Source organism: Castanea sativa, chromosome 9, assembly GCF_040712315.1.
Source record: "Castanea sativa cultivar Marrone di Chiusa Pesio chromosome 9, ASM4071231v1".
NCBI lineage: Eukaryota > Viridiplantae > Streptophyta > Magnoliopsida > Fagales > Fagaceae > Castanea > Castanea sativa.
This window is the reverse complement of record NC_134021.1, coordinates 41069276-41213454: the sequence shown is the minus strand read 5'-3', so window position 1 is coordinate 41213454 and position 144179 is coordinate 41069276. Positions and strand designations below refer to the sequence as shown.

At 33.5% G+C, this 144179-nt stretch overlaps 7 protein-coding genes, 1 long non-coding RNA gene and 1 pseudogene across 10 annotated transcripts in view; 4 read left to right on the top strand and 5 right to left on the bottom strand.

The window, feature by feature from the left end:
- The window catches only part of LOC142609496 (uncharacterized), a 3556-nt gene extending 1825 nt beyond the window's left edge, over positions 1 to 1731 (bottom strand). Inside the window, exon 1 of the long non-coding RNA XR_012839618.1 lies at positions 1573 to 1731. This is a non-coding gene — a long non-coding RNA (uncharacterized LOC142609496). The remainder of the gene's footprint in view (positions 1 to 1572) is intronic.
- Positions 1732 to 15378: 13647 nt separating this feature from the next.
- Positions 15379 to 16596, top strand: LOC142609457 (protein RETICULATA-RELATED 3, chloroplastic-like). Its single transcript, XM_075781037.1, has one exon. It carries the CDS (start codon positions 15379 to 15381, stop codon positions 16483 to 16485), a length of 1107 nt encoding a protein of 368 aa, XP_075637152.1. The 3' UTR covers positions 16486 to 16596.
- A 40670-nt stretch (positions 16597 to 57266) lies between these two features.
- On the top strand, positions 57267 to 58675 carry LOC142609456 (protein RETICULATA-RELATED 3, chloroplastic-like). The gene has a single exon (XM_075781036.1). It carries the CDS (start codon positions 57334 to 57336, stop codon positions 58444 to 58446), a length of 1113 nt encoding a protein of 370 aa, XP_075637151.1. The 5' UTR covers positions 57267 to 57333; the 3' UTR covers positions 58447 to 58675.
- Positions 58676 to 73285: 14610 nt separating this feature from the next.
- LOC142609366 (GTP-binding protein BRASSINAZOLE INSENSITIVE PALE GREEN 2, chloroplastic) lies at positions 73286 to 80049 on the bottom strand. Of its 2 annotated transcripts, none has more exons than XM_075780936.1 (5): positions 79825 to 80049; positions 78360 to 78476; positions 76877 to 78261; positions 75844 to 76011; positions 73286 to 74114 (listed from the first exon to the last, which is right to left on the bottom strand). In XM_075780936.1, exons 2-5 carry the CDS (start codon positions 78472 to 78474, stop codon positions 73767 to 73769), a joined length of 2016 nt encoding a protein of 671 aa, XP_075637051.1. In that variant the 5' UTR covers positions 78475 to 78476; positions 79825 to 80049; the 3' UTR covers positions 73286 to 73766. The 2 variants fall into 2 exon arrangements, with proteins under 2 accessions (XP_075637051.1, XP_075637050.1); XM_075780935.1 differs by having other exon boundaries at positions 78360 to 78584; positions 79825 to 80011.
- Positions 78503 to 90536, bottom strand: LOC142609230 (uncharacterized; annotated as a pseudogene).
- A 5102-nt stretch (positions 90537 to 95638) lies between these two features.
- Positions 95639 to 96454, bottom strand: LOC142609229 (uncharacterized). The gene is made up of 2 exons (XM_075780826.1): positions 96182 to 96454; positions 95639 to 95971 (listed from the first exon to the last, which is right to left on the bottom strand). The coding sequence occupies exons 1-2, from the start codon at positions 96452 to 96454 to the stop codon at positions 95639 to 95641; spliced, it is 606 nt and encodes a 201-aa protein (XP_075636941.1).
- Positions 96455 to 107717: 11263 nt separating this feature from the next.
- LOC142609426 (putative F-box protein At5g04010) lies at positions 107718 to 108604 on the top strand. The gene has a single exon (XM_075781008.1). It carries the CDS (start codon positions 107775 to 107777, stop codon positions 108552 to 108554), a length of 780 nt encoding a protein of 259 aa, XP_075637123.1. The 5' UTR covers positions 107718 to 107774; the 3' UTR covers positions 108555 to 108604.
- Positions 108605 to 111090: 2486 nt separating this feature from the next.
- LOC142609226 (uncharacterized) lies at positions 111091 to 115873 on the top strand. The gene is made up of 8 exons (XM_075780825.1): positions 111091 to 111499; positions 111651 to 112304; positions 112463 to 112599; positions 113630 to 114469; positions 114552 to 114698; positions 114749 to 114931; positions 115027 to 115069; positions 115527 to 115873. The coding sequence occupies exons 1-8, from the start codon at positions 111091 to 111093 to the stop codon at positions 115871 to 115873; spliced, it is 2760 nt and encodes a 919-aa protein (XP_075636940.1).
- A 118-nt stretch (positions 115874 to 115991) lies between these two features.
- LOC142610765 (aminopeptidase M1-like) lies at positions 115992 to 126506 on the bottom strand. Of its 2 annotated transcripts, XM_075782692.1 has the most exons (20): positions 126327 to 126506; positions 125574 to 125834; positions 124481 to 124626; positions 123553 to 123655; positions 123216 to 123402; positions 123040 to 123133; positions 122714 to 122867; positions 122494 to 122598; positions 121069 to 121185; positions 120882 to 120995; positions 119907 to 120089; positions 119467 to 119749; positions 119257 to 119378; positions 119080 to 119177; positions 117877 to 118054; positions 117680 to 117794; positions 117529 to 117596; positions 117349 to 117423; positions 116478 to 116555; positions 115992 to 116301 (listed from the first exon to the last, which is right to left on the bottom strand). In XM_075782692.1, the coding sequence occupies exons 1-20, from the start codon at positions 126411 to 126413 to the stop codon at positions 116104 to 116106; spliced, it is 2766 nt and encodes a 921-aa protein (XP_075638807.1). In that variant the 5' UTR covers positions 126414 to 126506; the 3' UTR covers positions 115992 to 116103. The 2 variants fall into 2 exon arrangements, with proteins under 2 accessions (XP_075638807.1, XP_075638808.1); XM_075782693.1 differs by lacking the exons at positions 124481 to 124626; positions 126327 to 126506 and having other exon boundaries at positions 125574 to 125662.
- Between the last annotated feature and the right edge of the window lie 17673 nt (positions 126507 to 144179).

Here is a 144179-nt window from a genome sequence, read left to right as displayed (position 1 = left end):
TAAGTATCTTCCACTAATTAAAATCTGTGAGAAAAGATGGATAAATTTACACACAGACAAGGAAATATGAAGATAACAAAGATTTTTTTTTTGGATAAGTAAAGATAACAAAGAACTCTCTCTAATAATGACATTGAATAAAACTGTACAAAGATCTTTGAAGCATAATACTTAGCAAGTTTGTCTAGCTACAATTCAGTTTTAAAAGGGTTTTGAGATTGGGGAAATTAAAAGACAAGCCTAAGCCTAACAAGTCCAAAATAATATCATAATCACATCTAGTTAAAAGAGACGTAGCTCACATTAACATTTGGTACTTTATCATCAACATGCTAACCATTAACTACATCAGACCAAAACAATGACCCTAAACTGCTTCGATTATTTCAATGTAAAATGTAACACATTCCCTCTTTTAGTTCCTTAACCCGTGATTCAGTCAAATAAACAAGAAACTATAAAACCATAAAAAAAAAAATTTCTTTCAAATCCTACTTAACTCTTAACAGCTGTATTACATCCTTTTATCACCCTTGGAGTCATCTTTCCCATGAGCTGTCAACATACTAATAGATTTTATTGCAATGAAGCCACCTCAAGAACATTACATAGCAAAAGATAGCCTAAAGAGTATCTATAAAGAAAATTACATGCAAAAAGAAATAAAATTAGCAAATTCTATTGGGGTACCACTGTCATTGAGACCTATGACTGTGGACCATCCACAGAGTAATCTAAGAAAAGAAAGCTTTAGGGAGCCAAAGCCATGCATTTCCTGTAATAAGAATCATACATTCATATTGAAGAGGGTCTGATGTAATTTGAGCTGTGCTGTCAGCGCTGAGTTTGGGGCATATGTTATAGAAAATCAATCATACATTCATATTTCCTAACCCAGAGAATATGGCTTATTTTAGACCAATGTCCTTATGTAATGCTTTATATAAGGCAGTTGTGAAGGTATTGTCTAATAGATTGAAGAGGGTGTTACCTTGGATTATTTCGGACTCACAGAGTGCTTTCGTTCTAGGATGGCTTATAATGGATAATGTTTGCATTTGAGATGCTTCATTTGTTGAGTATGAGGAAAAAAGGACGAAATGGGCAAATGGCTTTAAAGCTTGATATGACAAAGTTGAATGACCTTAAACTTTCAGCTATATTGATTTTTATTTTTATTTCTTTCTGTCTCTGCTTATCTGGTTTGGAATCAATGAGATAGTATTGTCTTTGAAGGTACAATGATATTGTATCAAGTGGGTCATGGATTTTCAGTAGCAACAACAGCTTGGACATGTTCTTCTACTGCCAGATATTATAACCCAGCACACGTCAGTGTGTCAAGAGCCTCAAATTATGTTTTTTTTTATCAATCCTAGGATGTTGTTGTGTGTGTGTGTTCTATGAAATAAACTGTGGGGTTTTTGATAATTTTAATGTAATTCTCCTATTTCTATCCAAAAAATGGAAAATCATAAAGAAAGCTACTTTTATATCTTAAAATGTGTCCTGTCCATATTACAATCCACAATTTTATTGAGGAGGGGGTTTCAAAAGAATAACAAATTTTACCAGTGGTTTCTGGCGTCCGGCGAGCGGTGACAACTACCTATTGTGGAAAGCACAGATTGTTGCTTATCTCAAGGGGTAGCATCTCTATGGCTATCTCCAGCATATGCCGCTGTGTCAAGAGTCTCAAATTGTGTGCGTGTTGTGAATTCATCGGTTGAGTTTTTGATAATTTTAAAAAGGTCAGGCTTTAGCTCCTTTACTTGGACTTTAGGCTTTAATATAATTTTTAATGACAAATATAACAAGAAATCTGCTGTAGCACTTTGGGCCTTTGGCAAATCAATTCCATAACGGTTCTTGAAATCGATGGAACGACTGCGGGTTCGAATTCCGGCAGCGGAAAAATTATTTTTGCTTTTTTATTATTATATTTATTGGGTCTATTGGGACGCAATTCTTACCAAACCCAATATGAATGACCCACTTGATTTTTTTTTTTATTTAAAAAAATATATGTTCATAAATAAAATAATCTATGCCAATCAGAGTTATCAAACACACCCAATATGCTCACTCTCAGTGTTTGTTTGTTTGATTTTTTTAATTATTCATTTTGTATACTCGCTTTCAATTAAGAGAACATGTTAGCAGGGCCAACCCAACCTAATTGCCTAAGGCGAAAAATTTATGTGAGACCTTTTATATATAAATATTAATTAAATAAAATTGTTTAATATAAATCAAATTGAGGTTAATTTGATGTGTTAATTTAACATAATTTAATGAATAATGGCATGATACTAACTAAAGCTAAGGTTAATTTCATATAGAGAATTGAATATCATAGTTGAAAAATAAAATTAACAAGTAGAAAAATATATATTATTTTTTAAAAAGAAAATTAATTGATGTGTGGCTTTGTAGTAGATTAGTTTACAAATATTAAAGTTTCAAACTATTAGAGGAGATTAATCATCATTGATGATCTAACACATTTGCAATTTTTTTTTAAAGCCTTGTTAGAAATAAAAAAGGAAAATGCTAAAAGTACTATAAAATGTTCATAATATAATGTGACAATAACAGTGATTGGTGAGTTTCAATAATGTAATTAATAAATATTTAAAATACTTTTTTGTGATTGGTAACATGTCAATTTGTAAATTTATAGTAAAAATTGTGATATCCCTAATATCACTAATAATAAAAAGTGCACAACCATTTGAAAATTCATATTTTCTATAATTTTTTTTGGCTTTTTACAATGGGATGGGGGCCTTTTTTGTAAATGGTAAATATTTTTTGTGGTGGGGGCCTTAGGCCTAGGACTAAGTTGCCTAGGCCTTGGGTTGGCCCTGCATGTTAGTGCTAATAAGAAAGCAAACTTTCTACCTTAGAACTAACTAAAGAGAGGTTTCTAATTTGTAAAAAATGTGCTTAAGTGTTGTGTGTGCGTTTTAGAAAAGAAAATTAGGGTTTTAAAGAAGATGGGGACCAAAAAATAACTCTCCTAGTTAGCCTATTGATTAGATACATTAGATGAGTATTTGTAAGTTAAAATTAGGATTTTTGGGGCTTTTTAATGGTCTTTGGACGTTCCCAAGGATCTAGGTGCTAGCCCACATCAAAGAATGATGTTTTGGGACCTTAAAATGAATTTTAAAACCCAGAAAATTGGCACATGCCCTGATTCTTGATAGCTCTAATGGCCCGACTTCAAATGTTCATAACTAGGGGTGTCCATAGGTCGGTCCAGGTCAGGTTTATAACCAACCCGCAACCGACCCGCTTACATCGGGTGGAGGATTGAACGACCCGCAGCCCACTGCAGACGACCTCGGGTCGAGTTGGATCGATCTTCGGTGGACGATAATCGGGTCAGTCGGCCTTGGTACTGAGGTAAACCACTGAATTTTCGCTGAATTTAAGCTCAAACCCACCACACAAGCCCAAATTTCAGAGAAAATCATAAGATCTAAGCAAAAAGCACCATATCAAGCCTAGATTTGAGCAAAAGCACCACATCAAGCAAGAATCGAAGCAAAAATCAAGCCCAGATTAGAGAAAAATTGAAGCAAAAGCACCACATTAAGCCGGATCTAAGTAAAAATCAAGCAAAATCTTCATCTCACCGCTAGATCTAAGCAAGAAAACCAAGATCTTCACTGAATTTAACCCAAAACTTCAAACTTCTCACCGAAATATCGATGAATCTGAACAGATCTAGATAAAACCGGTGTTCTTTCTTCGTTTTGTCGGTCAGATCGGGTATATCGGGTTTTGAAGAAGAAAACCCACCGTCCGACCCACCTAAATTGGTTTTTGGTGGTGGAGACCCGTCTCTGACCGTCACCGGCGTCAAGTCGGCCCGGGCGGGTGGGTTGGTCTCTAAGTTCTGATGGACACCCCTAGTCATAACTCACTCAATATAAATCCAAATTAGGCAAAATTTTTGTTCCAATTGAAGTCTAGGATGTCTAATTTCCAATGAAACAAACATCACTCAAAATGTATTTGTGGATCAAAAGTTATGGTCAAAATAATGAGCAAATGTCATTTTTCAGAATTGTTTTCAACGAGATTTAAGCACTTTTGAGTTATGATTATTTCCAAACTATTGTGAACTCTTTAATTACCCTTGGTTGGCATATGTCAAGCTCATCATTGGGATCAGAGACTAAAATTTATTAATGAGGTACAAAATGAGGAGTCTCCAATAAAGAAGAAGAGATCTCTTCCATGTCTCCTACTGCTTTTGATTTGGTACCCCCATCATTCATAGCCAATTAACTGTCATAAACACAACATTTAATCTCAATTTAGTTGCCTGACATGATGAATATAAATTTGCAAAAAATAAAGAGAAAAGAAAATGGTATGCTGCTTTTGATGGAAACGAAAGGTCCTGTATAAAAAGAAAGTGGAAAGAAATGATGCATAATTTACAAAAACACATTTTATTTTTTGACTTTGTTGAAAACCACTATATTTCAAAAAACAGTCTGAATATGGTAAAAAAAAAAACAATTTTCTTAAAGAAGACAAAACTATTGTTAGAGCTAGCCACCTACCTCAAGAACATTACATAGCAGAAGATAGCCTAAAGAGTATCTATAAAAAAATTACACGCAAAAAAAATAAAATAAAATAAAAATTAGCAAATTCTGTTTAGGGTACCACTGTCACATTGAGACCTATAACTGTGGGCAATCCAAAGTGTAATCCAAGAAAAGAAAGCTTCAGTGATCCAAAACCATGTATTTCTTGTGATTAGAAACGCCCTATTTGAGATGTTTCCTATGAAAGTGATAGTATTTATTTAAAATAGAATAGTACTTCATGTTCACAGCGATGAACACAAAGTATCTAACAAGAGACAAAAAAAAAAAAAAAAAAAAACATAGATGAAGATTGAAGAGGGTCTGATGCCATTTGAGTATTGCTGTTAGTGCTAAGTTTGGGGCATATGTTATAGAAAATCATTCATATATTCATATTGTTCTCATTCCTAACTCAGAGAATATGACTGACTTCAGACCAATATCCTTATGTAATGTTTTATATTAAGGCAGTTGCTAAGGTATTGACTAATAGATTGAAGAGGGTGTTATACCTTGGATTATTTTGGACTCACAGACTACTTTTGTTTAGGGATGGCTTATAACTAATAATGTTCGTGTTTGAGATGCTTCATTTCATGAGTATGAGGAAAAAAAGGACAAAATGGGCAAATAGCTTTAAAGTTTGATATGAGCATGGTGTATGACAAAGTTGAATGGCCTTAAACTTTCAGCTATGTTGAATTTTTTTTTGTTTTGTTTTTTGTCACTGCTTATTTGGTTTGAAATCAATGAAATAGTATTTGCTTTGAAGCTACAATGATATTGTATCAAGTGGGTCATGGATTTTCAGTAGCAACGACAGCTGCAGGGACATGTTCTTCTACTGCCAGATATTATAACCGAGCATATGTCACTATGTCAAGAGCCTCAAATTATGTTTTTTTTATTATCAATCCTAGGATGTTGCTGTGTGTGTTCTGTGAAATAAACTGTGGGGTTTTTGATAATTTTAATGTAATTCTCCTATTTCTATCCAAAAAAAGAAGGAAAAAAACCATAAAAGCCCACTTTTATATCTTAAAACGTGTCTTGCCCATATGTCCCATATTACGATCCACAATTTTATGGAGGAGGTTTCAAAAGAATTCAAAGACAAAGATAAACAAAATTTTACCGGTGGTTTCCAATATGCAGTGACAGAAGCGTGCCATGTGTGGGTGGAGTGCGGTGGCCGGGCTCCTCTCTCTCTCTCTCTCTCTACTGAACTGTCCTTAGAATAATTTGGCTAGGGGGTTAATTGATATTTTAAGAAGTTCAGGGTTTAGCTCCTTTTCTTAGAATTTACGATTTAATAGAATTCTTAATGACAAAAGACACATGAAATCTGCTATAGCACATTGGCAATTTAGAATGGATATTGAATTCGGGTTCAAATCCCGGCAGCGAAAAATTCATTTTTGCTATCTTTTTATTGGGTCTGTGCATGAGAAAGATCTTCTCATTGGGCCCGTATTTATTAGAAAACCCAATATGAGTGGCCCCTAAAAAAAATCTGTTCATAATAAAATAACCTATACTAATCAAAGTTATCAAACACTCATTTTTGCTATCTTTTTATTGGGTATGTGCATGAGAAAGATCTTCTCATTGGGCCCGTATTTATTAGAAAACCCAATATGAGTGGCCCCTACAAAAAAAATCTATTCATAATAAAATAACCTATACTAATCAAAGTTATCAAACACGCCCAATATGGCAATATGATTACTTTTAGTGTTTGTTTGTTTGTTAATCATTACTTTCAATTTAGAAAAAATGTTAGTGCCACACACACACAATATATATAGCGATGTGCGGTGCATTTTCCAAAAATGTGCAAGAAATTATCCTATAACTTATTTGGTTCATCAATACTATTATTTTTAGTCATAACTAAGTTACAAAGATTGCTAGTAAAACTAAATTCAAACTAAACCCTAGCCCCTACCCATTTTTTCAATTTCAAAGTTGGGTATCCTTTGTCATGTAGTGTTTTGTCATGAATTGTAAGAAGAGAAATGAGACAAATTCATTTTATAGTGTTTAGAAATCTTAGACCTCAATATAAAAGAAAAAAAGTACTACCGTCCACACTAATGTTTAATATAAAAAAAGTACCCCCCACAAATCTTTCAAATTTTTCATCATATATGCATAGAACATATTATAAATTACATTGCAAACCGCCAAGTAGGGGTGTGCATGGGTCTAGTTGGGTCGGGTTGAGGGAATTTTTTGACCCAACCCACCATGGTGGGTCAAAAAAAATTTGACCTAACCCAACCCATCACATATGTCCAACCCAACCCAACCCACGTGGGTCGGGTTGGGTCGGGTTTAACCCATGGGTTAGACATTTCTTATTATTATTATTATTAAATTGAACCCATATATTTTTTTTAGTAATTATATAATATATTTAAACATATATTAAAGAAAGTAATAAGATTTTATATTATATATGTTTGTAGGAATTGATGAAGTGTTCTACAGCTAGGTTTTAACTTTAAAAAAAATTTATTAAATATATAATATATTTTAAATATATATTAAAATATGGGTGGGTCGGGTCGAGTTTGGCGGGTTTGTAATTTTATGACCCAAACCCAACCCGACCCGCTACCAAAAAAAAAAATTTATAACCCAACCCAACTCATCAAGCCCTAATTGACCCAACCCGGCGGGTTGGGTTGGGTTGGGTTGGGTCGGGTCGGGTTTGACGGGTTGGTGGGTTTTTTGCACACCCCTACCGCCAAGTATATGCCTTAGAGCTATACATTATTATAATAATAACTTAATAGAAAGCATATAAACAAAATATGTATTACTTCATCAATAATTATAAAATTAACACCACAGACAAAGAACTACATAAAAAATTATAGGTGATAGGAGGCTATGTAATCAATGATTTATTTTTCTCTTAGTGGGATAGATTACCAATAAGTTATTAAAAAAACAATCAACATTTAGAGAAGGAGACAACTGAAAGAAGAAGAAGATGAACCATGGGGTTGGGTAGGTGTAGTTGACAAATTGAAACTAAAGGACATCCTTCATGGTTTGGATAATTTCATGTGTATTGAGATGGAATGATATGAATGGCTATGATCATGTGTATACAAAGAATGAGAAGTGTGAGAGGATAAAACCCAAATAATCTTGTGAGAAAAGAGAGGAAAATTCTTAAAACAATGAAGCAAAGAAAACAAAGAGACGTTATCTTTTAATTGGTGTGTCTAGTTCATGGTTGTCAAAATCGCGATCTGGATTGTAGGATCGCATGATTTTACAATCTTATCTCACCAAAACGTTTAGAATCACACAAGGATTGTAAAAATTGTAGGATCGTATGAGATCCTATTGATCCAACCAAAACATAAAAATCAGTTTTTTTTTTTTTTTTTTTTAATAAGTTCATCTTTATAAGTTGTAATTTGTAATCTCAAAACTAAGACATTGTACTTCATAAATGTATCAACTAAGTGTTAGGACACATATGGAGATGACTTTCTTGAATTGAAAATTTTTGCTATAAGAATATTGAGCTTAACATATAGCTCATCAAGTTGTGAAAGTAAGAGTACATTTGGAATAGTAAGACCAAATGACTTTGGTATATTATGCCCCAGTTGAGAATTCTCTATTAAAATTGGTACAACTTTAAGGACACTCAAAAAGGAGAAAATTGTTTAAACCAAAAAAAAAAAAAGGAAAAAGAATGAGTTGGTATTTGTTATGTAAAACTTGAAGATAAAAGAGAAAATACCTAAACCATCAAGTGCAAAAGAAGAAATTGGTTTGAAGACCGTGTCCTCGGATGATGAGTGGTTAGCAAAGGGTGTCGACCAAAAGATAATGATACAGATTTTGATGAAGATAATCAAGTAACAATTCTAAAGTCTTCCTTTATAGATTTAAAAATAATAATAATAAAAGTTACATGTGTATAGTGTGAATGTGTGATCACTATTGTATCATTTGGTTATTAATGTTAGGTGATGATGAGGGTTTAAGAGTTGCTATTGAAGAAATAAGTGCACTAGTATTTTGGTACTTGGTGGTTTCTAATTAATAAATACATTGTATCAAAACTTAAATATATTTGTTTTGTTAGTATAGATGTAGTGATATAGGACATGCAAATTATATCATAGGATCAAAATCTTTATTTTTTTTATGGAAGAATTCATAATTTACGTGATTATACAATATATAAAGTCACTATTAATCTATTTTTTACTTTAAATCTGAAAATAGATAGGATCTTACGATCCTACGATCCACAATCCTACCTATCTCCTGCGATCGTACGTAGGATCCCGATTTTGACTACCTTAGTCTAATCTTGAAACAATGAATTAAAGGAAACAAAGAGTTATTATCTTTTAATTGGTGTCTATTTCTATCTATAAAAAAAGCATGAATGCGTAAAAGCTATAGTAATAGCTACAATATTTTTTTGGTTTGTTCAATATTTACTGTTCAGTGGCCTTCTTCTTCTATTTTTCCCCTTTTTTTCGGTAATATCGTTGGGTCAACTCTTTTTTTTTTTTTTCGTATGAGACCTTGTTTATAAAATAATAATATATTAACACAACAAATTGTCACAATATTTTCACAATTATTGAGGTTTTAATTCCTTATAGGTCAAAATAAAATATTATATTGAAACCAACCACAACTAAAAATAAAGATATTGTGAAAAAAGAAGTGCTAAATTCACAACATTTCTCATAGAAGGTAAATTGTTATTGGTTCTAATTTTAAACTTACCAATGAAATTACTTTTTTGCCTACCAATAACAACTCGTAACAACCTACTACTTATAATTTGTTATGAAAATGTTATAGACATAGCATTTCTCTTGTGAAAATGTTAAGATATCTTGTTGTTGTTATAATATATGCACAACTGCTGAAGTGTCAATTCTTTACAAGTCAAAATAAAATATAACAAAACTATTAAGGTATTATGAAAATGTTGTACCATTCTATTATGTTTCTAGAATTTTTTTTTTGGTTTGGTTAACTTTGTTGAGTCAAAATCTATTGTTTCACGTACAGTTTTCTTAGGTTGACTTTTTGTATTTTTATCTTTACGTACCATTTAAGTGAAAACACATACTTTTACACCAAAAAAAAAAAATCCTTAGGATAAAAACAGTTTTCATCCTTTATGTTTGAGGTAGTACGCAATTCCTTCTTAAACTTAAAATCAAGCAATTTTTTCATTAATATTTTGAAAAAAACAAATATGTCATATTATTATTCTCTCAGTTAAACCCTAATGAAAGCTTATGATTTTTAAAATATTTCATTGTGTAATGTCTAAAATACTCCCACTAAATTTTAACATTCCAAAAATTTTCTTCACGTATTTTGAGTTTTAGATGATAATAATGCTTAGGAAGTTGGAATTGTGATATAAGGTTTTTTATTTATTACATTGAGAACATTGATTTTCTAGATTTAAATCTTTGAAACTTATAATTTATCTAATGGAAAATTTGATAGCATGTGCCTTTTGTTATCTTTATTTTTTGTTTCTTTTCTTTCCTAAAATGGGTGTTCATTAAAAACTAAGTAAGCTAAACATTGCACTTAGACTCATGTAGAATGATAAAGAAGAAAGTATGGATAATAAAATTTTCATTGTGTATGGTTGAAGGTATTTGATGAAGAGCTTCCATTGTAGCATATTACATCATTTATTATGAAAATTTAAATATTGTGACAATGTCTTAGCAAAAATCATTTGCTTATTGTTGGAAAATGATGATATTTATTATCATTTTTAGAAGTTTTTAGTGAGTTGCCTTTAGTAAATAAGCACTAAGAAACTATTATAATAAAATAGATATTCATATGTTAAATAGCTACCATAACTTTGTTTGTGATTAATTATTAAAATTCTTGTATGAATAAGATTAACTTTGTATGACATACATTTTTTTTTTTTATGTATATAGTTTCATACTTCTTCGAATAGAAATTTTATTTTAATTTTCTTATTCAAGAGGTAGCACGTGCCACCCTAACTAGTAGTATAAAAAGAGTCAATATCTTTTAATTGGTGTCTATTGAATAAACAGATTCTCAAAAAAAAAAAAGTGTCTATTCAATAAAAAAAGAGTAACATTTTTAAAAGAAGAGTAATTATCTTTTAATGTGAGAGAATCTTCAAAAAAAAAAAATAGAATCCCATACTCTCCCACATGAGAGCTATGTTTATATATATATATATATATATATATATATATATATATATATATTTGATTGATTATTAATTACTTATTGATGATTTGAAGAGAAACAATCAACTTAGAATAATATTATAGGGAAATTACATTTTGCCCACCTGTAGTTTGCCCGAAAAACACTTTGCTTACTTGTGTTTTAAAAATTGCCACTTTTACCCACCTGAGGTTAACTCCGTTTGTCTTCCGTTACCCACCTTTATTAAAAACAAGTGTAAATTTGTTTTTGCATTACCCTTTTATATCTCTCTTATCTCAAAAAATAAAAAACTAAAAAAACTAAGGGAAAAGAAGATCTTAAAACTAGGTTTTGTAAAAATTAAAACGTAACTTTCATGTATCAGGTGAAGGGCAACAGTCATTGAAGCTGCTAATTTGTCCGAGGTTTGTTCTGAGAAACACTTTCGACAGGTTTAAGAGACCTCGAAAGTGCCTCTCAAAAGAAGAAAAGATTTTTGGAGTGTTTTTTAAGGCACCTCTCTTTTTGGGTAAGTGGTATGGAGTCGTCACTTATTTTTTTATACAAAAAATAAGAAAAACTAAATAAAAAATACATGACGGAATTGCTTCATTTCATTGATTGAGTAAAAAGAATACATACTTGGAAAATTGAAAATTACATAGCTTTGGGTCCTAGTTACAAACTACCAAAATAATTATATGGCTTTTTGTCCTAGTGACAGTCTACCCAAAACAAAAAATAAAGACAATGCATAGATCTACCTATCCAAAAGAACTAGGTTCAGAGACTAAGTTATGGAATGAGAAGGTGTTAGGCACCTATTCTGCCCAGACAGAGTCTGGTCTTCTAGACTCTTGTGACCAATGTACCCCTTTTATGCATGACATGAATGATATGTTGCACACACAAACACTTAACTAAATTAAGTCACATAAGTTTATTTATGAATGTGTCATCTTTTTTTTTTTTTTTTTTTAATTTAAAGGTCTATTGTTGTGATAAAAAAAAATGTTTTTGGTTTAGAAAAATCAGATCTGTTTTTGAGAACTTAAACAAAATGGTTTTTAATTTATAAAAAATCTAGGTCATTTTTGTATTGAGAAAATCTAGTTTTGTAGAGACGTAAAAAGAACCAGATCTATTTTTATATGTTCAAAAACATGAAAAAGATTTCTTAGGAAGAGAATTTCATTCATGAAACAAATTCATGCTACATGTATTAAATAAAACAAACACAACCATTCATGATCCTTTTTTTACTTCCTAAATCTGTCATGTTAAAAAAAAAAAATCAAATCTGTATCTAATGAAAATACAAATCAGTTTTTATTTTGAAAAAATTCAAATCTACATCTAATGAAGATGTAGACCCCTTTATATTTTGAAAAGAATTTAGATGTACATCTAATGAAGATGTAGATCCGTTTTTATTTTAAAACATCTAATGAAGATGTAGATTCATTTTTATTTTGAGAAAAAATTCAAATCTACATCTAATGAAGATGTAGATCCGTTTTTATTTTGAAAAAAATTCAGATCTACATTTAATGAAGATGTAGATCCGTTTTTATTTGGAGAAAAAGATATGGTAACATGCAGATTTTTGAAACTAAGAAAGGATCATACAATAATAAAAAAGAATTGAGAACATGTTTTAATGAAACAAATCAACAATTCATGGTATAAATATTTGCAACTAATAAACTAAAAATATATAAACATGCATCTTCACAAAAAGAGAAACATAAGAAGAAAGGGTTAATAGAAACAACCTCTTGCATGAAGCACTCTTCTTCTTGAGAGGATATTTTAGGCTTCAAAGAAATTTATGTAATTATTTTTGAAACCTAAAAACCCTAGCTTCAAGAGAGAGAATATCATAAAGGGGACTAAAAAATATGAGTAATTTGAGAGTGTAAAAACGTGTCTCCATTTAGAGCGTAAAAGAGTGTGTTGAATTTTGGGACCTAGTCCCTATTTATAGGGGCTGGAATGCTTAAAAATAAGTCACAATGCTTAAAATGCGAATTGGGACGCATCCTTCTGCGAAAATATTGAAAAGGATGTTCCTTATCGTCACCCGAAGAAAGTTTGGCCAAAGCCCAAAAGAGTACAATTTGGCACTTTTAAAGTGCCGTTTGACACTCCAAAAGTGCCGAATGACACTCTTGAATGCCGATCACACTTTCGTGTTTGGGTGCCTTTGGGACTCCTTTTTTAGCGTTTTCTTACATCGGGTCATGCACTTAGACGCGTTCTCAATCCGTATTCTAATTTTTGAACTCTTTTCTGGATAATTCAAGTCTTTTTAGCAACAATTATCTTGTAGATAAATACCCTAAAATAAATCTTGATAAAGTTCAGATTATCCACAATTTTATTATTATCTAATTATCCATTTATTCTCATGCAATCAATCCTATTTTAAACTAATTATCAACTAATCACAAAATGATTAAATTAATTTTAATTATTTAACCAATCAGAATTAATTTAAATTGATCGTACGTGGTCGACTCTACTTGGACACAATGCATGCTGACCATGCAAACTTGATCATGTGATATCTTTTGATCCGACGGTCCGATTTGGAAACTGGACATACCATCGTGACCCTTAGAATCTTAAGATCATTTTTATGATATGCAATGAATGAATAAATGTATGTAATGCAATCATGACTTTTGGGGTACATGGATGGTCATTCTAGTTATCTTCCTTGATTAAATCATGGGTGCAAAATCTAGTGTTTACAACAAGTTAATATCTAATATTATTGACCCAACTCCCTAGTTTTTAATTTTTATTTTGAGAGGAACTCCATAGTAATGATTCAATCAAAATTCATGTTCTTATGAACTTACAAAAGCCAATCAAAATAGGTGGTGGCAAAAATAATATTATAATTTATAAAGATTAACGTTAATTACTCTTTTATCCGATTTATCTTTATTTTTCTAACCAGCACACGTCCATGGATCCTGTAATCCATCTTCAACAACTGTAAAGGCTCTCATTACGATACTCAGTGTGCTCCAAATTAATTGACAACCTTAGGGTCCAATATCCTCTTCTTCCATCACAAGCAAAACAATTTAGCAACCGCTTCAGCAAATTTATAGCATCGTTATACCTGCAGAAGAAGAAAAATGTTCCTTCAAACCTCTAATAGAACAGCTAAATGCTAATTTGTTTATAGATATTTTGTAAAATCAATTGATCATTGAAAAGACGGTGCTACTGGGGCAATGCCCCCAAAGATCTAATGGATAGGAAAAAAAAAAAAAAACTATAACACAAATCATCATTAAAATTTATTGCTAAAACCTAATTTATTTGAGAAAATATTTATTATGATTAATGTATAGCCACAAACCTTATATTATTTCCTTGAATACTTTCTTTCTCTTTCCTAATTAATTTAAAGTTAGGGAAATGAAAGGCATAATAGTTGATACACGAAAAGAAGTGGTAAAAGTTAGGTTTTAATTTTTACAAAACCTAGTTTTTAGATCTTCTTTTCCCTTAATTTTTTAGTTTTTTATGTTTTAAGGAGAGAGATGTAAAAGGGTAACAAAAATACAAATTTACCCTTATTTTTAACAGATGTGAGTAACGAGAGACAAACAGAGCTAATCTCAGATGAGTAAAGTGTCAATTTATAAACCACAGGTAGACAGAGTATTTTTCGGACAAACCACATGTAAGTAAAGTGTAATTTCCTCTAATATTATTTTAGATCAATCATTAATATCACTTTTTTACTCATCATTTTTGTTATTTCTATCCATTTTAAAAATTGGCGGTTTATAACATGATTTGAAGTCCCGTTGTATATATAACATGATTTTTCATTTTAAAATGCCAAATTTTATTTAAAATTCACTTGTTTTTTTCATAATTATTTTTTAAATATATATTTTCTAAGCTAATGCCCTTAATATATCCATTAAGAAGCAACTATAACAAATTCCCCATTTTTAGGTGATTTTTTTCTTTTGGTTATTTATATTTACCCTTTACCCAATTTTAGCGGACTAATTATTTATTTCATTTAAATAAAGTTGATATCTCATGCACTAGTGTAGGGTCTACTTACGACAAGTCTCATGCACCTGACGTATGAAAGATTTCACTTGTTTTTTTCATGATTTTTTTTAAAATATATATTTTCTAAGCTAATGCCCTTAAGATATCCATTAAGAAGCAACTATAACAAATTCCCCATTTTTGGTGATTTTTTTTCTTTTGGTTATTTATATTTACCAGTTTACCCTATTTTAGTTGACTAATTATTTATTTCATTTAAATAAAGTTAGTATCTCATGCACTAGTGTTGAATCTACTTACGGCAAGTCTCATACACCTGCATGAAAGATTTTTTCCGTCTAAATAATATAGTAAATAAAAGAAAGTACTTTTTCCGACACTCAGGTGTTTTCCTGTAAAAGTGGTACTATGTTATTAACATTGTACATCGGACCCTTGATTCCTTAAAACCCCTTTGGTTTTAGTTTTACTAGTTTATAGAAATAAACAAAAGATGGCAAGCATGGCGGCCCAGCTTCAGATTCGTTACTCTAATAATCCCAGACAATATCGCTGCAACAACAACAACAACGTTAGCGATAAACAATTCAATGCTGCCCCAGCTGCTTCAATTTCGTTTCCACATTCTTCATCATCAGCATCTCTCAATTTTAATAATCAAAAGCGTTCTCTAAATCTAATACCCAACAAGTTATTGCCTTTTGCCGGCGGAGGCAGAGACGGCGGAACTGGAATCGGACGTGGCGGCGGTAATGGAGGAGGAGGAGGAGATGGGAACGGTTCTGGTGATGATTCTTCATCGTCTAAGTTTTCTGGGGGATTTGGGATATTGGGTTTGTTTTTGAATGGGTGGAGATCGAGAGTTGCTGCAGATCCACAGTTTCCTTTCAAGGTTCTAATGGAAGAGTTGGTGGGTGTCACTGCTTGTGTTCTTGGAGACATGGCTTCTCGACCCAACTTTGGTCTCAACGAGCTCGATTTCGTGTTCTCAACTCTAGTTGTTGGATCCATACTAAACTTCACTCTTAAGTATCTATTGGCACCAACTTCGTCTTCTTCATCGCCTTCTTTGCCTGCCATTTTTGCTAGCTGTCCCCCCAGCCATATGTTTGAGCCTGGTGCTTATTCACTTCTCAATCGATGTGGGACTTTTGTGTACAAAGGAGCTGTCTTTGCAGCTGTTGGGTTTGCTGCTGGGCTTGCAGGGACTGTACTTTCAAATGGGTTGATCAGTATAAGGAAGAAAATGGATCCCAATTTTGAGACCCCCAATAAGGCTCCTCCAACTCTGTTGAATTCACTCACTTGGGCTCTTCACATGGGGATTAGTAGTAATTTCAGGTACCAGACTTTGAATGGGATCGAGTTCTTGTTGGCAAAAGGGTTGCCTCCATTGGCGTTTAAGTCCTCAGTGGTGGTTCTGACATGCTTGAACAATGTTCTTGGTGGAGTGTCCTTTGTGATATTGGCTAGGTTGACAGGATCTCAGAGCGTTGAGGAAGCTAAACCCGTTGCAGTGGAGGTGGGTTTGGTTGCAGAGAAGGAGAAGTTGATTGATGGGGGTGAGGATTTGCAGAGCAATCAGTCGACTTACAAGTGAAAGTGTTAGTTTAGTTTGGAGTTTCCATCTTCCATGTTTTTAGCTCTTTTTGTTAGTGATGTTTTTGCAATTTTCTTATATGTTTGGATCATGATCACGGTCAAAGTTTAGCTCATATGAAAGTCATAGTACTACTTAATACTTGGTAGCCCCAACTCAATGTGTTTTGCCTGGCTCTAATCGAATCAAAATGTTTTCTGTTTGAGATTTCTTGTTAATATTGGGATTTTCTGTATGGTATCTTAAAAATGGTGAGTTATTTTTTTGAAGATGTATATATTTCTTGCCTTTTGATGTGGAGAAGTCTACCCAAATTTGTCAGGCCAAATATTTGCCGATTGATGATGATTAGAAAACAATATAGTGCATGAACTTGTAAATTATTAATATATACTAGCCTCATCACAGGCGCCCCGTGCGATGAGGCTTTATTTTTGTTAATGGTCCTATTTTGTAGAAAAAAAAAACTGTTTTTTTATTATTTTATATATATAATTTTCATTTTGAAAATCTAATTTATAAATGGAAAAAGCAATTTAAAACTTAACAGGAGAGTGGTCTTATATTTTAAGCAATATTTTAGTGGGAGTTAGAGTTATATTTTTACTAAATTGTCCTTTAGTTTTGTCTCTACTTAAACATAAGGGTGTATAGGCATTTTTGAACTAAAAAAAATGAGAAATCCAAATAAGGAAGCCCCTTAAATAGTAATTTAAAACTTAACAAGAGAGTAGTTCTATTTTTTAGACAATGTTTTAGTGGGAGTTAGAATTGTATTTTTACCGGATTGTTCTTTAGTTTTGTCTTTACTTAAACATAGGGGTGTAGGGGCATTTTTGAACTAAAAAATGAGAAATCCAAACTGGGGACACTCCTTAAATAGTAGTACTAGCCTACGCGTGCTCAGAGACTCTTCTATTTTTTAGGTAAGAGTTAATTTGAAGCATTTATTATATTTTAGATTATTACATTTTTCAATCACAAAAAAAAAAAAAACCTAGGGGCGTGATAAAAAATTATTTCACGGCACATAATACTCATCACACCCCTAGGGTTTTTATTTTTTTTGGTAATTAGAAAATGTAGTAATCTCAAATTATAATAAATGCTTTAAATTAGCCCTTACCCAAAAAATAGAACATCCTCTAAGCACGCGAGTGAGCGCGTGCTCAGAGGCTAGTTCTATTTTAATGGATATGTTCAATGTTCAAATCAATCTTTCTAATTATCAAATTATCATTAAAAAATAATCATTCAAATTCAAATTCCGCTTGCCAACATATTATATTATCCAAAAAAATATTCCTGATTTAGAAAAAATTGTTGATTGCTTTATTTATTTTTTTAATTCTCACAAAATAATTTCCCATTTTTTCATAACCACTACCACATGAAAAATGCAATCCCCATAATATGTAAATGCCTTCATCTGTACAGAATAAAAAAAATAAAAATAATAAAAAAAACTGAAAAAGAAATATAATAGAAAACCTAATTTTTAGGATATTTCTAATAAAAATACATATCTAACTCCCTACAAAATAGGACCACTTTTCTATTAGTTTTAAAAGCAAACTCACCTCACATTTTCTCACACTCTCTCTCTCTCTCTCTCTCTCTCTCTCTCTCTCTCTCTCTCTCTCTCTCTCTCTTTTCTTTTATCAAGATTTATCTGTTTTTTTTTTTTTTATCTCCTTTTTATTTTTAACTCCACTTTCCTTACTCATGTTTTCTTTTGTAAAAAAAAATCTCACGTTTTCCTCTTTTTTTTTTTTTTTCTTTTAAATCTCTTCTATATTTTGGAAAAAAAAAAGACTCCTACTATAAAACCACTACTATAACTTCTCCATCCATATCCTTATATTTAGGCACTAATATATCTGAATTTGAAAGAAAATAAAAGGCTAAATTTTAGGAAAATTTAAAAGATTAAGGTGGGGAATTGGTGTGACCCTATCCTTATTTAAAAGTTTATCAAAAAAAAAAAAAAAAAAACTACACTGTTTAAAAAAAAAATCCCATTGTGGAGTAGAGAAATTCAAGCAAGGTCATTGCGCCATGTGTCATACCCATGGCCGAGGAGGACAATTATACTGCCGAGGAGGCCACGACCTCGGACTGTAGGGTCACGTCAGCAACACGTCATTAGAGAATATCGTATCATACCGAAAGAGCTTTGGAGAAGGGGCTAGCACTGACGTGACTGAAAATTTGGTGGCTGCCACCACTTTTAATGCATCACACCAAACCTTCTGGCTGTATTTATGTGAAAAAGACCCTTGAACAGTGCTGCCTTGGCTGCCGCAACTCACTAGGGAATTGGGAAGGGACCTGATGGGACAGACACTCAAGTAGTGGCCTGAATGGTCAACAAATGGAAGGCCAAAATCATCTAAGGGGGCTATATAATGTAAGGAACCCTCCAGGGACAAGGGGATCGAAGAAAAAGGAGAGAAGAATACTGTAGTATCAAGAATAAGACTTGTAATACAAACTCAAAAGGAGCTTTTATATATATATATATATATATATATATATATATATATATATATATATATATATATATATATAAGATTTAGTCTCCTCAGATATTGCCAAGGACGATTTATTTTGTGCAAAAAATTTACTTTTCTTTATCTTTTTGTCTGGGCTCATTATTGTTATCTGATTCATTAGAACCTAGTTTTACAGCCCACTCTCTATAAATTTATTGTATTGGGCTCTTTGGGCTAGGATCCTATTTCCCTTTAGACCGGGGATCCAAATCCAATCCTTACACCCATGTTCTATCCATGTACTATTTAAAAAAAAAATCTCACCTTCTACCCCATGTTTAAAAATTACCTGACCACTTTTTTTTTTCTTCTTTTAAATTTCTTCCATATTTTGGAAAAAAAAAAAAAAAGACTCCTACTATAAAACCACTACTATAATTTCTCCATCCATATCCTTATATTTAGGCACTAACATATCTGATTTTGAAAGAAAATAAAATGCTAAATTTTAGGGAAATTTAAAAGATTAAGGTGGAAATTGGTGTGACACTATCCTTATTTAAAATTTTATCCAGAAGAAGAAAAAAAAAAAAAAAAAAACTGCACGTTTAAAACTTTTAAAAGGAATTGGGCAAATTATACTACACAATTGGGTTTTTTTTTTTGAAATAAAAAACATAGGGAGATAGCATGAGGTGAACTCTAATAATAGTACTTGGTAAATATTTCGTTTCTTTTCAAAACAATTACTTTTTATTTAAAAAATTGCTTCTAAGTCCAACTTTCGAAGCAAGCCACGGAAAAGATCCACTCCAAAACTTCTTTTCTTTTCTTTTTTTTTCAAATTCACGTTTTCCTCTTCTTCTTCTTTTTTTTATTTAAATCTCTTCCATATTTTGGAAAAAAAGACTCCTACTATAAAACCACTACTATAACTTCTCCATCCATATCCTTATATTTAGGCACTAACATATCTAATTTTGAAAGCAAATAAAATGCTAAATTTTAGGGAAATTTAAAAGATTAAGGTGGGGAATTGGTGTGATCCTATCCTTATTTAAAAATTTATCAAAAAAATAAAAACTACACATTTAAAAAAATCTCATGTTCTATCCATGTACTATTTTTTTTAAAAAAATCCCACTTTCTATCCCACGTTTAAAAACTACCCGACCACCATTTTTTTTTTCAAATTCAAAGTTTAAAAGCTACATGTACTGTTTTAATCCTAAAAGTTAGCCACTTACTACACATCCATAACAAAAGTGAAAAAGAGTTTAAATTTCAAATATATTTATTTTACGGTAAAAAAATCAATAATAGTTAGCCACTTACTACACATCCATGACAAAAGTTAAAAAGAGTTTAAATTTCAAAGATATCAATTACTCTTAAAACTGAAAAAATGTACGTAACATTTTTTATGGAGTAGTAAATTAATAATTATAAAAAAAATGTAAATAAAATTTCACATAGAATTATACAAATGATAAATATAATTTATGTTACAAAAGAAATTTTTCTATAACAATTTCTTAGATAACAACCACTTCATGTGAGGTTTAAATTGGGTAACTATTAACATGATACATCAAATATATAATAATACCCTCTAAAAAAAAGTGGCGTAAATTATTATTTTTTTTAAAAGCGTAAATTACATGGAAAACTTGTTTACATAATACTCCTTAAAAAAAAGTAGCGTAAATTACATTAAAAACAAAGTAGCGTAAATTACCACTTCAAGCAACTTAATTCCCTTAAAACCCAATACCAAATTGACTAATCATGCACACATTCGCTCCAACCTGCAATGCCTCCATGAATTCCTTGGTCCCAGACCTCGCAATTGTACCCAAATTGTTCACCAAATCTATAACCCAAAAACCAGAGAAAGTGTTAGCAATCTAAAATCACATTAAATATTAAGTTCTTGGACCAAAATAGAGAAGAATAATATATAAGTACCTGAATGCATAAAAAGAGAGAGTCTTGTTGAATGGAATCTTATCCAATACCTACACACATAAATGCAAAACCAATTAGTCTTAATTCTCATCCAAGTAGCTCAATTCCCCTAATAAAAAATACCGTAAATTCAACAAAAAAAAAAAACTCAAAAAAGGAGTTTACAAATAATCTTTTTCAAGCAGCCAGTTCAAGCACAAACCCTCCTGAAAAGCCACCATGAAAAGATAGAACCTAAAAAGCTGTTGGAGCCTCTGACAGTAAATGTCTTCAATCTGAAGAAAAATATAGGAGGATGTAAAGCTAAATTAAATGCCTCCAATCTGAAGAAGAATGAGAGATAAAAAGTGAGATAGAAACTGGCAGTATACGTGAGTTTGTGGGTCTTAAAGTGTAGGATTTTTAATTCACCTATTTATCTCCATTAGTTGAAAACTTGTAGATGGGTATGATGAGGGTATTTTGGGCAATGTATTAGTGAGAGTTTTTTTTTTTTTTTTGAGAAGATAGTGAGAGTTAGAGTTGCATTTTTACCAAATTGTCCTTTAGTTTTGTCTCTACTTAAACATAGGAGTGTAGGGGCATTTTTGAACTAAAAAATGAAAAATTCAAATAAGAGAAACCCTTAAATAGTAGTATAGATAAAAGTAATTTGAGTTCAAATAAAACATAGGCTTCCATAAAAAATAAAAAGAACGCAGGCTTAACAAAAGTAACTGTGAGGTGTTTTGTTCATATAAATTTTGCCAAAAGAAATTTTTTGAATTTTGAGCAAAATCAAAACTAACGTGTGGGGAGTTTTTTTGAAAGTAACGTGTAGGATTTTTTTTTTTATTTTTTTTTTTATAGTAACTTTGTATTTATCTACTATTTAGTGGGAGTTTTTATTCCGTAGGTTTATTGTTTTTGATTTTTGTCAATTTAAAATTAAAACCCTAAAAATTTACTAGAAGGCTGTATAAATGCTTGGTAGTGGGGCTGTACGTGGGATTTTTTTTAAAAAAAAATTGAATTTAGCTATTGAATTTACTTATATGCCCTTTTTTAAGTGTAATGATAATATGAAATATTAGGGGTATTTTAGTCAATAGATGTAGAAGTAACTAACTTTCTAAATCTTATTAATATATAGAGATAAATAACCAAAAAAAAAAAAAAAAATCACCTAAAAATGTGGAATTTGCTATAGTTGCTCCTTAAGGGTATTAACCCTTAGAAAATATTTATATTTTTTTTATAAAAAAATTGTGATGAAATAAATAAATAAATAACTGAATTTTAAATAAAATTTGGTATTTTAAAATGGAAAATCATGTTATATACCATGTGTAACTTGAAAACGTAACTTTAAATCATGTTATACACTGCTTGTTTTAAAAATGGAGAGATAATAAAAAAGAATGAGTAAAAAAGTGATGTCAATGATTGACCTAAATTAGTATTATTCTTCCTTACCTTTCTCTCAAAAAAATTAGTATTATTCTAAGTTGATTGCTTCTCTTCAAATCATCAATCAATCAATCAATAATCAATCAATAATAAATATATATAAAAACATACATCTCACGTGGGAGAGTACGGAGTTCTATCTTTTTTAGGATTCTCTCACATTAAAAGATAATGACTCTTTGTTTATTGAATAGACACCAATTAAAAGATATTGACTCTTTTTGTGCTAAATAGACACCAATTAAAAGATAATAACTCTTTGTTTCCTTTTATTCATTGTTTCAAGACTAAACACCAATTAAAAGATAACGTCTCATCTCTTTTCTTTCAAGATTATTTGGTTTTTATCCTCTTGCACTTCTCGTTCTTTATATACACATGATCATAGCCATTCATGCCATCTCATCTTAATACACATGAAATTATCCAAACCAAGAAGTACGTCCTTAAGTTTCAATCTGTGAAGTACAACTTCCCAACCCCATGGTTCATCTTCTTCTCCTTTCAGTTGTCTCCTTCTCTAAATGTTGATTGGTTTTTTTTTAATAACTTATTGGTAAGCTATCCCACTAAGCGGGAAAGAAATTATAGATTACATAGCCTCCTACCACATAATTTGATGCTTAAATATGATTCTTTATGTTTCTTTGTATTTGGCGTTAATTTTATAATTGTTGATGAAGTAGTACATATATTGTTTATGTGCTTTCTATTTAGCTATTTTTATAATAATGTATTGCTCTAAGGCATGTCCTTGAACATTGGCGTGGACGGTAGTACTTTTTTTCTTTTATATTGAGGTCTATGATTTCTAAACATTGTAAAATGTATTTGCTCATTTCTCTTCTTACAATTCATAACAAAACACTACATGACAAAGGATACCCAGCATTGAAATCCGAAAAATGGGTAGGGGCTAGGGTTTAGTATGAATTTAGTTTTACTAGCAATCTTTGTAAATTGGTTATGACTAACAATAATAATATTGATGAATCAAATGGGTTATAGGATAATTTCTTGCATATTTTTGGGAAATATACCAGGCGTCGCATGGGATATCGGCTAGGTTTTTTCTTAGATGCAAGGATTTAGATAAAGTGTGTGTGTGTGTGTGTACATATATCTACGTGTTTGTGTGTGCGTGGCACTAACATGTTCTCTAAATTGAAAGCAATAATGAAAAAACAAACAAACACTGAAAGTGAGCATATTGGCCATGTTTGATAACTTTGGTTAGCATAGGTTGTTTTATTTATAAACATATTTTTTGTAAAAAAAAATTTTGGCCACTCATATTGGGTTTTCTAATAAATGCGGGCCCAATGAGAAGATGTCAATTCTCATGCATTGACCCTAAAAAAAATAGCAAAAATGATTTTTCCACTACCGGGATTTCAAAACTGGATTCTATCAATAGAATCGATGGAATTACAAATGTGCTACAACGGATTTCGTGTCTTATTTATCATTAGCTATTCTATAAAACATTAACTTCCAAGTAAAGGAGTTAAGCCTCGAACTTTTTAAAATATCAATTTACCCCCAAATTATTCTAAGTTCTAACACCGTTTGTACTTAAGAATAAAAGGACGGTTCAGTTCATGCTTTTGCAATAGAGAGAGAGAGAGAGAGAGAGAGAGAGAGAGAGGAGCCCAACCACCGCTCGCCGCCCACATATGGCACGCCTTTTGCCACAGCATGTTGAAAACCACCGGTAAATTTTTTTCATCTTTGTCTTTCAATTCTTTTGAAACCTCCTCAATAAAATTGTGGATTGTCATATGGAGCATATGGCCAGTACACATTTTAAGATATAAAAGTGGGCTTTTATGGTTTTTTCCTTTTTATTTTTTATAGAAATAGTAGAATTGCATTAAAATTATAAGAAAAAAAAACCAACAGATGATTTTACAAAGCACACAAAACAACATCCTAGGATTGATAATAAAAAAACACAATTTAAGGCTCTTGACACAGTGACATATGCTGGGTTATAATATCTGGCAATAGAAAAACATGTCCCAGTTGTTGTTGCTGTTGAAAATCCATGACCCACTTCCCACTTGATAAAATATCATTGTACCTTCAAAGAAAATACTATTTCATTGATTCCGAAGCCAAAATGGCCAAATAACAATATATGGCGAAATCCACTTCATACAATATCACTGTACTGTCAAAGACAATACTATTTTATTGATTCCGAGGCCAAAATGGCCAAATACCATTGTTTCAAAAATATTTAGCAATCTACCACCTTTTCAAAACTCGAGTTTGACACGTAACTCAAGTTTATGAAAATAAAGTTCCATAAAAATCTGCCATAGTGGCATTTGCTGACCTGGAATTAAAAAATATAAAATGCCACATTTAACTCGAGTTTTATAAACTCGAGTACTCATCAGTTTCAAAATATGTAACTCACTGACATGAATGAGGAAAACTTGTGTCTCTACTTATTGAAGAAAGAAATGCATCTGTGCCTATTCAGTTTATGTACCATACATATGCCCATGTCATTTGTGTGTTATGTTGGAAATATATTAGTGAATAAACAAGTTTTAATACAACAAATAATATCTCAACTATTTTATCTAGAATGCAAATTAGAAAGAACAAGAATATATATATATATATATATGTGTGTGTGTGTGTGTGTGTGTGTGTGTAAATATAGGAGCAATCTCATAGTGCTATGGAATCACGCTGCGAAAGTGTTGTCTTTAAAGGTTGATTTGTGGCACTCAGAGTAAAACTCGGTGCGATTGGTTCTCTTGGCCAAAAAACCCACTAGGATTAGACTATAGCGTCAACCTTTAGGATGGACGCACTTCCACTCACGAAGGTTCAAGAACAACCCTCTATTACCTTTCCTTATAATAAATATAAATTGTAGAAAAATATGTGAGAGAGAAAGAGAATATAATTGTGTATATCTAAATATAGAGTAGTAAAATATATCTTGTAGGAAAGGGTGTGATGATAGGTAATATATAAGGTATTCATGACAATAATGATCTATAGTTATTGGTTACTAAAAACCCATAAAAGCCCAACGGCTATATTGTCCATTTCTGCCCAACGGCTGTTTTACTCATAAATTCCCAATGGCTAGAAAATAAATACTAATAATAAGGGTACGTTTGGTATGCTGTAATAGCCCCTGTAATGGAATAGTTATTCATGTATAATAGCAATTTGGTCATTTGGTTACATCTTTATTACATGGATTAGTTATTACATTGGAATAACTATTCTTTAAATTGAAGAATAGTCATTTCTCTTTAAAATGGATGTAATAACTATTCCTTAGTACATATAATAGGTTTTAGAATTAATATATTTTAAAAAATATAAAGTTCCTTATACATCATCATTTACAAGCTTTCCATATGTAACAACCAAACTTATGAATAGTAATGGTTATTCCATTACAATGATTTTTATTCCCAGTAATAAAGATTATTATTCCTAATGTAATCTACATTTAGTGTACCAAATGTATCCTAAGTATTTGGATCACACACCTACACCAACAATCCCCCACATGTTACAAACATGAAATAGGAAAGGCAGGCAAGTAAAGAAAGCATGCACCAATGTGGTACCAAAATGTTTTAACTCATATTGGGTTTTCTAATAAATGCGGGCCCAATGAGAAGATGTCAATTCTCATGCATTGAACCAATAAAAATAACAGCAAAAATGATTTTTCTGCTACCGGGGTTTGAACCCGGATTCAATCAATAGAATCAATGGAATTACCAATGCGCAACAGCAGATTTCTTGTCTTATTTATCATGAAATATTCTATTAAACCTCAACTTCCAAGTAAAGGAGCTAAGCCCTGAACTTTTAAAATATCAATTGACCACCAATCCTGCTGCGAAAGCATAGGAACAATCTTACAGTGCTATGGAATCATGCTGCGAAAGCATTGCCTTTAAAGGTTGATTCATGCCACCCGCAGTAAAACTCAGTGCGACTGGTTCTCTTGGCCAAACAACCCCCCAAAATTAGACTATAGTGTCAACCTTTGTGATGGACGCACTCACGAAGGTTCAAGAACAACCCTCTATTGCCTTTCTTTAGAACAAATATAAATTGTAGAAAAAGTATTTGGAACACACACCCACACCAACAATCCCCCACATGTTACAAACACGAAATAGGAAAGACAAGCAACAAAAGAAAACATGCATCAATATGGTACCGAAAGGTTTTAACTCATATTGGGTTTCCTAATAAATGCGGGCCCAATGAGAAGATGTCAATTCTCATGCATTGACCCAATAAAAAACATAGCAAAAATGATTTTTCGCTGCAAGATGTCAATTCTCATGCATTGACCCAACAAAAAAACACAGCAAAAATGATTTTTCGCTGCCGGGATTTGAACTTGGATTTAATCGATTGATTCGATGGAATTACCAATGTGCTACAACAGATTTCATGTCTTATTTATCATTGAATATTCTATTTATGTACCATACAAATACCAATGTCATTTGTGTGTTATGGTAGAAATATTTTAGTGAATAAACAAATTTTGATACAACAAATAATATCACACGTATTTTTTAGAGAATGCAAATCAGCAAGAAAAAAATAATAATATATATATATGAACAATCTCACAGTGTTATGGAATCACGCTGCGAAAGTATTGTCTTTAAAAGTTGATTCATGCCACCTAGAGTAAAACTTAGTGAGACTGGTTGTCTTGACCAAACAACCCTCCAGGATTAGACTATAGCGTCAATCTTTGTGATAGATGCACTTCCACTCATGGAGGTTCAAGAACAACTCTCTATTGCCTTTCCTTAGAACAAATATAAATTGTAAAAAAATATGTGGGAAAAAAAGAGAATAGAATTGTGTATATCCAAATATAGCGTAGTAAAATATATCTTATAGGAAAGGGTGTGGTGATGGGTATTATATAGGCTATTCATGACAATAATGATCTATAATTATTGGTAACTAATAACTCATAAAATCCCAACGGTTATATTGTCTGTTATTGCTCAACGGCTATTTTACTCATAAATGCCCAACGGCCAGAAGATAAATAATAATAAAAAGTGTTTGAAACACACACACACCCACACCAACAATCCCCCACATGTTCCAAACACGAAATAGGAAAGGCAAGTAACTAAAGAAAACATGCATCAATATGGTACCGAAAGGTTTTAACTCATATTGGGTTTTCTAATAAATGCGGGCCCAATGAGAAGATATCAATTCTCATGCATTGACCCAATAAACAAAAAACAGAAAAAATGATTTTGCCATTGCCGGGTTTTGAACTCGGATTCAATCAATAGATTCGATGGAATTACCAATGTGCTACGGAGGATTTCATGTCTTATATATCATTAAATATTCTATTATTCCTTAACTTCCAAGTTAAGGAGCTAAGGAACTTTTTAAAATATCAATTTACCTCCAAATTATTCAAAGTTCTAACACCGTTTGTACTTAACAATAAAAAGACAGATCAATTCATGCTATTACAGTAGAGAGAGAGAGAGAGAGAGAGAGAGAGAGAGAGAGAGAGAGAGAGAGAGAGAGAGAGAGAGAGAGAGAGAGGAGCCCGGCCACCACTTGTCTCCCACACGTGGCACGCCTTTCGCCATAGCACGCCGAAAACCGCCAATAAAATTTTAGCATCAAGTGTAGAACTTTGAATTAGTAAGGTTTTATACCGGAATGTTGAATTCTAGCATGAGGCTTTAAATTGGTTTTTAACAATTTATAATAAACATAACAAACAATTGCAAGAGGTTTAGTACCTTCATCCATATCATAACCAGAAGTTAGGATATTTAACGTTAAAGCTTTAGCACTATGACGATCATCTAAAGCAAGAGTTAAATTAGAAACAATCAAAATGAAAAGGGCTGTTAAACGAAGATGACTGAATCATACCAAGTATGCTAGTTTCGAATTTTCTAAATCTAGCTAGCATCACGTAAACATCACAAAACTGAATCATTAACACTATTACGAGTTAGTGGCTTAATAGCAACTTGAATAGATCCAATATGCAAGAATCTATATCCTTTAGTAAGAAATTCATGAATAGATTCTTGTTAAACAAACAACATTTCTCATCAACTCTAGATATGGCATAAGCCCGTTTAATGGTCTTAACTTTAAATTCAGTTTTAAAGCAGAATTGAGCCAGCTTGTTTTATAAATTGCATTAACATTAATTTTAGGAATAGCCCATTTATTAAAGTCTAAGCAGCTTTCTTCTTCAATAGAATAATTTTCTTCATTAATAATATCAGGGATATCGGGAGGTATACTTGATCGGGAGCTGACCAATGAGATGGATCTAAATATTCTATCCATTTTTAGGTTTACAAAAATCCCGAGTTTAACACTCACTTATCATGTTTTGTTTCTTATAACCATTTGCATTTTGTAGCACATACCCTAATTAGCCCTCTACCTTTACCTCTCACACCTAAATCCACTAATACAAGCCTTATTTTTCAGTTATGGGAATGAGGGGATTTAAACTTTATGTCTCCATTGAAAATATCAAAAGATTTTGGTTGAGTTATAAGGCTATTGGCACTAATATGTTCTCTTAATTGAAATTTGAAAGCTACTATATAAAATAAATAGTCAAAAACAAAACAAAATAATATAAAAATAAAACAAACAATGAGAGTGAGCATATTGGGTGTGTTTGATAACTCTGATTGGCATAGGTTCTTTTATTTATGAACATATTTTTTTTAAAAAAAATAAATTTAAAAAATCAAGTAGGCCATTCATATTGGGTTTTGTAAGAAGCATAGTCCCAAAGAGAAGATCTCAATTCTCATGCACAGACCTAATAAAAAAAAAACCGCAAAAAATAATTTTCCATTGTCGGGATTTGAACCCAAATTCAATATTCGTTATGAATTGCCAATGTGCTACAACGGATTTCATGTCATACTTATCATTATAAATTCTATTAAACCCAAAATTCCAAGTAAAGGAGCTAAACCCTGAACTTTCTGAAATAACAATTAGATCCCTAGGCCCTATAGCCAAATTATTCTAACACCGTTTGTACTAAATAATAAAAGGACAGTTCAGTTCACTTTATCGGAGGAGAGATTAAGGATCCCGGCCACCACACACCACCTCACATGGCATGCCTTCCGTCACCTCACGCCGGAAATCACTGGTAAATTTTGTTCATCTTTGTCTTTAAACCATCCTCCTCAATAAAAATTGTAGATTTTTTAATATGGGCATATGGCAAGACACATTTTAAGATATAAAAAAGTGGGCTTTTATTTTTTTTGGATAGAAATAGTAGAATTTCATTAAAATTATCAAAAACCCAACAAATGATTTCACAGAACACTCACACAACAACATCCTAGGATTGATAAAACACACACACACACACACACACACACACACACACACACACCATTTGAGGCTCTTGACACAGTGACATATGCTGGATTATATTATCTAGTAGTATAAGAAAATGGCCCAATTGTTGTTGCTGTTGAAAATCCATGACCTACTTCCCACTTGAGACGTTCAAAGACAAGACTATTTCTTATTCCAAACCAGATAAGCAGTGATTGAAAAAAAAAATCAACATAGCTAAAAGTTTTAGGCGATTCAACTTTGTCATAGGCTTTGTTCATATCAAGCTTTTAAAGTCATTTTCCCATTTCGTCGTTTTTTTCTTGTACTCATCAAATGAAGCATCTCAAACGTGAACTTGATCAGTTATAAGCCATCCTGGAACAAAAGCACTACATGAGTCCGAAATAATCCAAGGTAGCACCCTATTCAATCTATTAGTCAATATCTTTGCAACTACTTTAATTTAAAACATCACATAAGGAAATTGGTCTGAACTTGGTCATATTCTCTAGGTTACGAACTTTAGAAACAAGAACAATGTGAATATATGATTGATTTTCTATAACATATGCCCTAAACTCAACACTGATAGCATAGCTCAAATGACATCAAACCCTCTTCATTGCAAATTACAACCCTAAAGTTTGGGAGTGTTTAGATTTTACACCCTGACTTTTCAGAATTTGAATTTTACCTCCTAAATTTTAGAGGTTTCTAGATTTACTCTCTAAAGTTTGGGTGTGTTTGGATTTTACACCCTAAAGTTTCAAAATTTTGGGGTGTAAAATCCAAATACTTTCAAAATTTAGGGGGTAAAATCCAAATTCTGAAACGTTAAAGTGTAAAATCCAAACACCCCAAACTTCAGGGGTAAAAATCAAATTTTGAAATTTCAGGGTGTAAAATCCAAACATCCCAAAATTTTAAGGGTGTAATTTGCAATTTACCCTTAAAAAAACACACACTGAAAGTGAGCATATTTACTGCTTTTATTTATGAACCATTTTTTTTTTTAAAAAAAAAAAGGAAAGAAAGTGGGCCGCTCATATTGGGTTTTGTAAGAAGTGTAGGCCTAATGAGAAGTCGTCAATTCTCATGTACGGACCCAATAAAAAACAGTAAAAAAGATTTTCCGCTGCCAGGATTTGAACTCGGATTCAATATTCATTCTAAATTGCCAATGTGCTATAGCGGATTTTTTTTATTTTTATTTTATACAAGATAGAATTTATACTCTAGCCTAATCTAAGTGTATATGTGTGTGAAGCTCCCTCTTAGAGTCTTGAACCCCGGCCCTTACCCCCCACACCCCATAAGCACTTATACTTGTGAAGTGACCATCGCACTAAGGGTGTGTGGTGGTGCTACAGCGGATTTCATGTCTTATTCTTTATAAAATATTGTATTATACCATAAATGCAAGTAAACCCCTACCCAAATTATTCTAACACCATTTGTACTTAACAATCAAATGACAGTTCAATAGAGATAGAGAGAGAGGAGCCCCGCCACCGCTCGCCGCCCACACATCGCTACATGCTTGCCGCCTTCTGTCGCCGCACGCCGAAAAATACCGCTAAAATTTTTTATTCTTTTGAAACCTCCTCCTCAATAAAATTGTGGATTGTAATATGGGCATATGGGCAAGGCACATTTAAAGATATAAAGGTAGCTTTTTTATGATTTTCCATTTTTTGGATAGAAATGGTAGAATTTCATTAAAAATATCAAAAACCCAACAAATGATTTCACAGAACACACACAACATCCTAGGATTGATAATAAAAAAAACATAATTTGAGGCTCTTGACACTGACATATGCTGCGTTATAATATCTGGCAGTAGAAGAACATGTCATTGTTATTATTGCTACTGAAAATCCATGACCCACTTGATACAGTATCATTGTACCTTCAAAGATAATACTATTTCATTGATTCCAAACCAGATAAGCAAAGATAGAAAGGAAGAAAAAAAAAATCAATATAGCTGAAAGTTTAAGGCCATTCAACTTTATCATGCACCTCTCATATCAAGCTTTAAAGCCATTTGCCCATTTAATCCTTTTTTCCTCATACTCATCAAATGAAGCATCTCAAATGCAAACATCATCAGTTAAAAGCCATCCTGGAACAAAAGCACTCTTGTGAGTCCGAAATAATTTAAGGTAACACCCTCTTCAATCTATTTGAAGACAATACATTCGCAACCTTCCAATTCCAGTCTTAGCTAATATTCCACCTATTTGAGTAATCACTCAAGTATCTTCTAAAAAAAAAAAAAAAAAAACCCATAAAAACTAGAAATCTATTGCATTACAATAAAAAGAAAATTGTAATCCACAATTAGTACTCACACCATAAAGAAATTAATAATATCTTTTTTAAATCTAAAAGCAATGAAAGCGAGGGTGTGTTTGATTAGCATAGGTTCTTTTCTTTATGCAATATATTTTTATTTATTATTATGTTAAAAAAAATTAAGTGGGCCAATATTGAGTTCCTTAGTAGAGTGGGCCCAATGACAACATCTAATCTCGTCAGGCTCACTAAAAATACAACCAAAAAAAAAAAGAGCTTTTGGGTGTATCTGATTAGCATAGGTTCTTTTCTTTATGCAATATATTTTTATTTATTATTCTGTTTAAAAAATAAAAATTAAGTGGGCCATTACTGAGTTTCTAAGAAGAGTGGGCCCAACGATAAGATCTAATCTCGTCAGGCCCATTAAAAATACAACAACAAAAAGAGAGCTTTCGGCTGCCAGGATTTGAACCTGGATTCTATAATCATCATCAAGAATTGCCATTGTGCGACAAAGAGATTTCATATCATACTTATCCTCGTTTTTTATTTTATTTAGCTGTTTGGATACCAATGAAAAATGAAAATTATTTCACTATTCAGTTTATTTTTGCTACTATTCATGGGCCTCACTGTACTATTTCAGCTAATTTTTACATTTATTTACAGTACTTTTAGTAATAAGTTTTTAGTTTTAACAAAATAAGCAGCATCTAAACAGATCCTTAATGTTTTCCAACAAGCTGAAAAGCAATAAACTTTCACTTTGAACCCTATACTTTAAACGGATCTCAAATTAAACCCGGATTTTTATTTTATTTTTGGATCCTTCAAAGACAAGGCAATTTCGTTGCTTCCAAACTAGATAAGCAGTAACCGAAAAATCTTCTAATTCTCTTGCAATTAACATCATTCTTTTAACTGTTACCAAAATAAAATCTATTGCTTATCAAATAAATAAAGCATGGCATTGGTTCGGTAGCTCATAGGAAATATTACTCATGTAAAAAGAAAAAAAAAAATTAAAGGATGGTATCATAGTTTCTTATTTATGTGACTGAATCTCAGGTTGAGACACTAGATAAGGGAAGGACAAAATTTAGTTACAAAATTAATTGCAACCTTAAGCTACAAATTTAGTCAATATCTTTTTATTGGAGATGAAATTTGGAAAATCCACCATAGGATTACATTTTCTTCTTATATCTTCTATGTTTGCAAAATTTTAAGAAAATTAAAGATCAATAATTACGTCATCAATATTTTTTTTTTTTTTGAGAAGGACATCAATACATTTTTTAAATTGCAAGTTTTTGTAATTTAAAATTATGCACAAAATATAAACTCATAGATCATATAGTAAATAATATCCGATTGACACAAAATTTAACATGTGTATTAAAGAATATGCAACTCAATGGTTAGATTTTTAAAATATGTTGTAATATTTATTTTATTGGGTGAGGTTGTAACCTTAAGCTACAACCAATTTTATAGCTAAACTTTATCCAAAATGGAATATGTTAAATTTGATAATGAAATAATTGAAGTACCAGATGTTAATGTGAGCTTTAGTATTTTAACTTAACTAGTGTGTAGCACCGTGCATATGCACGTGTACAATTAAAAATAATCACAATTATATAGTTCAACTTATACATTTTCTTTTTTATAGAAGATGGTCAAATTATACATGATATTAGTGTACACTTTTTTAAAACCATACATTTCTAAACTATGTAATGATTTCTCATTATGTGTGTGTGTGTGTGTGTGTGTGTGTGTGTGTGTGTGTGTGATTTAGAATTTAATTAGTTTTAATTAGACTCTTCGATTTTTGTATCCAATAATTCACTTGCCATAAAAATTAAAAATTTAGATGGACACATGGCGAAAAATTGGACTTCAATTTATAATTTAATTGAATTTGGACTCTTCAATTTTTACGCTTAATAATTTAGTTGGCACAAAATCAAAAATTAAATAGGACACATGGCGCAAAATTGAAAATCCAATTAAAATCTAATTGAATTTTCTGTAAGTTTTGACTATATATATATGATTATAATTTTAATTTGGACTTGTTAGGCTTAGGCTTGTCTATTAATTTCCCAAACTAGTCAAAACCCCTTTTAAAATTGAATTGCAGCTAGACAGACTTGCTAAGTATTCAAGGCGTTAGCCAAAGGCCTTGTAGCTAAATTTGTATCTTTTTATGCACAAAGAATTCAAACTGCAGAGTTAACAGCACGTTATTATCTCAAAAAAGAAAAAAAATATATTCAAGGGGCGGTAAAAACTGATCCACAATTTATCATATTAAACATCATAGTAGTCATAGAAGTACTACAAGCCAGTACGGCCTCAAGAAAATAAAATCGTAGCACTACTAGAAGCTAGTACATGCACATGAAAATAAACTAATAAAATACAAGTCTCTAGTACTTCTTGAAGCTTCCAAATTAGTTGTCAACCGCTTGTTCTCCAAGCCTCAACTTTGTCTTCGTAGTTTGTATGATGAAATTATTATGTTACCTGTTTCTTGCCCACTATTGATGTGCTTTGCCCTCCTATATATCATTTCATTCATTTGTTTAAAGATGATTTGAAATTTCTTGATCTGAGCCTAAATTTTGGGGCTTAATCTTCCTTAAGGTTTGGAAATTATTTCTTCTAGTTCAGTTTTTCGACCATGAGCCCTCACCAAAAGTTCAGTTGGCTGCATGATAGTTTTGATTCACAGACAGATCATTTTGATATGACATTTTTTAAACTTTGCGGTGAACATAAGTCTGGATTCTTGTGGCTCAGGTGAAGTCACATTATTTTTTAATATTATATTGATACTGCCATATAAGAAGGATTGGTACCTCTCACGCACATAAGTGCTTGGGGTACAAGGAGGGGAGGGTAGGGTAATAGCATTAGGATTTCGAACCAATATAAAAAACAAATAAATAATTTTTTTTTTTCTGTTAAATGCCAAATAAGAAGGAAAACATCTCTTAAAGCGACTTTGGTTGCATTTCCTTTTTTTTTTTTTTTTGACTAATTTTAGTTTCTCTGCATTTCAGCTCAGAGGATGCTTTTGGCTTCTTTGTTTCCTTACTTTTTGGTCTTGGGCCATTTCTTGGTGGAATTGTTCTTGTTGCATTTGCCCTTGCTTTCCATCTTCAGCATGCTTTTCTAATGAGTGTAGCTTCTGGCATTGCCTTTGTCCCTAGTACTTGGTGACCATCACAGCAACTTTTCTCTTCAAAATGGGATTTATGCCTCTTGCAATACTGCTTGCAATGGGAGCTGCATTCGTCCAAGCTACAGGTTCTAGCGTATTGAAGCTTGCGGGTCGCAAAAGAGCTTCGGTGAATAACTTGCCTACGGTAACTACTTTCCCGGTGAATGGTCACACATTTCAGTCATTCATGTCATGTGCGGCAGATGCTTTTCATGCTTTGGCTGAGGGGCTTCCAAGTGGCTGCATCAAAAGCTCACATGGTCCTTCTTGTCTCTCTACATGGGTTCCCTTCTGTTGCAGCTGCATAATTGGGGCTACTTTCCACTGGGCACTGGCACAGGCCCATTGCAGCTGCTGCCCTAATTGGGTTAACAGGTCCTTTATCCACAATTGGATCCATACTCGCAGGAATTGAGTACACAGGTCTAGACCATGTGATGGTGTTTGCTAATGGGGAATTACTCCCAACCTTTGGAAGAATTATCAAGAGAGCAGTAAGGTTGGAGACACAAAAAGGAAGTTACGGGGTTGCAGTGGGAGTGGTGTTTGCTGCTGTGTTAACATTCACTAAATTGGATTGCTTGCAAACCTTACTACAACTCTTCACCAGAGGCTGACAGATGAGTTGATAATGTTGCAGCTCATGCTTATGTGTAATTATTAGGTGCAGTTGAATATGTTGATGTGGTTAGCACAATCATCTTCCACTATGTTTGTGGTTAGCATGGTCATCTTTCAACATTTGAGCTGAACACTTGTGCTAGGCAACCCGAAAAAATTGCAGAAGAGATTCAGTGCAAAGGGGCTGTTATAAAGGAAATGTTCCTCAAAAGTATGCCAGGAGATCAGAGGTTTCCTATAGTGCTCATAGATAATGTCATTATTTTCCCCCTCTTTTATAGAAAGAACAAATAAAATAAGATTTGAATTTTTCCTTTGATTGTCCATTTACTTAGCATCGTTATGATTCAAACATATTTCACATTTAGAGAGGAAAATTTTTTTTAAAATGGATTTAGATAAACAACTTTTTTCTCTTATTAGCTGCCAATCTTATTGAGCAGGTATGAAATCGAAATGTTTCTCCTGGAAAATTAAGTACCCCACTGATGTTACCATATGATGAATGTAAGGCTATGGACATTGTTGATTTGTTATACTTTAATTTCTCATAATGACTTTCTATGATTGTCAAACAACTTTCTATGGTGGTGATTGTGTCTGGTTCCATGCTAATCCTTAGCACAGTTTATTTATTTATTTACTTTTTAAAATTAAGATGAATTTCATTGAAGCACAATAGAACCACTATAAACCAAGTCTATGTTTGCCTGAGGCAGGGGGTAACACTATATCATATTAGCTATGACAAATTGATACAACCCCAAAAACACTACTCCCAGAGACTCAACACCAATTCTGCAGAAAAGAAAATCCGCCTAGCTTTTGACTCTATGAGAATTCCAATCGGTAGTTAACACAAAAGACTTTGTTGAGGAGGGATCCTTAAATTTTCTTGCTAATCTCCATTTTGCCTCTTAACGTCTCTGAGTATGTTTTTGTTTACTTCCTCATCTGTTTTGACAACACACCACCATAAATTCTATTCTCTATGATATATTTTTTACGGGAAGCATTTTGCATATTTCTGCTGTAGAATTGCTAACCCAATGACAACCCTTCGATATATTTCTTACAGGAAGTATCCTATTTATATTGATAACTAGTGGGATTAAATAATTCAATCAAGGAAATTGCTGAATTATACCACAGTTCTCGTAGCAACTAAAGCGGCAAACAGATTTTTTTTTTTTTTTAAAAAAAAACAGAAGCAATACTTCTGGAAATGATGGTTTTAATATATGTCATACTGGCTAATACACAATCATGAAATTAGTTGGCCCTGTTAGATTGCATTATGAAAGCCCATATCTTTAGCAGACAAAATCTCCAATTTATAAGCTTTTGCTTCGGCCTCCAAAGAACCCAGCTGCTGATTTAGGCTTCATTGACAAAGTTCCCATAAACAATACAGATGGTAGGAAATTATCTATACTACTATTTAATGTAGCGTTTGGTACAGGGTAATATTTTAAGATTCTTAGGAATGTTTAAAGATTCTCATGTTTTGTTACAAATCATGCTAGAGAATCAGATGCCAAGAGAATCTAGATTCCCCCTTAAACCTCTCTCAGTAGGAATGTGAATTCCCTTTAAAACAGGTGGGAATAGGGATGACAATTTTTTCTAGCCCTGCTTAACCCGCCCCTTCTCGCTTTGCCCTGTGCAGGTTTTCTCTGCCCCGCAAAGGTGGTGGGGCAGGGATGGAGCAAGATTTTAGCCCAGCACCATGGGGCGGGGCAGGGCGGGGATGGGTTTAGACTTTTTAGACCCACCCCGCCCCGCCCCCTCTCCATCCTCGCACCGCCCCGCTTTGTTAAGGGTTATAATTGTAAATTTTTCATACCTTAAAACCCTACTACTTAACAATGATATCAATATTAGTTTATTTAATTTTACCCAATGTGGTTCTTTGCCTTTATTTTGTTATGTGTTATAATATGAGATTTTTATTTTATTATTTTATTTTTTTATGATTGTCTTGTTAAACACTTGAATATATTATTCAATTTTTTCTAAAATTTGATTTGATTTGATGGGATAAATTTAGTTGTAATTTCAAGTATATTTTTATTAATGAAATAGGTTTCATTAAAAAATTGTACTAGTTGTAGAGTAAATTAACAAAAAGTAGAGTTTTACGGGGTAGGGTGGGGATGGGGTGAGAAGGTTTTTCCCGTCAAGCGGGGCGGGGCGGGGCGGGGATGGGGTAAGACAAAACCATACGGGGCAGGGACGAAAACACCATCCTTCGGCACCACCTCACCCCATTGTCATCCCTAGGTGGGAATCCAGATTCCCAAGCTTAATGTGGCGTTTGATATGAGAGAATTCACATTATTCTTGGTATCCAGATTCCTAGAAATGTAGTTATTTCTATGTTTGGTTTTATTGGAAATCTCTTCAGATTCGTAAGAATGTGAGATGATAATGTTTGGTTTATTCCCAGAAATCTTAAATAAATTATTTAATTTTTCCATTCTATCCTTAGATTTGAATGTGAACTATCAAGTCCTTTTAAAAAAATTTCCCCTAAATAAATAATGAAAAAACAAATATAAACTATTAATTATGACAAATTTATTAAAACTATAGTCTAACATTTCAAAATGACAGGTACAATACAAAAATAACTATTTAAATTCTCAAATACTTTTATTTTTAACAATAATTTTTAAAAGAGTTTAATCCATAATAATTTGTTTTATATTTTATCTTAATTGCTTAAATAATAAGGAAAAATGGTTAAAATTTTCAATTTATAAAAAATATAATTTCTTTTAAGCTTGGAAATGTGGATTCCCTTTAATGTGGATTCCCACCTGTTTTAAAGGGAATCCACATTCCTACTGAGAGGGTTTTAAGGGGGGAATCCAGATTCCCCTAGCATCTGATTCCCTAGCGTAATTTGCAACCAAACATGGGAATCTTTAAACATTCCTGGAAATCTTAAAACATTACCCCGTACCAAATGCCACATAAAAGAAATTGTATTTTTTATAAATTGACAATTTTAACATTTTTTCCTAATCATTTAAGCAATTACGATAAAATATAAAAACAAATCATCAATATCTTTTCCCTTATCTTTATCTTTTCTCGCCAAAATAATATAAATAGGATAGATAACTCTGTTGATATATTCCTTAACAAAGTTTTATTTAGGTTTCATATGTGAAAAAAAAAATTGTCAGGTTGTTTTGTTATGGATTAAACTCTTTTAATAATTATTATTAAGAATAAAAGCATTTGAGAATTTAAATAGTTATTTTTGTATCGTACTTATTATTTTAAAATGTTAGACTATAATTTTAATGAATTTATCATAATTAATAGTTTATATTTGATTTTTCATTATTTATTTAGAAGAAAATTTTTTTTAAAAGACTTGGTAGTTCACATTCAAATCCAAGGATATAATGGAAAAAATAAATAATTCATCTAAGATTTATGAGAATAAACCAAACATTATTATCTCATATTCCTAAGAATTTTAAGAGATTCCCAATGAAATCAAACATAGAAATAGCTACATTCTTAGGAATGTGATTCCTAGAAATCTGTAAGGTAGGAGTAATGTGGATTCCTCCATACCAAACGCCACATAAGGGGCTTCCCCTGTTTAGATTCCTCATTTTTTTAGTTCAAAAATGCATCTACACCCCTATGTTTAAGTAGAGATAAAACTAAAGGACAATTCGGTAAAAATGCAATTCTAACTTCTACTAAAACATTGCCTAAAAAATAGAACCTCTCTCAAGTTTTAAATCGTTTTATCCACTTATAAATTATATTTTCAAAATAAAAATTTATATCTATATTACTATTTAAGGGGCTTTCTTTGTTTGGATTCCTCAATTTTTTAGTTCAAAAATGCCCATATACTCCTATGTTTAAGTAGAGACAACACTAAAGGATAATTAGGTAAAAAAGCAACTTTAACTCCCACTAAAATATTGCCTAAAAAAAGGACCACTCTTCTGTTAATTTTCAAATTGTTTTATCCATTTATAAATTAAATTCTCAAAATAAAAATTATATATATATAATAAAAACACAGTTTTTTTTTTTTTTTGCTGAAAAAAAAGTCTCGTTGCACACACAAAGCACATGTGATGAGGCTAGTTACTATTTAAGGGGCTTCTCTGTTTGGATTCTTTATTTTTTTTTTTTTTTGTTCAAAAATGCCCATACACCCATATGTTTAAGTAGTGACAAAACGAAATGACAATCCGATAAAAATGCAACTCTAACTCCCACTAAAACATTGCCTAAAAAATAAGACCATTCTCCTGTTAAGTTTTAAATTGCATTATCCACATATAAATTAAATTTTCAAAATAAAAATTATATATATATATATATAAAATAAAAGAAACACGGTTTTTTTTCTATAAAATAGAAATCTCAGTAAAATAATTGATTATTCTTATCCAAATCAACTTTCAAACCCACTATCAAACTCAAACTTATCTATTAAAGCAACAGTTACAACAATGTATATAAAAAGAATTACACCAACGTGACTCCCTACTCATTTTCTTCAGGACTATTGATTTAAAAAAAAAAAAAAAAAAAAGCACACAGCTAAAAAAACAAAAGGTGCTACTATGCATAAAAAAATAGTGCTCTCACTAAAATGAAGATGTTTTTTAAAAAAAAAAAAAAAATTTATAACCCTTTTCTTTTCACTTCTTTAATTGTTTTATTAATTCCATGTATTAGTAATTTAGTATTCACCAAATTTGATGATTTTAGTTCTATTATTAGCGGACGATTTTGTTGAAAGATGGCTCTCTTAGCTTGCACCATCAACAAGAATGGAAAAGAAAGTGGAAAGATACTCAGCAATATCTAAAAATGAGGATTGAGAAATGTAGTAGCAACATGTAAATGAGAAACAAATTTTGGATCATGGCACATTGATAGTGTGAACTTTGTTTGTAAATGTAACTATAAGGGCAAGTTTTGTGTCCTAAGCCCAAGAAGTGACTGGATTATAACCCAAAGAGCCCAATACAATAAATTTGTAGAGAGTGGGCTTAAAAACTAGGCTTCAATGGGTTGAGCAACGCGCACAGTAGATTAAGGATAATAAGAAAGCAAAGAAAATCCAGTTGTGTGCAAAGAAAATCCCTCCTCGGCAAAGTCTGAGGAGAGTAGTCCTTAAATATATTTCTTTAGACTTAGTTACAACTTCAGTTCTTGGTTGCTACAGTGTCTTTTTCCACCATTTTTAGATTATGCCCTTCATTGGAGGATCTCTTACATTACATAGCATTTTTCAGCTGATCTTAGCCTTCCACTTGTTGATTGTGCAAAACACTATTCAAGTGCTTGTCCTATCAAACATCATTCCTAGATCTTTTGTGAGTTACAACAACCAAAACAGCACTGTTCAGGGGTCTTCTCCACATAAATGCGACCAAGGGGTTTGGTGGGGTGCATTAAATGTGGCGGCAACTACCATCTCTCCAGTCATGTCAGGGCTAACCCCCTTCTCTGAAGTTTTTCCTCTACAATAAGGCCTCCTCTAGTGATGTGCCATTGATGTGGCCATGGCTCGCCTCCATGGCCTTGCCATTCGAGGATATGGCCTTCTCAAAACTGCACCGGCCTTCTTGGCGTCAAGTATGACACGTGGCATCAAAGATTTCTAATCGTCTTGGGTGAATGACATGACAGTCTTCACTGCCCAACCCAGGAGTGAGCACTAGGTGGGGTACCCTAAGTTTAGGTCTTCTAACAAGGGAATTAGTTTTGTAGGTTTCTTCTTTCTTCATTCCTTTAGTGTCTTCTTTCCTTCTGACTGATGACTCGTTTTTTTAACTGTGGTTTTGTTTCTCGGCTTTTTTTTTGCAGATAAAAGATACTTGGCTCCCAATCACAACTTTGTTAACGTTCCCACTCTCAACAGAGTGTTGAGATCCAAGGTGTTTGTGAGCGAAAACGAACAACTGAGAGCTGTCCACCTCATCCTCGACTTCAAGCCCCTGTCTGATAAGTTTCAAGGTGTGGGAAATGCGATCAGAGCAGGTGATTCTCGGCTGGCTCGGATTGATGTCTCAATGCCCGGATTCCTAACCTGAAAAGGCACCGTGCAAGCCAAACTGCCTTTCTCTCGTTCTCCCCGTGAAGCAGCGGTTCCTAGAGTAGAGACAACTTCTTCGTGCTTGTCACTCGAAGCAGAGATAGACCAATTCCAGCTTGAGGAAGAGAGAGAGAGGAGCAGGGAGAGCCTGTGATTCAAGTCTCGGATTCGGAAGACGAGCTTAATAGATCTTCAAGCGTCTGTTCTTCCGGATTCGTCGTTGCCCGTGTAGTTTGTAGTTCGAAGGAAAAAGAAGAAGAAATGCTGCTGGAGAGGAAGAAGGGCCTCTGTGAACTCCTTGCGGGTAGGGCCAAGGGGTCGGCGCCCAAAGACACCTCGGGGTCTCAGCGCCCTCCTGCTCTACCTCCTCCTCCCCCTCTTTTAGTTAACCCCTTCGCGCCTGCCAACCTTAAGATAAGGAAGAAGGGGAGTTGGTCCCCCATAATGAGGGGGTTCCTCCCAAGCTGCCCAAGACAGCCATGGGCAAAGGAAAGGCCTCTTCAGTCGAGAGTAAAGAGACCGAGCCCATGGCTGAGGTACACCCCCAGAATTCTGCTTGGAACCCTCAACTAGAGTTGGATGGCGCGGTGATACCCTAAAACTCTTCCATCAGGGAGTTCCAGAGAGGGAATGCCCATTACATTGCCGACGCTCTGGATCAACCCCTATTGCTGTCGAAGGACATGGCTACTTTAAAGAACGTGAGGCAGCAGGATCTCTTCCTGTCCCTGAAGAGGGACTCGGCATTGGTAAGTTTCTTGACATGCCTTACTGATTTCATGCTAGGTTGTATTTTTCTTATTTGATAGAGCATCCCCTTGTCATTTTTGTGCTGGCCATCCAGGAGGTGTTTACGGCCGAGGAGTGGGTGAAAGATGCCCAAAACAAGGCTAGGCTCGCAGACAACCTCCTCGCGGAGACCAGCAAGTCCCTTGCCACCGCTGAAAGTAAGATTAAGGAGTTGGCTCTGAACCTGGCTGTTACAGATAGGGATTGGAAGAATGTCGAGGTTGGCCTTAAGACTGCTCAGGCGCAAGTGGAGGAGCAGCATCAAAAGCTCCACTACACGGAGATAGAGCTGGCCACAACCAAACAGCAGGTGGTAGACCTAAAGGCAGAGCTGATAAAGGCTAAGGAGGCTACCCAGGTGGCTCAAGCAGCCGTGGATGCTACAGGGCTGAAGTTCTACAACCTTGGAGTGTAGGAGACCGAGGCCCAGCTGACTAATGAGTTGGTTGGGGTCTGCAGTGATTACTGCCTTGAGGTGTGGATTGAGGCCCTGAACGTGGCTGGAGCCCCTGCTGACTCGGAGTGGAGGAAAGATAAGAACGTCTATTATCTAAAAGACCTCCGAGAAGCTCCTGAGGCAGCTTCGGGCCTTAGGATGGAGGCTGCCCTACTGTTACTACACCTGGGCAGCTTCCTACCACTCAGGCCTCTCTTCCTTCCCCCAAGGCCACTAAAGAGCCTGGCAAGGCTAGTGACCCAGGTCACAGGGTGGAAGTGGCTAAGGGCAAGGGTAGAGCTCAGCCAGAGGACAAGGGCAAAGACAAGGAAGCTGCTTCTAAGACAAAGGAGTCTGAGCCGGTCAAGTCTCAGGTCGTGGCACAGGAGAAGATGGCCACCTCAAGCAAGGCTGCTAATCCTCCCGTCTCCCAGCCAATCAATAAAGAAGACCTTCCTCCAGCCAAGGCTTAGCTTAGGATTTTTCTCTTCTTTTTTTTTTGTACTTTTCTTTTGTTGTGGCAGTCTGCCACTGTTTATGATGTACATTTTCTTTTGTTCAATGAAAAGACATTAACTTTTACTTTATGAACTTTTGTTTTTCTTGCAATATTTGTCTCTGATTGGCTGTAGTTACTGTTTTATCCTTTGTTGAAAGGTTAGATTGGTGATGCTTCTAAGGGTGAACACCCATACTTTAACAAAAGCTGATAGTAATGAATTGTTGTTAATCCAAATAAATTAAGCCCATGTAAACAGTGAGAAAAATAACTATGTGTTGGTACTAAAAACTGTATAATCAACAGGAATGTCTAAGTCCTTAGAGACAAGCAAAACACTTAATAGAAAAAAGGGGGTGTTTGAGGTCTCTCATTTTAAGAGCACCTTATGAATGTACCTTCAGAGTCTTTTGATCAAAACCCAGGGTGGGTCCTCATTTTTTCATGATGATGCATACGCCAAGGTCTCGTCCTTGGTGAAATTGCGAAGTGTTATTTTGCTCAAGGCATGTGGTCCGAGGGACCAGGCATGGCCGAGGTCTTGCTTGGTATTCTCATGATCAAAGGTATGTTAATTTACCCAAGGCATGTGGTCCAAGGAACCGAACATAGCCAAGGTTCTATTTAACACTTAAATAAATAACGAAGAGTATTAATTTACCCAAGGCATGTGGTCCGAGGGACCAAACATAACCAAGGTTTTGTTTAACACTTAAACAAATAACCAAGAATATTAATTTACCCAAGGTATGTGGTCCGAGGAGCCAGGCATGACCAAGATTTTGTTTAATATTCAAACAAGTAATGGAAAGTATTAATTTGCCCAAGGCATGTGGTCCGAGGAACCAAACATAACCAAAGTTTTGTTTAACACTTAAGCAAATAATGGAGAATATTAATTTATCCAAGGTATATGGTTCGAGGAGCCAAGCATGACCAAGATTCCGTTTAATATTCAAACGAATAACCAAGATGACACATAACTCCAACAAAAACATGGCAGAATTGCCTTTCATTAATAATAATATCTTCACAGGTTATTTACATTCCAAGGGTGTGGTACAACATTTTCATCCAAATTTTCTAGGAAGTATGCACCTATACCAGCTACCGAGGTGATACGGTATGACCCTTCTCAATTAGGCCCTAACTTTCTCCATGCTGGGTTTTTTGCAGTACCCACAACTTTTCTCAATACCAGGTCAGTAAGGGCTAATGGTCTTAACTTCACATTGGAGTCATACCCCTGTTTGAGCTTCTACTGATAGTATGCCAATTGAACCATGGCATTTTCTTTTCGTTCTTCAACTAAATCTAGGCTCTTTCCCAGTAGGTTGCCATTACTTTCTAGAGTGAATAAGCTTGTCCTTGGTGTTGGGAATCCAATCTCAAGAGGAATCATAGCCTTGGCCCCATAAGTTATTGAAAATGGTGTTTCTCCTGTGGACCTACGAGGGGTAGTCTAAAATGGCCAAAGAATATGTGGCAGCTCTTCTACCCATTCACCTTTTGCATCATCCAACCTCTTCTTGAGTCCATTCACTATGACTTTATTGGCAGCCTTGGCCTGTCCATTTCCTTGTGGATAAGCCGGGGTTGAGTACCTATTCTTGATTCCCAATTCACAACAGTGCCTTCTGAAAGTTTTGCTATCAAACTTAAGTCCATTGTCCAAGATGAGGGTGGGGGAATCCTAAATTGCGTAACAATATTCTTCCACACAAACCTCTTGGCATCCACGTCCCTAATATCCACTAGTGGCTCCGCTTCAACACATTTGGTAAAGTAGTTAGTGCCGACCAAAAGCTATCTCCTATTCCCTGCTGCTTTAGAGAAGGGCCCCACAATATCCAAGCCCCATTAAGTGAAAGGCCAGGGTCTAGACAGAGGGTTAAGCACACCCCTGGCTAATGAATGTTTGGAGCAAATCTCTGGCACTGGTCACACTTCTTCACATACTCTTGTGCTTCCCTCTGCATATTTGGCCACCAATATCCCTAAGTGATGGCCCTGTGAGACAGCAACCTGCCTCCCGTATGGCTCCCACAAATCCCCTCATGCAGCTCTTCTAGGAGTGGTTCCACTATGTCAGGGTGGATGCATAGCAAATATGGTCCAAAGAAAGAGCACTTCTACAACTTCCGATCCTCAGAAAACCAAAACCGAGGAGTTTTTCTTCGCACCTTATCGGCCTCCACCTTCTCCTTAGGCAAGACGTCGTCCTTGAGGAACAACATGATAGGATCCATCCAATTAGGCCCTGCCCTAACCTGATGAATCTGAGCCTTCTCCCTCTTCGAATCAAAAGGTTTACACAAATCCTCAACCAAGATAACCCGAGGTAAGCTCTGCGCCGAGAAGTTTGCAAGAGTGGCAAGAGAGTCTGCATGCATGTTTTTGCTTCTAGGGATCTGCTATAAGGCAAAAGACTTGAACCTTGATTGCAAGTGCCTGACTTGACTCAAATATCCTTGTATCCACAAATTCCTAGCTTCCAATTCTCCATTTACCTGGCCAACTACCAATCTTGAATCTAAAAACACCTATACTGTACTTCATCCCATTTTATGGACCATATCTATCCTAAGTAGTAGAGCCTCATACTCAGCCTCATTGTTTATGGCTGAGAAGCCTAACCTCAAGGATTTCTCAATAGTGATCTTCTTAGGAGATATCACAACTAGCCCCACCCCAAATCCCCTTTGATTAGTTACACTATCAACATATACCTTCCAGGTTAGAGGTTCTTGTAAGAACACCATCCCAACTGATTTTTCATCCATGTTCTGCTTTTCCCCTTCCTCTTTTAGTGGAGATTCAGCAAACTCAGCTACTAAATCTATGAGGACCTGGCCTTTGACAGAGGTACGAGGCATATACTTGATATCAAAGGCCCCTAGGATTGTCCCCCATGTGGCAATCCTTCTCAGGTAATCAGCTTTCTGAAGAAGGGATTAAAGATGAAGTTGGGTTAGAACCACAACTGCGTAAACTTGGAAGTAATGAGAGAGCTTGTGTGTAGCATGCACCACTACCAAAATGGCCTTCTCTAGCGGTAGGTAACAAACCTTTGCTTCATGCAATTACTTGCTCACATAATAAACTGGTCTCTGAACTCTGTTGTCAACTAGTATCAGCACTAAGCTCACTGTATGGGAAGTTACAACAATTTAAGCAAACAAAACCTCCTCTTCCTCGGGCCTGGACATAATACGTGGCCAAGAAATGTATTCCTTCAGCTGCTGGAAAGCCAGGGCACACTCCTAGGTCCATTCAAATCCCTTCCATTTACGCAACAGCCAATGCCGATAGGGTTGCAACAGCCATCCCTGTCAACTTCTGGACTTCTTTAGGATTCTGAGGGGGTTGCAAATTGTTAATTGCCTTAATTTGATTAGGGTTGACTTCAATTCCACGATGAGTGACTATTTAGCCCAGAAATTTACCCGAGCCAACGCCGAAAGAACACTTGGAAGCATTGAGGCACAATTTGTGCCTCCTCAATATTTCAAAAATATCTCCGAGGTCACCCATGTGCTCGGACACCACCTTACTTTTCACCACCACATCATCTATATAAACCTTCAAATTTTTACCTAGTTGTAGCTCGAACATCCTAGTCATCATCCTTTGATAGGTAGACCTTATATTGTTTAATCCAAAGGGCATCACCTTGTAGTGGTAATTCCCTGTAGGAATAACAAAAATTGTCTTCTCCTAATCATCCAAAGCTAATGGTATTTGGTGATACCCTTGAAAGGCATCTAAAAAGCTTATCCAAGGCATAGCCCACAGTCGCATCTACTAACTGGTCTATTCGAGGCATAGGGAAGGGGTTCTTTGGGCAGGCCTTATTCAAATCCGTGAAGTCCACACATACTCGCCACTTCCTACCCTTCTTCTTCACCACAAATGTATTGGCCAACCACTAAGGGTAATACACCTCTTTGATAGCCCCTGCCGCTTGAGCTTGGTCACTTCCTCTCTGACGACATCAGAATGCTCCTTAGATAAGTGCCGAGGAGATTGCTTTTTGGGGATGGCAAATGGATTGACGTTTAAGTGATGGCAAATGAAGTTTGGGTCCAGCCTAGGGGCTTCATAAGTGCCCCATGCAAACACATCGATGTTTTTCCTAAGAAATGCCACCAGCTCCTCCTTCTCTTGAAGGGGTAAGTGGACTCCAACCCGGAAGAACTTATCCTTATCATCACCGACAAAAAATTTTTCTAGCTCCTCACATCTTGCCTCTCTTACCACCGCGTCTGTGGTTCACACTGCCACCTTTGATTGATATAAACCCTGATCAGCAGTAGCCGAGGACTCACCACCGGCCTAATATCTGATTGCAACCACTAAACACTGCCAAGCCATAGACTGGATTCCAACCATCTCCTCGACCCTATCCCCTAACGGGTACTTCACCTTCAAGTGCAAGGTGGAAGGCACAGCCCCCATGGTGTGGAGCCAAGGTCTCACCACAATAACCGTATAAGGGGAGTACACGTCTACCACAATGAAGTTCACTTCCACGACCTCTTACCCTGTCTAAACAGGTAGCCTAATTTGGCCCTTCGGAAAGATGATCTTCCTATCAAACCCTATCAGAGGGGAGTTATAGCAGGTCAAGTCCTTGGGCCTCAACTTTAGCCCCTTATATAGGTCGGGGTACATGATCTCTACACCGCTACCCTGACCCACCAGCACCCTCTTCACGTCATACCCTCCAACCCTGAGAGTAACTACCAGGGCATCATCATGTGGCTGCAAGTTTCAAACTTTATCCTCATCGAAAAAGCTCAAACCTGGTCAGACCTCCAATCTACCCTTCTTCGAATCAGGGGGTGAGTCCTTTGTAGATGGTCGAGCTATAGACATCACCCCGGATGGCTGAGAGCTAGTCCTCCCTAAATCAGTAAGAATGACACTGATCATACCCAAAGGTGGTCTTACAGAAGCATCTCTCTGAGCTCCCAACCCTGCTTGACTACCCTGTTTGTTGGGTTGGTATAGGAATTGCTTTAGCTTTCCACTTCGGACCAGCTACTCCTGGTGGCTCCATAAAGTCCTGCAATCTTTGTGGTATGTCCTTGCTCCTGGTGGTATTGGCAATGAAGGCTTTGGTTGTGATTCATGAGGTCCCTCCCACCTTATTTGTCCATTTAAAGTATGTATCATTCTTAATTTTTTCTAGGATTTGATGAACTGGCTCTCGAAACACTGCGTTAACCACTTAAGCTGCAGTAGATCCAGATTGCCCAGCAAAATCTCTCTGAGGACGGTTATTGTTGTATGTGTCCGATCTAAAATCCCTCATATCTTGAGGGACCACCTTAGCCTTCCTTTTCCCTTACTGTTGATCCTCCTCGACCCACTTGTACTTGTCAATACAGTCCATGAGCTGATGCACACTCTTAACAGGTTTTCCAGTCAAATATTTCCTCAAACCACGCTCGGCAGGTAGGCTGACCTTGAATGTCCTTATAGCCACATCATCGAAATTCCCATCTATCTCATTGAACATCTCCTGGTATCTATCAGAATATGTCTTCAGGGTTTCCCCCTCCCGCATAGTCATAGACAACAGGGAGTCCAAAGGCCGAGGAACTCTACTGCAAGTTACAAACCGAGAACCAAAGGCTCTTGTGAGCTCCTTAAAGGATTTAATAGAACCCTCCCTCAAATCATTGAACCATCTCATCGCCATAGGCCCCAAACTGGATGGAAATACCTTGCACATCAAGGTCTCATTCTTCGAGTGAACAGTCATTATCTGGTTGAAGTGGCTAACATGTTCTACAGCGTCCATTCTGCCATTATACATGGTGAATGTTGGCTAAGTAAACTGCCGATGAAGCTTTCCTCCCTCAATCCGACGGGTGAAAGGTGACTTAGAAATCTGATTCAGAACCCTACTTATAGCATCGTTGCCCAAGCCTTGCGAGACAGACTCTTCCCTCTTCACCTACCATGGCGTTCCTCATCACATGAAAAAGACTCACTGGGAGGAGTCCTTGATCTAGGCCGGTAGCTATTATCACTATCATCACCAGAAGAATGGCTAGAACTCGAAGGATTTCCTCTACGTCACTCGCAGCGCAATCTCCTTCGCAAACGGTCTATCTCCAGATATAAGCTTCTAGTGTTTTTCTCATGAGAGATGTGACTCCCACCTCGAGACGAGCTCCTACTAGTTTGTGTCGTGTGTACACTAACCTCCTGGTCCCTTCTTCGTTCAAGATTGATAAAATGATCATGACGTTGGGAACCAACAGACTCTTTTCGGTTAGGCCCTGAACCTACCATAGCTGAAAGTTAATCCCACTAAAGCTTGAGCCTTTCCCACATACTGCGTCAATTGTAAGGGCAAGTTTTGTGTTCTAAGCCTAAGAAGTGACTGGATTAGGATCCAAAGAACCCAACACAATGAATTTGTAAAGAGTGGGCTTAAAAACTAGGTTTTAATGGATTGAGCAACACACACAATGGATTAAGAATTGTAAGAAAGCAAAGAAAATCAAGTTGTGTGCAAATAAAATCCCTCCTCGGCAAAGTCCGAGGAGAGTACTTCTTAAATATATTTCTTCAGACTTAGTTAAAACTTCAATTCATGGTTGCTACAGTGTCTTTTTTCACCATTTTCAGATGATGCCCTCCCCTAGAGGATCTCTTACATTATATAGCCTCTTTCAGTTGATCTTGGCCTTCCACTTGTTGATCATGCAGGATGCTATTCGAGTGCTTGTCCCATCAGACGCCTTTCTCAGATCTTTTGTGAGTTACGGCAACCAAGACTGCACTGTTCAGGGGTCTTTTCCACATAAATGCGGCTAGGAGGTTTGGTGGGGTGCATTAAATGTGGCGGCAGCTACCATCCCTCCAGTCATGTCAGGGCTAACCCCCATCTCTAAAGTTCTTCCTCTACAATGAGGCCTCCTCTGGTGATGTGCTATCGACGTGCCCATGGCTCGCCTCCCTAGCCTTGCTGTCCGAGGATATGGCCTTTTCGGAACTGCGTCGGACTTCTCGACATCAAGTATAACACATGGCACTATTACCATATTAAATTTTTGTATCCCACAGTTACTTTAGAAAACTTTACCGCTTTTGAGTTTGAGTTTTGGATCCTCAGTTATAGAAAGTTTGGCTTCAGGACATGCCTCCTATAGTAGGAGAATGTGAATACATATGTATTGAAATTTTAAAATGTTATGACAAAATTTATGATATTTTACTTTGAAAAAAAAATACACATTTATTGCTTTTAAATTTTCCTCACAATCTTTTACAATGTTATGCAATGGTTCCTTTGAAGGGTTTGAAGATATGGAAAGTAATGAGATGAATGGATTGATTGGCTACCTTAAATGTATGGTGCAATTTGAACCCAACCAACATATGTGATGCTTATGATTTTAATTTTTTGGTGGTGTTCACGATAATGTGCAAATCAGGAACAAGGTAAAAGGTTTGGATTAATCACAACTTAATTTTATTTTTAATTTTTTTAAGTTATTATAATATGTTCAATAATATCATTCATATTTATATATCATTATTTTATTTATTGAATTAAAAATGTGCAATATTTCTTAAAAATAAATTCATAATAATGCATTTCCGACATTTCATTGCACTTCAAATTTGGATGTAATATTGCATTTCCAACATTTCAGTGTGCTTCAAATTTTTAGTATCTTTAAGATAGAATGATTATGAGAAGTTTGAATCTGAACTCAAATGAGTTGGTGTATTTGGCTAAATCTATATCCTAATGTGATTATTTTTCTTTTCTTTTTTTAAAGAATATCCAAATGTGATTTAATTGAACCTTTTAAAAATAAGGAAATATGGGATGTCGATAGTAAAAGTGAAACACCAAACTGGTGAAGGTCTTTTTGTTTTCTTCTTTCTAAATACTCTTATAATATTACACAAAAAATTCACCATTGGCGTAAAATGGTGCTTATTTATATTCTAAGTTTTTTATTTCATTAATTTTGTTAAATTTTTTTTTTAAAGTTAGAACTATATCCTAAGTTTTGATTTCATTAATTTTGTTAAAGAATTTTTAAAAAGTTAGAAATAATCTCTAAATTAAAAGAGACTAGCCTCTGAGCATACGCGTGCTCAAAGGCTCTTCTATTTTTTGGGTAAAATTTAATAATTTGCATCCATTATAATTTAGGATTATTAAATTTTCTAATCACAAAAAAAAAAAAAAAAAACTAGGGATGCGATGAGTATTATGCGTTTGTGGGTGAAATAATTTTTTTCATCACACTCCTAGATTTTTGTGATTGAAAAATGTAATAATCCAAAATTATAATTGATACAAATTATTAAACTTTACCCAAAAAATAGAAAAGCGCATGCTCAGAAGCTACTATTTTATTTGTTAAATACTATGTTCACAACATTTTCACAACAAATCCTAAGTAGTGGGTTGTTATTGGTTGTTACGAGTGGGCAAAAAAGTAATTTAATTTTTAGATTCAAATTAGAACCAATAATAACTTACCATCTATAATTTATTGTGAAAATATTATAAAAATTTTGTGGATGTAACACTCTGTTGGATATATTTCAACAATTTACTTTTGTGATATAGCAAAAGGAACATACATATCTAAATATAAGCAATAACACAAATAGATGTGATAGACAAACACAATAAATAGATACTGTATATATAAGAAAAAATTTGCAAATAATTAAAAACTCACAGACCAAATGCGCGAATGATGAATGATTCAGATCAAGTCTTGTATTTGACACAATCTCCTTAAAGCAAATTTTGCTCACACAATCACTGTGGTGTTTTGAGACTCACGGACATCTGCCTCCAAGGATAAAATGATCTATAACACAAAAACGAAGCACACAAGGTCGTGCTCTGCAAACTACTCAATGTCTCTTTCCCTCTCTTTGACACAAAATTAAATGCACAAAAATATTCTCAATGGGAGAGTTTTCTGGAAAGTAGTTTTATGAATGAAGGACTATGAAAAATTATACGTTACTGAAGAGGCAGTCTATTTCAGTAATAACTGCTGTGCACAAACTAACTGACTCAAAAATTAAAATAATAAAATATTATTATTTGAACAAGTAGGCCCATTCCACATATGCCAAAGCCCAACCCAATGTCCAACTCATGAGTATATAAACTCATATATTATTTATTTCCTTTCCTATATGGGACTCAGGATTTTTACCACTTTTAATAATATCTTCAAGTGAACATAGAAAATATCAATTTCTTATTCACTCCATGTTATTTTTTCCAACAATCGCCCACATGAATAAAAATTGATAAACACAATGCAAATGATGATGTAGACACAGAGAGAGTCAAAGAAAAGTTACTGTGTCGGGAGAAGTAACTTATGGCTTTGAACTTTCCTTTGTGAAAGACTATCGGATATACTGGATAACCAGTGAACATGATGTCTTGAACTGTTCATTTGTTTGTGTATACCAAGACAATAGAATTCACACAGCTCCTTTTCGAACATATTTCGTTCTTATAGTTGTGTTCATTTCGGTCCTGAACATATCCTGGTAAATTCATGAAGTGCTTTAGAGAATTCAGCCTTGAAACTCTCTTAGAAGCGGCCCACTTCACACTCATATAGGTGACTCTTATTAAGAGTATCCTGATATACCCCACTTGGAATTCCAAGATATAAGAATCATTAATAGCAAAACTTACCTTGAACATTGCTTACAAGCATCACTATTTCATCATAGGAATGGGTGGGAGATGTAATCTCCATAGTGATAAAAATTAGTCTCCATAATTTTGTTGTCCCTTTGAAAACCTAAATCTTGGGATCTCCAATCAACTAGGTGGGGTTACCGTCATGGAAACTTTAGGTTATAGGCTTTAACCCCATTCCCCTCAATGAGCAGTTTACTTGCTCTCCACTCAAACAACTGATTATGGCTCCTTTTTATAATTTGGAATCACTTCCATTTGAGAGAAACTGTCTTATGGTATTATGTCTCCAACAAATATGTTGAGACCTACCATAACTCCGTGTCCTACCAATATATACAAATAGGAGGCACAAGTATCCAACAATGCATGTCTGTTTAGATTTATTGACTTTCCAAAAATACATATGCTGTTTGCATAAGGTGTTCTCACTAGACTGTTGTCACATTTCTCATGTGATTGAGACAAGACAAGTCCATTAGATGTATTAGAAATTTTCATTTCTTCTATCACATCTACAACACTTACATGAGCATATCCCACAACAACATAGCCTCTTGTGATATATTTCACATCACACACTAGTTGCATTAAATCTAAACTCATTTGACATCATCTCATTATCAAATTCCTCATGTCATTGGATTAAAACTTGCTTCAATCTATACAAAGATTTAACAAGTTTAAGCACTTTGGTTCCTTGTACAAGAACCATGAACCCCTTTGGTTTATTATGTATTAAAAAAACTCACATCTTCTTTTTATTTGTAGCCTTTTAAAACAAGTCTCACATTGTAATAGTTAATAATTCCATCAACTCTCAAATTCTCAAGTGGTAGATCTACCAACTACTATGCATAGATTTCTAAGATGGATTTATTGCACTATTGACAATCTCTTTTCCAAGAAGGCACATCTGGATATCGCTTCTTTGAAGCTTTAAGTTCATCTTCTAACATATGAATTAGAAATCTGGACAAAAAAAAATATGGTGTTTGTCCTAATACTACGCTTAGGCTCAACCTCTCTTCCAACTCTTGATCATGAGAGATACTAAACGTAAAATCAAACTTTCTTTTAAGAAAGTTTAACATTTGAAATATATTCTAATTAATTTTCATGCATATAAGAATAATAGATTTATAAATTAGAAAGCACTATGCACTACTGTTATAACCATAACCAATGAAAACACAATCAATGATTCTTTATCATTTAGGAATAGGAACTACCACCTTCATCAAACACCCCCACATCCAAAGAATTTATGGAAAGGCGATCACTCTTTCCATAATTCACAAGGTGTCTTAGTGGTTTCTTTAGAGGCATCTCAATGAACAAATAAGTGGTGGAAATAATAGCTTCCCCTCACAAGTTCTATGGTAATTAAGAACTTATTACATTCATTGAGTTATTTCTCGACTTTATCTTATAATGAATGAAACTCTAATACCTCATCCTTGCTTACTGATAAGCACTCATAATAGACTCTTGTGCATAGCACATTTTAGACAACCCAAATATGTCAAGTAATGCATGCAATATATATTTCATCCAATGAAATATTACAAAACATATATTGGGTTTAAATACATTAATATCCAGTCAAGTTCACAAATGCTTAAAAAATATATATACATGTATGTAATTAAGTAAGGCTATATGTGCTCAAATACAATAATCATATGTCCTTCATATCAATACAAACAATTGTGCCTTAAACTTTATAAATAAATAACACCCTTGGCTAAAGGGTGAACTGTACACTCTCTAACTTAGAGTGAAACCCCATATTTATAGCCCCACTAGAGTGCAATTGGTCTCATTCTTGGGCTTATATCCACACATTTGAAATTATTAATAACAGCTATCATAATGCTATCTTAATTGTCAAATAGAGAATCACTTGATGAATTAGTAAAGGCTAACCAAAACCTAAAAGATGGCAGTCACGCCCAAAATGAATGCAATTAAATGGATTCAAAAAATTTGTCTCTAGTGAAATTTCCAATTTTTTTTTTTTATTCATCAATCCCATACACCATTGCACATAAAAGGCCGAGAACATGTTTAATTGCTATTTACGTCTACCCTTGATATAAAATAAATACCATATTATCAGATATTAGTACTACTGCCAATATTAGAGTTCACATTACAATGAAAACTTTCATAACATATGCATTGTATACGGTATACCCAAATACACAACTAATACATTGACAAATGATATCAACCATAGTGTCCATATGACCGTATGTGTGTGTGTGTGTGTGTTATTCATAAATTACATGCCATGAACTAGTGCTATTACAATCTTGCACAGATATCAAAGGTCAAACATAAACTTGGTTACAATCTTCTCAGGATTTAATACTTCCTCTTTTAGGCCATTGCAAACATAGCAAATAATTCTTACATAGTAGAACGAATCATGCTTGTGTAATATTACAGTCAACCAAAAAGCAACTACAATAGTTAAATAATTATAGTTCAATCACCTAAACTCCAAATATAACAATTATATATAAACATATATATAAGCCATCTTTGCAGAAAGTATTCGCACAATATGTAACTGTACTTCTGCAATATTGTTATTACAGTACACGTATCTGGTAATCAAAGAATTTCACACAATAAAAAACTTTAATGGAATGTGTTGTTACACTGAAACCTAATCTCAATACTATAGCAGTTATAGGAATCTTACCGACATAATAGCCATAACCATCATCAACATTAGCAAGACCAAATTAGCCTATTATAATATAATTTAATTAAACTCACCACTACACTTAAGCATCAAATCAACTTTATCAAATGCTTAGAAAATATCTAAGACACAGAGCAGACACTAGCATATAAGACAAAATGCCCCAATCTAATATAATAATCAAGAAGAAAAAGATCAACAACAAAACAGTATATACAAACCAAATTCTGTAGTCAAACACGAAACAAGTGGATATTTATGCAGCGGTAAACACAACCCCGGTTTTTTCAAGTTTTGCGCAGAGTATATGCAACTGCCGATTTAGTGTTTTTCAACAACCACAAAATTCCTTTGACCATGAATCACAAAAATAAATTAAAATATATAAATTTGCTTTAAGATTGTTGGATATATTTCAACAATTTACTTTTGTGATAAAGCAAAAGGAACAACATACAGATCTAAATATAAGTAATAACATAAATAGATGTGATAGACAAACACAATAAATAGATACTGTATATATAAGAAGAGATCTGCAAATAATTAAAAACTCACAGACCAAATGTTTCGTCCGTCACACAATCACTGAAATGATTTACAGGACGAAAACGAAACACACAAGGTCGTACTCTGCGAACTACTCAATGTCTCTTTCTCTCTCTTTGACACACTCAATGTCTCTTTCTCTCTCTTTGACACATTCAATGTCTTTTTCTCTCACAAAATGAAATACACAAGTAAGCCCAATCCACATATGCCAAAAGCTCAACCTAATGTCCAACTCATGAGCATATAAACTCATATATTATCTCTTTCGTTTTCTATGTGGGATTCAGAATTTTTACCATTTTTAATAATATTTTCAAGTGAACATAAAAAATATTAATTTCTTATTAAATCTATATTATTTTTTCCAATAAACTCATCTTTATATTTTACCTTTACCCTATTTTAGCTAACTAATTATTAATTTCGTCTGAATAATACAGTAAATAAAAGAAAGTACTTTTTATAACTCAGGTTTTTTTATAAAAGTGGTACTATGTTATTAACATCGTATATCGGACCCTTGATTCCTTAAAACCCCTTTGCTTTTTAGTGTTAGTTTTATAGAAACAAACAAAAGATGGCAAGCATGGCGGCTCAGCTTCAGATTCGTTACGCTAATAATCCCAGAAAATATCGCTGCAACAACAACAACAACAACGTTAGCGATAGTCGATTGAATGCTGTCCCACCTGCTTCAATTTCGTTTCCACATACTTCATCATCAGCATCTCTCAATTTTAATAATCAAAAGCGTTCTCTAAATCTAAAACCCAACAAGTTATTGCCTTTTGCCGGCGGAGGCAGCGACGGCGGCGCTGGAATCGGACGTGGCGGCGGAAATGGAGGAAGAGGTGGAGGAGATGGGAACGGTTCTGGTGATGATTCTTCATCGTCTAAGTCTTCTGGGGGATTTGGGATATTGGGTTTGTTTTTGAATGGGTGGAGATCGAGAGTTGCAGTAGATCCACAGTTTCCTTTCAAGGTTCTAATGGAAGAGTTGGTGGGTGTCACTGCTTGTGTTCTTGGAGACATGGCTTCTCGACCCAACTTTGGTCTCAACGAGCTCGATTTCGTGTTCTCAACTCTAGTTGTTGGATCCATACTTAACTTTACAATTATGTATCTATTGGCACCAACTTTGTCTTCTTCATCGCCTTATTTGCCTGCCATTTTTGCTAGCTGTCCCCCCAGCCATATGTTTGAGCCTGGTGCTTATTCACTTCTCAATCGATGTGGGACTTTTGTGTACAAAGGAGCTGTCTTTGCGGCTGTTGGGTTTGCTGCTGGGCTTGCAGGGACTGTACTTTCAAATGGGTTGATCAGTATGAGGAAGAAAATGGATCCCAATTTTGAGACCCCCAACAAGGCTCCTCCAACTCTGTTGAATTCACTCACTTGGGCTCTTCACATGGGGATTAATAGTAATTTCAGGTACCAGACTTTGAATGGGATCGAGTTCTTGTTGGCTAAGAGGTTACCTCCATTGGCGTTTAAGTCCTCAGTGGTGGTTCTGAGATGCTTGAACAATGTTCTTGGTGGGATGTCCTTTGTGATATTGGCTAGGTTGACAGGGTCTCAGAGCGTTGAGGAAGCTAAACCGGTTGCAGTGGAGGTGGGTTTGGTTGCAGAGAAGAAGAAGTTGATTGATGGGGGTGAGGATTTGCAGAGCAATCAGTCGACTTACAAGTGAAAGTGTTAGTTTAGTTTGGAGTTTCCATCTTTTATGTTTATAGCTCTTTTTGTTAGTGATGTTTTTGTAATTTTCTTATATGTTTGGATCATGATCACGGTCAAAGTTTAGCTCATATGAAAGTCATAATACTACTTACTTCTAAGTGTTTTCATGGAGATGATACTTGGTAGCCCCAACTCAATGTGTTTTGCCTGGCTTTAATCGAATGAAAATGTTTTCTGTTTGAGATTTCTTGTTGATTTTGGGATTTTCTGTATGATATCTTAAAATGGTGAGTTATTTTTTTGAAGGTGTATATATTTCTTGCCTTTTGATGCGTAGAAGTCAACCCAAAATTTTCAGGCCAAATATTTGTCGATGTTGATGATGATTAGAAAACACTATAGTGCATGAACTTGTAAATTATTAACATGTGTTTGTTACAAAAGAAAAACCGTTACCAAAGACTTGGGGGCTTGGTCATTCTCCAACAATCTATATGTTGTGATCTCAATCGGATGCCAACAAATTTGAGAATCCAATGGTAAATGGAATCTGGCAGGGACAACTTGTTTCCTAATGCAATCTGACAGGGCCAACTAATTTCATGATTGTGTGAGTCAGTGTGACATATATTAAAACCATCATTTCCAGAAGTATTGCTTCTGTTTTTATTTTTTGTTTCTCTGTTTGCCGCTTTAGTTGTTACTAGAACTGTGGTATAATTCAGCAATTTCCCTGATTGAATTATTTAATCCCACTCATTATCAATAGAATTAGGATACTTCCTGTAAGAAATAAATCGAAGGGTTGTTATTGGGTTAACAATTCTACTGCAGAAAGATGCACAATGCTTCCCGTAAAAAATATATCATAGAGAATAGAATTTATGGTGGTGTGTTGTCAAAACAGAGGAGGAAGTAAACAAAAACATACGCAGAGATGTTAAGAGGCAAAATGGAGGTTAGCAAGAAAATTTAAGGGTCCCTCCTCAACAAAGTCTTTTGTGTTAACTACCAATTGGAATTCTCCTAGAGACAAGAGCTAGGTGGATTTTCTTTTCTGCAGAATTTGATGTTTAGTCTCTGGGAGTAGTGTTTTTGGGGTTGCATCAATTTGTCATAGCTCATATGCTATAGTGTTACCCCTTGCCTCAGGCAAACATAGACTCCGTTTCTTGTGGTTCTATTGTGTTTCAATGAAATTCATCTTAATTTAAAAAACAAAATAAAAGACTGTGCTGAGGATTAGCATGGAACCAGACACAATCACCACCACAGAAAGTTGTTTGACAATCATAGAAAGTCATTATGAGAAATTAAAGTAAAACAAATCCACGATGTCCATAGCCTTACATTCATCATATGGTAATAATATCAATGGGATACTTAATTTTCCAGGGGAAACATTTCGATTTCATACCTGCTCAATAAGATTGGCAGCTAATAGGAGAAAAAAGTTGTTTATTGAAATCCATTTTAATTTTTTTTTTCCTCTCTAAATGTGAAATATGTTTGAATCATAACAATGCCAAGTAAATGGACAATCAAAGGAAAACTTCAAGTCTTATTTTATTTGTTCTTTCTATAAAAGAGGGGGAAAATAATGACATTATCTATGAGCACTATAGGAAACCTCTCATCTCCTGGCATACTTTTGAGGAACATTTCCTTAATAACAGCCCCTTTGCACTGAGTCTCTTCTGCAATTTTTCGGAGTGCCTAGCACAAGTGTTAAGCTCAAATGTTGAAAGATGACCATGCTAACCACAAACATGGGCACCTAATAATTACACATAAGCATGAGCTGCAACATTATCAACTCATCTGTCGGCCTCTGGTGAAGAGTTGCAGTAAGATGTGTGCAAGCAAACCAACTTAGTGAATGTTAAACACATGGCAGCAAACACCACTCCCACTGCAACCCCACAACTGCCTTTTACGTGTCTCCAACCTTACTGCTCTCTAGATAATTCTTCCAAAGCTTGGGAGTAATCCCCCATTAGCAAACACCATGACATGGTCTAGACCTGTGTAGTCAATTCCCGCGAGTATGGATCCAATTGTAGATAAAGGATCTGTAAACCCAATTAGGACAGCAGCTGCAAGGGGCCTGTGCCAGTGCCCAGTGGTCAGTAGCCCCAAATATGCAGCTGGCCACAGCTGCAACAGAAGCGAACCCATGTAGAGAGACAAGAAGGACCATGTGAGCTTTTGATGCAGCCACTTGGAAGCCCCTCAGCCGAAGCATGAAGGCAACTGCCGCACATGACATGAATGACTGAAATGTGTGAACATTTACCAGGAAAGTAGTCACCATAGGCAAGTTATTCACCGAAGCTCTGCAACCTGCAAGCTACAAGACACTAGAACCTGTAGCTTGGACGAATGCAGCTCCCATTGCAAGCAGTAATGCAAGAGGCATAAATCCCATTTTGAAGAGAAAAGTAGCTGTGATGGTTGCCGAGTACTAAGGACAAAGGCAATGCCAAAAGCTACACCCATTAGAAAAACATGCTGAAGATGGAAAGCAAGGACAAATGCAACAAGAACAATTCCACCGAGAAATGGCCCAAGACCAAAAAGTAAAAGGAAACAAAGAAGCCAAAAGCATCCTCTGAGCTGAAATGCAGAGAAAATTAAATTAGTAAAAAAAAAAAAAAAAGGAAATGCAACCAAAGTTGTTTTAAAAGATGTTTTCCTTCTTATATGGCATTTGAAAAAAAAAATTTTATTTATTTGTTTTTTATATTGGTTCGAAATCCTAATGCTATTACCCTCCCCTCCCCTCCTTGTACCCCAAGCACTAAAGTGCGTGGGAGGTACCAATCCTTCTTATATGGCATTATCAATATAATATTTCCATTGTGTCAACCAAGAATTAGTTTCAGTCATATTAAAAAATTATATGACTTCACCTGAGCCACAAGAATCCAGACTTATGTTCACTGCAAAGGTTAAACAATGTCATATCAAAATGATCTGTCTGTGAATCAAAACTAACATGCAGCCAACTGAACTTTTGGTGAGGGCTCATGGTCGAAAAACTGAACTAGAAGAAATAATTTCCAAACCTTAAGGAAGATTAAGCCCCAAAATTTAGGCTCACATCAAGAAATTTACAAATTATCTTTAAACAAATGAATGAAATGATATATTGTAGAGGTAACATAATAATTTCATCATACAAACTACGAAGACATAGTAGAGGCTTGGAGGACAAGCGGTTGACAACTAATTTGGAAGCCTCAAGAAGTACTAGAGACTTGTATTTTATTAGTTTATTTACATGTGCATGTACTAGCTTGTAGTAGTGCTACGATTTTATTTTTCTTGAGGCTGTACTGGCTTGTAGTACTTCTATGATAAATATGATGTTGTATATGATAACTTGTCGATCAGTTTTTACACCCCTTGGATACTTAGCAAGTCTGTCCAGCTGCAATCCAGTTTAAAAAAGGGTTTTGATTAGTTTGGGAAAATTAGTCGACAAGCCTAAGCCTAACAAGTCCAAATTAATATCATAATCACAAGTTAAAATACTAAGCTCACATTAACATCTGGTGCTTTATCTACACATACTAAGTTACTAACCATTAACTGCACTAGACCAAAACAATGATCCTTCAATTATTTCAATGTCAAATGTAACACATTCACTTGTCTAGTTTCTCAACCCGAGATTCAGTCACATTGATAAGAAACTATGATACCATCCTTTTTTTTCTTTTTCTTTTTTTTTTACCTGCCTAATTTTTCCCATGAGCTACCGAGCTAAGGCCATGCTTTATTTATTTATTTATTTTGATAAGTAATAGATTTTGTTTTAGTAACAGTTAAAGAATGATGTTAACTGCAAGTGAATTAGAAGATTTTGCTGTTACTGCTTATCTGGTTTGGAAGCAACGAAATTGTCTTGTCTTTGAAGGATCCAAAAAAATTAAAATAAAATAAAATAAAAGCAGGGTTTACTTTGTGTTCCATTTAAAGTATAGCGTTCAAAATGAAAATTTATTGTTTTTCAGCTTGTTAAAAAAGTACCAAATTAAATAAATAATGATGATAAATAGTTCATGAAATTCGCTGTAGCACATTGGCAATTCTTGATATAATATTATAGAATCCAGGTTCGAATCCTGGCAGCAGTTATCATGTATTTTTAGTGAGCCTATTGGCACACTCTTTTTAGATAATGTGCATATTTTGGATTATATTATTTTACAAAGAGACCATTTTTGTTGTATTTTTAGTGAGCCTATTTGCACACTCTTTTTAGATAATATGCATATTTTGGATTATATTATTTTACAAATCAATTCTTATTAGGAAAGAAAATAACCATTTTTGTTGTATTTATTTATTTTTTAGAAACAAACACACTCAAGGAAAAGTAAAAAAAAAAACCCTAACACAAATACACACCACAAACTCCATTCAAAAGACATGATAGCTTTTAAAGGAGTGTGTGATAAGTTATACTACACACAATACACTCTCTTAAACAATATGGGACAATTACCTTCTTTTTTCTTTTCTTTTTTTGTACTTGGCTCACTCTTTTTAGATAATATGCATATTTTGGATTATACTATTTTACAAAGAAACCATTTTTGTTATATTTTTAGTGAGCTTGTTGGGCCCACTCTTATTAGGAAAAAAATCATCGTTTAATTTTTAATCCATTTGAAGTATGAAAATTGCTACATTTACAATATTTTCACAACACTTTTGAAGTAAATTGCTTGATATTGAATTCAACAAATTAGGACCAATAAGGCAATAACAATCCTTTTGGTGGTAAGTTGTTACTGCCTTATTGGTTCTAATTAATTGAATTCACCACTTAAATTATTTTTTTGTCCACCTATAACAACTAGTAACAATATGTCACATATTAAAGTGACAATTTTCTGAATGATTTTTAAGCTTGTTAGAAAATGTATAAAATAAAACATAAACTGTTGATATATAAGATATGAAATGCGTTGTAGCACATTGACAATTCATCATAACGACAAAATTTGGGTTCAAATCCCGGAATTGGAAAACTTTTTTGTTGTATGTTTTTCGGTCTATTGGGCCTTCTTTTCTTAGAAAACCCAATATGCGTGGCCCACACTACTGTTTTTGTAAGCCACACCCCATAGGTCTTAAATCCATGGCCTAACTCTCCACCTAGCTATTATAAGGCATTAGCATGTAACTTCATGCAAACGCATAGATGCATTTAAAATTAAACAAAATTTTTATTATAAAAATATGAATAATTAGTCAAATTAATTTTTTTAAAAGCATGTAACACATGCATTCATGCATACATATATATACATTTAAGATTAAACACAATTTTTATCATAAAATATAGATAATTAGTCAAATTATTTTTAAAAGTAAACATAATTAGTCACATATTAAAATTCTTACCTAAATTTAATACTACTTATGATAATTTTTTTTTTCTAATTTTTAATAAAATAGAACGTGTGGTGATTTTTATTATGTAATGATTTTTTTTTTTGAGAAACATGTAGTGATTTTTATTGAGTTTATGTGATTGTTTTATATATATATAGTTCATTAATATTAGATTCTTAGTATTTTGCACTCATTAGCTCACTTGACACAAAGATTAAAAAACTTAAGTAGACACATGGCACAAGCTTAAGTGAATAATTATGGTGTAGTTCCCACATAAATTTAAACACATGATGCAAAATTAGATTATAATTTCAAATTCTAATTCAATTTTCTCTAAATTTTACCTATTAATATATATATATATAGATGACTCATAAATTTGAATTTTTTTTAGTTATATGATTATGTTTTTTATGGTTTGTTATATTGGACTCCTCATTTTCTACACTAAATTAACTAATTTGGCACAAAAATTTAAAAAATTTAGATTAGATGTGATATGTGATGCAAAATTAAACTCTAATTGAAATTCAACTTTTATACGAAATTAACTCACTTGGCACAAAATTCTAAAATTTAGATTAGATAAGACACATGACGCAAAATTAGACTCTAATTGAATTCTAGTTTGAAATTTAATTGGATTTTCTCTCTACTTTACCTATTATTATATATGTAGATGAGATGTCATTGAGCTAGAGTTCATTGAGCACATTCAACATATATTAATCTTAGTGAGTCCAAAATTGAAATCACTCATTTATACAATCAGATTTTATATAAATATATATATATATATATATATATATATATATATATATATATATATATATATATATATATATATAGTCCTCACAGAGAAAACAAAGTTTTCATTTTTATTTTGTATTTCCTATTAAAAAAACAAGTTTTTATTCTTTTTGTTGAGAAATAGAGAAAAAGAATTTTGTCTAGTCATATTCAAAAAGAAAAAGAAAAAAAGAAACACTTTTCCTTGTTAAAAAAATATCACTCTATCAAAATATTCAATAAATAAACCAAAGGATTCTTAAAAAATAAAAAATAAAAATAAAATAAATAAAAAAACTAACAGTAAACATAGACTGAAACAACATTTTTTTTCATAAAATCTTTTATATTTACGAATTTTATAAAGTTCTCAAAATTTTCAAAATCAATTTTTGCCAAAAAAAAAAATATTTACGTTCATCTCTCTCTCAAACTTTTATTTAAATAAATAAAATCTCTCCCAAACAGAAAAAGTGCCGCCAGCCCGTCCACTCTCTCTCTCTCTCTCTCTCTCTCTCTCTCTCTCTCTCTCTGTTGCTTTCAAGCCACCAAGAATTTGGGGAAGAAAGAAAAGAAATCCTACTTTTTGGCCAAGCAAGTAAGCAACCTTTCTTTTGAATTTGAATTAAACCATTATATTTGAAGTAGGGAAGAATTTATAAGTCTAAACTTTAAAGTAGAAACTTGGGTTGGCAACTTGGCATTAGGAAACTTTTTATAATCTGAAATTTTTAATTGGTTTACAATGCAGGAAAGTTATGAATTTTATTAAATATTCGGGGCTGGAATTAATGGGTGGTTTTATTCAGTTATATGTTGGTAGATCTATTACTAATTAACATGAGAAATGAACTCTGAGAGACAGTCTAGGTTCTTTCTTCAAAATTCAACCTTCGGAAATTTTTATAAGACACTTTTAGTTACTGTTGTAAGGTTTGTTAACATGGTTTCTTTAATTAATGTATTGGGTGATGGGAATATGTACGAATTTCTCAGATCTGTGAGATGCAAAAATAGAGGAAAAATATACGTTAAAGAAAAACAATCACACACAAAACAGTATTTACATGATTCAGAAATTTGCCTATGTCTACAGAGTTACAGGAATTTCACTATTCTCAAAGAAAATATAGAGTGCAGCAGTACAGTTTCTCTCTCAAAAACAACATCAAAACCATAATCTCCAAAATAACAGTTTTTATATCCTACGTACAAGATTCACAATAAGCTCTATAGGCCCAAGCCTTTACTCTATGGACTAAGTCTTAAAAAATCTTCCATTAAAAACTGTAACAATATTATTTCAAGTCGGGTCATAATCCAGATCAAACACAACTAAGCTCCACAAAGCCCAACATAGTGTAATGTTTATTTGGCATTATGAATGTGGTACTTAGCCAAGATAATACAAAATCTAAGTAATAGAATGTTGGAAGTGCAATTTAAACATTTGAGTTCTTTTCCAATGTTTCGAATAAGATTTATGAGTTCATGTATGTATGTAGTCAAATAATGGAACAGAAGAAAAAGAAGAGAAGATGTTGTAGAAGAATTGGTACTCAGTTCTGATGAAGAAGAGTCTGTTAGTGATACCCTCTCTATTAAGGATGACAACGATGAGAAGCGAATGCCTCAAAGGCATCAAAGCAAGAAGCCGAAATAGCCCACTAATTTATCAAAGAAGAAAGTAGAATCTCATGCAAAGAAGTCAAAGAAAAGGAAGATAGCTAATTGACATGATGGTACTCAACAATTTTGCATGTCTAATTTGTTTTTATTGATTTACATCAAGGATACGTGTAAAATGGTATTGACTTGGGCTATTTTATTAGCCAGTTATGTCGAGTTGCTTGTAACTACCAATAACAACAACAACAAAAAATCCTTAGACACAAAATTTGGGGTCGTCTATAAATCCTCAACAAATTAGCTAAGGTCAGTTATATGTATTAAGTTCCTCCATTTTTGTCGAGTTGTTTTTAGCTACTAAATATGAGAAAATTTTGTATTTTTGTTGTTGTTTCTGGTTAGAAAAGAAATTGTATAAGCATAACCTTTTCTTATTTAAACTTTAGTCAAGTTCTTCATGATCTTCAAGACTTCAACCCTCTTAAAGCCACCCATTTCACAATGAATCTCAAATTCAACCCCAACCAAGCTGCAATCCTTCCCACCATACCACTTGCACTCAAATTTTAAATCTTCCAATTCCAGTCTCAGCTAATACTATTCCTATTTGAGTAGTCACTCAACTATCTTCTAAAAAAAAACTAAAAACTAGAAAATCTATTGCGTTACAATAAAAAGAAAATTGTAATCCACAGTTAGTACTCACACCATAAAGAAATTAATAATATATTTTTTTTAATCTAAAAGCAATGAAAGCGAATAAAAAATTAAATAAATAAATAAAACTCTGAAGGTGAGCATTTTAGGTGTGTTTGATTAGCATAGGTTCTTTTCTTTATGCAATATATTTTTATTTATTATTATGTTTTAAAAAAAATTAAGTGGGCCAATATTGAGTTTCAAAAAAGAGTGGACCCAATGACAACATCTAATCTCGTCAGGCCCACTAAAAATACAACAAAAAGAGAGTTTTCCACCGCCAGGATTTGAATCTGTACTACCATTGTGCTACAGCGGATGTCATGTCATGTTTGTCCTCGTTTTTTACTTTATTTAATGCTTTCGAACAAGCTGAAAAACAATAAACTTTCACTTTGAACACTATTCTCTAAACGGATCTCAAATTAAACCCTGATTTTTATTTTATTTTTGGATCCTTCAAAGACAAGGCAATTTCGTTGCTTCCAAACTAGATAAGTAGTAACAACAAAATCTTCTAATTCTCTTGCAATTAACATCATTCTTTAACTGTTACCAAAATAAAACCTATTACTTATCAAATAAATAAAGCATGGCATTGGCTCGGTAGTTCATAGGAAAGATTATTCATATAAAAAGAAAAACAAAATTAAAGGATGGTATCATAGTTTCTTATCAATGTGACTGAATCTCAGGTTGAGACACTAGACAAGGGAGTATGTTAAATTTGATATCGAAATAATTGAAGCAGTGCAGGATCATTGTTTTGGTCTAGTGCAGTTAATGGTTAATATGTGCATTATAAAGTACCAGAGATTATTGTGAGCTTTAGTATTTTGACTTAACTAGTGTGTAGGCCCGTGCATATGTATGGGTATAATTAAAAATAATCACAATTATATAGTTCAAATTATACATTTTTTTTTTTATAAAATATGTTAAATTTATACATAATATTAGTTTACACTTTTTTAAAACGATACATTTCTAAAATGCGTGTGTGTGTGAGAGAGATTTAGAATTTTTGGTTTTAAATTCTTTGGTTTTTGCACCCAATAATTCACTTGTCACAAAAATATAAACTTAGATGGACATGTGGCAAAAAATTAAACTTCAATTTAGAATCAAATTGAATTTGGACTTTTCGATTTTTACACTCAATAATTTACTTGGCACAAAATTAAAAATTAAACAAGACACGTAGTGCAAATTGAGAATGCAATTGGAATCTAATTAGATTTGGACTCTTTCGATTTTTACACTCAATAATTTACTTGGCACAAAATTAAAAATTAAATAGGACACATAGCGCAAAATTGAGAATGCAATTGGAATCTAATTAGATTTCCTCTGAGCTTTGGCTATTAATATTATATGTAGATGTGATTATGATTTTAATTTGGACTTGTTAGGCTTAGGCTAGTCTATTAATTTTCTCAAACTAGTCAAAAACCCTTTTAAAATTGAATTGCAGCTAGACAAACTTACTAAGTATTCAAGGGGTGTAAAAACTGATCAACAATTTATCATATACAACACCATAGTAATCATAGAACTACAACTACTGCAAGCCAGTACATCCTCAAGAGAAAATAAATAAATAAATAAATAAAATAAAAAACAGCAAAAAAGTTTCCGCTGCCGGGATTTGAACCCAGATTCTATAATTATCAAGAATTGCCGCTGCCCAGTCATCACCACTTCCCTGTGCTGATCGTGCCATGTTCCATTCCCAAACAAAAGAGTTTTGTTTTGTTTTCTTACTCTCCGTGGCATTCCCATCTAAATAAGGGTTGGGCATTCTTTCTTACTAACTCTTATGGCATGCACTTAGTGATTCCAGCTCATTTTTCTCTCTTTTAGGTGGTAGGTCATCACAGCAAGACATTTCTCCCAAAAGAGCTTGAGCGAAAATCCCATAATAGATTTCCCCTTCTCTCCACTGCTAGATCATACCCTTTTTTACCTCTGACCCGTGCCCCACCGCTCCTGTATTGGCTCAGTACAAGTGGGTAGTGCCTGAGCTTTGTGCATACTCCACTTCCATGTGAGTCCATGGCTTGTTTGATGTTCATGCATTTGCCATGGCCTGAGGGTTTGTTTAGTCTTTGTTGCACGTTCTGCTACTCATTCTTAACTTCTTGTGGTGTGGATGAGTCACTGGGTCTTCGTTCTTTGTATCTTCCTTCCTTCCTAGGCTGGGTTTTTCTTGGTCATAGGCCTTTCCTTCTTCAATCCAGCCCTTGCCTCCTTCGTGGGTCGGCTGGCACTTCTACCATGCTGCCCCATTGCCTCTGCCATGTTGCATTTTGGCTCGTGCTCGTTGGGCCTCCTTTGGGCCTACCGTACACTTTCCTTTTACTCAGTTCATGTAGCCCAGTACTACTGCTGGGCTTGTTCTCATATTAATTTAGGGCTTCCTTGGCTTATTTTATTCTTTTGGGCATCCTCGGTCCGCTTCATCCCTTTGGGCATCCTCGGCTCATTCCAATCCTTCATTCCCATAGGTTTTTGCTAATCTTTCGGGCTTCCTTGGCCCAATTACCATATCTCTTACTTTCAAGGTTTATTAGTCTTTCTACCAACCCTATTTACTAATTCTTTCCTTTGGGCTCCTTCGGCCCATTTTTGCTTGCTTGCCATTTCTCATAATTCTCATGAGTTTACTACTTCTTTCTTTGGACTCCCTTAGATCCACTTGCTTTCTTTGGGGCCTTTTTACTATCTTACAGGCCCATGGACCATTATTCCTGTCATTCGGGCTTCATAATTTTCTTCTCACTTTGTTAATTCTTTTTCCTTATTCCCTCCCATATTATTGGGCTTTTTCTTGTTATTGGGCCTTCTTGCCAAAGTAGGCATCAACACACATTGATTTTTTTATGGTAAATATGTTAAATTAAAACTTGTTAGGCTCTAAAGAGGATATTCTTACAAGCACAAAAGTTATGTGGTTTGAAGAGTGATGTAATTTTTATATATATATATATATATATATAAATTAATTAAAGTAGATAATGATGAAATTTAATCACATGCTTTAAACAATTTTTTAATTATATTTAGCTCAATTTTATAAGAACATAGTGGTCGGTCATAGATAATCTCCTTAAATCATATGAATAATTTGATAAGATGCATAAAAATAAATTTCTAGAACTTCGATTTTCAACTCAAAATTGGTTTATTAATAGGAAGTTATTGTTATTCATCACACTTGCAAGTCTAGGAGTTTTGGATTTAAGTAGTGCAAGTTCCAGTATTGCACTAGTAGTCCCATATCATTTTTGAGTCAAGTATAAAAGAGCCATGGGCAGTGATTACACCTACAAGCCCATTTTTCTCTTGAGTTAAAAAAAGAAAATGTCAAATATCAAGTTATCAAAATTTAAGCTTGCGAAGGAAGACACATTTGCTAGACTACTAGAAATAAATGTGCGTGTGAGTGAGTGAATATCCAACCCTAACAAGTTTCAATTCAACATATTTACTATGAAACAAATAAATGTGCTGATCTTTTCAATTATATTGGAGTTTGGACTTACTTGTCCATGATTTCTTTACTTTGTGTATAATTTTGGGAATCAAAAAATGTTGTACATCTACACTTTGTATAATATGCATATTTTGGATTATATTATTTTATAAATATATGCTTATTATTAATATATAAAGATTTTATTTGTGATCCATTTAAAGCATAGTGTTTAAAGGTAAAATTTTCCACTTTTCTGCTAGTTGGAGAACATTCATTAAAATTAAAAACGATGATAAATATGACAAGTAATCTGCTGTAGCACATTGGTAATTCTTGATGATGATCATAGAATCCAGGTTCAAACCTCGGCAGAGGAAACTCTCTTTTTTCTTTCTCTCTCTCTCTCTCTTTTTAGTGGGCTTTTTTGGGCCTGCTTAAATTGAAATAGTTAAGTAAATAATAATCTGCCTAATTAAAAGAACCTGGTAATAACACACCGAAAATGCTAACTTTCAGTGATTTAAAAAAAAAAAATTTGTTTAGTTATATTTAGTTCAATTTTATAAAGAACACAATGATCGTCATAGATGATCTCCTTAAATCACATGAATAATTTGATAAGATGATTGTATAAAAATAAATTTTTAGAACTTTGATTTTCAAGTCGAAGTTGGCTAATTATTAGGAAGTTATAGTGACTCATCATAATTGCGAGTCTAGAAATTTTGGGTTTAAGTAGTGGCAAACTCCACTATTGCACGAGTGGTCACACGTCATGCTCGAGTCAGGTATAAAAAAGTCATGGGCAGTTATCACACCTACAAGCTCTTTTTTTCTCTTAAGTATTTTTAAAAATTGTCAAATACCAAGTTATCGAAATTTAAGCTTACAAATGAAGATACATTTGCTAGATTACTAGAAATATATGTGTGGATATCCAACATTAACAGGTTTCAATTCAACACATTTATTATGAAACAATTAAATATGCTGATCTTTTTTATTATATTGGAGTTTGGACTTGTCCATGATTTTTTACCTTGTATTTTTGGGAAATCCAAAAAAGTTGTACATCTACACTTATAAATACATGCTTATTATTATTATTATTATTATTATTATTATATAAAGGATTTTATTTGTGATCCATTTAAAGCATAGTGTTTTAAGGTAAAATTTTCCAATTGTTCTTATTAGCTTGTTGGAGAGCATTTAATAAAACAAAAAACGATTATGAATAAGACATGGAATCTGCTGTAGCACATTCGCAATTCTTGATGATTATAGAATCTAGGTTCAAATCCTGGCAGCGGAATTTTTTTTTTCTTCCTTTTTTAAGTGTGTTTATTGAGCTGCTTAAATTAAAAATAATTAAATTTGAGCTGCTTAAATTAAAAATAATTAAATAAAGGGTAAACTACGTATTTGGTCCCTATCCTATACACCATATTTCAATTTGATCCCCAATCTTTCAATTGTGTCAATTTAGTCCCTAACCTTTTAGTACTGTGTCAATTTAGTCCCTATAGTTATCTTTTGGATGAAAATTGATGACGTGTCTAATGGCCAAATTAAAAAATTAGTTTCTGTTGACATGACAATAAACTAAAATTTTATTTTGGCCGTTTGTCATGTAAGCAATTTTCGTCTAATATATAATGACAAGGACTAAATTGACATAACATTAAAAGGTTAGGGACCAAAATGATACAATTAAAAGGTTAAGGACCAAATTGAAATATGGTGTAAAGGTTAAGGACTAAATACGTAGTTTACCCTTAAATAAATAATAACCCGCATAATTAAAAGAATCTGGTAATAAAACAGACCGAAATTGCTAACTTTCAGTGATTTTTTTTTTAAATGTTGTTTTGTTTTGTTTCTATTGGGCCCGCTCTTCTTAGAAATCCCAATTTGAGTGGCCCACTTAAAATTTTTTTATTAAAAAAAAATCTGTTGCATAAATAAAAGACCTTGGTTTTTTTTCTTCCTTTTTTTAGTGTGTTTATTGGGCTGCTTAAATTAAAAATAATTAAATAAATAATAACCCGCATAATTAAAAGAATCTGGTAATAAAACACACCGAAATTGCTAACTTTCAGTGATTTTTTTTTTATAAAATGTTGTTTTGTTTTGTTTCTATTGGGCCCGCTCTTCTTTGAAATCCCAATTTGAGTGGCCCACTTAAAACTTTTTTTTATTAAAAAAAAAATCTGTTGCATAAATAAAAGACCCTGGTTATAAAACACAACTAAAACGCTTACTTTCAGTTATTTTTATTTGTTTTTTGTTTATATAATCGCTTTCAGTGCTTTAATATTTAGAAAATATATTATTTCTTTCACTATGGTTTGAGTATTGCTGTGGATTACAATTTCCCAAATGGGGCTCAAGTGACTACTTAAATTGCTGTAATGCAATATATATATATATATATATATATATATATATATATATATATATATATATATATATATATATATATAAAACACAACTAAAACGCTTACTTTCAGTTATTTTTATTTGTTTTTTGTTTATATAATCGCTTTCAGTGCTTTAATATTTAGAAAATATATTATTTCTTTCACTATGGTTTGAGTATTGCTGTGGATTACAATTTCCCAAATGGGGCTCAAGTGACTACTTAAATTTGCTGTAATGCAATACATTTATATATATATATATATATATTAAGTTAGCCGATTTGATCAGGCAAAAGACTTGCAAAAAATTTAAGCAGATTTGTAACGTGAGATTTTTAGTATTTTGGTGCTACAAATGATACTTGGTAAACAGCAAATTACTACTATTATTGTTATTATGCTGTAGACTTTTCAACAACAAATTACACAATCCTCCAAAATCGACATAAGTTGATCATGTCTCATTAAAAAAGCAGCTAGCAAAATCTTGTACCTAATACATTTACAAAGATACACACTGCATCCAGCATCAGTTATGCACTCCCTTCCCTTGGATATTATTATCAACCAGTTCAAGGGAAACTCACTTGAACTACTCTCTCTCGATAATTCAATTTTACAACAGATGGAGGAGAAGGGATTTGAACCTTAATTCGCTTGGAAAAGAAGACCATATAATGTTACCAAGCTACAAGGCTCTTGGCATTTGAATTGCTAATCTTATTATGGTAAACACTTCTATAATTGAAATAATCTGAAAAATCTGGATGTTCTATAACCTGAAGATTAAAAGCCTATGAAACCTATTTTCTATTCTATACTTAAGCTGGCTTCTTACAGCCTCTCAAGCTCAATCACACTGCTGAATGCACTTAATCTATCAGTTGGGCTTCTTTTTTCTTTTCAAACAGACACATCTGAAAGGAAATCTCTACTCGCCTGTTGAAGCTTTTTCCTTTTTTTAAGTTTAGTTTGGGTGCCACTGGCATCAGATATGGTCTTTGGTTGCCAAAACCCAGGTCTCTCAAGGAATGGTGCTCGGTCAAGAACCAAAGGTTCTCTTAAAGTTATTTCAATGCCATCATACGTCCACAATGCCAAGGTTGCTTCACCTTTGAGACCTAAAGCAAACCAGCCTAAACCAGCCACTGCAATATCAATGCTATTCACATCCCAACTCATTCCGGACACTTTGACTTCCTTCTCTTCCCATTTGCCTAATTGAGAAGTACGATCTGCACCAACGGGAGGCTGAGACAAGGAGAAGCCAAAGAGTTATACAAGCTAAAAAATTTATCAAATGAGCAACAACAACAACAAAAAAAAATCCCCTTTTATGTTCCAAGGCTTTCAAAATTCCAAAATGAGAATCCCTGGCAAAAAAAAAAAAGAGAGTAAAACTAAAATCTTTATTTAAAAAGCAAATGCACTCTTCCCACTTTTCCTAAGGAAAATATTTATTACCAAATACATAAATCAAAATCCTGAAAGTGACATGATCTTATTTCATATCCCTTAGGCAACAGCTTTTCATCATTGATTGTAAAGGAGGAGGAGGAATTAGGGAGGGGGAAGGGGGGAGTTGAGAAAAAGAAAAGCAGTATTCCTTTCATCAGAAAGGATCATTTGAAAGGTAGATTCCCTCAAAGGCAATGTAATTCACTTCAGAGTCTCACAACCTCGGTTAAAGTTCTGGAAAGGCATAAACTTATAGAAAACAAATAAATCAATTACAAATAGCCTACTTTCAGCACTAGCAATTGAATATACATTACTTTAAGACACTTGCATCCCATAATCTTCCAAGTATGCTAGGTTTTGTGAAAGAAATTTAGAAAACAAGGGCATGATTCAAATTATGTATTGCAAATCAGGTTTTATGCCACATCATAGAAGATATATCTTTCCTGATTCGAACAGATAACATATAGTTTGAAGATATTCAGCTCGAGTGTCAACTTGATATGCATGTTTTTAAAATGAGGTCCTGAACAGACTGCTAGCCCTTTGTTCAAGGGCATAGCAAACCCTAGCCGTACCTCTCTCAAATTCAAAGAACTTAGCCACTTTTGGGAGGCCAATAGCATAGACTAATTTCTATCCATTGCTTACCAATTTAAAATTGATGAGCTCCTCTACAAGTTGGTAATGTGTATACCCTACATTCAATCTAAATCTTATTTCTGTCTAATCATCTTCTATTTTTTGTTGGCTAGAAGAGAGTGTATTGGAAATGTTAAAATGGGTACTTATTATCTTATTACCACAAATTCAGAAAGTCTGTTACTGTCTCCAGTTGGGGAAACTCTGGGCCATTCTGATATGCAGGGAAATCACTTTTTACATCTATACATTTAATGAGGAATTTCATAAACTATGGATCTTATAAATCTATGTTGTGTCCTACACTCCTACCTTCTTCCATGGGCCTTCCTATCCTTGCCACCAATTCTTCCTAAATGGTATGGATCTCCATTTCCAGACATATAATCTCATATATGTTATATGCAGCACTCTGCCTCTGAAAATTGCATTAATATGATTTAACTCCTTACTTTTTCATTCCTCCAAATGATTTTTCTCTGTTTCTTAATCTTTTCCTTCAAATAAGATTAACTTCATACAAGCTTGCGCTCATATTTTCCCTTTGCAATGTGTTCTTTTAGAATCTAATCATACTAATTCTTTTCTAAAAGCGCAGAACGGTTTTGGGAGCTATGAAAGAATTTCATCTAAGAGTTCTCCCCCCCCACCCCCACCTTCCCCCCCAAAATTTGTGGTACCTACAGAGACAAAAGCCAATAGCAAATTACTCAACAAATTGCATAAAATTTTAACTAACTTGGTATTTATTTGTTGAATATGTATGAATTCATTAAAGCACAGGCGCAATAGTGCCAGTGGGCCCCAGTAACTGATGCTTAATGCTAAATCCGCTGCATAGAACCAGTTAAATTAAGAGGCAGAGGATGAAATTTACCTGCAACCTAACACCAACATGGTTTTTCCAAATATCTTCAGCATTTTCTACCTTTCCTAAGTGTAGAGATACATTCGGGGATGCCCAAATTGTAACATAAATTGTTTGCACAGAAGCTTGACTAAGGTCTAGTCTCACCAGACCACCAACATGTAAGGCCTGCCCAGCCTGCAAACAAAACATGCTAAAAATATTAGATCCAATAGCATCATAGATTCTGATATAGCTATTACTTTTAGAAAATATTGGAAACATCTACACTGTGATTAATGATGAGGTTCGCAGTATTCAAAAAATATAAAAAAGGAACCTATTCATCTTACATAGAACTGGCACTTCTCTATACAGCTTTTTGAAGTAATAGACACATTAATAGTTTTTTAGAATCTTATAATTTCCAGGAAATGTGCAGTTTTTCCTTGATTCGTTGACAAATGTTTTCCCATATGCCTCCAATTTGAACTAGGATTTATGTTCATATGACTTGGACAACTGTATGTTGCAATCTGAGAAGGAAAATTCTGAAAAGCCCTTAGTTTGCCTTTAAAGGTCAAGCTAAGATTAGGGAACAAGTATGTTTGTCCACTAATAATGAGAACAGGAATCAGTATATCCATCGAGAATGACAAGTTTACAAAATGGATCAGAAGAAAGACAATCTTAAAAGGTAACGTTTATTTTTCTTCAAAATTCTTCAAAAATCATGTTGATGAAATAGAATAATCTTGACTCAATTGGTATATTGAACAGTTCACATGCCACAATGTATAATCAAATGTCAAATTTTAATTAGTTGTAGACAGTCAATGAGTCATTTCATTACTGAGAAGTTTCATCCCCTAGTCTTCCATAAGCTCTTGTTAAAATATATGTGACACTTACATGTACACAACACATGATACATAACTACAATTATATACTATATATGATATATAGATCACAAATTTACAACACATGATACATAACTACAATTATATACTATATATGATATACAGGTCACAAATATTAAGTGTGATAGTAACAAACAACTTGCCTTCATCCTGTAAGTCCGAGGTTGTAGCTCCTTCCGTATTTCAACCATTTTCTGTTCATCCCTATTCAATCTCATGGACATTAAATATGGATGTAGAAGCCCAGGAGTGTCAAACAACTTAGCCTTGGCTGACAAAATCCCTCCGACTCTCAAAATGCCAAGAGTTGTTCCAGGAATTGGAGCTTCTGTAAGCTTGGTAACTTTTGCCCCTTCCTTTTTCGCAAATGCATTGATTAGAGTAGACTTGCCAGCATTCTGAGACCCAATTACCCACACATTCCCTCGAGGACCAGCCAATTCCTTGATGAAGGACAACAGATTCCTCACACCCAAATCCTTATGGGAACTGACCATATAAACCCCAGCTAGCTTGGGTGCCCCTCCAGCCCTAGCACGATGCCGAACCCATCTATCTAACCTCGCAGGTGGAATTTGTGAAGGGAGAAGATCAACCTTTGTAGCCACAAGAACAAGCCGTGGTAACTTTTTGCTAAGCTTGGAGTCATCTTTAGTTCCTTCCAATGCCTTAAACAATGATTTTGCTGCCCGTTTCGGGAACGACCCATCAAAATCAACACAATCAACAACCATAACCACAACAGTAGCAGTGGCATTCCCAGAGGGTTTCATTAACCGGGTAGCAATCAGCCTATCAAAATCAAAATCAGGTATCAAGTTTTCAGCATTTTGGTTCTTCACCTGCCCATAATTCCTCAATGAATGACACCGAGCACACACCGTAACCTCTTCTTTTTCTTTCTCAGCCTCCCTAGCAATTCTCTTCTTTTCTGCTTTCGACAGCATCTTCTTCTTAGCCTTCTCAATTGTGTCCTCTGTAATGTTACCATAACCGACACTAGCAGGAGCAAATCCATCCAAATCCAACTTTACCTCCTCCTTTTCCTCCATTAACTTAGCTTCCCATTCATCAGAATCCCAATCAAACTCACCCTCCACTCCCAAATCACCTTCTTCCACATCAAGCTCCTGAAATTCACCCTCAATGTCATCCACAAACCCCTCTTCTTCTTGTTCATCTTCTTCTTCATCATCATCATCATCATCATAAATTCCATCAAACTCACCCACTATACCCGCCTCACCATCTGACAATTCTGTTGGAACGACCTTCCTTTTCTGATAATACCCAGGAAGGTCTGGGTCCTTATCTTGCATAAAGACCCCACATCCAGGACATATAGGTCCATAGTTCTCATCCTCATCTCTTCCTTCACTCAAAACAGGGTTTCTACCACCTTTTCTTGGTGTTATTCTCCCATTGACATTCTGGGTTGTTTCAACAATAGTTTGCTTGTTCTTTATTGCTAAATTAATAGATGAAACTTTCTTCCTCTGTTTGTCTTTGTCATTCCCTATACTAAAGCCTGAGAGGAAAAAAAAAAACCAGATATTTGGCAATTGAGTTTAGTTAAAGAGAAGTGCAAGAAAGTGAAGGAAAATAGAGAGGGAGATTGAAGTTCACCTGTGAAAAGACAACTTTCTATGATTGGTTTTTCTTGTATAATGCTAGTGCCGAAACATTTCAGGCTCAGCTTGGTGGTTGTTGAAGGAAGAGTTGTAGATAACACCACAGCCATTTCTTCAAGCAACAAAAATGGTAATGTATCAAATTGAATACACAGACACTGCAACAGAAGGAGTCTGGGACTTCAAGGCAGGGAGTGAGGGACTTAGATAAACATAAACGCTGCATTTAGAAGTTCACATGAGATTCAATTGTTTAATCTTTACTTTTCTATTAAAGGCATTCACATCTGGTTTCGCATAGTTCAACCAAATTTCGAAAGAAAAAACAACCTTTTCTATATTAACTACCTACTTTTAAGATGCAGCCCACATCCCACACTCTATCCTTCCATTACTACATAAAAATGTTCTTTCTTTGTAATGGTCATATTTTGAAAAAAGTCATGTGTCTGAAACAGCCATTTTTTAACTTACATTTTTTTTTTTTTGTGGTCATATTTTTTTCACTATAAATGAGAACATTTACTCTCAACTTTGCATTCACCTCAACCAAAGTTCATTTTTCATTTATTGTTTGTTTTCTCTCCATTGCTGGCTAATCTTTTCTCTTTAATGACACAGACTCTGACAATGAGTGGTGATAATTGCAAAAATTGCACATCACATCACTATTCCATGATAATTTTAGTTTTTGCTAGTTACTATTTAATTCAGGTCTGGCATAATTTCCCAATATGCTAAATCCATAAACAAGGGGATTCTGTTTCCTTTTGTAATGTTTTCATTCATCCCACAACCAAATGTGTTTATACTCAATTGAAAAGAAGATGAAGTAGTTGCAGCTTTCGTAAAATGCATAACATGAGTCAACATTAGTGGTTTAAACAATCTAAGGTTACAACCAAACATGATCTTGAAATTTACATGAGTCAATGCTCAAATAAGGTCTAAATAAAATAAGGGCTTAAGTGCACTATTGCTCCCTAAATTTTAGCCCATAAATGATTTTAGTCCTGAAGTTTGAAGTGATCACTTTTAGTCCATTAAACGACCGAGCAAACTAAAAACTAACACCTCATCACCCCACATGGACTAAAGGCAACCACTTGATCATTTCAAGTTTTACAGGAACTAAAAGCGATTACTTTAAGTTTCTTAAAACTAAAAGCGATGACTTTAAACTTCAGGGACTAAATTTGCTCATGGGCTAAGTATATTTTGGTCTAAAATAAGGTGAAAACACACAACAGTAATTTATTCAACAGTTTTTTTTTTTTTTTTGGATCGTTGGCAGTTGCATATGAAAAAGAGTAGGCAAACAGTTCTTCAAAATTCTATAGCACTTTCCCTAAACAAAAATTGATAATAACACAGAAAAATGTAACAAATTTGAGGCAATCTGAAAAGCAAAAGAAAGAAAGTGAAAGCATTACAACAAGAGAGAGAAGAGGATACCATACCAAGAAGAACTATGTGGAGAGCAGGTATTGAACAGAACTCGACGCTGTTCCGTGTGGCTTGTGAATCTTTTGTTCTGGGCCTGAGAGAGAGAGAGAGAGAGAGAGAGAGAGCTGTGGTGTGAGTGAACTTTGATTTCTGTTCAAAATCGAAAGAGAGACGTTGGGAGAGCTATGGTCTGAGTTCTGTTTCTGATAGAACGAAGCTCGCTAAAATAAGGATAACACAAAACGGAGCACTTTGGAAGAGCATTTTTTTAAATTAATTAATTTTACAATTTTATAAGTTGCGTTGGTGGTACAATTCAAATTATTTTAGTAATAATGATGTAAAAGTAATGCCGTAATAATCATTATTCTTTATAAAATAAAATAAAATCATAATTTCCCACTGTCATGATTATGAAACAATTTATTAAATTTAGTCAATAACATCTTCTCAAAAAAATTTAGTCAATAACATTTTTTTTTGTGTGGATTTTGTTAAGTTATTCAGGAAAATTTTCTATGAAAAATAACAAAAGCAACTGATTTTTTGACTAGTTTTTATATTTCTTAAGAAATTTGTATTAAAACTTTCTTAATGGTTCATTAATAAATATCATAAGGACACTTGTTAACTAACCTTTGTTTTTATTTAGAAACAAGAGCATCTAGAAGCACGCTTGGAAAAAATTTATTTGCACGGTACACACACACACAAAAAAAAAAAAAAAAAAAACTAACTGAGACATAAGGCAAAAAGCAAAAAAACAAAGAGAAATCAAATGCATATTAGAGGTCTTTGAGTGCTTGAGTATGTAGTATAGTCTCCCAATCCTATGCACACCAAACTATTACAAGGTTGTAGTTGGGAAAAAGTTACTACAAGGTAAATTTTTTTGAGAGTGAACTAAAAAAGCTGGTACAATTTCATGAAATATGGATATTACGAAGATTTAAAAACTACTAATCAACCGCTTGAAGTTGCATTGTTGTTTAAAAATTTGAAGATTTCTAAATAACTATTGGGATGTGGCCATCTGGGTGTTTTAATAAATAAATAAAAAACCTTTGAGAATGCTTGATAGGTAGTCAATTTTTTAGTGAATTTTAACTTAAAGATGCTGTACACAAGAATCCTTTTCATTTCAAAAACTGCACATTAATTAAATCACAATCATTTTCTCAATCTTATCAAAATTGAATGACTAGTTGATCTCTCTCTCTCTCTCTCTCTCTCTCTCTCTCTCTCTCTCTCTCTCTCTCAATACACTAACACCATAAAATGAAGGACATGTAGCCCAGGGACGAAGGTAGCCTTTGACTTGGGGGGCATTGGCCCCGAAATTTTTTTTAAAATAATATATACTAGGTATTAATTTTACTAATTTTGTTCTATAAAATTACACTTTGTCCCTTTATAATATCATTAATTCTTTTAAGGCTAATGTTATAACCACAATTTTTTTAATAATATTTTTATAAACTATTAAGGTAGCAAATTCTTATTAGTTTGCATCTAGACCTAGCACTTTTTTACTTACCAATAACCACTTACCATATCAGTAATTTGTAAAAAAAAATTGTAACTTTCGCATTTTCTTCTTCTTAAAGACCATAAAAAAAATTTATAAATCTAAATTTTAAAGCAAAATATACAAGCCTAAAAGAATTAGCCCAACAACAAAAATTACCAATAGTGAAGCTAAAAAAAATTAAGTCTAATTAATCAATTTTACCCAAAACAAACAACTCGATCTTTAAAAAAATTTCAAACAAAATAATTGTCCTTACCCAACAACCTTTTAGGTCTAAACAAAAGGAACCTTAATTACAAAATAAAATCATTAATATGTCAAAAATTTTATTAAATAAAATATAAAATATGGAACAATAATTATCCTTTTATAAAATATTCATCTCCAAATTTTATTACATGCATGTGTAGTCCTCACACTACGACACATTAAAATATTTCACAAGCATACTGAGGGTCCGTTTGGATAGAACTTATTTTGCTGAAACTGAAAACTGAAAACTGAAAACACTGTAGCAAAATAATTTTTAAATGTGTGAATAATTCTGCGGGACCTATTTTTAATGAAAAAGTTATTAAAAAGTGAAATTTGTGGGACCCGTGAACAGTGTATTTGTGCACTGTTTATGGCTGAAAAGTCAATATATGCTGCTGGGTAAAAAAAAAAAAAAAAAAAAGCAAAAACGCGACGTGGACGCACAAACGCGGATCCAAACGCCCTCTGAGTGTCTGCAGAATACTTAGAACAAGTGCTGAAATTGAGAAAAAGAAAGTTATCATCGTCCAAGGGGCTCAGAAATGATCGTGCATAAATTGAAACGTCAAGCGATGAAATTTGTTCAAGAAGTGCTGGTGAATTTGGGATTTGACATCAATATATATTTCAGGGTTAGCTGCCAAGTCCTTAGATATATATGTCATTGAAGAGTTGAGCCACTTCTTCATCGCTGGAAAGGAAGTGGTACAGTATACCAGCTTTCCTTAGATCCATAACATCTTTGGCTTCATCAATTAGTTCATCAAGGAAGCATATGTAAGAGGTGACTCCATAGTCATTTTGGAAATTCGGAACATCTCATAGGCTATCAAGTTCAAGAACTTCGATTTCGTTGTGTCATCAACAGTGATTGGAGGTAGGTAAAGGCGTCCATAAAGGAATTTTGCAAAAGATATGTTTCTCAAGCAACTATTCCTACTTGGTTTCAAATGAATACCAACACGTTTAAGCCCCTGCAGTTTGACATAAGATTGCAATTCTTTAAACTCTTGTCTAATTTGGAAGATATCTGAAAGTGGTTGTGGTTTACCCAATAGAGTTGTCCTCCGAAGGTCAAGAAGATGGATGGGTTCTCCATCCATTGATATCCTTAGTTCTTCTGGCTTCTCTTGTGAATGAAGACTTTCTTGATTTGGAAAGTAATTGTTAATGGAATCCTCCAACTCCTTTTTTATCTCACTCAAGCTCATCAACCATTTGAGGAGACGACAGGGAAGTTGGTTCTCCAGCAAAAATATATCCTGTTGTCCAAAGACCACAAAGTCCATTTTTATATTTAAATCTTTGAACTTTTTGTGAGTCGCGCAGCATATGTATTGCAGTACTGCACAGCCATCCAGGAACAAAAGCCAAGCTAGGGCAGTGGCAGCTCTAGGATTATTTATCAGGGTGTTTCTCGGTGGGCTTGTTCTGTTATAATTTTTTTTTTCTTCAGATTCTCTGTTACAATTTTTTCTTTTTTAGATTTAAGTTCGAATTTTTTTTAGCTTTTTCTTTTTGCTTGAAAGCAATGTTATGAATACCGTTTTGGACCATGTTTCGGTTTGTTTAGTAGAACGGAATATTTTTATACAGATCTATTTCGTCGTACCGTTTCAGGGTGTTTCGGGGTTTTTAAAAAAAATTAAAAATAATATATATTTATATTTTCTTATACAACATAAAATTATTGATCTAAATAAATAAACCTCAAATAAAACAAATCATTTAGTTTTCCTTTTTTGACACTCAAATCATTTAGTTATTACATAACAATTACTATTTTAGAATATTAAAACATAAATATGTAATTAAATAATGAAAAACAACAACAAAAAATAGTACAATAAGAGTGTATATATGTATATCATATTGGGAAGAGGCAAGACTCAATAAATAAGTTTGAAAGAATATTTTGTTAGCTTTTTGAGTTTTGTCACGTGGGTGGGGTTAGCAAGCTAAAAGTCTAAAAAACAAACTAAAGAAAAAACTTGACAAAGCAAAAACTAGAGTAAAAAAAGAAAGAAGAGGTAGACTAGCAGAACGTCTGAGACGAAGCAAAGAAGACGAAAAGGAAGAAGAAGAAAGGGCGACCTTTGCAATAGCTGGATTTGTTTTTTAGGCATTCGATGCAAGTAATGACATGTTGTGCTGACAAGTTTGTTAGTTTAAGAGTTTTTCTTTTTTTCTTCTAAAAATTGGTACCAGCCAAAATGTAACAAATAATCTACCAAAATTTAAATTTATTGGCATAAAATTTTTTTGAGAATGTTCCTAATTTTTTTTGAGGGTGTTCCTAATTTTTTTTAAAGGTAGGTAAATAAAATTTTTTTATTATATATATATATATATATATATATATATAAAAATTTAAAAAAAAAAAAAAAAGAATTCAGGTCAGGGTGGTCCTAGGACCACCCTCACCTATATGTGGCGCCGCCAGTGAGCTAGGGACTCATTATTATAGTCCTTGGTGACCTCCACCTCGTAGCATTCCCTCAGTTCTTTGATCTTCTCCCCAATCTTACTGTATAAATCTCTTATACCCTTGCCGCTACTTTTGATGAAATCATATGCCAAGACGAGCTTATACTTCTCTCGAAGCTGGTACTTTGGCATACCATGATGGATATATAGGACCTAGTGATACAACTCTTGGCTCGAAGTACTTCTTGAAATCCTTGCGATCTCGTAGCCAGAATATGACCTTCTGTATCTTTGGTGTTGGACATCCATTCATGGCATTGTCTCCTGCACTTGTTATCATGTTAAACGTAGCATCCAGGGTTGTGTTTTGCATTGATTTGCTCTCTGTATCGGCCTCCTCAGTGGCACAAATGTTTGTTTCACCAGGTTCACTCGAATCTATATGGTTCAAAGCAAGTTTGCGCCGAAGAAGACAACTGAAAATCTGGTAACTCAGGCTCAGGGCAGTGGAATTTTACGTGGCAACTTTAGTTTGAGAAATTTTGGACTGTTGCGCTTAATTATTAATTTTTATGTTTTGGACTAAGTATAAGCTCCATTCCGAAGCAACTATATATTTTATGACTGGCTAATTATAGCAAGCTTGGAATATATTGTACAGGGCAATCTACAAGATATGTGGTGAAAAAATACTTTAAAAAAAGCAGAAGAAGAAATTGTAGTCGCTTTTGCCCTTTGGCTTTCATAATTCATTACATATAAAATATTTCGGAATAAACTATATTTGATAATGAGCAAGATTGGGATTAAAACCTGTGTAAGTCCATGAAATTCTTTGCTATTTTACTAGGTTTATGCTAAAATATTACTATAAATGGTGAAAAATGCTGGTTCCTTCACACTTTATTTACGTTGAAAGTTGGTATGATATATTTTTGTGACGGACTGAGTGTTTATGCTTTATCTTTGCATCAAGTGATGTATAAATTAAAAAACACATATTTGTCATAGCCTGTGGGTTCAATCTACCAATATACTATAAAATAAAATTACCTAGGCTATGGGAAACGAAGTGTTGGCTGTAAAATTAAGAGACGTTTTAAAAAAAAGTTAATATAGTACTTTTAAGTACGGTGTAATGAGTGTGGCTCACCCCAATCCACAGCACGCTTAAGTGTTAACTTGTAAGTGGTGAATCTAAATCCATTTTTTCAGGAGTGTTAGTGGTGATTTTCTGTGTAAGTAATGTAATCAATCATAGTTGGATACCTAGGCATATTATGAAATTGGGTATGTTTGTAGGCAAACTGAGGAAACAATAACTAGTATTTTCCTAAGCAACGAAATGATGAGGTGTTTTGACCGGCTATATCCTTGGAAGTTACCATTTAAAAAAAAAACAAAAATACGAAACAAAAAAACCACTTGTACATTTTTATATTTTGTGAGAATAGTTTCTCGACCAATAGTCTTTTCTACGCTTAAGAGTTACACCAAAAATCAAACATTGTTTTCCCGCAACTGCAAGTTTAAAGGTAAAGGTGTGCAGCCAACCCACCAAAACCGACCCGACCTGACCCGACCCAATATAATCTATTGTGTTGGCTCGGTTTTTAGGGGTTGGTGGGTTTGGTTGGGTTATGACAATTTTTTTAATAGTGGGTCGGGTTGAGTTTGGGGTCATAACAATCACAAACCCGCCTAACTTGACCCAACCCACATAGTTTTTTATTTAATTTCTTTACCCTTTTGGCTCTTCCTATACAAAACTCAATTACCTCACAAACTCTAACAATTTTATTTCTCTCTCTGTCGCATCCTACTCCCACCCTCTCACTCCACTCCTATTTGTTTATAACTGAGTTGGGATATTAGTTCATGTATATTTTGTTTATCAACTCAATTGAATACATTTTCTTTATAAGCGAGTTGAAATACTAGTTCATGTATATTTTGTTTATCAACTCAGGTGGCAAATGTGATATTTTTTTCTGCTCAATTTAATAATAATATTAATAAAAATAAAAATAAAAACTGTCCAACCCATGGGTTCAACCCAACCCATGCACACCCCTATTCAAAAGTTAGAATTAGGGGTGAGCAGTTACCGAACCTCATAGACAAAACCGAGCCTCACTGACTAAACCGCACTGAACTTTGGGCCGATCGAAGGAGCCAATGCCGGTGAACAGAATCTGGTGACCCTTTTGACACTAGTGAGGTGGTATAGTCGGAGTTGATTTTTAAAACCGATACACAAACCGTACCGACAGATTCATATATAGAGACAGGAATAAGGAGAAAAACTATGTTGCAATCACATCTATTTTTTTTTTCCTGAACCTTTAGTCATCTGCTCAAATCTGCCCCAATTTTGTGCAAATCCGCCTCTTGCCCTTTCTGTTTGCATAGCTCTAAGTAGTATGGTAAAAATAAAAAGAAGATAAAAAGAGAAGAGACCGACAAACTTGGGCAGCAAAATGAAGAAGAAGACAGGTAGAGAATAAACGGTTTGAGACTTGAATGTTGAATCTTGAGAAATGAAAAAAAAATAAATTACAAAGTTATATTGGTAGAACACATGGGAGGGGTAGAGATTAGTATGTAGGTAATATTGCTTCGAGCTGTACTTCTATTTTCTAGACTACAATGCTATAGCCTATAGGTGCCTGATATGTTGCAGGTTTGGTGACTTTTTTTTTTTTGATGAAAGGTTTGGTGACTACTAGTCATATTGCTTTATACTTTTATAAATATTAAAGTAATCAATCAAAAAAATTTCTAAATTAAAATGAATAGCATCGCATTTCTATAGTTTGAGTAAAAAATAATAATAAGTAATATTGTGATTGAGTAATAACTAACATTTTTTATTTATTTTTCAAACTAAAAAAACTGATGAAACTGACTGGAAAAAACCGCACCGCTGTAGGTTGAAAGATCAACCCTTGGCAGTGTGCATCGGTTCTGGTTATGGGAAAACCGATTTCTATTGATTCGGTGATAATCAAATTTGAAAAAAAAAAGGCACCGACCAAACGCGCACACTTCTAGTTAGAATGTAACATCTAGATATTTTCATTTCTTTGTTGATTTTATTTACTTTAAAAATATATATTTCATTTGTTTCTGTTTGATAAAGTTTAAGCCAATAGATGAACAAAATAATGAAACAAACTAGAAAAACACAACAAAAAACATATAGAAAGCCAAATGAGTTTTTTTTTTTTTTTTTTTTTTTTTTTTGTAAATCACTCTTTGGCAAAATGGAATATTATAATTAAATTAATAATTTGGTCATTAGATTTAAAATATGAGATAATCAGTCAATGACTCAAAATTTGAATCAAAATGTCTGTCATTTTTAATATATATATATATTACGAGTCTACGACGTGAAAAAAGAGTAAGGGAAGGCCTTAATTAACGGAGGAGATGGAAGTTCCCCTAAATCAAGCAAGTAAAGAAAAGCTTTAAAAAAAATTCATTAATAACATTCTTGGATGTGATTTACAATCGTTGAGATAACCTAAGGACTGATTTGGAGGCAAGATCAGAAAAAGAAGAGATTATTCAAACAATTGGAGGAGAGCTTTTTACGAAGTTTCCTGCCAATTGGCAATTGACAATGGGGTAAAAAGGAGCAATCTTAATTCATGAATAAGAATATATAGTATATAAGAGTGATGTTAAAAATATTAGAAACTTTATTTATATGAAATTTATAAATCGATATGTTACTAAGGACAAAGTTTAGCTACAAAATTAGTTGTAGCCTAAGGTTACAATCGTACTCAATATCTTTTTATTGAATGTAAATTTTAACAAATCCACCATTGAATTACATGTTTTTCTTATAGTCAATGGCACAGATTGTGAGTTGGTGGGATGAACTCTGGAAGACTTTGGCCCAAATGAAGCGTACTCATCTTCCCACTCATCACCAACCAAGGTGAAAGAGACAAAAAAGAATCAAGTGAAGTGTGTGCAAATAAATATTGAATGAGCCTTTATCAAGATTAAGAAATAAAACACATTGGAATCACACTCTCTATCCCCAATGGAGTCGTCATTGTGGGCGCAGTGGGTCGGGGGAAGTACGCCTCGGCCGAGTGTACTGGGATGGAGAAAAAAAAAATGGAGTCACCACCTAGATTAGATTTAGGAACCATAAATATAGCGCTCTTTGTGGAAGGGTTGATCTACTACCAGAGCATGTGTCCAGAGTTTAGGTATGAGGGTAGGAAGGTGTTAGGCACCCAACCCCACCCCACCCGACCCGTAGGTCAGCTTCCACTCATTGTATCTTATGTCTAAATCTCACTAAAGACATATCCAAAACTTGTATTCTAGACACACATACATACTAGTATACATCTAAGCATACAACATGACATTTTCATCCTAAAACCCTAACATACATCTATCATGCATCTCAAACCCTAGCATACATCTATCACACATGGCATCATATCATATTCAAGACAGAAACATAGACATGGCAGCAATGAAACATGTTATAGGCAACTAAACATCAAAAACACATCATTCAACCAAGCATGTTAATACTCATCAACAAAAGGAAATGCATGTTCATATGAATGCATGATTACCTCATTGCACCATAGCACCTATGCATCAATGCATGGTCATATCATATGCATGTTCATGGTATATCAAATAAAGAGAAGAAATTAAACCCTAATCTAACATGTGAAAGATAAACAACAAACAAACAAGGAAGCAGAGACTCAAAAACATGAAACCAAACCAAGTAGAGGCATATTACATAAAAGAAATAAAGAAACAAAAGCACAAAGGTTCACATTAGAGTTTCTAGGCATGAGTATTCATGTGCATACATAGGCCTTATACGCAGCCCAGTTGTATGCGTATATGCGTGCGCATGCAGTAAGCATGTGTAGGCATACACGCCCTAAAACCCTAACCCAGAAATACAAGAACACAACAGAACAAAAACCTTATATCTAGCTACCTAGCATGCTTAAAATTGTAAAGGGAACGTAAAACTAAGCTAAACAAACATGTTATAACACAAAGAAAGAAAGAAAACAAAGTAAATGAAGATCAGAACAAGGAAATAAAAGAAAAGGGGCTCAGATATCATATCTCAAAATACAAAGCTCCTTAGCTCGATTTTGACCGTTCCCCTTAGTGAATTTATTCAAAATTAAACAAAGAAGTGATTAGTAAACTTGAAACTCGAAGACCAAAGCCAAAAAAGGCCTCAATCAGAAAAATATTAACTTGGGGATGTTTTGTGAAAAAACCGTCTTTGATTCACTATTTCTAGTGAACCTTGTGTTTCCCTTAGGATTTTCTGTGTCTTTTGAAAAGGTATCATGTATGGCATTTTATAGTTTGAAAATGGGGGTTTGGAACGGCTCCAGACAATGTGAGATTTGTTTCAAAACCAAACTTTAATGTAGAAAACTTGTCTTTCATAGTTTCTGAAACCTTAGCATGTGTACGCGTGCCCATGTATGTGTACGCATGCATGAAGTATGCGTTCGTAGAGCTTGAACATGAGTGCACATACACGTGTATGCATACGCATGCCCTAGAGTTTCCATGGCCTTTATTTTCCAAAAATAGCTTATTTAATTCATAAAAGAGTTATATTTTCCAAAAATACTTTCCTTAAGTCAATTTCAATTTGATTAGGCCCTAAACCAACCTTGGGCTTTGAAATTCCGACATCATTAGGGAACGAGGGCTTGAGTTGTAAGCGGTATAAAATGCGGTGTCTACACCTGGGACATTAAATTCTCCTTGATATCCGCCAACAACTTAGCACATTCCTTATCAGTAGCTTGCCCCACCATGGGTTCAACCTTTGTGGTTGCCGATCGCTGGACTTGACTTCCTTGCCCCTCCCCCAGTATCATTCTAACTAGCCTTTTTCTCTGCTGCATAAAAAACCAGGACAACCACCATTGGCTTCTTATGTAACGGAGCAAATGGGGCATGAATCCACGGCCCGTATTCTTGATCCCCGGCTTCCAACGTACCATCACTTTCAATCCAAAGATCGCAATCTCTATCAACATGATTAAGTCATCTACACCAGTAGCAGATATTAGGAAGGTGTTCGTACTTGAAGGAGACCCAACCTTCTTTACTATCTTCAATGGAGAATATACAACTTTGACAAAGAGGTAGATTAACATCCACCCTTACTCGAACTCGTATAAAGCTACCACCTTCCACTTCTAAAACTTATGGAGTTCGATCAACCTCGTCAACCAATTCACACAACTTCTTTGCTACGTCCCGATTCAAATAGCGAACCAGAATATCGTGTACTTGCACCCATAGAGATACCTTGTCAAACAACAAATCAGTAATGAGAGTATCAATTTCATATCTTTGAAGAATTACAAGGTGTTTGTCAAAACTCCAAGGCTCGACTTGTAAAATTTTTTCCACCTCTTCTTCGTTTAAACACAAACAGAATTATATAATCACCTGCACTCCTGACTTTAAAGCCATTCCTAGACCGCCAGAGAGGACTAAAGGTTTGGATACTGGCCTCAATATTTAGTGCCCTCTTTGTTTGGAATTTTGCCACAATAATGTATTCATCTATGCCAAGTTCTTTCTTCAAACAAGCTCGCCCCCCTTCTCTATCGTTCAGGGACATCTTACCCCATCGTTCTGTTAAGTCCTCCATGAAATAGAGTAAGGCTAAAAAGACTTACAAAATTTCCCAAACCCCCACAAAGAAAGGAACCACAAACCTACAAGTAACAGTATTACCTGAGGGACTACAAGCCTTACAAGAAGGAACAATCCAATTCTACAGCCAAAGCGAAGGAGGACTCGCTATGTTTTTGAGATATTAATTTGGCATGTTTAAGAAGTGCTAAGAAAAAAAAAATTATTGTGTTTTAGGGTTACTAACTTATTCCCCAAGCTATAGTTTTTTTTTGGTAAAATATTATTTTGGTCCTTAAACTTTAACAAAAGTTTGTTTTTCGTCCCTAAACTTTAAAAGGTTCTTTTTTCATCGCTAAAATTTGTAAAGAGTTTTTTCAAAAGTTTAGAGACAACAATAGGGATGAAAAAAAAAAAAAGCTTTTTTCCAATAGTTTAGGGATGAAAAATAAACTTTTAGTAAATTTAAGGGCATAAATGAAATATTGTTAATATTTTAGGGATGAAATATGAACTTTTCAATAGTTTAAGGATGAAAAATGAACTTCTTAAAGTTTAAGATTGAAAAACAAACTTTTAGTAAAGTTTAGGAACCAAAATAATATTTTACCTTTTTTTTTTTTTGTGAAACTACAATGTTGGTCCCTTAAGTTTATCTATTGTGCACTTTTGGTCCCTGAAGTTTCAAGTAAGCGCTATAGGTACTTGAAGTTTAAAAAATGAGTATTATTGATCTTTCTATTAACTTCCGTTAATTTGTTTTACCATGTGTCTAACGAAGCAATGACGTGGCATTTTTTAAATGACACATGGCAAACTTTTATTATTAAATTCCCATTCCTTTAACTGATAATTTCCCATTTTTATGCCCATTTGTTTCTTCTTCTTCTTTCTAGTTTCTCCTACTACACTGCACTGCAGTAGCTTTCTTTAAATTATGAACTTAGGATTTGATTAGTTTGAGGTGTTTTGACTTTTGTGATTTTATAATCATTTTGGTGAGAGAGATGGTTAGTCCATTAGAATGAATTGTCATTCTTCAACTTGGCTAAGCCCATAAGATGACATCGGCTGGAGAGTACAACATCACGTTGAGAAGATGATATAGGACAAACGACGATGTGACGGTGGGAGGACTCAGGACTCTCTTACTGTTTTAGAGACAGAGGTCACCGTCGTTAGAGTCTTTCTTGGCTCCGGTTAACGATTGTAGCTATGGTACAAACCCATTAAGGTCTTTCAGTGTGCAACTCTCTCTCTATGTTGTTAGATTTGTTTCTAAAATAAGGGGTTTGATATGTTGAAAGACCCAAATATTTGGGTTGATCTGTTTCTTATGGGTAAATATCTGATGTGTATTTTTTTCTTTTTTGAGCAAAGAATGATATAATGTGTAATTTTTTAATAATAAAAGGATTGTCATGTCATTTAAAAAATGCTATATCATTATTCCGTTAGACACATAGATAAAGAAACTAACAGAAGTTAACGGAGGGACCAATAATGCTCATTTTTTAAACTTTAGGGACCAATATGGCTCACTTAAAACTTCAGAGACCAAAAGTGCACAATAAGTAAACTTAAGGGACCAATAATGTAGTTTCGCCTTTTTTTATTTTAAATTATGGACGTTTGTGTTTTATAAATGGACAGGTGGTATGTATTTTGCTTTTCTAGCCCAGCCTTATGTGTATTTATTTTTTGTTTTTAATATATGGGAAAGAATAAAACTAGATTGGTCTGGCCTAAATGCCCAAGAGATATATCACATACTATATATAATAGCAGAAGCTGGGTGAAAGTTGATTCCTACAATTAAAGAGGTGCTGCCATGTAGGAAAAGTGGCTATCTAAAATTCAGACACATACAAATTAAAAAGTGATAAATTATGTTGTTTGGTAATGCTGTAACATCGTTTAAGAGCCTCTCGGTATAAAAGGTAACGTAATCGGTTATAATATAATTAAAACTTACAAAGGGCTTGCAATACTCCCAAAAAAAAAAACTTCCAATACAAAGAACAGAGAAGGAGAGAGATTGAGAGATCAAAAACTGCAAGATCTAAAAAATCCCAGCGATACAGAGAGAGGCAATGAGTACACGGAGAAAGAAGCAGAGAAAGAGAGAGGCGATGAAATCAAAAAGTTTCAAAAAACAATTTTGCAGACCCAAAACCTTGGCAGAACGGTAAACAAAGAAGGCCCGGAATGGGGACTGGGGAGAGAAAAATCTTCCAACATCAAAGAGACAGGCCATGTACCCATAACTGGTAAATTTTTTTTTTCCCCCTTTTCGTTTTCAAATCTGGGAATTGAATATAATTTAGGTTTGTATATATATAATAAAAGCAAAGACCTCATGCAAGAGTGCATGAGGTCTTGCCAAGTGGCGCTCTAATTTTGCATTTAGCCTTTTTTTTTACCTCTTTCATTAAGTTTTTTTTAATGTTATCCAAAAGTTCACATTAATTTATTTTACTGTTTTCTCATTAATGTCTCATTAATTGACTAAGCTTACACTACACATTTCTCTATTCTTTTTTCTTCATGTATTTTCATCATACATACCGTTTTAGTATTTAAAAAAAAAACAAAAAAATAATAATGATTAAGGACTAATAGTAATAACTAATTAGACAAAGTCCTGAAGAGAGATAGAGAGACAAAAAAATATTGCAGATTGTTAAATAATATGCATTGTTTCACTATATATTACCAAATAAAAGACCTGAGACTGACAAAACATTTGAAAGAGAGAGAAAAAAAGAATATGAGGGGTCACCACCTCTGTTATACAGTTCTCCCACTACCATCAAGATGTCAAAACCCCAACAGGTAATTTTTTTCTTTTTTCTTTTCAAAATTAAGGGCTTAAATATGATTTAGGTTTAGGTAATTTTGTTGGATAGCTTTTGTTTTGGGTATATAAGTAGAGAGAATATTTGTTGTGCAATATAGAGTCATATTCTACCATGGTTTAATTTTAAATCATCTATAAGATATATGCATACGCACTTGCCCATATCATGTTGTAATGTCACACTACTGATGAGTAAAAAATAGTGAGAGAGTTGGGCACTTTAATTTCATGGTATGAAATATGTGAATACAACACAAATTAGTTGATTTTCATGATCCCATTATTCTTTTGCATTATTCTTTGTTTTCATAATTTTTTATAAAATTAATCTTACCTTGAGAATGCCAAATTTGCAGTGAAACTACTAAACTAATTTTTAATATTTCAAAATATATATGTTTATTTACTCTAATTTAGTTTACTTTTTCTTATACTATATATAAAACATTATCCAAAACTGTCTTACATAAAATATCAAAAACCTCATGTTGGAGAGTGTGAGGTTGTGTCAAGTGGTGCATTCCTTAAACTTCTCTTTATTTAGTTTTCTACTTCAACAAAATTTGCATTTATATTAAAATATTAGTTCATTAAATTAGCCAATAAAGTAAATGCATATATTAATTATTTATTGTTGTGCATTAATTATTTATATTAAATGAATTTTATATTATTATTTTTATAAACTCTGTATAGAAAATAATTTTTAGTTGGAATAATAATAAATTTAGAATATGACATTCTTACTCATGTTTAGTTGTTTTAACAACAATTGTCACAATAGCCAAGAAAAAAATTAAATATTTGTAAATTCACTAAAATTAATCTTAATCCTTTAAATTTCCTAACTCCTTTGTATGTGTGTGTGTGCTCGCACGCAAGTGTGTGTATGTGTGTGTGTGAAACTAACACTGTAATATTTTGTGTAATTAGAAAGATTACTAATATAACAAATATGTTTACTTTGTTATATTAATTATTTTAAGCATAATGGAATTTTAATATCATTTTTTTTTAAAGATTTATATGAGAAACAATTGGTTTTTTTTTTATGTGAGAAACAATTGATTTGAAATATGACATTTTTACTCAAATTTAGTTGTTTTTGCAACAATTGCAACCATGTCCAAAAAAAGGGGGAAAAATTTTTAGTAACACACAATCAAGAATATAATAAAAAAAAAAATTGAAGGATATATGCATTTTTTAGTAGGCATGAAACATGCCTATCTATATTAGCTACTATATCATGCAATTTTCAATTTGTAAACACGCATATATATGGTATGATCAAATCTCTATACTACTCTTAGTATATTTCTATTTTGTCTATGTATAATATAACTAAAGATTACAATTTTTTACAATAAAATTTATTGAAATATCATTTTTATACATCGATAGTTGAGAGTAGGGATTTGAATCCTAAATGTTTCTATTGGAAATTGAGCTATCAATTAGTTGATTTACAAGATTTTTGGTGAAACTTATTGAAATATTGGAGAAAACTAATAATAAGTTGCACCGCACATCATGTGGGAACTCAACTAGTAGCTTGAAAGCTTAAGTTAAATTAAGTTAACCCAAAAAATGGCCTAATCCAGTGAAGGGCTTGGCTTGAAAGCCTAAATTAAAATAAGTTAACCCAAAACATGGCCCAATCCAGCAAGCCCTATTTACAAGTATAAAAACATTGAAATAAAACCAATTTAGCAAGCCCATTATTTTGCACTAAAAAGATCCCAAGAAAAAACATTCATCAAATTTACTCTATAGAAAAATCATTCGTCAAATTTATTCCATAAAAGGAAAGTGCAGCACATCCTATCAAAAAAAAAAGTGTAGTACGGTTTGTTACATCAACACTACTAAAAAAAACCGTATTAATAGTTTCAGAACAATGTAATCGTCAAAATTTGTTGTCTTTGAAAAACTCTATGGATTCCAAAAAATCCAAGTCATCAAATTGCCCTTCCTCAAAAATAATTTAACAATTTTCGGAGATCCTTTGCATCTGCCTTACATTCTGTTGAATTTGTGCCTTTTTTCGTGCTGGTAGACGACTTTCAACCATTATTTATAGTATCTTCAACTCAGTGGCAGCCATCAATATCTGGGAAGTGTGTTCTATTTCATCTCTGAGTCCCAAGAACCCTTTGCAACAGAAGGTAATAAGACTGGACAACTTCCATTGAGGAACAGACAATGGATTATCTAAAAAACCATCACCTATTTCATAGTAGCTTGACCTGTTCGTCAACTCAAAGCATAGTAACTCTAATTTTGGAATCATCGCAAGGAATTTCTGAACCGCAAGCAAATTGTATCTAGAACTATAGCCTCCATACAACTTCAAACACGACAAATTAGAAAAGATTATACCGTCTTGATTGTAGAGCCTGCACAATAACTGGATACAACAACCCATATAAATATATATTTAATAATTTACAATTACCAAATAAAAACAAGAACAAACTGAAATTTAATTAAAGATAGAAGGTAAAAAACTTACAAATATAGTGTCTACGTTTAATGATAAGAATTTGACTCTAACGGTAGGTTCCAAGAACCCAAATATTCTACGTCAATATTCATCTTCACTGGAACCAAGATTCACCTCTATTTGCAACTCTAAATCTACCAAACTTGGAAGGTTCTCCAACTCCAAAGAAGGGTCTAAACGGCCTCTAAATTCACAAAAAAGAAGATTTGGGGTTTCCATCTTGATTTTACAAGATGGTGCATCGAAAAGAATCTTGCACTGAAACTGTTTCAGTGTAGGTAGAGAAATAATAATCTTGAGCCCTTCTAAGTCTTGAAACCTAATTTTGATACTTAAATTCTGAAGAACTGGGCAGGAAGAGAGAAAGGTAGTCAAAGAATCTTTCATTTCATACAAGACATTTAATTTTAGAATCTTAAGACTCAAGAATAAAAAATAATTCTGAGTATCAATTACAATTCGTCCTTCAATTTTAAATTCACCAGCTTTCTACCGTAGAAGATATTACAGGGCAAGCGTGATACCGATCATGGCTCAAGGTGCAAATCAAGTTCTTGAATAGTCTCTGTTCTCAGCATAGAAATCCAATATCCAAGTTCCTTTGGAAGACAGTCTTGGATCGAAGAAATTTTTGACCGACAAAGAGTTTGAGATTGGGAGGAAAGAATATGGGCTTATCTACGAACTTGTAATACATTCCACTACAAGAAAAAAAAAAAAAAAAACATAATACAACAAGTATTATTGCAACAAAAAAAAAATAGATGTAATATATATACTATTACATCTCTAGGTTTTTTGTTGTTGTAATAGTAACAAAAATTTATTACATCAATGTGAGATTATATCAATAATTATTGTTGTAATAGTTAACTCTTATTTTACATTGAGATATGTTATTGCAATAGGTAATTTTTTATTTAACATCGAACTATATTATTGTAATATGTTAAATCTTTATTTCATATCAAATTTTGTTGATATAATAGAGGTGAGTAATTGAGTAGCAGGAAAATTTGAGGAATTGGCGCTATTTATTTTCATTAATTTCTCCTCTCTCACCCATGTCTATCCCCTTTTTTTTTCTCAGCTCAATTTCCCACTTTCTCTCACCATGTCTATTTTCCTATTTTTTCTCATCTCAAAATTAACTCACTCACACCTATCTCTCTCTTTTTTTTTTTTTCATCTTATTTTCCCTCTTTATTTAACCCACCTCTATCTCCTTTTTTTTTTTCTTTTTTTTTTTTTTAATCTCAAATTCTCTCTCTCTATCTCACGCCTACCTCATTTTTCTTCTTTTTCTTTTTTCATCTTAGTTTCCCTTTCTCTCACCCACATTTATCTCCATGCTTTTCACATCTCTCTCTCTCTCTCTCTCTCTCTCTCTCTCCCCCCCCCCCCCCCCACACGCCTCTTTTTTTTTTCATTTCACTTTCCCTCTTTCTTAAGCATACCTAAAAATTCAAATTTATCTACTAACTACAAAACTTATCTCTCAAATTTCCATCTCACTCTCATATCTACTAACTCTAAATTTACTCAAATTTCAGTTTCAGTCTCCTTGGAGAGACTCTTTCTTAGTTTAAAGATTTTCTCTCTAACTTTCAGGTAATTTTTTTGGTTCTCTTTAAATTTTAATTTTATTTTTCTTTGTTTAATTGTACAGTCTTCAAGTAGTATTGTTTTGTATGTGTTTTTTTTTTAGTATCAATGATGGTGTATATTGCTATCATTGTGTTGTATATATATGATGTTTTTCAACTTTATACTTATTTTCTTTTCTTTTTTTTCCAAAATAGGTGGTAAGTCAATGAAATAGTCGTGAAGCATACTTAGATAACACCTTTGGGAAGACAGTTTTCTTTCATTTTGTATTGATTTTTGCATACTTTTTGAAACTATGTGTTTGAATGTAAATTCAACAAGTTGTGTATATATTTGTGTTTTTTAACATATTAATTGAATTGAAGTATTTCAAATTTTTCATCTTTTATGCATATCTTTAATTTGTTAGTATGGTACCTAGATATGGTTTTTGAATTGCAAAACAGGTTAATGAAAAAATTATTATTTAAAAAATGATTTATTTATTTTTTAAATTTTAAAAAAATTAATAGAAAAATAACCTATTGCAACGAGATTTTCAAAGTAAATTGTTGCAATATATGGAATTTATTGTAATGAAAATCTAGTGTTGCATAAACCTATTGCTATTTTTTTAATAAAAAAAACCTATTGCAACGAGATTTTTGAAATAAATCGTTGCAATATATAGAATTTATTGCAACGAAAATCTAGTCTTGCATAAATCTATTACCTCGAAGTATATTACAACAGCTTGCATCAACTTTTTTGTCATTGCAATAACACCTATTACAACGACATTAGTTGTTATTGCAACGACTTTTTTCATTGTATTAAGTCTTATTTCTTCTAGTGTTCAAAACAAATACTTTAAACGTGTAACCTTCTACACTAGGAATAATAGCATCATCAAAATCGAGGCAATGCATTCCAGTCCAGAGTGCCCTCCAATTTCGCGAAAGAAAGCTTGTAGCGATACATTCTTTCAAGGAAAGATATGACAGTATCACGAACAAAACGGCTTCTGGAAGGTAGCTAAATCTATCAGCATTGTTGTTGCTAAGTCGAGGTGTCCGTGGTTGTTAGCACACTATAATCTCAAACTATTATTGAAATATATCAACTTTCTCAAATCGAGGTGTCCGTGGTTGTTAGCACACTATAATCACTAATAACAAACTATGTGAAAAGAGGTTTTGCTATGGGCATTAATGGCAATGCAATCTTGATGGGGAATCGAAGGGGATTTTATGTTAGGGTTGGCCAAGTCTTTCTTTTTCAGAGCTACGATGCGTCTTTTTGGCTGAGAAGAAGGGACTTCAATGACAACACTGGCGGTCTCCTATGGCGCATGTGTCTTGTAACCAAAAGCTTCGTCTGTGTCATCTTTGGCGAAGAAACCGTCATGGTACCATAGATGAAAGTGGTGGTGAGCAGTGACAGTCCTTGGCTATGGAGGCCTTGATGTGAGAGAGGGTGAGATGGATTACAGTGTAAGATTCGTTTGGTAACTAGGAAAATGAAGAAGGAAAGTGTAGGATATGGGACTCTAGCGGTTGGCCAAAATGACACAATAGCATGTTTGTCCAAATATATATCAATCTATCACTGTTTCGAAAATATGTAGGGATCTACTACTTTTTGGGTACTCAAGTTTGGGGCCAAAATGGGCAATTAGCTACAATTGCTGGAGGATATAGTTAGTAGGCATTGGTGTGAAAGTAAACATAATTCTAACATCTCGACTTTAAGAGAGTCGATTTTGGGGGCCAAAATCGAGTCTTTGAGACTTGATTTCCAAGGTCTATCACGTCTGATGTGGTATTTTATCCACGTGGTGACCACCTGAAAATCGAGTCTTAGAGACTCGATTTACAAACCACCAAAAAAAAAAAAAAATCCCAGAAATCGCAACCTGGTTCGCGATCTGGGTCGCAACCTAGGCGCGCGACCCAGGTCGTGACCTGCGCGCCTGGGTCGCACCGCCTGGGTAACGCCGCCTGGGTCGCACCGCCTGGGTCGCACCGCCTGGGTAGCGCCGCTTGGGTCGCGCTGCTGGTCAGCGGCGATGGGCCTATGGTGGCTGACCTTGTGCCGGAAGACAGATGCAATGAGGAAATGAAACTCAGAAAAAAAGAGAAGGAAAAACAAGGGAAAGTTATAAATCGAGTGTCAGATACTCGATTTTCAGGTAGAGTCCACGTGGAAAAGATGCCACATCAGACTTGATCTGACCATGAAAATCGAGTCTCAAAGACTCGATTTATAGCCTAATATCGACTCTCTTAGACTCGAGATGTAAGTAAAAAATATAGTTTAGAAACAGTACCTACTAATTATAATGTTTAAAAATTAATGCTAATGGGCCATTTTGGCCCAAGTTTGGGAAACCTGAGTTTTTCATAGAAAAATTTTCCAACTTACGGAACTCGAGTTACACAACAAACTCGAGTTTCACAAATTCAAGTTTCAAAAAGGTGGTAAATCTCTACATATTTCGAAAACAGTGGTAGATTGATATATATATTTCAGTAAACAGTGGTATTTGGCCATTTTGGCCCTAGTAGTTGGTTAAGTATAAGGAGTAGGAGTAGAGTTTAGTTTAGATTTTTTTTTTCTTTTAATTTGTTAAGCATTTAAATTTCAGAGTAGGTAAAAAAATATTTTGGGTGTCTAATGGTTAACCAGTGGATTTACCCATTCAACCCAAATGCTTAATTGGGTTGAGTCAAGACTTATCCAAATTAGATGAATAATTGATGGGTTAATGGGTTTGGTTAAAAATTGCCAACCCTAGTTGTAGCATATCTGATGCAATTTCAATATTCTTTTAAAGGTTCAACAACTAATACAAGATGCAATTGACCTTGAGCGTTTGTGTCATGTTTCCTGATGCAATTGGTTGTGATAAAATCTGTCCTCTTTAGCCAAACGGCAGTCAATCTTGTACAGGCGGCTTTTCATTTTGCAGAATATTGTTGAGGCGTTTTTCTTTTGTTTTCTGATTCCTTGTAATGGTTGTAAATTGGTGTATGTATAACAAGATACCTGAACAAATAACCTATACAGGGACCTTTTTCCCAAATATTTGTTTGCATTTGTTCAGGAAGCAGAATGTATCTCAAAATTATCATCATCTTATTTTTGTGCTAAATATTCTGTTTAGGACTAGGAATTCACTGGGATGATTTAATTGAGTCTCCTTGCGTGGTGCAATGTAATTCTGCTCTCCTTTCTGTGAAAAAGGCTGGTTCCTTCACACTTCATTTACGTAGCAAGTTAGTATGATATATTTTTGTGACAAACTGAGTGTTTATGCTTTATCTTTGCTTCAAGCAATGTATAAAAAAATACAAATTTGCCATACCTTGTGGGTTCAATCTACCAATATAATTCAAAATAAAATTACCTAGAAGGTTATGGGAAACGAAGAGTTGGCTGTAAAATTTAGAGAACTTTTTTTTTTTTTTTTCTATTTTTAAAAGTTGCAATAGTCTTAAGTATGGTGTGATGAGTTTGTCTCACCCCATACCCATTAAGTTAGTGCATGTGGGAAATAAGAGAAACTCTTGGGACACGCCAATCCACAACATGATTAATTATCAACTTATAAGGGTTGCATCCAAATCCATTTTTTCACCAATACAGTAGTGGTTCTCACTGTATGTGATGTAATCAAATCATAAGTTGACACCCAAGTATATTGTGAAATTGAGTGTATTTGCAAGCAAAATGCAGAAACAATAACTAGTATTTTCCCAAGCAACAAAATGAGGTGTGAAAGACTTCACACAACTTGACTCTCTTGGAGTAAAGTACAATAGATCAATGTTCAACAGGTAAAACCCTCATGAAAATGTTGTGATTTTTCGAATAGTGAGGTTAGAGTTATCAATTCTCTTTATAGTCCCGACAATCACAATCCATGACCCCACTAGTGACATGTTTAAGATCATGATCTTTTTCTTTCTTTTTTTTCCCTTTTTTGGGTGCAAAAGGGAGTTCTATTTATAGATAGTTCAAACATACGGTTACACAACAGCAGCTTGGTCCTCTCTAGGACTAGGAGGCTAGGAGCACCTAAGTTCAATAAATCCTAGATGTAGTTATAAGTTATTACACACTAAAGTTAAGCATAAAAATCTTGCTAGGCTAGTCCCTGCCCCTTTTTGCTAAGCCATCCACTATGTCGTTCGCCTCACGGTAGACATTATGAGGATGGATGAACCAGTCCCGAGCTAATAGCATTTAAAAGAAAAATAAACTATTAAAATAATTATTTCATATGAATTGTTGTTGTCCTCTTTGGCGGAATAACAATTTTTTTAAAGCAATTGTGTGTTGAGGTTGATTATTGGCTTGAATTAAGGTGTTCCTTAATCACAGTACACATGCAACACATGAGAAAGAGAAGTGCTACGTTCACAATTTTTTTAACACTTTCACAACAAATCTTAGGTATTTAGTTGTTATTGGTTCTAAATTGAATTTACTACTGAAATTACTTTTTAACCCACCAATAATTATCAATAACAATCTATTACTTAGAATGTGAAAATGTGTGAAAATATTGTAAATATAACATCAAAATATATATAAGCAGAGACCTCATGTGGGAGAGAGCATGAAGTTCTGCCAAGTGACACATTCGTTGAGCTTCTATCATTTAGGCTTCCACCTCATCAAAGTTTGCATTTATGTAAAACTTTTAATTCATTGAATGCGTCAATGAAGTAAATGCACATTAATTATCTATAAGTATGCAATAATTATATATATATATATATATATATATATATATATATATATATAAAAGAAAGAAAAAAAAAATCACCTTAGAGACCATGCGATTCTGTCATGTAGCGTTTTGTAAGAGTAATTTTTCATTTATCTTTACACCTTAACTTCTTTACATATTTGGATTATAATAAAATTCTATTAATAAAATATCACTATTTTTACTGAGTGTTTAACTTACCACTATCATACTTTAATAACATAAATGTGATATCATAAACTTTAGATGATATTTCCATAAGCCAACTAAACATTTACATTTTTCAAAAAAAAAAACTAAACATTTACATGAAATTACAAATTTTTTATGCTAACTCCAAGTCAATATATAAACAAAAATTATGATTAAAAATTTCAGCAAAAAAATAGTTTTTGTGTGTGTGTGTGTTTCTCTTACACCACTTTTTTTTAGAAGATATTACACTACATAATAACTAATTTCTAATTTATTTAACTTTTTATTTATAGTTTAAATTCTTCATCCCTTAATTTTGTATTACATCATTAATTTAACAAAAATCCTTTCATATTATTGCAACATTATTTTATGTTATATTACTTTAAAATATTTTGGATATTCTATATAGGTTTTTCACCTAACAACTTAAAGCATTATCTGCCCATCGCGCAGAACTACGGCTAGTTTCTCCAATAACCTAAGCAAGTGTTGACCTTTGGTTTGAATAAAATGCCTAGCATTAAGTGTCACGGGAATGTACATAGTGCGCACTATTTATTGGTCAAACTAACGTCCAAAAGCACAGAGTAACAGTAACTTACCAAATTACCAATAACTTCAATCCCAATACATACTAAGTTATTAACCATCTCTTGTGCCTCTAAATACATGTCAAATGGTAATGGCATTAGATAGACAACAAGAAAAGATACATAAATAGTTAATGGCAATGGCATTAACTCTAGAAGTGCTTGTGAGTTGTGACTCTTTCATGGCTGGCATTCGGTACAATTTCTTCCTTACAGATATTTTTTTTAACCTCGTCCACAGCCAATATCCTTAGATGCTACTCGCAATGCTGCTCTTCCACTCCAAACCCGAAAGAGAAACATAGTAGACAATCTTGATGATTAGACAAATGGCAGTAACATATGTGACCAGAACCTAAGCAAAGCTCCTCCATACCTGGCCAAGCCAAAGGAAGGTAGGATCAATGACCAAGTTGATCATGGAAAACATCTCAAACTCTAACCAAACCCGCTTTCTTGGTTCTTGTGGATTCCATAAGAGCTTGGTGTTTTGTGACTCATTAATGTACTATTACCTATAATATTAATATAAGTAAGTGGAGTTTGCCTATTTCTATACGTGACATTGAATAGAAAAATCACATAATTGTATGATGTTATAGTTTTTATATTTTTTATGGCCAAGCAATCTATATATAATTTGTTTGTGTGTTCCTTATTAGGTAAGTGAATCTTTTACAATCTGGCTATACGTTTGGTTCTTTTTATATTCTTTTTAAAACAGGAGACTAAAATCTCTCTTATTTTAGTGACCAAAGATTTTAGGTTTTGTTTATATAACCATTAGAAAAGTTCTAAAAAATAAATAAGAAATGTTATATTCACAATATTTTCACAACAAATTTTAAGTGGCAAGTCATTATATACTTTTAATGAATAATAAGTGTTATAAAAATATTGTTAATTATTCAATAAAAAGTTTAATTTGATAATTTATAGAAAATTATTTACCCAATTTAGAAGAAAAAAGCAAAACCAAATGCACTTTTGTGTAAATTTTCAAGTGGTTTGGATTCCAATTAATTCAATTAGAAAATTATTTTATTATTGATTAATTTCAAATCATATATCATCATTTATAAGTTTATTTAGACAATAATTATATGGGCTTTTTTTTCCCTTACAATAAGTGGGGGTGGAGGAATTCACATCAAACCCCCTATTTCTCCCAATAGAAAGAACCAGATAACAAAGTACTTGGCAGTGAATGATCATATCAATGTTGGTAGTTAGTACGTGCATTAACAATGAAAAAGATCTCACAGAATACACCATTTATTTCTTCTGATGTGCCATTTAATGTTTGGTCCAATTTACACTAGACCTTCGCATTATCGCATCCTCACCCAGCACCACGAAACTAGAATGACAAAACTAAAAACAAGATTGAGTTCTCTAGGTCCAATAGAATCAATAGCATAGATGCTTTGGTGGGACTTGGGGCTTTTCTTGGCATTTGCCCTCTTTCCTTCGCTTTGTAGTAAAAGTAATTTCGTTTTTTTTTTTTTTTTTTTTTTTGGGGTGTAAAGATGAGATGATTCTTGTTGATGTATTTATAATGCGATTTCAGAATTATGTTTTGGTTTTTCTATCATCAAGCTTCTGAATTAGGCTATTGAGATTTTGTACGCAAACATGATTTTTACTAGAAATCACTAATTTAAAAATAAATAAAAAAATCTAATGAGGCTGATTTGCTATTAACATAAAGTTGAATGTTTAGATACAGTAGAATTTAAACTTATAGCATTCACTCCATGATAATTGCTCAAGTTAAGATTTCAATTGGTTTTGGTGTAGCAGGATTTGAACCCTATAAATTTACCAATTGAGCTAACTGAAACCTATTGAATTTTAGCGAGATAAAATAAAATTAATTATTTTATTAATGATATCCTTTTTATTAATTATTTTAGCTAAATAAATAAGTGGGAACCCATCAATCATCAATATATATATATAAAAGCAGAGAGTTCTTAAGTGCCACATCAAAGATAAGATCAAATTAAATAAAATTTTGTTTTTTTTAGAAAATAAAATTTTGTTTTATTTGGTTCAATGTTTCAAGACTTTTCTAATTAAAAAGTAAATATTCTGTGTATCCTTTGGTTCAATATTTCAAGATTTTTCTAATTAAAAAGTAAATATTCTTTGTATCCTTTAATTCAACGTTTCAAGATTTTTCCTCCTTCACACATACATACAAAATTATTTGCATTTCAATTCACCATTTTCACCCCTTGCACTTCTACTCATTTATATATGCCTACTCATACCCTTTCATGCCATCCCATGTCAAACACAATAGACCAAAAATGAATTATTTACTTTCAATCTTTCGATGACACCTACTTCTAACATTGTTGTCCCATTTAATCCTAACTCGTATGAGTTGGCAAGGAATTAAGGGAGCTTACATTTTATATTGAGTGACGACAGTGACAATTACGATTTTGATATTAAGGTCAAATGTTGTAGATTTGTGAGTTTTGCAAAGGATGTGATTGATTGTGAGTGTTTGAGACGTATATTTTGTTTTAGAATTAAGGAGAAAAATATATAAAGACACATTTTATATAAACTTTTATTCTACAATATTTCCCCAGAATTGTTTTTTGATTTCTCATTACTTGAATTGAATAATTAAAACGGATATGTATGTGTAATTTATAATTTTTTTTTTCTTATAATGAATTCATTACTAACAAAATTCTATAACTATTGTGTTATAATTTATGTATAACATTCTCTAAAATCATCTTACATAAAATGTTATAATATTATCTATGCATCGCACGAACAACTTACTAGTGAAATTAAAGAGATTTCAAGTGTAGTCTCTAAAAACTACACAAGTGATGGTATTTGGGCCCCAATTTATTTATATGTGAGCTATATCATAATCCTACAGGTTAGGCTCTAAACTTTGCCTGGTTTATCTCCTCCAAACCCCAATACTAACAAAATTCTATAACAATTGTGCTATAATTTATGTATAACATTTTCTAAAATCATCTTATATAAAATATTACAATATTATCCGTGCATCACACGAGCAACTTACTAGTTAAATTAAAGAGATTTCAAGTGTAGTCTCTAAAAACTACACAAGTGATGGTATTTGGGCCCCAATTTATTTATATGTGAGCTATATCATAATCCTACAGGTTAGGCTCTAAACTTTGCCTGGTTTATCTCCTCCAAAGCCCAATGCAAGAACCTCCCTCTGGTTTCCCTCAACTCTCCTGTGTTTTCATTTCTCTCCAATTTTTTCCCTTCCTAACTCTGTGTGCTTTAGTTATGTATATAGCCTCCTCTTAGTGGGGTTGAAATTATTACCTTTCGCTGGTTTCCACGCAATCCTACTTTCACCTCCAATACCCAGAATAATCATGTCCTCTGAAGATTCTCTCGAAACTTATTCCAGACATTGAATAGTATTCAATAGCGGATTTTTCAAAGGCATTAACTATGATCAGTTACTAACCTAAATCAGCTCTGTTCTCTTGCTGAATTCCCTTGGTCATCAAGTTGCACTGGGCCAAACGTGGTCCCAAACACAGTACATTTCCCGATCGTTGCGATTAGACCTTAGCACATCTACTAGTGAATTGGTCTTGGCCCAACAACAATGGGCCTTGGCTACACGAACCATTCTGGGTTGTCTCGGCCGTTATGGGTCACTTGGGCTTAAACCCTACATATAGGTCGTTCTGGGTCACTTGGGCCTGAGCCCCTACATCAAGTTTCAAGGGAGTCCTGAATTTTTTTTTTTTCTTTTCCGTTCTTTTTTCTTTTTTGGATTTAAGCCTTTAAGGTTACACCTACGTTCGGAAAATATAAAAAATAAGTCTCTTTGGGGACATCCGATAAAATTGGAACGATACGTTCGGAAAATAATAAAAATTCTAAAATATTAAATTGAATGTACCTTGACTTCTTATAAAAATGGCTTGACTGATCCATTAAAATAAAACACACTCTTAAAATAATGATACAAACGTAACTATATTTATAACAAATTTTACAGTTATTAGAACGGTATTGCCAGTGAATAATAGAATAAACAATCATCTACCTACTATTTTTCTCTACCACCGCATCAAATAAATTTGTTACCAAAAAATAAAAGTTGAGGTCACGCTGTTAAGAAAGTGTGCTGACTAAGTTGAAGAAGCTAAACTTAGAAAAGAGGGGAATGTGAAGTAATTGTGTTTCCAATGCATAATTTCAGTTGTTTTGTGCTTATGTGTATTGTCGTGTGTAATAGTTTGTACCCTAAAAACAAACCCATGAAAGCTACGCGTGCACAATTGAGTTCTTCACGTGTTCACCATCCAAAGTAACGTGGCAACTCAACCCCATGCAAAACACCCCTGCCCTACACGTTTCAACCTCACCTGCACACAAGACCCTGAAAACAATTTCAAACCTCACATATAATTAACTGCACAAACCGTTTTTTTCTCTCATAAGATCGAAGTTTTAAACACAAAAGCCAAAAGGGGTATCACAGTCTTACAAAACAAAAGCAATTGAATTTGATTTTGATCCCATGACTCTCAATTTCCCAATCAAAACACCCCCATGGGAAGTCTTTGCTCTTGTTGCTGACTACCTTGACCCAAAAACACTAGCCATAGCCTCATGTGTGTGCAAGTACTGGTTCATTTCCATGTCCTCAGACTACCTTTGGAAGCCAATTTGCAACACCCATTTCCCTAACCTACACTTCACGGACTTGGGTGAACAAGTTCATCATGTTCCATACCATCGTCTCTATGCAATTGGTCACACTGCAGCCAAGCGCCGAGTCCAAACACCATGTAAGCCTAAACTTTCCCTTAACAATCTTATATTCACTATCAACATCCGTACAAAAAGCTCCAACATTGTCACAATTGCAAAACCGGGTGAAGAACTAATCTTTGATCCAAATGGGGTGTTCAAATTCGATGTTGACAATGTGAACTACGAGTGTTCCTCTATGGTTGCGGTCTTGGAGGATGTGAAAATTACATGGAATGTGGTTTTGAGTGGGTGGAAAGGGGTGTTTACTATGATGGATTGTGAAGGGAAAGTGAGCTTCTCTCCGGGGGCGGAGGGGTGGTTTTCGGAGGAGTTACCTTCTCCGGGTTGTTGCTCTGGTGCGGTGGCGAGTGGTGTTGTGGCTGATTTGAAGTTGGGGTTTTGTAGTAGGAGGGAGAGTGGTGTTGGGAAGGTTAAGGTTGACAAAGTGAGTGTTGGGATTTTGAGTATTGTGAATTGGAGGTATGTGAGTGTTGATGATGGCCTAAGGTACTTGCAGCATTTTCTTGTTCCTTGTGATGACTAATTGTACGTGTAATTTCAGTACTATAAATTTTATTAAGTTCTAAATGGTAATAATTCTCTCGCACCCATTTTTTCACTGCATTATCTTGATCCACTTAATACACGTACAATTTCAAGTTTAACGTCTTTTTTGGGAGTGGCATAAAAAAGCTATTACAAGGTTCTCCCTTTTACCGAAAAAAATTGTGGATATTATGTATGATGAAAAAATAATAATTTGAAACCTTCCGTTTGGGCTTGTGATTGGTTGAAATACCAAAATATTAAAAACCTCACATCACAAATCTACTTAACTTTTTTGTAAAATCTTTTGCCCGATACAATCAGCGCATTCATTAAAAAAAAAAATTAATAATTAACAATCTAGTAAATTCTGAGAAATAATTTGTGTTAATTCACTTGCATCTCACAAGGCATAGACAACAATTGTAATCCTCAGTTTATTTATTTATTCGAAAATCAATTGTAATCCTTACTCAATAATTGATCGTATTGATAGTACTGATAGTCTCTGATAGTATTCACAGCATAACGAAAGCAAAATTATCCTTTATAAATCTGAAACTGAAAGCGATTTATTGAAATAAAAAAAAAAAAAAAAAAAAAAGCATAAATCTGAAACTGAAAGCGATTTATCGAAAGAAAAAAATAAAAGCACTGAAATTCGGAGTGTATGATTTGATTAGCAGTTTATTTAATTTTGCAACATAAATTTTTTTTTTTTTTAAATTGCTTTCCTAATTGGGCCACCCACAAGATCTTTAAAAAAATAAAATAAAACTTTTCCGCTGCCAGGATTTGAACCTGGATTCTTTAATCCATAAGAATTGCCAATGTGCTACAGCGGATTTTATATTCTAGAGTGTATCGGTTTCTATTTATATAATGGACTTAAAAAAGCTGAAATACAAATAGAAAATGTTTTTCACTTTATACCCTATATTTTAAGTTGCAACTTTTAAAACCCTTTTAAATTTTTTAAATAAGGATATAGAAATATATAAAGAGTGGTAATTTCAAAATGATACAGTACTGAAATATTTTGTTCTCTGGCCAAATCAAAATGGCCTTTGGAACAAAAATGATTTCTTTGGTTTAGAGACATTTTCGTATGTGAGTTTTCTTTGGTTTTAAGGCAAAGAGTATTGGTTGAAGTTGCAGCCACCATTAACTTCTTAGGACCTTGAGATTACTACACTAAGGGAGAAGTTTAGGTTGAAAGACAATTTCCTTTATGTATGATAGATTGTCATCCAATGGATATTGCAACCTAGTGGGGGGCTTGTTATATATATAAGTATAGACAAAATAGGTTGCAGTATGTAAAAGGTTAAAAATTGAGATAATATATTTGAAGAGACAAATTAAGGGCTTGATTCCTATCGCAATCGATTGAACCGCTATATCGATCAATTGAGCCAACTTGACTCATGGCTCAATTTCTGGATCAAAACCTGCCTTGATAGTCGGTTGTCGATCGAGTCATTAAGCTACCAGATGGATCGAAGTGTAAATTTCGATCGACTGAGGTTTGGGAATATAGTTTTGTGTGTGTGTACAGAATCTATCATATAACATTTTTGAAGTGCTCTAGATGGATTGAAGTGTAAATTTCGATCGATTGAGGTTTGGGAATATAGTTTTGTGTGGGAGTACAAAATCTATCATATAACAATTTTGAAGTGCTTTAAATGGCTAGTATGTATTGTGAATGTTAAAATCATTCAAAGTGTTTCTTTAAAGATGCCTTTTGAAGAGCTATAATCCCTTTAGCTATAAATAGTGATCCATACTCATTTATGAACGTTAAAACCATCGTGATCAATATTCATTTATGAATGCTAAAACCATCCAAAGTGTGTCTCCAAAGGTGCATTTTGAAGTGCTATAACCCTCTTGGCTATAAATAGTGATCCACGTTCATTTATGAATACTTTTTGACAATCTCGATAGGATTCATGGTTTAGTTGTATCATAACAAAAATATGCAGTAGCCTGCTAGCATCTTTTTTTGTGTGAGACAAATATTGTCTGATGACGACAAAGTTTCGTGCCTCTAAGCATTTTGTTAACCAATCATTTAATTTTATTGTGTTAAAGGCAAGGAAGAATGCACCCAAGCCACTAGCAAGTTTAAGAGCAAAAATGGATATCAGGGCAGTGTTCAAGCAATTGAAATTCAGAGTAGTTGGATTAGTCCAAAATTACAAGAGGTGATTGAATCAGTTCCTTATCATGAATACTTCATGCACGCATATGAAGAAGCACTGCCACGTGGATAGAAGCAGCAGTTACAGCTTGTACACGTGGATTAATGGTTAGGATATTTTGTAACTGATTTTCCCTCCATTTGCGGAGTTAGTTATTTCTTTTGCTTGTTCAGATTGTATATATAGATAGCAATAGTGTAAAGATTCATTCATTCGTTGTATTCACTTTTCTTCAATCAATAAAGATCAGAAAATCTATTTAGAGAGAGAGAGAGAGGGTTCTAGATTTTTTTTTACATGGTATCGGAGCTTCAGTGAAGTACAACAATGGCGTCCATTGAATCCACCAATCCCTTTGATCCTCAATTTTCACAATCCGCTTTGGATTCTAACAATGATTCTGCTAATCCTACTCCTCCCAATCCCTATTTTCTTAGCTCGAATGAAAATCCAGGCAATATCTTGGTTATGCAACCGTTGCTTGGAATGAGGAATTATCAATCATGGTCCAGAGCGATGATTCTTGCTCATACTACGAAGAAGAAAATTGGTTTTGTCAATGGCAAGATCACAATACCAGATATGGATTCGCCTCTGTATGAAGATTGGGACAGCTACAATACTATGGTGCTATCTTGGATGATCAATTCAATGCATGTAGATGTGTCAAGTAACATTATGTACTGTGAAACAGCTAGGGAGATGTGGATTGAATTGCAAAACTTGTTCTCACAAGGCAATGGTCCTAAGATCTACAATTTACAGAAGGAGATTTCGCATATCTAAATCAAATGTCAGTTTCAGAATACTACACCATATTCAAGAGGCTTTGGGATCAATTGCTTAACTTTGAGCCACTTCTAGAGTGTTCTTGTGGTGCCATAAAGTTGCTAAGTACTTCACACAACAAGGCTTATGCCATGAGGTTTTTGATGTGCTCAATGAGAACTATGAGACTCTTCGTAGTCAAATTCTCATATATGATCCATTTCCATCAATGAGCAAGGTTTACTCTCTGGTTCTTCAAGAAGAATCACATAAGAACCTTGGTCATGGAGGATCAAGCTCATCACAAGGAGATGTTGTAGCAATGTATGCTAATTCAAAGTACAATTCAGGAAATTCCTCTTGGAGCAAAGGCAATGGAAAGAAAGAAAGGCCATTTTGCACTCATTGCAATATTCCTGGGCATACCATTGAGAAGTGCTACAAACTTTATGGTTATCCTCTAAGATATAAGCCAAAAGGGAAGAATAATGCCACTGCAAATCAAGTCTCTTCACACTTGATAAATGTAGCTGAAAATCTTGCAATGGCAAGCAATTTGTGTCCTATTTCCAAGGCACAATGTGAACAATTATTGGCTTTTCTCAGTTTTGGTTTAGGATTTGCTTTTGGAGCTAATGGAACACACCATGCAGCTAATGTGAGGACTTCCAGTGTGGCTGGTGTGGAAGGAGATTCTGGTGGTATTTTTGATGTGTTTTCTTCACAATCACAACCTAATTCCTCAACCACAGCTAGGTCTGATCTCATGTCAGGTACTTCCTACAATTTCCCTTTCAGTCCTAATCTGACACACTCTATTTTCTCTGCAAAAACTATCAATAGAGATGCTTTTAGGAATTCTGATTGGGTTATAGACACTGGAGCTACAGACCATATGGTACACTCTATTCCTCTTTCACTTATATCACAGCAACTCTAAACACATTTGTGAATCTTTCAAATGGTGAAACAGCTTTAGTCACTCGTATAGGAACTTTTAGACTCTCAGAAAAACTTGTTCTTTCTAATGAGCTATGTGTTCCTTCCTTTAGGTTTAATTTGATTTCTGTCAGTCAATTGGCCAAGTCAATTCTTTGTTGTCTCATATTTTTTGGCAACCTATGCTTTATCCAGGACCTTGCTCATTAGAGCACGATTTGTCCGGGTAAGGAGATTAATGGTCTCTATTTGCTGCTAAAGGGAGATTCAGCATCAACTTCAAGTTGTGTTTCCTTATTTGTTTTTGCTAATAAGGTTCAGCCACATATATGGCATGCTAGGTTAGGGCACTTATCATATGCCAAATTGGCTTTGTTGAATAAGGATAATGTACACTATATCAATTCTAATGCAAAATTTCATTGTGACATTTGTCCACTTGCTAAACAAAAAAGGTTATCCTTCAATACAAGTACACATATTTCCAATGAATGCTTTGATTTACATCATTGTGATTTGTGGGGACCCTTTTCTGTTTCCACCATTCAAGGTTGTAGATTCTTTTTAACCATTGTGGATGATTGTTCAAGATGTGCATGGGTGTATTTGTTGAAGCATAAGTCCCAAACTAAATCATATCTAGAACAATTTTGTACAATGGTTGAAACACAATTTTCAAGAAAAGTGAAATGCATTAGATCAGACAATGGTATTGAATTCTATATAAAGGATTTTTTTTGCTAAAAGAGGCATCTTGCATCAATTAAGTTGTGTTGAAACTCCACAACAAAATGTTGTTGTGGAGAGAAAACATCAGCACATCTTAAATGTTGTAAGAGCACTCAAATTCCAATCCAAGTTGCCCTTACACCTTTGGGGTTATTGCATTTTAACTATTGTTTACTTAATAAACAGACTTCCCTCTTCCATTTTGAATCATAGAACTCCTTATGAAGTTTTGTTTGGTCATCCTCCTACCTATTCTCATTTAAAGATTTTTGGATGTCTTTGTTATTCTTCAACCCTTTCTCATAACTGGACCAAGTTTAATCCAAGGGCTAAACAATGCATTTTTCTAGGCTAACCTTTTGGAGTTAAAGGATATAGAGTTTTAGATTTTTCTACCCAAATTGCTTTTACCTCTAAAGATGTTTTTCAGGAAGATATTTTTCCTTATGTCCAAGGTACTACTAATTTTAGTGATCCTTTTGCTATTGCTTTTGAAGTTGTTACTAATTCTCCCACAGACAACACTTTAGATTCCTTTGTTAATCCTGTTAGCATTTCAGAAGTTTCTATTCAGCCTCACACACCAGATACTCCATTTGCATTGCATCCATCTGCCAGTGATACTGATAGACCTAGTCCCATACCCAATGATACTTCTTTATCTGCTACACCTTCTTTAGACACTTCATCTTCTACTTCTTTGCCTGTACCTGCACTTCAACATACCAGAAAGTCCACCAGAGTCCACAAAACACCTGCCTATTTGCAAGATTATGCTTGCAATTCAGCTGCAATAGTTCTTGATCTAGGTTCCCCATATGATATGGCTGATTTTCTCAGCTATTCACATCTCACTCCTTCATATCAGTCTTTTCTTATGACTGTCAGTGCTTGCCATCAAGAACCTGCTTCTTTTTCCCAAGCAATTCAAATTCCTATTTGGAGGGAGGCAATGGATAAGGAAATACAGGCTTTGGAGAAAACTGGGACTTGGATTCTTACTCCTCTTCCTGCTGGGAAGACACCCTTTGGTTGTAAATGGGTGTACAAAGTGAAGTTAAACTCTGATGGTAGTATTGAAAGGTACAAGGCAAGGTTGGTGGCCAAAGGCTATACCCAAAGAAAAGGGCTTGATTTTTTGGAAACCTTCTTCCCAGTTGCAAAAATTGTTTCTGTCAAAGTTCTTATTGCTCTTGCTACAGCCAAAGGTGGGTCTCTCCACCAACTTGACATTAACAATGCCTTTCTTCAGGGAGACTTAGATGAAGAAGTTTATATGTGTTTACCCCCTGGTTTTGACAATAAGGGAAGTGTTCCTCATCAAATTCTTCTGCTCCTTTGGATTGAAGTAGGCATCAAGGCAGTGGAATGCAAAGTTGCCTGCTACCATCTTGCAACTTGGTTTCATTCAATCCAAGGCTGATCATTCCTTATTTATTCATTCTAATGGTGACTTGTTCACAGCATTATTGGTGTATGTAGATGATATGGTCCTTCAGGTAATGATCCAGATTGTATTGCTTCAGTTAAATCTATTTTAGATCAAAAGTTTGGTATTAAAGACCTTGGTTCCCTTAAATACTTCTTGGGTCTAGAAATTGCTAGAAGTGATAAGGGTATTAGTCTAAATCAGAGAAAGTATGTCCTTAAAGTACTTAAGGAGGCTGGAATGGTTGGGTGCAAGCCTGCTAAGACACCTATGGAACAACAGTTAAACTGTCAAAGAGTGATGGTGAGCACTTAAGGACCCAAGTTAGATCAGAAATTGATAAGGAAGTTGATGTATTTGACACTTAGTGGGCCTAATATTACCTATTCTGTTCATAGACTCAGTCAGTTCTTTTCACAGCTAAGAGCTCGTCACATGAAGGTAACTACAAGGATCTTGCAATAACTCAAAGGCACACCAGGGCAAGGGGTTTTCTTTCCTGTGGATTCAAATTTGCAACTTAAGACTGATTGTGATGCAGATTAGGTAAGCTGCCCCAATACCAGAAAATCACACACTGGTTATTGTGTCTTTCTTGGTAATGCATTGGTTTCCTGGAAATTAAAAAAATAGGCTACGGTATCAAGGCCTCAGTAGAGGCAGAGTATAGATCAATGGCTTCAACTACATGTGAAGTGCTTAGGCTACTGTACTTGTTAAAGGATCTCCATGTTTCACATGATAGACCTGCCTTAATGTACTGTCACAACCAGGTTGTTTTGCATATTGCTGCAAACCCAGTCTTCCATGAAAGATCCAAGCACATTGAAGCAAATTGCCATATTGTGAGGAATAGAGTCTTAGATGGAACAATCAAGACTTTTCATGTAAATTCTAGGAACCAATTGGCGTATCTTTACTAAAGCTCTAGGTGTGGATAATTTCCTAAGATTGCTAAAAAGGTTGGGTGTCATTAATATTTTTACTCAAACCATTCAATATCCTGAGTATTCATCATTGAATCAAGCAGCAAGAGCTTTGCTCTTGATGGGGAGTGTTAAAGGCAAGGAAGATTGCACCCAAGCCACTAGCAAGACTAAGAGCAGAAATAGAGAACATGGTAGTGTTCAAGCAATTGAAATTCAGAGTAGTTGGATTAGTCCAGAATTACTAGAGGTGATTGAATCAGTTCCTTATCATGAACACTTCATTCACACGTATGAAGAAGCACTGCCACGTGGATAGAAGCAGCAGTTACAGCTTGTACACGTGGATTGATGGTTAGGATATTTTGTAACTGATTTTCCCTCCATTTGAGGAGTTAGTTGTTTCTTTTGCTTGTTCAGATTGTATATATAGGTAACAGTAGTGTAAAGATTCATTCATTCGTTGTTTTCACTTTCTTTCAATCAATAAATATCAGAAATTCTATTTAGAGAAAGAGAGGGTTTTATAATTCTTTACATATTGTTTCTTCATTGTATTGCACAAGCTTGTACAATTTCCACAAGGGCCCTAGCAAGTTCATTCTGTACCTCAATCCTAAAACTCTGAACCCAATATGCATTGATGTGAACCCTTTCAATGCTCTGCTTCAAGGTTCTAGCAATCTTGGAGTTGGTACGGCTTGCAAAAAACTCCTGTATTTCTTCAGCCTTCTCTAACGAGGCAAACTGGGGGATAGAACAGAACAAGAAAAAGAAAAAAAAGATAAGCAGTAACAAAAACTAACTAAATGCATTTGAATTTAAATTTTATTTATTTTTAATTGAGATACAAAGGACTTTACTGATATGTGTGGAACTAACAAGTAACAACAGAAGAGAGGAGGAGAAAGGGAGAGACAAACCGGTGAGACAATTGAATTGATGAAGCGAGTTATTAGATATCCGGAACCCCAGGTTTTTGAAATATGCTCCCAGTTGTCCTTTATTTCAATCACATTTAAAAGCAGAAAAAAAAAATGCATTAAATAACAAAGAGGTATGCATCAATGATGAATGTACTCGTGATGAACAAAAGAACAGAATAATAGGGGATCAATGCCAAAGTAAATCAAAACAAGTTGCCTTTTCATTCATGTTATGCATATAAATTTCAGAAACATTAAACTAGAAAGAGAATTGTTCTGAGTCTAGACTAGCATCATGTAATTTCTGAGCAAAATAAATTAAAGCTGTACTTGTGTTAAAACTAGAAATTTTGACATAGATGTGGCATAAAATGTGAGAGATATTAAAAAATCTAAAGCTCCTACAAGTTATTTAGTCGGTCCACCTTAAGCATGTAAGTCCTCAGGACTTGTTACCTTCTCTGGAGCTCCGTTATCTGGTTTTGATCATTCAAATGGGATCCCACAAATACTAGAGCCTTAAATCACAAAAACTTGGACAACACCTTAGGCATAGGGATCTTAAAGGTTCAATTGCAGCTCTTCCAAGAACTTTGTCTTCTTTAGAGTCGGGAAAAGTACTAAGGTCTAAGGTCTACCAGGTGCACCACAATGCATGTTTTTTCTACATGAAAGAAGGCAAGTGCCCTGTACCCTGTACACGCTTAAATTCCTTTGTCTTCCTCAAATTCGCATGCAAAATCTTAGACTAGTCTCCTAACTTTTTTAGGACAATTTTGATCAATGTAAAACATGGATATACTGCATGCACATGAACGGTTGAAATGCAATGTGATTTTTGCATTTTACGTTACAACTGGGGTATTACCTTCAGCCATGTCCAAGCTGTTTCCCTTCCTTCCCTACTAACAGCAAGTCCAAGAACAGCATCTTGGGTACGAACCTAGATTGAATGGGAAATAAAAGCCAGCATCAGCATCCCAAGCTCCATCAGACCACTATATATCAACATGTATGAAAAAATCTTGACCTCCACAATTATATATACCTCAGACGACAACAAAAAGTTGAGAGCTTCAAGAGTTATGTTGGGATCTGGAGAAGATGTTAATGAACCTACAGGCACAAAAAGCGATATGTCTCCAACATGCTAGAGAGATCAAATTTTTGGCAAAATTTAAATAATAATGTGTTATTACTTAGAATGCGTGCTTTCTCCTGGCTCAAATTAGTCTCTCTGTACACTCTCAAAAGAGATTCATAACCAAATCTGTTTGAGGTGCTGACTCTTCGCATAACAGCCACATATACTGCCTGCAACCAGAGCCCATTAGAAAAGTGATAGGTATTGTAGATGGAAAAATACTACTGATTGACTAATGCTCTTTTTACCAACCTTTCTTATGTCAGGATGGAGGAGTGGTGTATTTCTGTCATCCAAGAATGCAAGAAAACGTCTACTTGCTTCTTCTAGTGTCAGATTATGTCCAAACACAGCAAGGGCAGTCAAAACCTCTCCTCTCAACATTGCATCCATATGGCTCTCACCTGTCTTAGGCTCCCAACCAAGCTTCCTGCAAAGAAATTCAAACATAGAAGAAAAAATAAATGGAAGAATGAACTAAAAAAGAAGCTAATATTGCTCAAAGTGTTTTTTTTTTTTTTTTTTTTGATATTTCGATAGCCACAACAATGGGGGAAGGGGATTTGAACCCTCAATCTCATCATATAGGAGAGTAAGCAATGCCACTGAGCTGTAAGGCTGTTGGCTTTGCTCAAAGTTTTTGAGTTCTCATTATTTGGGTTAGTGATGCACACTTGGTTTCCATTAGCATCTAAGGTCTGATATAACTCGTTGGTAATATGCAACCATCAAGTCAAAGACCCCTTCCCCTAAAACTTTCTGGCATCCTACTTGCTTCCTTTGATATTTATTTATATTACGCAACTTCAGACGTGATCTATAAGGTTTATTCAAATATAATTATTAGTGCATATGACAATCTTTATCTTGAGTAAGCATATATTGAATATCTCTAAATAAAAGAAATAAATATGCATTTACTATTTGCTAGTCTCATTATGTATGAAATATCCACATCCTAGATCCAGAGGTAAAAATTTGTGTCTATCACTATAAAACTCAAAAGAGGAATCACAACGATCCTCAAGTGACTTTTTCTTCTTCCGTAAAGCTCTCTTTTTACATTCTGAGACATTTAAATTTTATTTCCTAGATTTAATGAAAAAATACCTATGTCTGCTATTTACTAGCTATTAGCACCTCTATTTAAGAAAGAAAAAGATTGACTAAATTCAGAAAATGTCATGTAAATAGGTGATTAATCACCTCTTAATATTATAATTATTCAATATATAAAGAAATGATACTCTTATGCTCTAAATATGTGGAAATGTATTGTCATACATTCTAGTACCCTAATGGTTAACATCTTATAGGGTTTTCTCAACCTAAATGAATATAATCAACTTCAAAGATATCACTATATCGAAAAAAACAGTAGACAGAACAACCCAAATGGCTTATAAACAAGGACAACCATAGGAATTTGAATTATTTGTATATAGGAAAACTTACATTGCTGAATGCAGGAAAAGGTTAATAAAAAAATATATAATGTTGACCGGTGACTCAGGGGCTGCATCAGCTGTAATTCTTTCAACTTTATAACTCATCTGTGAATAGAGGGACCAGAATTAGGACTAAGAGCACAACTGAAATATACTTAAGTCTTAAGCAAGAGTTGAACATTACTTTGATTAAATTAGACAGCACGGTATACTCAAGTTCCTCCTTATAAGCATTCATCAAGGTAAAAAATGAAGTGAAAGACTTCTGGCGAGCCATACAAAGGGCAAATGAATCTTCCAGGATGCCTGTTAAATGAATGAGTTAAGTGCTCTTTTCAACTATCAACACATACCATGAGATAAAAGCTGGTATGAGTAAAAATATCAAAACTACCAAATCTGTCTGTTGCAGATAAGTATTTGTTCTCTATTGCATTTCGGAGTCTAGCTTCAAGGTCCTCATCATATTCAACCCTATAGAAACCAGTCTGATCGACATTAAGTTTTACCCAAGCAGATGCTAAATTGCTTTCGTCACTCATGAGCTCTTTCATATCAAGAGTTTCAGAACTTTTTTGCAGTAGAAAATTCTTGCGCACATCATATGAGCCACAGCATAATGTTATTGGAACAATCCATTGGCCATCCCCATGGGTACCACTTGCCAAAAATCGTGACTGCCATTATTACATTGATTTGTACGAACCCAGTAAGTCCTCAAAATATTATTAAGTGATACTCGTTACAAAATAAAGCAAATTGGGATGCATCAGGGTTAAGATATGTTATTTCCAGAAGAAAAAAAAAGGGTGAAAGAGACCAGACACAAAAAACCTGCTCAAACACCAATTTCTGATCTTCGACTTTGACAGAGACGACTGGGTACCCCTTTTGCTTTGTCCATGAATTCATTAGCTTGTTCACAGGCTCACCGGATCCCTCCTCAAGTGCAGCCCATAAATCTTCTGTCTTCGCATTCGAGCAAGCAAACTTTTTTACATATGAAGCAAGTGACCTCTGATTGCATACACAAATTAGAGAGGGGGGAGGGGAAGAAGAGGAGCAAAAAACAGTTACTTAAAACAAGGGGGGAAAAAGAATTTATAGATGCAAGAAAAAAGACAATTAACTGCCATACAATGAGCAAGCTAATTGAGCTTCTTAATCAAAAGAATAGATTTGAGCAACTATCTCATATATTGCAGAAGCTGATCGGTTGACAAAGATGGACCTTAAAAGGACGAACCTTAATTGCAATCATTGACCTATTTATATTGAGGGGGAGGGAGGGGGAGTAGAGTAGAGTTTGGCGGAAATTAGGCTAATTTTTGACCAACTCTATTCTTGTTCCCCTCCCTTCTTCTAAATCCAAACGAACTAGTAATACATGGCAGCCAAGAAAGAATCTAGAAGATAATCAAGCTGAGGCTATGTCACCAGATATCAAGTAAATATGCTTTCTAATACCATTTCTTATCTAGATGAGTATCGCCATTGTTTCTATATATAAATAGAAATAAGCACTTTTCAAAATATTAGTTACATAGTATTCATCACGTTAGTGGTTACTTCCTAAACCTCTTTCGTTCTATCCAACTATTTTTGAACAAAACCTCTCTAACCTCTTCCGAACTCACAAAAAGAAAACTCCTATTGCTCTATCTTTTTCTAGGACTTACTTTATGAAGGGTTTCCATGACATAAATTTGATGTGAATTTGGGAGTGGAGGGAAAAGAGTTTCTTCAATAATTAGAAATATTTTTACTTGGGACAAGAAATATATACCAGTATAGAATTTAACAACCAACCTGAAAGCAATCAGCACCAAGATAGCTTTGCAGCATCCGGGTAACAGATGCACCTTTTATATAACTTATCGAGTCAATTACTTCATCAATCTCACTAGCATGATTTATCTTCACCTAAAAAAGTACGCTTAAATTGAGACATAATCAAAAAAGTAATAATACTAATTTCTTAAAGCAATTATAGTACTTCAATGGGATGGGACTCTGTAAGCCCATCCATCTCAAGACCCTCTGTATAGTCATCAAGAAACTGAGTCCACACTTTCCATTCTGGGAACAAGCAATCAGCTGCTAAATAACTGACCTGCACATATTGAAATAAATAATATATAATTTACAACAAGCAGTGTAAAAGGAATAATATATAGACACATGATCCATGCTGGCTGTGTGAAAAAATAAATAAATAAATAAATAACAAACAAACCATTTACGAAGAGCTTGGGCTAAGTTCCAACAACAAAAAAAATCTGTAGTTTAATTTAATACGGAAAAATATTTTTTCACACTAGCTCACATCTACTATTTCACACACATAACTACAACTGATGCAAGAATGTCCACTTTTAAAAATGTCAACATTTTAACACATAAAAAAAAATAGATGTGAAATAGTGGATTAATAATGATAATGAAGTTAGGCTCAAGCCAACCTTTTGAGGCTTGATTGATAAACAAATCAAATTAAAACATAGTATTAAGTAGTTAGTTGAACTTGAGGCTTGACTTTTATATATATAGTTTAAATGAATTTTCTTTAAGAAAGTTATAAACATGTTGAGCGCAGCGCATGATAGGAGAAGGTTCAAGAATTCCTCATTGGTTTTGGAATCCCACATTGGTTAGAAGAATAATCAGGAGGTGCACCAATTATATTAAAAGAGTTAGTCTCATATTGAAAAGAGAAGTAGTATGGATGAGTGTTGTCCCTTATAAAAGGAGTGGTAAAGTAGCCTTATTGTGTGTGAGAGTTAGAGCAAAGCTTTGTCTTGTACGAGGGATAAAGACTAAGTTTGCCTTGTGAGTTAGCGTGAGGCACCTTTGGGATTTTGGGTTAGTTTATTGTTGAAAGTTTTTGTGATTGTAATTCCTATTATTAATAGTAAATTTTTTTGGGATTGCCCACGAAGGTAGGCTTGGAGTTAGCCTAACCTTGTTAAATCTTGTGTATTGCGGAGCTTGCTATTTTATTATTTTGCATGTACTTTCACAACAAAACAATGACATATAAATAGTCTAATTCATAGCAAAAATTTATGTGTGAAGACAAGGTTAATGAACTTTATTTATAGGGCCATAAATGAAGGAAAGTAGCCTACCAAAGTAACTTGATCGATATCACCTAAAGCATAACTAAGTACATGTAAGCATGTATTTTAAAATATAAAACAGTTAACCAAGACTTTATATGAGAAGGAAATAATCCTATCAAAAGATGTGTGAACAAGCTTTAGCTTAATGAACAAAATAAATTATGTGAGGATGAACATGTTATCTAGCCTGGTGATAAAATTGAGCCTGGCTCATTTTCAAAACATAATTATAAAAGACAATCTTGAAATTTTAATCAACAGCTCAGTTTGGATCATTTACAACCCAATGCAATAAATACCCATGTTGCAAACCCCTCATTCAGCCACAAATGAGTCCACCATTCCATCGTTACAAGATTGCCAAACCACTGATGTGCTAGTTCATGGGCTACAACAATCACAACCTGAGACAAATAATAATTAAACATTTTGTGCCGTGTTATTTAAACAATAGCTTCATACTATATTAGCCAAACAAAATTCTAACAAAAATAGCAACATTCACAACATGCACATTACCCTCTGCTTATCAGCAGTTGTGGAATGCTGAACATCATAGAGCAAAGATGTTTCACAGTATGTAACCAAACCATAATTCTCCATGGATCCAAAAGCAAAATCAGGAATTGCAACCATATCCAATTTGGGAAGAGGGTAAGGCACTGCAAAGTATCTGCAGAAATTATCATGGTTAATTAGAATTTCGAATAAAACAACATAAGACCAAAAATGTGATGACTTAAGGGATCACCAATAACCATGATCCAGTGTCCACTATTTAGCTAAAGACTTGTATGTTGTGTCTTGTGATCAGTAGTTTGGTGGCAATTCATAGTAAAACTTACTCTTTGTATAATTCAAGTATCCTAACAGCAACATCCAATGCGAATTTCCCTTGATTTACTTTACCAACCTGACAGTATACTCGAACTTTAACTCCTGTAAAGTCATGTAAGATTACACTATCAAGAACAAGGATCATAATACCACAAGAAACAGTGAACATAGTGTAATGTTTTACCATCAGATGTAAGATGTTCCACATAATCAAACAAACCAACAACAATTGCCACCAAATATGTAGACATGATTGGTGATTCTTGATATGAAATTGTCTTCAAATCCCCATCCACTTTTTCTTCAATAATTGGCATGTTGGAAATAGCTACTAGTTGTGATGGCACATCCAATGTGATTTTGAACGTAGCCTGCAACACTCGATGCCCAAAAAGAAGGGCCAAATAAGCTTTTGTTTGCATTCATTTGAAATAGAATTAATCAAATCTACTTACAAACCAAAAATAATTTAGTCACAAGATCTTAAATTAACCAAGAGAGAGAGAGAGAGATTGTGACACCTTGCAAGCAGGTTCATCCCAACAAGGAAAGCATCGCCTAGCATCATCTAGTTTAAACTGTGTAACTGCCATATTCTTCTTCTCACCATTGTGCTCATATGTACTGAAAAGCAAAATAATATTTATTAAATTATATACACATTACTAATAAAATTCTCATTTAGCAAAAAAACAGAAGGCATTTATAATTGGCTCCATTCATAAGTAAATGGTGAAGGGTGAAATCATAGGTTCATTAATCCCATTAAAGAGAGAATATACATTAACTTAAACCTTTAATTGTTATGGTCAAAGGCCTGCCTAATAATCTGAAACAGCATTTGGAATAAAAATTTAATCATTTTAAGTATATTTGAATTTGAAAGAATTTGTTTTAACTTTTTTTATCAAATGGATAAAAACTAAATTCAACACTTACCTAAATGGGAAAAAAATCACTTAAAAATTTTAAGTAATTTACATCCTATTTGGTCTTACACAAGTGGAATGCAAAACATAATTTTAAATTATATACACATGCACATCTTCACTGCCACAAACACATTTTGACTAAACCCCATTGAAAAATGACTGAGATAACAAGTTGTGATTGGAATAACATGGTTTTTGCATAGAAACATGTATTCTAAGGAGATAAGTTGTAATTGAAGTAACATTACTTTTTGTATGGATCTACCACTTACATCACTTTTATTATTCACCAACCATATTAGATTAAGGTCAACAGAAGTGAAAAAAAAAATATTATGAAAAAAATTTTGTCTCTAAACTTTTTGCAATAAAAATACACGACAATTGGTTTTGTAGATTTGACTGGCTAAAGGCGAGTCTAGGGTTTTTCTTTAAAAAGATTCCCTTTTTTTTTTCCCCCCCCCCCCCCCCCCAAAAAAAAAAAAAAAAAAAACCTTTTTGCAACAAAAATATGTACCTTAAATAAAAGCCCTTCATTTTGTCATTTAAAGATCCTTGAAAGTGGATAGTGAGAAGTCCGAGACCAATGGGAAGAGTATCAGCAAAGTTCAAAACCAAAATTTCGTCCTCTTTAACCACATCAACTTTTAAAGGCTTTAACACCTGCACAAATCCAAAGGAAAAAAAATGGCTATTAAGTCTTAATTTTTGAATTATGTAGTCAAACAACCCCTTTTAAATTATGTAGTAAAATATCATTATTTTGGAACTCGAGATTGCTGATGTCAAGTTTTACCTAAAACTTGACATTACCAATCTTGAGTACTATGCATAATCTTGAGTACTATGCTTAATTTTAAGTGGAACTTCTATGCAAAATTTTCAAAAAAAATTTAAGTGGCAAAATACACATAAAACTCGACATCAACAATATCAAGTTCTAAAACACGGGTATTTTGTTACATTGTTTGAAAAGTATGCTGTTTGGTTACATAGTTCAAAAATTAAGGCTAAATAGTTATTTTGTCCCAAATCCAAAACCTTATTCATTTATTCATTCAACATTTTATTTTTAAAACACATGGCATTTGGTTTGTCAAGATAAATGCAAACTCAGTCAATGAGTCTCACATTCAGATAATCACAAGGTTGACTATTTATTTGAATAAGCTAGCTCATACAACCTCAAAAACTACTAAATCAATCAAGCTAAAGTTTAACAATGTTACAGATAAATTAGCCCAATATAATAGACCTAAACCTAATCCTACTTTGTGAGTAAGTCAAGTTTTCTACTTGTACTAGAAGTCTATTAACTATAGTTAATATATGGTTAGTCTCAAAGTTTAGTTTATAATATATACCCATGTTGAGTTCATTATAACAAAGAATGTATACTAGACTCTCATATGATAAGATGTAGCCCTTAAGCAAACTAAATTACGTCATCCACGTATTCTTGTGTGTTCTTTATTTGCATCTATTCTATCATATTCATCAAACAAGATATTTTAGGATGTTAAGTTAAAGCACGTACAACAAAACCTTTTACCATTAGTTTAAATTAACTTTAAAAGTAAAGTTAGGCTGATAGATAAGATAGGTATTACCTGCTGCTTAGAATTAGAAGAGTGTGCAGCTGGGTGAGTGAAAGATACGGTGGTGGTATCAATGGAGAGTTCAGCGGCGTTGAGGACGATGAAATTGGTATCTGCCACAATTTTGAGCTCAATGGCCACGGAGCCAGCGAACTTGCATGTGGTGAGGTTCGGTTTCAGCCTTATGTCATAGCGTTTTGGGACAGCGAATTTTGGGAGCCGAGGCTGCCCTTTGAATTCCTCCATGGAAACCATAACTTTCATATTCTTTCGCTTAAAAGAAAAAAAAATTAGAGTCATTAAGAGTTGAAGTTGAAACGAGTGAAAGAGTAGACGGTGGGCTATTTAGAGTTGTGAGAAATTATATAGATTGACAAATGATAAACAATTTTTATTTATTTTTTCATGTGAAGAATTAAAAAACAGAGTTATTGTTTCATCAATGATAAGAGTATATAACTATATATATAAATTATCCCACGCATTGCTCAAGTTAGTGACTAATTATATATTGAGTGCACATCTTTATCAACGCTATCGTCCTAGCTAGATGATCAAATGATGATGACAATGAATATAGAATGAGGAACTATGTCAAATGTATCATTAATATGGTATTTTTTTGGATTGGTTACAAGATAATCTATGAAAATTGAACTCATACATTAGAAATCTAAGTGTTAAAGAAGTTATGCGGTACGTAGTAGTAGGTTTGTTCATACTGCTGAATTGATAACAAGAAATACTAATTTCAAAATTTCATACCGAATCGGGACGACGCCTACTTCTTATGTAAAAATAACTCGCCAGAGCGAGGAGCAATCCACAGCCGATGCCCTTAAAGAATGACATATTTGGCAAATTTTAGAGATACCCAGTTGGAGAAAAAAATAACTCCGATATTATTGTATCAATATCAATTTCAGAGTCAGAGATTTGTCACTTTTTTTTATTATAATGATTTTAAGGTTACCATTGTAAGGACAGTCCGAGCTTCTTAAATATAAGACAGTTGAGTGAAAGAAGAAGAGATTGAAGATTAAGCTTGATATGGAAAGAAGAAAGCAATCTATTCTTTTCTCTTCCTTTCCTCTCATTCTTATCCAATTTTCATCTTGAAGAATCTATTTTGTCTTTTGCTTCCTTTCCCTTCCTTTCCTTAAGATTTATACTTGTCTCTGTATCAATTTCTTCTCCTCCTCTGTTATCATTCTTACGCAATGTCATTTTGAAAAAGAAGATTGTGCAAGATATTATTTGTTTAACATTGCTAAATAGCTTGTTTTTGTATTTTACTTTTGGTCACTGCCTTTTAGTTTTGATACTATGGTTGTACCATCACTAGGCAACGAAACTGGTTTGAAACATTTTGATTATCACTCCAGAACTATGACAAGCAGTAAAGGGGAAGATGCAAGTCCTCGTCCATGAATTCCAAAGAAAATCTCGTCCCTTATTGACTATTATTTATTTTTCATTTGCTCTGACATAGTAAATTACCAGCATTTTGCCTACAAGTTTTGATTCTCTTAATGTACGAAAATTCCGAATTTGATTTTGGTTTAAATGGTATTAATTCTCTCGCATCCATTTTTAAAATATGCATTTTCTTGATTCACATACATTTTCATTTTTAACATATTCTTAAAACCGGTTTGACTTATCTCTACTATTTTTTTAACTGAAATCTTTTTTTTTAATGAAAAACTACCACATTACCCACTAACTAAATAAATTGTGGAGATTTAAGCCCACTACCACTTACTATTATGTATTTAAAATAAAAAGAAACTTCCAGTTAAAAAAATACTAGAAGTAAGCTAAACCCTTTTCAAACATGGATTTTCACATTTCAAAATGTGTACACCAATGTATTAATTGTGAATATTAGATGAGAAGTACTTTTTCCCCTTTTTTGGATAAATCAAGAGTCTGTTAATGAGTACCCTTAGGACATTTATTAAATGAGAAATGCTAGCGCCACAAAAAATCACAATTTTTACTACAACTCATCACATAACGAGTTATGAGTGGTAGAGAAAAAATAGTGAGTCCATAGGATTACACATCTCCACCACTCACAAGTTATTACCACATGGCGAGTTATGGTAAAAGTTATAATATTTTTTGTAGCATTAGCATTTCTCTTTATTAATGGATAAGTTTAAGAAATATTTGATACTTTTTTCTTTTCTCATAAAAAAGTTTCTAAAAATATTTTTTAAATCAACTCCTTTTGAGCACCCATTAACTTTTCTTGTTTAATAATTATATAACTGAAGATGGAGGGAGAATTTGAATTTTGGAAATACCACGAATAGATGGCCATAGGAGTAACAATTGCATGCAACAGTGGACAATATGTACGGCTCATTAATTGTTGCTATTGGTTCATGTTCTCTACAATATGCATTTTGAGTTTGATATCTGAAAATATTGGTACTTTTAAAAAAAATAAATTAAAATTTGGGGAAAGAGATTTGAATCTCGGATGTATTCTTTGAAAATATTAGAAGGTATCAAGTATTAACCAATTGAAGTACAAAGTTTTTGACAAATTAAATATCAAACAAGCATCAACGGTTTCATGTTTGGGAATAGAAAGATAAAAAATAAAAATAAAAAGAGGGAGAATGGTACTACTTGAATCTGTGGGTTGTTACTCAATTGTGATTGGTTGAAACGTGCCTTTTGGGCTTGTGATTGGTTTAAATACCAAATATTAAAAACCTCACATCACAATCCTACTTAAATTTTTTGTAAAATCTTTTGCCCGATGCAATCAAAACATTCATTAAAAGGAAAATCTAGTAAATTCTGAGAAATAATTTGTGTCAATTTACTTTCATCTTACAAGGCAAAGACAACAATTGTAATCCTTAGTTTATTTATTTACTAGTGTTATGCCTGTACGATGCATGGCTTAATCAAAATTCATATGTAAATAAATTTTTATTAATTTACTTAAAAATAAATGAATATTTTAAATTTAAGTTATATAATGAATGCATATTGTGTGAGACTAAGGTATCATATAATACATGCATACATACACACACACACACACACACAATTGAATGGAAGATGGTAGAAATACCTTAAAAAAATATAAAATGATTTTCAATAATACATTGAACTTTAAGACTCAATTAATCATATGTATTTAAATGGATAAACCTTGAATTTAATAATTAGAAACTATCGAAAACAACAATTGAAATCATATTTAAGTGGAAACCTCAATTCAATAATTAAAAACAATCTAAATTACTAAACATTTAAAATTTTGAAGTAGAGAGACTCATATGAAAATTTAATTTTTGTTATTGAAAGCATGAGAGAAGATACTGAAACTTGAAGTTTAAGTCCCGTGAGTATAAATTCATAAAACTTATAATTTTATTAAAAAAATATTAGCTTAATGAATTACAATTATATAATCAAAAGTAAAAATCACGCTATATGTTTGTGTATATGCATGAAAAAAGAACTGAATTCAACATTTATTGTAGAAAAAAAGATGGTGTAGTCTTATCCATGTTTAGCTAATTCTTGTTATAACCCCTTTGTTTTGTGGGAAAAGAGAGAAAAACGCTTCTTTTGACAAAAAAAGAAGCGTTTTTTACAATTTTTTTTACTTTATCCAAAAACAGTTTTGGTAAATTGGTAAGAACAAATAACTTGCTATCTTTTGTTTTTTATGTTATATAAATAAAGATTAGATGAAGAACTTGAGAAGGATTAGATTATACTACATTGCTGCTTTTTTTTTTTTTTTTTTAAATTTATAATACACATTGCTAAATTTTTTATTTTATAATAGGATTAGATGGATTAGATGAAGAATTTGAGAATGATTAGATTACACTATGTTGTTGCTTGTTTTTTTTATTTTTTTATATTACACGTTGCTTCATTTTTTTTATAATACATGTGCTACCTTTTTTTATATATAACTGTTTTCTTTTCCCGTGTAGAATAGAAATTAAATAAGGATTAGATGGATAAAGAATTTGAATTGTAATTAAATTAAGATATTTATCAGCTTAGAAATTATAGGAGAAGAAAAATCATATTATATATAATAAAAGTTGGGCTTAGACACCGTGATTGTGCCACAGGCACCAAATTTCAGAAATTTTCTTAAATTTTAGATTTTAAGAAAATTATATATATATATATATATATATATATATAATTTTTCTTCAACTATAATTTCTAAGTGGATATAATTTTTCTTCAACTATAATTTCTAAGTGGATAAAAATCTTAATTTGATTACAATCCAAATTCTTCATCTAATCCATCTAATCCTTATTTTTTACTATATACTTCTAATTAATTTCTTTGGATAAAATAACAATAAGTATATATACCTGAAGAAGTGTTTTAACAAAACGTGCAACCTACAATAAGTATTTTCTAAAATTTCAAAAAGAGATTAAATTTAGTTGGTTGGACTATCTAAAATATTATCACCAAAGCCTAAAATGAATAGGATAGAATTACCTAAAAGGACAGAATTTCAATAAATAAATAAAAATACATAAAATAAAGCAAATAGGATAGAATTGAAAAAAAAAAAAAAGAAAAAAAAAATAGAAAAGAAGAAGAAGATAGAATTGAATACTATTGCGTATCAACATACGTTCATTTTTGTTAACTTTTTTAAGTTAATTTTTTTGGGATAAATATGCATTTTATATCATCTTTTTCCTTATATTCAAGTAACAAAAAAAAAGTAGTATTTGATTTACAACTACAACTACATTTTGTTTATCTAAAATGTTATCAACAAAGCCTAAAATCAATAGGATAGAATTACCTATACATAAAAAAGGATAGAACTTAAATAAAAAAGAGAGATAAAAAACGTGAAAGAAAAAGGATAGAATTTTTTATAATAAAAAAAACGTGAAAAGTATAATGAATCTGTTCTTCTGTTAGTTGTAGATCTGGATGTTGATGTTGAAATAAATGCCTTTGTAGATCTTTATGCTTTTGATAGAAATTACGTTTTTTTTTTTATTGCATCTTATGTTATCTTTTTCCTAATAATAAAGTTTAAAAAAATAAGTATTTGAGTTTCACCTAAACTCCTTTTTGTTCATATCATCTTCTTCACAACCTGAAATTCTCTCTATATATACACACAGTTTTTTAGCATATTATTTTTTCTACTACGTACCTTACAATTATTTACTATATTCTTCCCTTCTCCTCTCTACCATGCCTACAACCTTGCAGGTATTTTTTTTCTTCTTTCATCAAATTGAATAAATTTTGTGTATTTGTTGCATTTTTATAATATATTATATGATTTTTATCAACAAGTTGTATAGATAGGCTAAAATTCTATGTTTGATCGCACCTTTTAGTATTTTTTTTAGACGTTGATGGTGAAATGAAAATTGAACCAACTCCAATTTGTCCATAAGAGTTGACCAAGGCAAGAAGACAAGAATGGTTATACCTAGTAGGACGGTCGTCCATGGGCATACGGGTCGTCCATAAGGAAAGCACCTAGACGACCCCCAACACTTGGGAAAAATTCCAGAGAGATTTATCTACAAGAGCTAGTGAATTGAACCACGTGTTATTATTTCGAGGCATAAGTAAAGTCCTGGCTCATCACTATAACTTCCTTCTAAGTACTTAACTTCCAACGACAATTATAGAAGATGAGATTGAATATTCTAACTCCTATAGTGGTTGTGGAAGTTAACCCTGAACCTTCTAACTTCCTCAAATATAGGGGAAGTTACAAAACAGATAACCATTTCAAGAGCACACTATATAAACACTCATTCACATCAAATGAAGGTAAGTTTGAGACAACTCTTAAAAAGTTGGAACTCTAGAATTTAAGAGAAAAACTAACTTAAGCATCGGAGGGTTCTTGGCCAATCCACCCCAATCACCTTTGATCGTGTGTTTTTCTTTTCAGGTCTTCCAAGTAATCACTAACCCTTTGAAGCCTGGAGCATTCAACCTACTGATTTTCTTTCCATCATCAGTTGGCGTCGTCTGTGGGAAGTATTTATTGTGTTTCGCAATTTATCTTTCCTTGACAAAATCAAGGCTGCATGGTTCAGACAAGATTAAGAACCACTAGTCCAGGCCACTAAGAGAGTGGGGATGCTTTTAGTAATCCCCACTGTGACCGTCAATCAGCACTTGTCATGCAACCGCCTTCCATCCAACACATACAGTCCATGGCAGCCGCCATGGCGAAATTAACCCGTCAGAACCAAGAGTTGGCTAGGGAGATAGGTTTAAGGAGGCAACACCATGAAAGACATGAGGGATAAGCCCAGAGTCAAGAAAAATAGAGGAGAAAATACTGAGCCCGAGAACCAATCAAGATGTACCGCTTCGCAAAGGGTGCCACACTTGGAGAGGGAGATGGATCAAATGAGGAAGGCCATGGACGAGGTGAGGGAGAACATTAGAAGGGTGAACCCTGTAGATGACTTAGTCCATCAGACTGATTTTCTTTTCAGAGCTTCCATCAACAGTCACCCCTTGCCTCCTAAGTTCAAAATGCCTTCCTTGGACTCATATGATGGAACGCGTGACCCTTTCGATCATATCACTACCTTTAAGACTACGATGCACCTTCAAGAAGTTCCAAACGAAATTATGTGTAAGGCCTTTCCTACCACCCTTAAAGGGCCAGCACGAGTGTGGTTTAGCAAGATACCTCTAAACACTATGAGTTCTTTTGAAGAATTGAGTAAGTTGTTTGTCAACAATTTTATCAGAGGACAAAGTCATAAGCGTTCCTCGTCTAGCCTGTTAACCATAGAGCAAGGGGAAAATGAAAGCTTGTGGCCCTTTATTACTTGTTTCAACAGGGAAGCCCTAACAGTAGACGAGATGAACGACAAGTTGTTATTGGCAGCCTTCCATAATGGAGTTAATTCCGATTTATTCATCCATAAGCTTTATGAACAAGAGCCTCAAACCATGGCCGAACTTTTCTGTTCAACCCAGAACTTCATGAATGCGGAGAACGCAATCATAGCCAAGAAGAGGAAGAGAGTCGAGCGAATGGAAGCAGATCTCCCACACAACCCTGAACAGGGTCCTTGTCCAAAGAAGGCCTGGATCGGAGAAAAGAGAGATCGAGACAACAAGAGGGCAAGTTCTTCGGCACGGAGTCAGCAATATACACCCTTGAACGTGCCACTTGAACAAATGCTTATGAAAATCAAGGACGGTCCATCCTTGAAGTGGCCAGAAAAAATGAAAGGAGATCCCAACAAGCGCAATAGGAACAAATATTACTGCTTCCATAGAGATCATGGACATGACATGGACAAGTATTTTGATTTGAAGTAGCAGATAGAGAATCTCATTAGGCAATGAAAATTGAGAAATTTTATTGGACAAGATCACAAGGATGAGAAGTTGAAAGGAAAGATAGAAGAGTCGCCATGATCCCCCACTTGGAGAAATAAGAGTTATTATCGAAGGAACCTCGACAGGGCAGTCTTCCAAGCCAAGAAAGACGTACATGAAGGTTGTGCAAAACGTCCAACTTTCTGGACAATATCCAAGGATGAGAGGAGTAGACGAGCAAACCATTACGTTCACAGACGAGGATGCTAAAAGGGTTCCATCGCCCACATGACAACACAATCGTCATCACCTTGCTTATTGCTGATTATACGATTAGAAGGGTGTTGGTAGACAATGGGAGTTCGGCGAACATCTTATATTAGCCTACCTTCCAACAAATGAGGCTTGGATGAGATCAACTTCAACCAGTAAACTCACCCTTGGTAGGATTTGGAGAGATGAAAGTCTAACCCGTGGGCACCATTACGTTACATGTGGTAGTAAGAGCTTATCCGCAACAAATAACCAAAGAGGTAAACTTCCTTATTGTCGACTGTTCATCATCATACAACGCCATCATTGGAAGACTGAATATAAACAGTTGGAAGGTGGTAAAATCTACCTACCATTTGTCTTTTAAGTTCCCAACAGAGTATGGAGTAGGTAAGGTGAAAGGAGACCAATTAGCCGCTAGAGAATGCTATCTGGCCATGTTAGCTATGGATGAGCACATGCAGACAATGGGCATAGACGAGAGAAGGGTTACTATGGAGCCCACAGAGGTGCTGGAAGACATTCCTTTGGACGAGCGCGACCCTGAAAAGTTTACAAGAATTGGAGCAAGCATGGAAAAGAAGACAAAGCAAGACCTTGTCCAATTTTTAAAGAAGAGTATTGATGTGTTTGCATGGAGTCATGAGGAAATGCCAAGTATTGACCCAAGCGTCATTACCCATCGTCTGAATGTATATCCCTCTTCCAAGCCTGTACGTCAGAAGAAAAGAATTTTTGCCCTTGAACGAGACAATGCCATTAAAGAGGAAGTCCAAAAGTTAATCATGACAAAATTTATCTGGGAAGTTTATTATCCGGACTGGTTGGCTAATATGGTAATGGTCAAGAAGGCCAATGGCAAATGGAAGATGTGCGTGGACTTCACTGATCTGACCAAGGCTTGCCCTAAGGATAGCTATTCATTGCCATGTATTGACCAGTTGGTGGACTCAACCGCGGGTCATAAATTGCTAAGTTTCATGGATGCTTTTTCAGGCTACAACCAAATAAGAATGGACGAGGTGGATTAAGAGAAGACATCCTTTATCACCAGCCAAGGCTTGTTTTGCTACAAGGTGTTGCCCTTCGGTTTGAAGAATGCAAGGGCAACTTATCAAAGGCTGGTTAATCATATGTTTCGTCTATAGATTGGACGAAATGTGGAAGTTTATGTAGATGATATGCTGGTAAAGAGTTTGAACGAGGAAAAGCATCTGGACGACCTTCAGGAGACCTTTGATACGCTTAAACGGTATAAAATGAAGTTGAATCCAAGGAAGTGTGTTTTTGGAGTTTCGTCAGGTAATTATCTTGGATTCATGGTTTCACATAGGGGAATTGAAGCAAATCCCGATAAAATCCAAGCAATACTAAATATGGAGCCACCAAGGAATATCAAAGAAATCCAGTCTCTCACCGGACAAGTTGCTGCCCTTAATAGATTTGTCTCAAAAGCTATTGACGAATAGACAGACGAATGCTAGAAGGTCTTCCAAGACCTCAAGACCTACCTCACCATAACTCCTTTGCTAAGCCCATCCATACCAAGGGAGGAATTATATTTGTATTTAGCGGTGTCCCCACATGCAATGAGCTCGGCGTTGATTATAGAAGAAGGGAGGATACAGAAGCCAGTTTACTATGCAAACTGAGCGCTAAAAGGGGCGAAAGGACGATATCCAATGATGGAAAAACTAGCCTTTGCTTTGGTCATGGCTTTTAGGAAGTTAAGGCATTACTTTCAAGCTCATGTCCTCAATGTCTTGATAGATCATCCACTAAAGAAGGCAATGAACAAGTTGAAAGCCGCAGGATGACTAATCTAATAGGCCGTAGAACCAGTGAGTTTGATGTTAGGTACCAACCAAAAAGTGTCATAAAAGCACAAGCATTGGCAGATTTCATTGCAGAGTTCACTCCCAGCCAGGACGAGCTAGGCAAGGTGGACAGAGTTCAGAAGTGGGTTGTCAATGTAGATGGCTCATCCACATTATATGCAGGAGGGATTGGAGTTATACTCGAGTCCCCGGAAGAAGATAAGTTGAAATACGTAGCCTGTCTACAATACTAAAGTACCAACAATGAAGCTGAATACAAAGCTCTCCTCAAAGAATTAGAATTGGCTAAGTCTTTAGAGGCAGAGTCAGTAGTCGTCCAAGGAGATTCTCAGTTGATCATTAATCAAGTGAATGGCATGTGTGAAGACAAGGAAGATCAGATGAACAAGTACCTCAACAAGGTAAAACGGCTCATCAAAAAATTCAAAGAAGTCATTTTTGTTCAACTCCCAAAGGAGGAGAACATGGAAGCGGATGCTTTGGCAAAAGCAGCTTCAGCAAGGGGAGCAATGGACGACTATGACCAAGTCCAATATATGCCAAACATAGATCTTCTAGAGGTATAACAAATTGAAGGAGGAGGAAATTTGATGACTCCAATAATAGTTTATCTCAAAGATGGAAGGCTTCCAGAAGACAAGGATAAGGCTAGGAAATTGAGGATTAGAGCCGCCAAGTATGTCCTCATAGACGAGGTACTATATAAGTGAGGCTTCTCTCTGCCTTACTTAAGGTGCTAAGGCTTCTCTATGTGTTGAGGGATGTTCATGAAGGAGCATACGGAAATCACTCGAGAGCAAGATCACTAGTTCATAAGGTCTTCCGTGTAGGATACTATTGGCCAACTATTCAAGCAGATGCTAAACCTTATGTCAAGGTGTGTGACTAGTGCCAATGCTTTAGCAATGTCCCTAGACAACCGTCGGAGTATCTAACCTCGATGATGGCCCCATGGCCTTTTGCACAATGGGGACTGAATATCTTAGGTCCCTTTCCACTTGAAACCAGGCAGATGAAATTTTTGGTAGTGGGGATCGATTACTTTACTAAGTGGGTGGAAGTCGAACCCTTGGCAAAAATTACTCAGCAAAATGTCAAAAACTTCATCTGGAAGAATATTGTATGCAGGTTCAGGGTGCCTAGGGTACTAGTGTCCAATAGCGGACGAGAGAAAAAGAATGATCTAAAAATGTTTTTATATCCATCAATCCAAATTCCTATGTAAGTCTATCTTTACTCAACTCCATTTTCATTTTTTTTTTTTTTAAGTTCAGAAATTGGATATTTTTTCATTAATGAATTGGGATTTTGGCTTAATTTTGTTTTCAACTGTTTCAGTTATTGAATTCATTATTTTTTCATGTGTAATATTAATATCAGTGTTTTTTTATTTGAAAAAAATAGTTCTTAAAGGCTAAAGCACAGTACAATTACAAACAACACTTTAAGTTAGGGTGTTATATTTATTTATTAGTAAGTTAAAATGTTACATTAAGTTATGGTATTATACTTCTATTTATTATTAAGTTAGAATGTGTGATATAACTTATAACCATTTGAATAAAATCAACACTAAACAAATGATTTAAATATTAAAATAAGAAATTAAAATTATATTTCTTTTAGGTGTACAAGTAAAATTTATTTTTTAATCTTAAATTTTGAATTAATTCTTTAGGATGATCCCTTCTTCATAAATAAATAGGAATTATTAAAAAAAATTATAAAATTTTTTATTGATCATTGTAATTAGATATATTATATATAAGGACATATATACAAAATTCAATTATTTTTTCTATTTTAAAAAATAGATTTTTTTTATATCTAATATATATATATATATATAGAGAGAGAGAGAGAGAGAGAGAGAGAGAGAGAGAGAGAGAGATTTCATTAATAATTGTTATACTATTTTTACAATTTGCCATAGTTTTTATAATATTTGTTTTTGAAAAAAAAATGCCAAACTTGAACTTACATAATATACATCTTCCATGTAACTTTTTTTTTTTTTCCATTTTAATTGTTTTTCAATTTATTTATAGTATGAAAATATGTTTTATTAAGCCGTGCATCACATGGACATAATACTAGTTATATATATTTTAAAAATCTAAAAAAAATTCTGCAATATGGTGCAGCCACTTGGCGCAACCACAACTTAGATGGATTAGATGAAGAATTTGGGAAGGATTAGACTACACTACATTGCTGTTTTTTTTTTTTTTTTTAATACACGTTGCTACATTTTTTTTTTTAAATATATATGTTTTCTTTTACGTGTAGTATAATAATTAAATAAGGATTAGATAGATCAGATGAAGAATTTGAATTGTAATTAAATTAAGATATTTATCAACTTAGAAATTATAGGAGAAGAAAAATTATATATATTTTTTATAATACATGTTGTTTTTTTTTTTTAATACACGTTGCTACCTTTTCTTTTATATATATATATATATATAAATGTTTTCTTTTACGTGTGGTATAGTAATTAAATGAGGATTAGATGGATCAGATGAAGAATTTGAATTGTAATTAACTTAAGATATTTATCATCTTAGAAATTATAGGAGAATAAAAATTATATATATTTTTAAAAATCTTTAAAAAAAAATTGCAATATGGTGTACCTACTTGGCACAACCAACCATAGTTAGATGAGTTAGGTGAAGAATTTGAGAAGGATTAGACTACACTACATTGCTGCTTTTTTTTTATATTACACGTTGCCTTTTTTTTTTGGTAAAACACGTTGCTACCTTTTTTTTATATATAAATGTTTTCTTTTACGTGTAGTATAGTAATTAAATTAGATGGATCAGATGAAGAATTTGAATTGTAATTAAATTAAAATATTTATCAACTTAGAAATTATAGGAGAAGAAAAATTATATATATTATTTATAACACACGTTGCTGTTTTTTTTTTGGTAATACACGTTGTTACCTTTTCTTTTCTTTTTTTTTTAAATATATATAAATGTTTTCTTTTACGTGTGGTATAGTATTTAAATAAGGATTAGATGAAGAATTTGAATTGTAATTAAATTAAGATATTTATCAACTTAGAAAATATAAGAGAATAAAATTTATTGTTAGGGACATATTTTATGTAAATTGGCTAATCCTTTGACAAAACACATTTTACTTGTAATTGGGTAGATCTAGGATGAGTTTAGTACTTCAAGAAACAAGTGTTCAAGTTAAGTATTGAAGCCATATAAATCTGACCAAGAAACAAGTGAAGAAAGTGTTGTTCTTTAAAGTTCGATAGAATCTTTTTTATCGAGATTTAATGTTGAGGCTCGACACAAGCTGTACTTGTCAAGAATTATGAAATTAGACTTTTCAGATCTGATTACACACATATTTTTATGCATGTGTGTGGAGTTTCTTTTCTCACAATCCTATTAATATATAAAGCTTATTTTAAAGGCCGTCGTGCATGCATTGAGTGACCGAATGCAGATAGTGCCCCAATTCATTATTCTCTCTAAAGAAGCTACTGCGTCTTTACGCCAAGGGTTTTGTAACTAAGGAGTTTCCTGATCTTCATTGTTGATGAGTTGAAAAACTTTACAGTCATCAACCTCTTCAAGTTGCTGGAGTTAGTCACATACTGGGATTCATGCATCATTGGTTAGTTACGTACTAGGATTCGTGCATTGAACGGAAAGATTGCCGCTACTATACAAATCCAATTGGGTATTGAGGTAAGGGTTCAACTGTAGGTTGGTATTTCGGGATAGGCCAAAGGGTTTGGTAAAATTTCTTATATTTGTAACCACTTGTGATTGATAATAGTGGATTATTGGAAGTGGTGACCTTAAAATCACCCGGTAGAGTTTTGTCTTGATGGTTTTCCTCATTCGTAAACAAATCACCTGTGTCAAATTTAGTTTCCGCTGCATTTAGATAATCTGGTGATTTGTTTGTGCTGCCATGCTATTGCATGTAATTTGATCTAATTAATTAACTTGGGTAATTATTTAATTTGCAAGGAGTAATTTATTTTAACCCAACAATTATATATATATATATATATTTAAAAATCTAAAAACAAATTCTACAATATGGTGCAGTCACTTGACACAACCAACCACAGCTTAGATGGATTAGATGAAGAATTTGAGAAGGATTAGACTACACTACATTGCTGCTGCTTTTTCTTTTTCTTTTTTTTTTTATAATACACGTTGTTTCTTTTTTTTTGGTAATACATGTTTCTACTTTTTTTTATATATATAAATGTTTTCTTTTACGTGTAGTATAGTAATTAAATAAGGATTAGATGGATCAGATGAAGAATTTGAATTGTAATTAAATTAAGATATTTATCAACTTAGAAATTATAGGAGAAGAAAATTATTTTTTTTTTTATAATAAACGTTGCTGTTTTTTTTTTTTTTTTGTAATTCACGTTGCTACCTTATATATATATATATATATATATATATATATATATATATATATATATAAATGTTTTCTTTTACGTGCGGTATACTAATTATATAAGGATTAGATGGATGAAACGAATAATTTAAATAGTAATTAGGGGAAATTACACTTTGCTTATCTGTGGTTTGCCCAAAAAACACTTAGCCTACTTGTGGTTTAAAAATTGACACTTTACCCACCTGAGATTAGCTCTGTTTGTTTTCTGTTACCCACCTCTATTAAAAACAAAGATAAATTTGTATTTTTGTTACCTTTTTTTTTGTCTCTCTCATCTCAAAACATAAAAAACTAAAAAATCAATGGAAAAAAAAATCTAAAGCTAGGTTTTGTAAAAATTAAAACCTAACTTTTACATCTTCTTTTCATGTATCAACTTTTAAATTTTCTATTTTAACACATTAAAAATTGAAATTATGCTTTTTTACGGTAATGTTTTCCTATTCCCAAAGTACAAATCCTTATTTGCTGCTACCCTTGGTTTTGGTAGCTAATTGTTCACTCTGTAAGGATCTTTTTATTTTTATATTTTGTTTAGATTCATGAAGCTTATTTTATCACATCACTGTCCTAAATGCCCTCTTCATTCTTTGTTTGTATTTCCAGCACTGTCTTCATTTTTATGCTTGCATTGGTTGGTGCATTTTATCCATACAACTGAGAAGCTTTGTTTACTGCACTGGTAGTTATATATGCACTCATGTCTGGGATTGCAGGATACACATCAGCCTCTTTCTATAGTTAGCTTGAAGGAAAGAACTGGGTTAGTCTAGATGAATTCTTTCTGTGAATTTAGCTTAGGCCGTGGTGCTTCTTAGTGTAAGACCTGGTGAACTTAATTGATTTTTTTTTTTCCATTCTTTGGTTTAGGTGAGGAAACACATAATTTCAATTTTTAATGTGTTAATATAGAAGATCTAAAAGTTGATTTATGAAAAGACATAAAAGTTAAGTTTTAATTTTTACAAAACCTAATTTTTAGATCTTATTTTCTCTTGATTTTTTAGTTTTTATATTTTGAGAGGAGAAATACATAAAATGGTAATAAAAATACAAATTTACTATTGTTTTTAACAGAGGTGGGTAATGGAAGATAATTGGAGCTAACCTCAGGTGGGTAAAGTGTCAAGTTTTAAACCGCAAGTAGGTAAAGTGTTTTCGGGCAAACCACAGGTGGGCAAAGTGTAATTTCCCATTGTAATTAAATTAAGATATTTATCAATTAATAAATTATAGAAGAATAAAAATTATATATATATATATTTTAAAATCTAAAAATCTAAAAAAAAATTGCAATATGTTGTAGCCACTTGGCAACAATCACGGTTTTTAAGCCCAATTTTTATTATATAGTATATGATTTGAGAATAGATGGTAATCCTTATTATTGTTATTATTATTATTTTTTATATGAATTGTAATCCTTAGTTTTTTTTTTTTACGAAAGAAGATAGAGAATTGTAATCCTTAGTTGATACTTTAAAGTATTGATAGTATTCCTGGCATAACGAAAGAAAAAATGATCTTTTATAATAAAAAAAATTGACTGAAATCTTTTATAAATCTGAAAGCACTGAAAGTGACTATTTTTGGTGTGTGTGATTTGATTAGCAGTTTATTTGTTTTTGCAACATAAAGAATATATAAAAAAAAAAAATATATATATATATATATATATATATATATATATATATATATATATATAAAGACCGAAATCTTTTATAAATCTGAAAGCACTGAAAGTGACTATTTTTGGTGTGTGTGATTTGATTAACAGTTTATTTATTGTTGCAACATAAAGAAAAAAAAAAGTGTGTGATTTGATTAGCAGCTTATTTATTTTTGCAACATAAATTTTTTTTCCTAATTGGGCCACCCATTAGATCAAAAAATAAATTAATATAAAAATAGAAAATTTTCCGCTGCCAGGAGTTGAACCCGGATTCTTTAATCCATAAGAATTGCCAATGTGCTACAGCGGATTTTATGTTCAATAGTGCATCGGTTTTTATTTTATGTGACGAATTCAAACAAGCTTAAGTACAAATAAATAAATTTCACTTCATACCTTATATTTTAAGTTGTTAAAAATTAAACACTTAAGTTTTTTTAATAAGGATATATTTATAAAATAAATTGGTCCAAAAGATGCATATTACATAAATTGGAAGAATTTATATCATAGTCAAGGATCATTGGCTGCGAGAAGGTATTTTATGAGATATCTCTTTCACAACATGTGAGACTCACAAATGTGTGAGAGACATGTTTTATAAAACTATCTCATAAAATAATTTTTTCCTTAACTGTGCATAATCTTATTATTAGACTTTTTGTAATATTGCAGTGAAATTACAATCACTTTCATCAGTTCAAGCCAAAAAATTTCAAAAAACTCATATAGAGTTTTCAATCACATTCAAATTTACAAAATGATCCAAACTTAGATTAAAATTCCCACATAAACTAGATGCCAAATGTGACATATAATTAAGATGTGAGGGATTTTGCAAATATGAATTCAAAAATCAATCTAATGGAATTTCCAAATCTGAACTTTACAACTAATTGATGAGTTGTACACATTATATTTAGTTCATGAATTAGTTTAGTTCGTAATGAACTTAAAATGATTTTTTTTTTCAGTCTCCCAAAACTTAAAATGATTATTTTAATTTTTAACAAATTTAAAGTGATTTATTTTAGTCAAATAGAATGATGATGTATCAGTTTTAGTTGACCTAAAATTTGTTCATGGACTAAGCTCTAGCAACTAATAGTATATTGAAGCAAAAAAAATAAAAAAACCCAAAACTAAGATTAAAAAAAAAAAAGGCATACAAACATGCCCTTTATGTTTTTAATCTATTTGGTATTCACTACAATACCCTCATTCCCGCCCATTTAAATTTTAAAGTACACATTCGCAAATTTTTTTTTTTTTAATATTTAAAAAAGCGCCAAGAAAGACGGTCTTCTTCGTCTTCCTCTCCATTCCAATTCCAATTTCACAGCCTAACAAAATCCCTAACCTAGAAATTGAATCCTCTTATTAAAGTTATTATACCCCAATTGCTAATTAATTGTTGCTATTGGTTCATGATCTCTACAATATGCATTTCAGTTTGATATCAGAAAATATTAAAACTTTAAAAAAACTTTAAATTAAAATTTTGGGAGAAGAGATTTGAATCTTGGATGTATTCCTTAAATATAGAAAGTACAAGTATCAACTAATTGAATTACAAAGTTCTTTACAAATTAAATATCAAACAAGCATCAATGATTTCAAGTTTGTGAATAGAAAGATGAAGAGAGAAAAAAAAAATGGAGAATGGTACTACTTGAATCTGTGGGTTGTTACTCACTTGTGATTGGTTGAAACCTTCCTTTTGGGCTTGTGATTGGTTTAAATGCCAAAATATCAAAAACCTCACATCACAGATCTACTTAAACTTTTTGTAAAATCTTTTGCCCGATGCAATCAAAACATTCATTAAAAAGAAAATCTAGTAAATTCTAAGAAATAATTTGTGTCAATTTACTTTCATCTTACAAGGCAAAGACAACAATCGTAATCATTAGTTTATTTATTTATTTGAGAATCGATTGTAATCCTTATGTTAAAAAAAAAAATGAATTGTAATCCTTAGTTGATACTTGATAGTATTGATAGTATTCACGGCATAACGAAAGAAAAATGATCTTTTTAAAAAAAAAAAAAAAAAACGTTGACTGAAATCTTTTAAGAAAAAATATCTTTTATAAATTTGAAAGCACCAAAAGTGACTATTTTTGGTGTGCGTGATTTGATTAGCAGTTTATTTATTTTTGCAACATAAATTTGTTTTCCCTAATTGGGCCACCAACAAGATAGAAAAAATTAAAATAAAATGTGTGGATTTGATTAGCAGTTTATTTATTTTTGCAACATAAAATTTTTTTTCCTAATTGGGCCACCCACAATCACGAGATCGAAAAATATATGTATAAATTTTCCGCTGCCAGGAGTTGAACCTGGATTCTTTAACCATAAAAATTGCCAACATGCTACAAAGCATTTTATGTTCAACTGTGCATCGTTTCTTTTTTTATCTAATGGATTCAAACAAACTTAAATACAAATAAATAAATTTCACTTTATACCTTATATTTTAAGTCGTTAACAAATCAAACCCTTAACTTTTCTTTAATAAGGATATATTTATAAAATAAATCGGTCCAAAATATGCATATTACATAAATTGGGAGAATTTATGTCACATTCAGAGATTATTGGCCACGAGAAGGTATTTTATGAGACGGTCTATGAGATATCTTTCTCACAATACGTGGGACTCTCAAATGTTGTGAGAATCTTATAAATTGTCTCATAAAATAATTTTTCCTTAACCATGCATAATCATATTATTAGACTTTTTGTAATATTGCAGTAAAATTGCAATCACTTCCATCAGTTCAAGCTAAAATATTTCACAAAACTCATATAGAATTTTCAATCACATTCAAATTTACAAAATGATCCAAACTTAGATTAAAATTCCGACATAAACTAGATGCCAAATGTCACATATAATTAAGATGTGAGGGTATTTAATCCATAAGAATTGCCAATGTGCTATAGCAGATTTTATGTTCTACCGTATCATTTTTTATTTTATCTAATAATTTTAAAAAGCTGAAATACAAATAGAAAATA

What these genes read in the sequence shown, in the direction of transcription:
- LOC142609457 (XM_075781037.1), top strand. Translation starts at nt 15,379, where the DNA reads ATGGCAAGCATGGCGGCCCAGCTTCAGATTCGTTACTCTAATAATCCC.
- LOC142609456 (XM_075781036.1), top strand. Translation starts at nt 57,334, where the DNA reads ATGGCAAGCATGGCGGCTCAGCTTCAGATTCGTTACGCTAATAATCCC.
- LOC142609366 (XM_075780936.1), bottom strand. Translation starts at nt 78,474, where the DNA reads ATGGCTGTGGTGTTATCTACAACTCTTCCTTCAACAACCACCAAGCTG. An exon ending in AGAAAGTTGTCTTTTCACAG is followed by an intron (nt 78,262 to 78,359) that starts GTGAACTTCAAT and finishes TTTTCCTCTCAG; the next exon opens with GCTTTAGTATAGGGAATGAC. An exon ending in CTCGGACTTACAGGATGAAG is followed by an intron (nt 76,012 to 76,876) that starts GCAAGTTGTTTG and finishes TTTTGTTTGCAG; the next exon opens with GCTGGGCAGGCCTTACATGT.
- LOC142609229 (XM_075780826.1), bottom strand. Translation starts at nt 96,454, where the DNA reads ATGAAAGATTCTTTGACTACCTTTCTCTCTTCCTGCCCAGTTCTTCAG. An exon ending in ATTTAGAGTTGCAAATAGAG is followed by an intron (nt 95,972 to 96,181) that starts GTGAATCTTGGT and finishes TGTTGTATCCAG; the next exon opens with TTATTGTGCAGGCTCTACAA.
- LOC142609426 (XM_075781008.1), top strand. Translation starts at nt 107,775, where the DNA reads ATGACTCTCAATTTCCCAATCAAAACACCCCCATGGGAAGTCTTTGCT.
- LOC142609226 (XM_075780825.1), top strand. Translation starts at nt 111,091, where the DNA reads ATGGCGTCCATTGAATCCACCAATCCCTTTGATCCTCAATTTTCACAA. An exon ending in TAGATGATATGGTCCTTCAG is followed by an intron (nt 114,699 to 114,748) that starts GTAATGATCCAG and finishes TTAGATCAAAAG; the next exon opens with TTTGGTATTAAAGACCTTGG. An exon ending in TAAACTGTCAAAGAGTGATG is followed by an intron (nt 114,932 to 115,026) that starts GTGAGCACTTAA and finishes TTCTGTTCATAG; the next exon opens with ACTCAGTCAGTTCTTTTCAC.
- LOC142610765 (XM_075782692.1), bottom strand. Translation starts at nt 126,413, where the DNA reads ATGTCATTCTTTAAGGGCATCGGCTGTGGATTGCTCCTCGCTCTGGCG. An exon ending in CAGAGTCCCATCCCATTGAA is followed by an intron (nt 120,996 to 121,068) that starts GTACTATAATTG and finishes GTACTTTTTTAG; the next exon opens with GTGAAGATAAATCATGCTAG. An exon ending in AGAAATTGGTGTTTGAGCAG is followed by an intron (nt 119,750 to 119,906) that starts GTTTTTTGTGTC and finishes TAATAATGGCAG; the next exon opens with TCACGATTTTTGGCAAGTGG.